Genomic DNA, 144,179 nt, shown 5'->3' on the forward strand with positions numbered 1-144,179 from the left:
ACTTGATGGTTTCTAAAATAATTTGATCACTGGGTACACCTATATGTGTACAGATTGTCATATTCTGTCTGAAAAATGTCCTGATGGCAGTCTTATCTGACATCTCCTGCTGAAAACCTGGAGAAGTCCCTTAAACTTTCAATTTCAATAGCCAATGAGTACTCCAACACAATGTGTGGAATGGAAACACGTGGAAACATTTTTTGTAGTGTACCTCTTCCAAGGAGTTCTGTCTATTAACAAAGGTTAATTCTCTTTGCATCAAACATCAAAGTTCTTAAATATGAGTTTTATCATAGCTTAGAATTTGCTATTTTCCCCTGGAGATTATGTCTGAGGTATCAGAAAAGTCAAGAAAAACCAATTAACTTTTGCTTTAAATACAATCTGTCAAGATCATGTTTAATCTGTATGAAAAGGCCAAATAATGTGGTCTATGAATAACAGGTATTGTTTTAAAATGTATTCCCTTGATCACTACATCCCTAGCTTTATTTATTCTAGAATCCAGGCTAGTATTAGAACTATATTCACTTCAAAGAGCTAAACCCCTCCAGATGGTGATAATGGAAGCTCCTAAATTGAGTGAGGGGAGGGCATAAGCACACTTTGCAGAACATCAACATCTGCCTTCATTGTTGACATTTGGGCATGACTTAGCACCTCCACCTCCATCTACCTGTCTCCAGCTGATCAAAGGAGATTCCCCCCCACAAAAGGAAAAGTATTAAACATGGCCACTTCCCAAACTCTAGGTACACATTAAGTATTTTGTTAAGTGGCAAAGTAAGAAAGGTAAAGTCTGAGAGTCTTTTATCTTGATGCTCCCATTATGGAAGTAAGATCACCAGTAATGCTGGTTGTGGAGACCCCAGGCACTGGAGGACCACCTCTCCAGCTTTCTATTCAGTGAGAAGTAAGCACTTTCTCCTGGTCACACAGAGATAGCATGATAGCTTCAAGAAGCTTGGGAGCAATGCATAGAACTTCACAGCCAAAGGAAACTTCAGAAACCATTTCCTCCAACACTCTCATCTTACAAAAGTAGAGACCAGAGAAGTGAAGTGGTTGGCCAAAGTCACCAAGCAAGTGAGTAATAAGACCAACAATCTAGGTTCCCGACTGGGCTTACCACATGACTTTCCCTCCAGGTGGCTCTGTGCAAGTTCACCTTTTTTTTCCCTCTCTCCAGAGTTTTTAATGGGTGCATTATTAACTTAGCTTTTAAATCAAGATGTGGAGCATTTAGCAACTTCAAGACTTGGCCCCATTTTGCACAGTATAGTCAGATCCTTCTGAGTGCTGGAGCCACAGCTGGACAAAGCCAGCCAGAGGTCTGGGACAGCTGCTCCAATGCCTGTATTTTTCCACATTGAACTAGAGCTTCTAAATGGGCACACAACAGCAGCACACTCAAGAAACACAACAGGCAAAAGTGCAATTCTGCATCCCTTTATTTATAAACAAGTTGGGAATGCTGTGTTTGGGAGCAGGAGTGGGGATGGAGAAGGAGTATGGGGAAGGGTACTGATTCCAGTAGTTCACATTATTCAGCACCAGAGCAAATGCTTGGGCATTAGGTCGGGCTTTAACCCAGACAAGTCATCATCGTCTTCTTGTCTTATTATATGTACAGCAGAGTCTTAAGTATGTATGCTCTTCTTATGGCTTTGTCCCCAGACACATTGCAGTGACACAACAAAGAAACTAGAGAGGCGTCTAGAGAAAAGGAGAATTGCAAATGCCTCATAAGCTATTTTTTTTTTATCAGACAGCCAGGACAAATGCTGCATGGATGCCTGGGAAACAGGCACATGTCTGCTAGTTAGGAGCTCATCTGATTCAGCTGAGCCAGTGATGCCATTTTGCATCTCTCCCTGGGGTATGACTGGGTGCCAAAATAAGTCCTGAAGATGGAGAGAAAACAAATCTATGCTCTTCCTGTTCCCCTCCCCTTCAAGGATGAAATCACAGCCTCTAGGAGCTTAAAACATGGAGAAAGGTTGAAATTCCCCAGCTGTTTCTTTCACCCAGAGCAAGTCAGTAGTTAGGCTCCATCTGTCTTGCTCCTCATGAGGCTGGCTTCCCTTTGCCTTTGTAAGGTCCTGGCACACTGGAGTTTGCTTGCCAGAAACAGGTCATGCAGTGTGACTGTGGTGTTATAATTCTACCCTTGTTTAGTTGGAGGAGGGGTCAAAATTTGATTTCAGGGTTCCTGTCAGGAAGATGTGGAAGCACTGAAATGTGAAAGGCTGAGAGGCAGGGACTCGCACCTGATGCCACCTGTGCTGCATGCATATCCACTGAGCTTGGAGGTATGTAATAGGAACCTTCCTCCTTTGCCTATTAGGGGCCAAGTTAACCCTGGAAAGGGAACAGAAAATACTGACCCTCCCACTCCCACATTTCTTCACTCCCATTTTTTCCCATCTTCATAACCTGCCCCATCCACAATCCTAAACTGCTCTCATCTAGCTCTTTTCAGTCTGAAGTTTCCTTCCATTTCTACAGCAAAACAAAATCTATTTTCTTGCTTTTTGTAACTTCTGTTTACCTCACTAAGTTGGTAGCATATTTACTATATTTCTTACTCCAGCCTTAACTTGCTCTTGGCCATGACTGTTGACTGGATGGCCCAAACAAAGGACAACTCCAGTTCCTCCTGGGTGCAGGGCAGGTGGGGGTAGGGGCTGGGAGAGACTGAGAGATGGCCAAAGATCAACAAAGTTTGGATGGCAGAAATGTTCCCATTCCTTTCTCAGTAGACTCGTGGTCTTAGGAAGGAGGGGAGGTGTTGTTAGAGGTTAGGAGGATGAGATTTAGAACCCACTTATCAGTTGTTGGGGCCCATCCCTGTAATATTCCAGATTATTAGTCATTTCCCATAATTGGCAGCTATGGTGGCACTATCTGATGAGTCACATATGTGGCACCTGTCAGTATGCTGTGTAAGGCCTGCAAATTTATAGTCAGACTTGTTTATCAACCACATACTGTTTGCTCCAGAACAGGACTCAGTTAGAAATGGATCTACCCACCCTGGGACATGGAGTCAGAGCATTAAAAGGCCTCCTCAAGAGAGTTTCACCTACAAAATGAGGTCCTGACATAGTTTAAGAGAGTGGATGTTCTTTATCCTCCTCCTCTCTCTCTAGGAGCCTCTTTTCACTTTCTTAATTCTCACCTTGTTTCTCTTTTCTTGCCCAGTTGGTCCCCTGGACCTTTCACTGCTACAAGTATCAGTTGTGAATTGACAGGCATACAATACATGCACAGTATGCCCTGGGGGCATGGTGGAAGGCAAAGGCCAAATGGACACAAAGGAAGAAAGGAGCCCTTGCTGCTCTCTGTAGAGTATGCTCTGGGAGGGCCTTAACTGCAAAAAAGAACTTTACTTCTCAAAGACCAAGTTCCTGCTCGCCCTCTGTCTTGCTTGAGTGCTTTACAGAGTTCTGGAGAAAACCAGGAACAAGGATTCCAAGCCAGCTTAGCAGCATAGTTTTGCTTTCCAACAAACACCGCTAGTCTCCAGGTGGGCAGGGAGGTAGTTCGACCCCAACACAAAGGGGAAAGACATGCCACCTTTTCATCAGTTGCCCCCAAAAGACTGGCTCCCAAGTCCTCTGAAAAGGGGTGCTTCTGTCACAAGAGGTGCTGGGCTCTGCCCACAAGTTGCTGGTTGGGGCCTCTGCTCAGTCAGATCCCAGCTCTGCCTGACATTACCAGGATAATGAGGCAATATCTACGTCTGCCCAAGAGTTTGGTTCTAAACCTTGATTCTACCTGCTCATTTCCTACATGTGATAAAGGAGCAGTAACTTCAGACAACTCTGTAGGAATCTTAAGAGTCTTCATCCCATTTAACAAAGCTATAGCCAGCAATAACTAGCCATTCAAAGAACTAGCCCATTGTTCTTCGAAAAACTCTTCAGAACTTGCCTTCACCCCAAAATGTTATGGGAGGCCATGAGAACAATAATAATTTCCTGGTTGGGACAAAATATTTCTACAAGAATCTGGTATGAGCTTTTGACAAAGTGCCCAAGTCACAAGGGAACCAGATGGTTCTTTAGATAAGGATTTCAGCAGGCTATTAGGGTGGAGAGCAGGAGAGGAGTATATCATAAAATGCCACCACCACATATTCATATTGCATATGGTATACACCCTGGGGTGGCATATTTGGAGCATACACAGAACAGATACGTGCAGGTAGCACCCCCTATCAGTATACTATGTGTTTGGTACATCAAACTGTTACTTGAGGTCTATGAAACTGTTAACTGGTCAGAAATGGGAAGAGCCATTCCATAGTAGCATCCTTTAAGGAGAAGCTTCGAGAGATGTTTCTCATCTGCCAAACTTGGAGCCAAAGCAAAGCAGCTCCTCTTTTTTTATACAGGATGTTTTTCCTTGTTGCAGTTTCCACCGATTAAGGTAATTTCTGGAAAACAATAAAGTCACACCAATAATGAGAAAGTACAGCCAGGAGCACATCAGGACTTAGGTGGAATTCTCCTTGCCAACACTGTCCTCTGAGTGAGAAGTTAGGGTTCACACTAGATCACCTTTTATATCTGATCCAAAGCAAAGTTTTGGCTCTGAGCCATGGTCCCGGCACTGGAAAGATTTGATGTGTTGCCACATCAGGTCTTAGTGGCTGCACTGAGAAGACTGGAATTTGTCTTTAACATGACTATTTCGGAAGCACTTTGCCACCTCTATTGGAAACAAATTTATTCTGGCAGAGCTTGGGTGGTAGGAGGCAACGTGCAAGGCCCTTTAAAGAGCCAAAAGTAGCAGGTTGAGGAAACAGCCGCTTCCACAGGTAGTTTACTTGATGGGGATGGGGGCATGGATCAAAGCAGAAGTCACCCTACTCAGTGCAAGTCTCCCTGGGTGCTCTGCTCCTCTCTTTAGCAAGGTTAAACTAGAGTGATTCTAGAGGAAGCTAAGAAGGTTTATGGAGGTTCTCCAGCTGGAAACCTCCATGCTGAGCCCAGCTGGGCCATGTGGAAGATGAGGGAGAACAGATCAACCTTCCCTTAGCAGAGCTCAGGGCTTCCCTATTGAGCTGTAGCTCCCATGATTCTTCCCCTTCAAACACCACCCAGGCATCCCCAGTGCCCCTCCCCCTCCTGTGTGGTGTGGCTCTTGCCTGCCAGCCACCTTTACTTCTCATCCTCATCCCCCTCACTCATGCTGCTGATGGAGGCTGAGGCTGCTTTGGGTGAGGAGGGAGGTGAGGTTTTGATCGGAAGCCACGAGAAGGTGGGTGATGGGGAGCGGGAAGGGGACCGGCTCCTGGTTGGGCTGCTCACAGGGCTCTGCTTGGGTGATAAGGCTTGTAGCATCCGGCTACTCCTCTCCTGGAACATCTGCTTCTAGAGAGAAATTTGAGAGAAGGTGTCTGTTAACGTAGCAGTCTCAGGTGGCAGCAAAACAAAAAGGAAAGACACCACCCCAAAACACCTGTGCCCACATCATAGACTACATTCCATGTTGCCAAAGACCATGAGTGGTAAGGAATTGGCCAAAATTCTGAGCTAGAGAGATGCTGATACATAAGATTACAATCACTGCTAGTTCTTGGGATTCTTTCTTTTCTTCAGTCTACACAATTTAATTGAGTATCTATTTTTTAAATATTATTTTCTAGTTGTAGTTAGACACAATACCTTTATTTTAATGTGGTGCTGAGGATCGAACCCAGGGCCTCACACATGCTAGGACCTCACACATGCTCACTCTACCGCTAAGCCATAATCCCACCCCAAAGTATCTATTATTTGCCAGGCAAACAGTATTGGAGGGGCAGGATAAAATAAAACAAACATCTCTGTCCTCATGGACTTAAGGAGGTATCCCATAATAAACAAAATATTTGGTATGTCAGATGGAACTGTGTCTGTGAGAATAATAAGATGAGGATATAGCAAGTAGGAGTAGTCATGGGGGGCTGCATTTACAAATGTGGTGCTCAGGAAAGGCCTCCCTGAAAAAAATGTTATTTGTGCAAAGACCTGAAAGCGATGAGGGAGAGATTCTGTTGAGTAGAAATCAGGCAGAAATCTCCAAGAATGAAGCATAGTATGCACTAGGAAGAGCAAGCAGGCCTTGGGGTAGAGTGGGGTCTGCTGGGTGGGGAACAGGATAAGGGAGGGAGTTAAGGGATCACCAGAGAAGTAGCACAGAGCTGTGCTGCTAAGTGTGTTGGCAGCTATTGTGGGAACAGTTATCTTTTACTATGAGAACCACAGGACATGTTCAAGGGGAGGAGGGAGGCCATCATGGCAGCAGTGGAAAGAGCTAGTGGGAGAGGAGTGTGGGAGGGTTTGGGAGTTATTAGGCTGGTGAAAGAACAAAGGATTATTTTATGTAGGGCCTTCTCTGAGGAGAAGAAAAACCTTTGGAGAGTTCTGAGCAAAGGAATAACAAAATTTGCTTTTGTCTTCTGAGAACCAATCTGGCTGCTGTGCTGAGCATAGACTTTAGTGAATCAAAGGCAGGAGCAGCGAGACCAATGAAGAACAGACCATCTCAATAAGAATCCAAGGTTATATAGCAGCTGGCCCAACGGTGATAGTGGTAATGATGGTGAGAAAAGGTAGGATTCCCACTATATTTTCTCCATATTTTCATTAAGGTATATTTATTTCACCTTGCTCATGCACAGTTCTATGAGTTCTGACAAACACAGTTAGGAGACTATCAGCATGATCAAGGTGTAGAAGAGTTCCATCAGCCCTCAAATTCCCTCATGATCTGGTAGTCATTCTCTCTCCCCACCTCTGGCAACAGATCTGTTTTCTGGCCCCACAGTTTTACCTTTTCCAGAATGTCATCAAAATGGCATCCTATAGTATATGGTCTGGCTTTTTATTGAAGGATAAGTCAATGGGACTTGCTAACAGACAATATGTTGCTCATAGGAGGGTAAGAAATCAAGTGATTCCAGTTTCTGGGAAGTGGCAATGCTATTTGCTGGGGTAGAGAAGAATGTGGGGATGCTCCAGAGGAGGTTTGGTTGGTAAAATTGGTTTCCCAAACTGGGCCCTCAGGTGACTGTTGCTTGGTGCTTTCAGAAATGAGCCCTTCCCTGACACTGTCCTTCACCTTTCTGGGAAACTCAGTCCTGACCCTGAGTTCCTGCCTGCCAGGCCTCCAGGTGCTGAGGAGAAGAAAAGGCCATGTAGGCTTACATGGCCTCCTACCCTTTGACTGATGCTCAAATCCCCACTCCCAGATGCTCCATTCCACCACCTTCTGAGGGTTCTGCCTATGGTGGCTGGGGTCTTTTGATTGCTCACAGCTGAGCCTTGGCCCCAAAAAGCTCAGTCCAATCTTTTCATCCTAAACTAGCCCTCAAAGCCAATTTTCCTACAGATTGAGTATCTTTCATCAAATGCATGGAACCAGAAGTGACTCAGATTTTGAGTTTTTAAAATTTTGGAATATTTGCATATACATAATGAGATATCTTGGGGATGGGACCCAAGTCTGAACACAAAGTTAATTTATGTTTTGTATAAACCTTATATACTTAGCCTAAATGTAATTTTACATGATACTTTTGTTGTGCATCTGTCCTTTGCCTGTGACCTGTCACATTAGGTCAGGTGGAATTTTTAACTTGTACATCTATTCAATGCTAAAGAAGTTTCAGATTTGGGGACATTTCAGATTTTGTATTTTCAGATTAAGGAAGCTCTACCAATACTAGCCATTTTAGACTTTGTTTATCATTTGGATTATTCTGTTCTGCAGATTATTATGCACATCTTCTGGGGCCTGGGTACTGCACAAGAAGAAGGGGATGCAGAACACAAGAATCAAGCAGATGGCTATGTCTGATCTGGGTCTTTGATAATACACAGGAAAAGGGATTAGAGTTGATGGTAAGTTTGTGGGGACTGGTGGGGAGAGGACCAGCTTTCCAAGCAGAGGACACAAAGTAGAGAGTACTAAGTGCAAGTTGCTTGGCATGACTAGAAATTATGGGGTGACAATAGCTTGGGCCTGGAGCTCCAGAAGGAGGCTAGACTGCCACCCTAAGCTCCCTGAGAAGATGTTAATCAAAGGAGGGCTATGATCAGATTTGTTGTTTAGAAATATCTTTAAGCATAAAAGAAACCATAAAGAAAAATGTCAATGTTTGACTACATAAAAATTTAAAACTTTGAAAAAATATTATAAAATAAGATAAAAGGTAAATGGAAAACTAGGGGGGAAATTTTTGCAACATTTGACTAAAGGGACTGGGGATTTGGCTCAATGTTAGAGTGTCTGCTTAACAGGCATGCGTCTTTGGATTCAATCCCCAGCACCACAAATAAATAAATAAATACTAGAGATTATAAATTAAAAATAAGGTAAAAACCATAATAAGAAATAAAAATAAAATAAGAAATAAGAAATTAAAATAAAATAAAAAACAATAAGAAAGGAATATGGGGTTTTCCATATGGTAATCACAAAAGAAATTTATAAATGAATTCTAAACATGTTCAGAGTCACTGATAATCAAACAGATGCAAATGATTGTAATGAGTTGTTTATATATCAGATTGCTAACTTTCTTCAAAAAATTGCAATGGCTTGTGTTGATGGATGAGGGCACAGAAAAAGTAGGAGGACAACACAGTAGCATCTTTCTTAGGGGTAATTTGGGCAATAGGTGCAAAAGCTATTTTTTTTCTTTCCTGAGAAGATAATCAGAGATCTATGTGAATGTATATTGTTTATATGGATATTCAGTGCAGTGTCATAACAGACAAAACTGCAAACAAGGCTCAGTGGTAGAGTACCCACCCAGTGTGTACAGGGCCTGGGCTCCATTCCCAGCACTGTGAAAAAACAAACAAACAAAACAAAAACTCCCTAAATAGGTTAGAGAAATCTCATATAACTCCCAGATGAAATACTAAGAAGTTGAGGAAAATCAGGTTCTTAAAAAGTATTTAATATGAAAAAAATGCTCATGAGCAATTATAAAGTAAAAACAATTTTAGAATATGTTCTGCATGATTTAAATGTTGTAGAAGTAATGTATATAATGAAGAAGGAAAAAGATATGGGTGATGAGACAACAGGTAATTTTTAGTCTCCTTTTAGTCTTTATTTTCTAATAATTCTACAATGAATACAATTGGCTCTTCATATCTGCAAGTTCCACATCTATGGATTCAACCAACTGTAGACCAAAAATTGTACTTGTGCCAAACATGTACACATTTCTCTTGTTATTATTCATTAGACAATATAATATAAGAAATATGTATATAACATTTACATTGTACTAAGTATTATAAGTATTCTAGAGATGATTTAAAGTATACAGGAGAATTATATAGGTTATATGCAAATACTACACCAGTTTATATAAGGGACTTGAACATCTATAGATTTCAGTATCTAAGGGAAGTCCTACAACCAATCCCTTGCAGATACCAAGGGTCATCTGTATATTACTTTTATGATCATAAAAAAAGTATATGGTAGGAGGGGGAGTGCTGGGGAGTGACACTGGCCAGTTTATATTGTTATATTGTGTGCATACATGAATATGTAACAATAAATCATCATGTACAACTATAATGCACCAATAAAAATGTGGTAAGAAAACAAAACAAACAGTCAGAAAGTGTATGGTAGGAATACAGAAAGATAATGCAGATGTCTTGGGCAGGGAGATGAAGCAGAAGGGCAGACACCACAATAATGATGTAGGTGAGAAAATATTAAGACCTCAGGTACATCATCAATTCCTTCAGGCTCTCATTTTTCCTTCCTAAGCTCTAGCCCATCACTTTTTAGAGTCTCAAGTTTCCTCTAGTAGATATAAGAGATGACTTGCTGATCACTAAAATCCTTTCCAGATTTAAAATTCCACATGCCTATGAATACACCAATTATTTACCTTCCATTAAGGGCACTGATAATTCTGCCCAAAGACATCCAACTCCCCTCAAAATCAAATAGAAAAAAAATAGTATAGTACAACAGCATTACCTTATATTAAGCCCATTTATGAGACAAAATCAAATGCCAGAAGGATCTGGTGGCCTATTATTAACAGCAACATTAAAAAAAATCCTTGAACTTCTAGCAGGCACTTTAAAATATGTGTTTTTATTACTGTAATCTTTAAGTATATTTTTAGTGGCAGCCATTAGCCCTCCTGCTGTTAATGGATTGTCACCATTTCCATTAGAAACCCACTTTCTAAGAAATCTACATCTTGTCTACTCTAGTTTGAATCAGACTCAGAAATGAGAATATTCTGCCTAAGGGAATGAAGGAATTTGAATCCTTAATGATAAACAATGGTGTCACACATCATAAAATGTGATATCCATGCAAAACAACTCCTGGCCTCGATTTGCAGCCTCTCTGATCTGTTTCTGGTACATTTTGAAGGGCGGTTCCCCTGCAAAGGAGCTGAATTAAATCGGATCATGAGACAGTTTGTAATGAGCTTCCTGGGAAGAAAAGCACTTTAGAAATATAACAAATAATGAAGACCATGGCATGGCATTTTCAAAGAGAAAAGGTATTTAAATTCAGTCTTTTACTGTATTAAGAGGTTTCCATTTATAAATTTTCCCCAAGAAAATAATCCCATTTATAGTCCTGTCCATATGAAAGTAATTTTCTATTTCCCTCCTACAAAGTTTTTCCTTTTAAGAAGTACTTAACATCTAGTGAGGCAATAAATGTCTTGACAAATGCCTTTAAAGGTTTCAGTATTTCAGATATATTCTGGCATGTCTGCTAGAAATGAAAAGTATTGTAGTATGATTGGTTTGAACCTCTGGTAAGCAAGATAAACTCAAGGAGAGAGAGGAATGGTGTTTCAGTTCTGGCCAAGTTCATAAACAACATCATCAACAACTAACCCTTACACAGTTCCTGATGTGCATCTGGGTGCCAGGCACCATTATAAGGGCTTTCAAGTGTGAACTAGTTTAATTCTCCCAACAGCCCTAGCAGGCAGCTAAGCTTCCTTTCCCCATTTACAGATGCTGTAACTGAGTCCTAGAGATGCAAAGGAACTTGCTACCAGCCAGGAAGTGAGTCCATGCTCATGACTACCTCTCTTGTAATTAGCCACTTTCATAGTAAGAAGCTTTTCATGTTTACCCCCATCTACTTGTGCATTTGTTTAAAGATAATTTTGTTTAAGCCAACTGTTAAAAAGTCCCAAGTGAGAAATCTATCTCAGATCCACAGACTTCATTTTATATCTCCTTTCTCAAAATCAAAACAGTATTTGACCTCTTTTTTTGAGGGTGAGGGTACCAGGGATTGAACTCAGAGACACTCAAACTCTGAACCTCATCCCAAGCCTTATTTTGTATTTTATTTAGAGACAGGGTCTCACTGAGTTGGTTAGCGCCTCACTTTGCTGAGGCTGGCTTTGAACTCATGATCTTCCTGTGTCAGCCTCCTGAGCCACTGGGATTACTGGCATTTGTCACTGTGCCTGGCTCAAAACAGTCTTTGAAATTAGCAGTGCCTAAAATTAAGATGGCTATTATAAAAATGAAATAAAATGATAAGTGTTGGTAAGGATATGGAAGAATTAGAATTTTTGTGCATTGTTACTAGGAATATGAAATAGTGTAGCCACTGTGGAAACCAGTATGAATTTCCTCAAAAAATTAAACATAGAATTACTATATAATCCAGCAATTCCATCTCCATGTACATACCCAAGAGAATTGAAAACAGGGACCCAAACAGATGCACATAGCACCAATGTTCATACTAGTATTATCGACCATTTCCAAAAGGTGGCAACAATCAAAATCCATCAACAGAAGAATGGATAAACAAGAGGTGGTACATATATACACACAACGGAATATTATTCAGCCTTTAGAGAGCTGCTACAATATTGGTCCAGGCTACAACATGAATGGGCGTTGAAGACATTATACAAAGTAAAATAAGCCAGACACAAAATGACAAAAACTATGATTCTACTGATATAATACAGTATACCTAGACTACACAAATTCACAGAGATAGAAAGTAGAATGATGTTTGTCAGGGGCTAGAAGGGAGTTTTTAAGAGGCACAGAGTGTTTTTGTTTCTGTTTGGGATGATGAAAAGGCTCTGGAGATAGATGGTGGTGATGGTTACACAACAATGCGAATGTACTTAATGCCACTGTAATCTTAAATCATTAAAATGCAAATTTTATTATGTATATGTGTGTGTGTATATATATATATGTATATATATATATATATGTGTGTATATATATATATATATATATATATATATATATGCCATGATTTGTCAAATTAGCAATGGACCTCACATTATGTAAATCTGTTCTTTGTAAAAATGGACATACACAGTCCACTTGATTAAAAGGTAATCTCATAGGGCTTGGGTTGTAGCTCAGTGGCAGAGCGCTTACCTAGCATGTGTGAGGCACTGCATTCAATTCTCAGCACTGTGTATCAATAAATGAAATAAAGGTCCATTGACAACTAAAAAATATTAAAAAATAATAAAGGTCCATCAATAACTAAAAAAATATTTTTAAAAAGGTAATCTCATATATCAGATGATGCATGCCTGCTTGGTTGGCATAGGATGTATCATTGATTGGACTGGAGCAAGAAGAGTTTACTGGTCTACGATGAATTAAAAACTTGCTCCTGACTTAAAAATATTCTCTCCTGGTGCTCAAGGAATGAGTCTGTATTTATTTGCATGGTAAAAATCAATTAGAGGGGCTGGGGATATGGCTCAAGCAGTAGTGCTCTCGCCTGGCATGCGTGCGGCCTGGGTTCGATCCTCAGCACCACATACAAACAAAGAAGTTGTGTCCGCCGAAAACCAAAAAATAAATATTAAAACACTCTCTCTCTCAATCTCTCTCTCTCTCTCTCTCTCTCTCTCTCTCTCTCTCTCTCTTTAAAAAAAATCAATTAGAGTCATTTAATTTTAAACAGGAATGAATTCTGCCTTCAGAGTTAATGAATGAATACAAGGGCAGCTCATTCAAAATAATACATAATATTTTTAAAAACAGCATATGTGGTTGAGTAGCTGATATTTGAATAGAATGTATTTTCTCTGAGAAGTCAGATATTTGAAATAAAAACAAAAAAGTTTTGCTGGGAAGACCATATCCCCAAATCAAACGCCGAATACTGGGTCAACATCTCCTGACCTAGGTTCCTTGACCCTCAGTACTAAGTACTACTTTGAAAAAGACCCTTCGTTGAGACAGTATGTCTTTCATAAGCACACCCACCAAAGAGAATTAATACTGTGTCTCTGTTGGAAAGGTGCTATAGTTTGGGTCTGGAATATCCCTCAAAGGCCCACTTGTTAAAGGTTTGGTCTCCTGCTCATAGCACTAATGGGAGGTAGTGGAAACCTAGTGGGAGGTCTTCCTGTCACTGGGAGGAATCCTCAAAGGGAATTCTGGGACCCCCTTTCTTCCTATTTCCCTTCACTTCCCAGCTGCCATGAGATGAGCAGCTTCCTTTACCACATACTCCTGCTATGATGTACTGTTTCACCACGACACAGAAACAATGGAGCCAATCAACCCTGGACTGAAGCCTCCAAAACTGTGAGCCAAAATAAACCTTTCCTCTTTTAAAGCTGATTTTGTTACAGTAACACAAAGCTGACTAACAGAAGGCTTCCCTTTGCCATTCTGGCTAGGTTATAGGATACTTTCTGAGTATGAGTCAAGACTACTTAGAATTAAGCAAGCTGGGTGCAGCAGTGCATGCCTGTAATCCTAGAGCTCAGGAAGCTGAGGCAAGGAGGATTACAAATTTGAGGCCAACCTAGGCAATTTAGTGAGACCCTGTCTCAAAATTTAAAAGAAAATTATATATATATAAAGGGCTAGTGGTCTAACTCAGTGGTAATGTCTCTGGGTTTAATTCCTAGTACGGGGGGGAGGAGGAGGAGGAGGAGAGGGAGAAGAAAGGGAGGGAGGGAGGGGAGGAGGAGGAGGAGGAGGAGGAGGAGGAGGAGGAGGAGGAGGAGGATCAAACTGGGAGCAATTGCACATGCCTGTAAGCCCAATTGCACATGCCTGTAATTGCATATGCCTGTAATCCCTATTTGGGAGTCTAAGGCAGGAGGATTGAAAGTTCCAGGCCAGCCTCAGTAACTTAGTGAGACCCTATCTCAAAAATAAAAAGGGTTGGGGACATAGCTCAGGAGTAAAGTGCCCCTGGGTTCAATCCCCAGTAGAAGAATGAGAAGGAGGAGAAAGAGAAGAAGAATCAACAAAAGTAGTTGAATAAGTAGAGTGATGAGATTGGAAAACAACAGCTTGTACTTTCATAATTCACCAATCAAACTGAATAAGTGGGCAAAGATAATCCATTATAGCATTTAAGACATACAAAGATTGCTTGCTTTAAATTTTCAGAAGCCATTGTGGCTGACAGCCTCCAAGATGGCCCCCAATGTTTCTACTTCCTGCTATTCACCTCCTTATGCAGTATCCTCCCACAGTGGATAAGGAGCAAATTCAAATATTCCCTGGAGCCAGGTGGGCAGCATAAATGTGTGAGTCAGGTAGGGGGACAGGGAGAAGCTATGGGGAATGAGGTGACCATGAAAAAGTAGAGAAGTTCATGCCCTCTCTAAAAGAAACTTTAAAATATTGCTGAGAGCAAAGCAAACTAAATCTGCCTATTGAGTTTAATCCACCAAATACAAAAATGTAATCCGGCACCATAAGCAATGAAAAACTAATGGCATAGAAGAAGGTTCAGTCCTCATCATATCCTTCGTAAATGCTAGAAGGTTCTGTGAATGGGTCTATCTCACACATCCATTCATTCATATGTCCATTTATCCATAAACATTATGGAGTACCCATTATAAGCTACATATTATGCTGCATACTGATCCAGCTGTACCAAATTTTGTACCTTAAATTCTTCTATTTTGTGCCTTTCCAAGTTTGGGTAATTTGTATCAATACTGCATTTGCAGGTAATGCAGATCCTCTAGTTTAAGAAATGAGTTCCAGTCCCAAATCCACAAATAAAGAATTATTATAATAATAGCATATTCATGAAAAGCAAATTACTTATCTTGGCGTTTAACATCCTTGTACTATTTCCGTACTTTTAATGTCAACAGGAAAAAAGTAATGTCTAAGTCTGGCTGATACAGTAAATTAATGTTAATAACAGTTTTGACACTAATAGCAAGTTTGAAAAAGAAAAACCTCCAGTCTCTAAGCTGGGTTTCATTTCTTAAAAATCACCTCAGCTCACTGTCACCAGACTCCCTAAGAACAATTCCAGCTACTATTTTGCCTTCACTGGGTGCTTGAAAGGACTAGGGCCATAAAGTTGCTTCAAAATTATATCCTTTTCCTGTGTTTGCTCACCCCAAGTGGAGAAAACATCCACCCCTTGTATTACAATATGAGAGCCTCTCAGCAGACACACATTTCTGAATCCCTGTAAGCAAATGAATACCTATATGGTTTCATTAAAAAAAAAAAAAACACTAGCTATTCCTTCAGAGCCTGAAAGTTAATTTTGAAAACATGAACCACTAAGTTATGCATGAGATAAGTGAGAAATTTCCAACTTCATGTTCTAAACATCAGAGAACAGAGTCTTTACTTTGTCTATCTTTGTGTTCTTCCATAGTGCCATGCACAGACTAGAACATTAATAAATGTCATGGATTAAATTGTTGGAACTGAAATTTTTAACAGGCCTGAGGAAAATGAAAGGGAATCCAGCACCTGGCTCTTCCACTCTTGCCAGCTCTTTCTAGAAGTTACTAAGAGCTCAAACAGCCCTTGCAAAATTTCTACCTCTCCTTTTCAAACTCAGACAAATAGATAGGACAAGGTTGGCCTATAACATCCACCTCTATAATCACTTTGAGGCCACTTGGCTTTAAGTAAGCCATCTCTTCACAAACATTGTTCTTTTTCTATTATTGAGTGTTTTACTTTTAGATAATCCTATAATGAATGAGCTCAAATGAGCAGAGGCAGCAGTGAAAACCCAACAATAAAATAATTAAGTCAATGTGGATTTCATTAGAGACTTCTCATATCATAATAGGAAATGTAAGCTACTTAAAATCAGAAAAAGCAAGAGGAATCATGTATTTTTGTTTTACAAGGAAAGTCAGCATTAAAAGTATTTGTTTCATAGAATCCTCCTTAGCTCTACTGACAATAATAGTTATTTCCTCAGGAAGGGCAAGCATGGTAGAAATAACAATGGAGATCTAGGTGGCTTTCAGAATATTCTTTTTTCCCTTTCCATAGTTATCATTCAAAATTGTCTATAGAATTTAGGCAAGAAGATGATTTATATTTTTTCTCAGTTCATGGCCTCAATCCCTAAGATTTTGTGATTTGTCCCAACCCTTGTATGCCATGAAAAAAAATAGGAATTGTGGTTATATATACACAATGGAATATTAATTAGCATTAAAAGAGAATAAAATTATGGCATTTGCAGGTAAATGGATGGAATTAGAGAATATCATGCGAAGTGAAGTAAGCCAATCCTCAAAATCAAAAGGCCAACTGTTGTCTCTCATAAATGGATGCTGATCCATAATGAGGGTGGGCATGGGGAGAATGGAGAAACTTTGATTGAGCAAAGGGGAAGGGGCATGGGAATAGGAAAGATGGTGGAATGAGATGGACATCATTACCCTAGGTACATGTATAACTGCACATATGGTGTGATGCTACATCGTGTACAACCAGAGAAATGAAAAGTTGTGCTGAAATTGTGTTCAATGAATCAAAATGCATTCTGCTATCATGTATAATTAATTAGAACAAATTTTTAAAAAATTTAAAAGAAAAAAATAAGAAAGGTCACGATGGGCACAGCTATAAGGCAAAATTCTACCTCTTCTCTCTTTCTCTCTTCCAAAAGAAAAAAGCGGAAGATTCCTGACAACAAAAGGTAACCAAAGCAGCTGTACTTCTTTTGCATTCTCCTCCCCAAAACATAAATACCTGTGGTTGATCCAAGAGCCACTGGCCTTGGCTTGCAACACAAGCTCCATGCTGCCAGTGAATGACTGCTTACCCTTAATCTCAAGCTTTACATCATCTCCAACTGGGAGACTTGGATAAGCCACAGAACTAAACTCTGCAATAACTGACATTCAATGATTACTGAATGGCTAGGAACCTCTGGACAAAGAAGAGAAAGAGACCAGCCCTGCCTTTGGGTGCTACTGTGTACAATGTTGAGAGGTAAAGCCATAACTCAATAAGGGAGTGACATAGTGCTCCATGAAAAGGAAGATAAACTAAAAACACTCATTCCTGTGGGGCTAAGTGAAATAATTACATACCCATGCTCCATCAGGTCCGAACAGTTCTAGGAAGTTGCCAATGAATTCCCTTGACTTCTCTTCCCACTTCTGAATTAGATCATGACTCTTTTCTTCCACTCTGTTAACAAACTCCTTTGATCTTTCCTCCACATTCTTGACCTTTTCTTTCATCTTGTCCACCTGGTTCTGGAAACGGTACTTCTTTTCCTGGTCAAAATTTATAGAAGAAAGAAGTAGATCTATCTAAGAGGGCATGAGAGAGATCAATCATTCACACTAATGGTCACATTTTATGTCAACTTGTATTTGTTTCTAACATTAAGAGTCAGGATGTTGCCATTTCCCAAGGGCTAGATTGACAGGATGGGCAATTCTTATAAGAAAGTCATTTTTCATTAATCTATTTGGATATGTAAAGGGAAGTACAAGTTATTTTAATTCTGTTAAATGTCTATGAGCTAAATTCACTTATATAAGAGAAAAAATAAAAAAGATACAGTTGCCCTTTTATTAAAAAAATTCCTTTTTTTAGTTGTAGATGGACACAATACCTTTATTTTGTTTATTTTTTATGTGGTGCTGAGAACTGAACCCAGTGCCTCACACATACTACAAGAGTGCTCTACCACTGAGCCACAACCCCAGCCCCCACAGTTGCCCTTTATTAGGCAAATATCTCACTCAATTTTTCTGGTACTTAGACAAAAGTACAGATTGTGTACAGAATGGGTTTCTGGTTAACTAGGACATTGTTAAAACCAATATTGCTTGCAATAAGTGGGCCATTCACTGAGTTTTTGAACCTGTGTGTTATACCGAAATTTTCGTTGTAATGATATTTTCCAATAAGCTAGTTGGACTGCATCAATTTCCTTGGTGATGAAGAAGGTTTTTCTTCTGATAGCATCTCTGATGCTTGAATTTTCTTGTTAGGGAATTTATGCAGCAATGCTGTCTATCTATATGCCTGAAAGCCACTGTGTGTTGGGCAAGTCATATGTCACCTCTAAACCTGTTTTCTAATCTGTAAAATGGTGGTAAATTAAATAAGACAATGCATACAAGTGCTTGGCACATGCCTGGCATTTTTCAGTTGTTTGATATACATTGACTGTCTCATTGAGATTAAATGACACTGGCATTTATCTGTGTTACATCATGAACATTATATCAAAACAATGAAAATAACATGAGGCAAAGAGTCTTCAGCCATAAAATCATACGTTTTCCACTAAAAGGGTAAAAAGACATATTGTTTTTCTTCACTATGTGGGACTCAACTTCATTTTGTAATTCAGAATTTTCCAAAGCACCTTGAATATTATGAAACTGATACAGATCTTCCTTGGATAGATCTTCCAAACCTTACTGTAGCCTCAGGGTGAGGTATGAGCTATGTATATGTCACAACTCAGCAAAATACACATACATTTATGCTGTGGGAAGTCATTCAGTCTTTTATCATTTATTATGTGACCTTAAGTGCGTTGTTCAACCTCTCTGGGCCTCTGTTTTCTCACCCCTGTGTTCGATGAGGTCATTATACCCAATCTTATAGGCTTATCATGAGGATTAAGTGAAATAATCCAGGTAAAACACTCAGATGGGCACATGATAAACTCTCAAGACATTTTAGCTGTTGAGTTTATATCATTGTCTTCCATTTTGCACAGGAGATGGTTACTGTGTACAGATCTCAGGGGCAGCAATGGGGTGCACTGGGCTGGGGAGTCATGATACTGGGACCTGCTGCCACCTCCACCTCTCCCTTACTTGAGGGATGCTGGCCAGGTTCCCTCTCTGGGTTCTGCTTTCTTCATCTCTGAATCAAGGGACTTAGACTTAATGACTGGCCCCTGTCAGGTCCCTACCACTTCTGAGGTTCTGTGATTCATCTACACGCCTATCCAACACATTCAATTTCATCTCTGAGCTACGGCCAGGTTTGTTGTCACAGAAAGGCAGTGAGCGCATCCACACTGTCTGCACGGTTCCTTGAGCTAAGTGGCTTATCGAAAGACCATTTAAAAAGAATGAGCAATGACTTTTGGAAATGGCTTGCCATGCTTGGATGGTTGACTGAATTCAATTTAAAAGAACAGACAGTTTAATTTATTGAAATAACCAGGGCTTTATTCTCTGTAAGATACCAAATAATCACTTTGACTGAATTCTTTTCAGCCACTTGTTCTGGTGCCACTCGAACCTGACATTTTCCATTTTGTTGCCCGGCTTGTGCGAAGCAACAGAGCCTGGACTCCCAGTACTCTCTGCCTCATGAGGACAATTAATAATCACTGATTTACAATTAATGAACCTCTCCTATTTTGAAGGTGCCAGTATCAATTATGTAAGTGCTGCATAATTATGTCTGCATGTAATGATAAGTACCTAGTTTTTTTAAATCTTATTCTTTTTTTTGTTTTTGGTAATGGGAATTGAACCCAGGGGCATTTTACCACTGAGCCACATCCCTAGCCCTTTTAGTTTTTTATTTTGAGACAGGGTCTTGCTAAGTTGCTGAGTTGCTGGCCTTGAACTTGTGATCCTCCTGCTTCAGCCTTCCCAATAGCTGGGATTACAGGTGTGCTACCTGGTGTAAATACATAGTTTTGAAGACAAATCACTCTTTCAAAGTATCGTATCTATTTCTGGGAGTTGGAATTCTGTATGTATGGAGGACTCTTGTTTTCATCAAAGGTATCAGCTTCTTGGAGGCCAGGTAAATACAGTTGTCCAGACTTGCTAACATCACCTCCAGCCATGGGGTTGCCCTTTTGCTTTGGAACAGCTTGTTTTGCTTGTTTTAAAGATTGTTTTAACAGTTGCTCTATTATTAAACTAACAACACCTCTGTGGGAACAATACAGTAGAAATACAAAAAGAGGTCAAAGACTTTAGACTTTATTTAAGCAGCTGTAATTTCTCTGGACAATAAAAAACGGTTGTTAAGGTTTCTAATGAGCAGCTGTAAGCCCTAAAGAAAATGAAAATTTTTAAATGTTAAAACAAGAAAGAATTTTCTCTGGGCTTAGCATTTCATTGCTTCACTCACCCTCCTTCTTTCCCTTTAAGCAGAAGACAAATCTTGCCTTTTGCAAGGGGCAAGATTTCCCAGAAAACCTTTACTCAGGTCTGAAAACTTAAGAGGGAGGTTGGGATGAGGGAAGGGAAGTGAGGAAGCTCATTGGTTAACTTATGTTACCCCTTTGGAAATTGGTTTCTTCATCTGTAAAATGGAGATAAAAATACATCATTGGGTTGTTATGTGGATTAAATGGGACAATAAATGCAAAGCTTTGTTTTTATTTTTAGTACCAGGAATTGAACCCAGGGGCACTTAACCACTGAGCTACATCCCTCATCCCCAGTCCTTTTTATATTTTATTTTGAGACAGAGTCTCACTTGCTGATCCTAGCCTCAAACTTGTGTTCCTCCTGTCTCAGCCTCCCTGAGTCTCTGGGATTGGAGGCATGTGCCATAGCACCCAGCTAATACAAGGCATTTAGAACACTGCATGGCACATAGTAACCCCTTGGTAGATGGCTGCAGTGGTAGTGGTGGAGGTGTGATGTGGTGGTCCGCAAAGGATGTGGAGGGGTATGCTTACATTTATAAAGCTGACATTCAGTTCCTTGGCTGTGTACCCTCTCTGGAGATTGCGTCGGGCATAAACATCATAGTCCCGGACAATTCTGGTGATGATGTCTGATGTTGAGATGCCTTCTGTTCTCTGGGTTGGAACAAACATTCCTGTTCAAACAGGAGAGGAGATAAAACTAAGATTAGTTTGGTTGACCCATTTTGTTTCATGTTCCTCCTTTCCAGGACAAAGTTGGAACTCTTAATTTGTCAGGAAAGCCTTCAGGTCTGGCCCCAACTCTTCTAGCCTCAGTTCTAAACACTTTCCCCCTGCCATAAATCCTGTGGAGTAATCCCAGGCCTGTTCCCAGGGTGCACCATACACTCATCTGGCTCCTGAGTTGAATCATGCCAAGCCCATCCTTTCTGCCTTGGATAACATTTCCCTGCCCATATCAACTACAGAGCTCCTCCTTAACCTGCATGGTCCAGCTTCAAGGTTCTACCTTTGGGAAGTCTTTTCTGATATTACCAGGCAGAATCTACAACATTTTAGACATAAACACATATTCTGTTAACAAAGGGATTTTTAATATCTGACTCCACATAGAAACGTTTTGAAGGCACAGATTAAGCCTTGTCTTTTCATCCCCAGCACTCAGCTCAATGCCCCTGTGTCTAGCACATGGAAGGTGCTCAATAAATGCAAATCAAATGAGTAAGTGGGTGAAAAATAACTGAGTCAATGAATTAGTCACATCACAGCTACTCCTCCTCTTCCAAGGAAGTCTGTGTCATGTTATACTGAAGGAAAAGAAGAGAAAATATACTGTTTTTGTTATCTCTGTTCTAAGAACATGTCTGTGGGGTTCTGGATGATTTTATCCAAAAGTCTACTCTGCATGGCAGTTTTACCATTCAAAAGCTCTTTCATGTGGAATACACGGGACTGAGTAAAATAAACACGGAGGGTGCCAATATGTAATAGTTCTATTAGAATTTCTTAAAGTCTTCAAAGATATGTTTGTGTATGCCAACCAATACAGGCTATAAAGAGGTCATAAATATTAATATAGAAGTGGATTCATGCTCAAAATTCTGTTGTCAACTGAAATAATATGTTGGCAACCGAGATCTTTCTACCCAATATCATTACAACCACTTAGAGACATCACACATGGGACAGCATGATAGAGCCCAGGGACAAAGGTATCATGTCCTCAATTTACAGGATTGGGCAAGTCATTCAAACCCTAGGAAGGCAGGTTATTAACCTTAGTCTTCTTAACTGAGAGATGGGGTAGCTGGATACAGTGACTTGGGACTCATCTATGCCTTTTCTCTTGCCCTCGGTCCCCATATCTGGTCAATTTCCAATCACCAACCTATTTTTCAAAAAGTTTTCCTAATTCACCCACCTTTTTCCTCTCTCATCCTTAATCAATCCAACACAATCTTGTTCAAATATCACAGCAAGAGCCTCAAAAGCAGTCTCCAGTGGTACCGTGTGTGTGTGTGTGTGTGTGTGTGTGTGTGTGTGTGTGTGATGCAGGGGATGAAACCCAGGGCTTCATGAAAACTGGACAAGTGCTGTATCACTAAGTGACATCCCACTTCAACCCACATAACAAGATCTACAAGGTGATTTTTTTTTTCAGTACTGTGGATTGAACCCAGGGACACTTTGCCACTGATCTACATGCCCAGAATCTCACTAAATAGCTTAGGACCTAAGTTCCCGAGACTGGCCTGGAATTTGTGATCCTCCTGCTTTAGCCTTCCAAGCCACTGGGATTATAGGTGTGCGCCACCATGCCTGGCTCAGAGTGATCTTTCTAAATTGCTGAGGCTGGCTTTGAACTTTGGATCCTCCTGCCTCAGCCTCCTGAGTTTCGGGGATTATAGGAGTGTGCCACTATGCCTGGCTCAGAGTGAGCTTTCGAAATCTGCCTGCTCAGACCCCTTTATTGGCTTTCCACTGTCCTCTGAATTTAGAGCCCAATCCTTAATTTGGTTCTGAAGCAGCTTGCATGATCTCTTCTCTGTGCTTCTTTCTAGCCTCATCTCAGACCCTCTCCTCTTTACTCCCTAAAGTAAGACTCCTGTGCTGCAGATCTGCAGATTTTGTTCTTGTTGTATTCTATGGAGCTGGGAAATACACTGTGCCTGCCTTGGCCCAGCCATACTGAACTTTAGTGTTCTGAAAATGTTGGTTCTCCTCTGCTAACACTGTCAGCAACACAATCTATCTGGTTAATACTTGGTCATTCTTTGGGTTTCAGTCTGGTGTCACTTCCTCAAGGAAATCCCTCAACCCCAGACCAGGACTTTTTGTTTGTTATTCCCTCCCATGTGCCATTGCTCTTTGCCTTCAAATACTGCAAGATTTTTATAGAACAACTTTTTCAGTAACTGTTTCCTCCACCTGCCTATAAGATACTTGAGAGAAGAAACTCTTCTATGTTCTTAGCACTGGGTGACAAACAGACACTGTAGGAACACTGTTGAATGAATGACTAGATGAATATTGATCCCTCAATGACCTGGTTCATCCTGAATTTTTCAGTCTTCTAAACCCAACTAGGATGTCCCTTCTGAAACTTTCTTTTGATGTCATCTGCTAGTGGTGCTGCTGATGTTAGGGACGGAACATTCAGTTTTTCATGTTCTGTGACTCAGAGGACTGAGTTAGGGTTTGCCACCAGGTGAAAAACTTTGTTTTATCACCCTTTAGGGGAGTGGAATCAAAAACAGAAAAATAAATGGAAGGCAGAGGGTGCAAATATCTAAACACGTGGGCATATATAGCACTGAAACTGACCCAAGTGTGTAGGGTGCTCTGGTGAGTGGAGGAACCCTGAGTAGTCTCAAGCTGGTGTCAGTGGGAAGGTGCTGGAACAACATCCCCACCTTGGTGGGAGCAGTGGAAAGCTTTCTCGTGAGAAATTCATTCCATCTTTTAGCAGGTAGATATTTCTCCCATACTCTAGTCTGTTGTGATGTTAAGAGGACTCTAGCTATGAACAGATTTTAGAAAGTCATTTAGACATTGGTGACATGAGCTCACCCTTTCTTTGAAGCCAGAGGGTGAAGTGTCTGTGGTTGAGTAACTGAAAGTAGGTTTGGGGTTGGGGAGAGATTTGCTTTGGCTGGTTAGGAGGTAGGTCTCTGAAAGAAGCCAAGCCCTCTGCTGACATAATGAGGCACCCGGCTTCCTCCAAATCCTAATTATTGCTCTTCTAAAAATATTCAGTAATGAGCATGATCAGAGAACCTTTTTTATCATGCTTTTCAGAACTGCAGCATTTGGTTATGGAGCTATTTTAAGAAGCAGCAAAGCACATGTTAATGAAGGAAACTTTCAACAGTAGTAGGCAATATTAGAATGATGATGAGTAATGTGGACCTTACAGTCTATTTCATTTCAGCTCCATCGTTTCACCCAGCCTTGCTAGAGGATTTTGACGTGTAGCTCTGACAAGCAGAGCAGAGTGTTGTAAAGCTTAATTCATGTTCTTGATATCTCTGAATTCATTTAAAGTGATTTTTTACTCTCAAAACAAGCCACAATTAGAGTGTAAAAGTCAAATGTGGATGCTTAGACCCTTTGTGAGCATCTTTATCCACAATGAACTCTGGTCCTCTCTACCTAGGCCCCAAATAGATCTTTACTGTGACTTTCCCTCCTGGTGAGAAATCAGCAGATCAGATTAATGGACCAGAAGGAAGATTCCTCATGTATGTGACAAGTCATACAGAATCTTAGGCCCCAGAACAAGTAAAATACCACTTGACTATTTAATATGGAAAAGGAATTGTGGTGGATTAAAAAATGGCCATAATTCCCTTTCCTTCCCTGGAATTTGGGTTGGCTCGGGTGACTTGCTTGTACTGTATAGAAAGGGACATGATGTTGTGTGATTTCCAGTGGTAGGTCAGAAGGAGTCTTGTGGCTTCTATTCAGATTGCTCATGCTCTAGATAGTTCCTCACAGTTTACCATGCTGTGAGAAGCCCAAGAAACATTGAGAGACCAAGTTTAGGTACTCCAATGACAAACATGACTGAGCTCCCTGTTGACCAGTATCCAAGGCCAGCCATGTAAGTGTGCAAGCTGGGAGCCCCAGCCCAATAGCTTTTCAGAGGACTGTAGCCCCTACCAACATCAGATTACAACTATGTGAGAAGCCCAAGCAAGAAGCACCCATCTGAGCCTCTGTTAAAATCCTGCCCACAAAATCAAGAGAAAAATAAAGTGACTCTTTCAAGCCACTAAATTTGGGACCCATGTTGTTACTCAACAATAGAGATGCTGGATTGCTAGAGTTAGAAAAGTGTTGGACTTGTTCCAATACCCAATTGGAACTCAGCATTGATTTTATTCCCTAAAATCAGAAAAGCAACTTATTTTTCACTCACTAGAGGTCACTCACTGCAAAAGAAAATCAGCACCTAATGCTTGTTCCTACATTACAAGGTAGCTGAGTAATCCCAGGAAACAAGTGATTCAGTTAGCCTTGGGGGATATGTGGCTGGACCCTAATTGCTCATCTAGATCCATGGGGCTCTAAATAAGGTCTATGGATCTGCAGCATTTAGCAACCTGTGAGCTCATTAAAAATGGGAATTTCAGGCCCCATTAGACCTCCTGAATCCAAATCTGAATTTTTACAAGATCCTGCAGATGATGTGTAGGCATCTTTAAGTTTGAAAAAACAGAGGTCCTTATGGTAATTTTAGGGAAGGGGCAGGTGACTCACTGCTCAGATCTTATGAAGACTTAAAAAAGTCTTCAATCACCCGATGTCATAAAATCCATCTTCATGTAACTGACCATTTATTTTCCCCCTTCTTCCCATACTGTGTTTCCTGGCTTCTCAGAAGCCTTCCAAGTTTGAAGTGTAAAGAATTTCCTTTTTTCAGAACTCCTTACAAATAAGATTGGGATTTAAGAATGTCAGTGCTCACATTTCTATCCAATGCTCCTGAACCCTGAGAAGCCATTACTAAGAGGATGGTACAAGCCTGACTATCATCCCTGCTGGGAATGGCATGGAACTTCCCTAATTGGCCCCAAACAAGTGGGAATAAGCCAGAACACCATTGTGGAGAATCAGTACTTTCTATGTAACAGAATAATTCCCTGAACTATTTATCCAGTGTCATTTTCACTTCTAGCATCATGTCTGTCCTGAGGTGCTGTTCCCACTGATACTAAGACCTCCATCATTTCAATAGGAAGTACACATAGCTGAGATTACAAGAGAACGTGTTAAACCTTTGACTTCTAACACAGGCTGTTTTTAAGGCTCTCTGAAAAAAGAAGAGTTAATAGAGGCAAGCATGAAAATATTTTTCTAAATCTCAAAGATGTCCCTGGAATTATTAAGAACCAGAGGCTGAGCAGACTCAGTCTATAGAATGTTTGACCATAAGCCCTGGAATGGGAAAGTCATGAAATTAACACAGGGATGGTTTTGCCCATTTTATGATTTTAATCTGATGAGCCGTAAAATTGAGCCTCAGACCTGAGGCTGAGTACTTTGGTGCTCAGGTTAATTCTTTTTTTTTTTTTAATACCTTTATTTTTTATTTATTTATATGCAGTGCTGAGAATCAAACCCAGTGCCTCACACATGCTAGGCAAATGCTCTACCACTGAGCCACAATACCAGGCCTGGTTAACTCTTATATAAATGTCTTAATAGTGTCTGTGCCATGCTGAGCCTTAGCACATGTCAACAGAGGCTTGTAGAAGTTGATTGGGAGACACCTGACACTCCAGTGCCCTGTATATCTATGCTGTAGTCCTAGGGCAGATGTCTCTTCTAACACCTGATTATTTGGTGTAGTGGACAGATGATCACAGGGGGATGCCTCACCTGCTTCCTTTATATGCTTGTAAACATCATCAGAACCAGCAGAAGAATACGGAATGTCATCATGAGCCACAAAGTCAATCTGTTGGAAAGAAGAGTGACATCACCAATAGAATGGATGTTCATGTCTAAAGAGTCAAAAAGAACTGGTGCCTCCAAAACACATTTTTTAAAAATTAGAGCTTTATGGTTATACATAGTAGTTGGGTTCATCTCAACAAACTCACACATGCATGGAAATTGATTTCAGTTCTTGATCATTCCTTTTCCTCCCTTCCCCCCATCCTCCCTCCCCTCTCCCAGTCTCCTTCTTCTATTAGACTTCCTTTCACTTGTCTATTAATTCTTTTAAATGCCTTTTTGAAATAGGGCAATCATATGTTACATTTATAGCGCAGATCTGAATCCTTGACTAAAATATATTTACAACTGTCTCCATTTTTAAGAGATAACCAGAACTGGAAGAATAAATGTTTGGTTCCTCTCCTTTGATGACAAAAGGTTTCTACCTTTGACAATAAGTTTTCTTGATCTTTTTTTTTTTTTTGCCTTTAAACTTTCTCCTTCAGAGAACTCATCCATTTCTCAGACTTTAATCATTCCTGCTATGAAAAGGAACCCAAATCTCCATTTTCTGTTCCAATGAGACAATAGACACTCATACTTAGGTCATATTTTATATCATGAAAATGAACTTGTCTGTTTTTTCATTTGATCCTCCTAAGTTTGTGAAGTGAGTAGTACATATAGTACTACTTCAATTAGGATATAAGGTGCTGAAATGAGATAACTTCTTAGATATGCCCAAAGTCACATAGCTGATTGGTGGTTTAGAAATGGGAATGGGCACCTGAGGAACCAGGCCAGGCTTTCTTAGCTCTTACTGCAGCCTTCTTCTCTTTTATCATTTCTTGCTGTCACTTTAAAATCAACCTGTTCTGAATTGAATTCATCTTCCTGAAAACTGGGCCCACTTCCAATGGCACCTTCTTTGTCTATTTTCCTAGACCAAAATCCTGGAATTGACCTTTTTTCCCTACTTCCTTCACTTTCCATAGCACATAGTTCACAGGTTCCATTGGTGTGTGTGCACATGCACATGCACTCATGGGCTTGTGCCCATCACTTCCTCTCCATTGATACTATAACAAATCCAGGCCCCTGTCACCTGGATTACTGACACCAACTTTTATCAGGACCTCCTCATTGTAGTTACAAGAGGTGTCATCCTTAAACAAAATTTCTTTCTGATCTTCTTCAGAATGCCTGCTAATTTTCACCCCTGTTTTCTATTATATCAAGTAAACTCTTGGCATAGCTTTCAAAGCCTTTCACTCCATTTTGAGAGGTAGTTTTGAGTAGCAGTTTAATTTGCTGGGGTATGAATGAGTCTTGTCCTACCACGTGCTAGCTACACAATTCCAAAGTTGGTGGGAAGGATTCCATCAGTATTTCTCAACCTCAGTATTAGTGACATTGGGGACTGGATAACTTTTTGGTGTAGGAGACTGTCTTGTAAGTTGGAGGATGCTTAGCAGCATCCCATGCCTTTACCCACTAGATGCCAGTAGCACCCTCTAGCTATAACAACCAAAACTGTTTCCAGACATTGCCATATGGAGAATCACTGGATTAAATGACATAAATATATAATCATTCCTAAAAATAATTACTGGCATGTAGTAAGGACTTAATAAATTATTATTAATTATATTCTCAGTAAGCAAGCTTATTTCCTCCTCTCCAGTGTATACTAATAATAACTTCTTAGATAGTCATGAGATTGAATTTGATTCATATAATAACAAAGTCTTTAGCAGAGTGCTGGGCACAAGGTAAATAAATGGCAGCCATCATTATCATTATTACTATCTCCTATAATGCCTATCACTGTTGAATATACAATAGCTGCTTAGTAAAAATGTTAGTGATTACTGGAAGTAAATCATATTGTAGTTTTTCCCTTTTCTTTTCATTCTCACTAGAAAATTGTCTTCTTTGCTATTACCCATGCACATTTATCACTGTTCTCTATTCTTTTCTGCATTGTGAATTTAAAAATAGAAAAGAAAATTCTTAGAACAGCTTAATCTTATTTTTTTGTACTGCTTATGAGAAGAAAGAATAGCTCCTAATGTGGGGCTGGTAGGGAGATACAAAGCACATAATTTGATGCAGATCAAAAGAATTTCTCATGTTTTCAACTAATAAAAATCTTATGTCAGTAGGAATCTTAAGGTCACAAAATCAGAAATAGGAAGTTCTTTCCTTAAAGGCTGGCCCCTGACTTGGATAAGATGTGTGTTCATTTGTTCCATATAAAAGGATGCCTGTGAATGTGCAAGCAATGATGATGGCAGTCATGGTGATTATGATGACATCCTTGCAGCTCTTGCTATAGACCAGCCAGTCTTCTAAGTGTTTGACTTACTTACATTACCTCATGAAGTTCTCAATATGGGCCCCATGAAGAAGATACCAATGTCATCCCATTTTACAGAAAATGTAAGAGAGTAGTGCAGTTAAATATCTTGCTCAAGGTTCCACAATTAGAAGAAGACAGAGGCAGCATTTGGACCTGGGTAGTCTAGTTCTAGCATCTATAAGACAGCAGTCCCCAGGATCAGGCAGAAGAGAAGTGCTATAGCAAGTGACACCACATGACAGCTCCCAAAGTTACCTCTTTTAGAAATTGGAAGTGTTTGGGGGCATTCTGCAGCATCTGCTGCAGAACCAGACTTCCTAATCTTACTCTTTAGAGAACACGGGAGAATGAGAAATACCTTGTGTTTTTCCAGAAACTCTGGTGTGAGAGTCCATGGAGCATCTCTGATGACTTCGTCCACGTAGCGACAGTGTCTGAGAGCTTCATACCTTTCTGCTTCATTCATCACAGTGAAACCTTTGAATTTGTGGGTGAGATCATCACTGCAAACTGAAACAGTCAAACGTATTAAATACTGTTACCAGGTGCCCTGGTGCAAACATTGCTTCATGGGCAAGAAAAAAGGAGCATAGGATGACTAGGTGCTTGGCATAATTGAACACAGCCTTTTAAAGGAACAAAGGATGAGGAGAGTGAAGCAAACCTAAACCCACTGGGAAATAAGAATTTCATTTTAGTGCTAATTACAACTGCATTCTCCACTGAGGCTTTTGTAAAAAGTATTCTCCACCTACCCAATGTGACTTTCATATATTTTTATCTCTCTATCCCACCCTTCAGTGAAAATTACTATTCAGAAATGAAATGACCAGATGAACAGAGAAAGCAGAGAGAAGTCAAGAAGCCTGAATTATTGAAGGTTTGACCAATCAGTTCAAATTATTTTGCTAGATCATTCATATTTAAGTAACCCAAGTGTCAACCCTCTCACCCCCTGCAACACACTTCTGTTCCCTGGATCAAAGTCCACTCACTACACATCAGCCTATACAATCAAGAGGGGAAAGTCATAAAATAGAAGGTCTGATCTAACAGAGTTCACCCTTCCCATTTCACTTATCTATTCTAGATCTCAGGTTCCTGAACCGTCAAATGAGGGTAGTAATATATTTACTATCAACCTTAGGAAAGATTTTTTTGAGGGTTTACATAAATGTGTTTTTTAAAAATATTTTTTAGTTGTCAATAGACCTTTATTTTATTTATTTATATGCAGTATAAATTGAATTGAACCCAGTACTTTACACATGCTAGTCAAGCACGCTAGCACTGAGCCACCATCCCGGCTCCCATAGATGTGTTTTGAAATACCTTAAAAAATGAAATATATTTTCACTATCCCTATCTTTTGTTTGGTCAAGGAAGATGAGATTACAGGCATGCACCATGGTGCCCGGCAAAATTCTCTAATTTTAAGTTCACAGGAAGTGGTTTACAAACAAGAATATGATCATTTTCCTGGGATCAAATCCTGTTTCATGCCTAGAACCAAATCTGGCCACCAAGTGAGTACACAATCCACATTCACATTCAGCATCCTTGGAAACCCTCCTTTTGTAGCCCCTTCCTACACTCCACATCCAAACCGTCAGCAAAATTACTGGATGTGCCTGAGAAAGCAAAGATGTTGATCAAAGGGTACAAAGTTTTAGTTAGACTGTAGGAATAAGTTATTGATCTAGTGGACTACATTGTGACCACAGTTAATAATAATGTATTATATATTTTTAAATGGCTAAAATAGATTTTTAACATTCTCACCACAAAAAAGATAAATTGGTGAAGTAATATGTATGTTAATTAGCTTGATTGAATATTCCTCTAATGATTGAAATACCGCATTGTACCCCATAAATATATACAATGATTTTCTGTCAATGATAGTCATATGTTTCTTAATGACAGGGAAAAGTTTTGAGAAATGCATCATTAGTTGACTTCATTGTTGTATGAATATCATAGAGTATACTCACACAGACCTAGATGGTATAATAGGGACATCAATTAATATAGTCTCTTGATGCAATCAAGAGACACAGTAAATATTAGATGAATGAGGCTGCTGCTAGCTTAACCCAGCATACTATTTAAGTAAACTTTTAAAAAATAAGTATACTCTAAATTACCAATAAAAAGTATAATATCATAAACACATAAACCAGAAGAATAGTTGTCCTTTATCATTATTAGTATTATATACTGTACATAGTTATATGTGCTATATTTATGCTTTTTGACACAGGGTCTCAATATGTTGCCAAGACTGGCCTCAAACTCTCTATCCTCCTGCCTCAGTCTACCAAATATCTGCAACTACAGGTGCACACCACCATGCCTGGTTCATATTATATTTTTATATGAGTGGTAGAGCAGTAGATTTATTTATATGGCAGCAACATAAACAGGTGAGTAATGTGTTACACTGTCACATTCTGATGGCTGAAACATCACTAGGCAATAGGAATTTTTCAACTCCATTTATAATTTCATGGGACTACCTTTGTATACATGGTCCATTGTTGAATGAAATTTCCTGATGTGGTACATGAGTTAAAAAATAATTTTTAAAAGTTCACCTGGAGGGCGGGGGTTGTGGCTCAGTGGTAGAGCACTCACCTAGCATATGTGAGGCCCTGGGTTCAATCCTCAGTACCACATAAAAAATGAATAAATAAAATAAAGGTATTGTGTCCAACTACAACTAAAAAAAAATAAAGTACACCCAGAATCCAAGTTCTGCTCCCACCTCCATTGCTCCCATTGTGACCCGCTCATTTTTATGGATTACTACCATGGCCTCCTAACTGGTTCCAGTCTTGTTCACCTCCAACACCCTATTCTCATCCAGAAAGAGCTCATTAAAACCTGCCAGATTAAGTCCTTCCAGACTCAGAACCCTTTCCATCCCTCTCAGAGTAAAAGCCAAAGTCTTCCAATGGTTTACAGACCTTTACAAGATCCAGACCTCTGCCCACTCCTTCCCTCTCCCTATTGCATCCCAGCCCCAGCCTCCTCACTGTTTTCTCAAGCTACTGTGATCCTCTTCCTCAGGGCGGGGTTTTGCACTTCCTATTTCCCAAACCTGGAACTGTTGTGCTTCAAATCCCATAGGATTCACTCCCTTTCCTCCCTCAAGTCTTCCTCTGGCATCCTATTTATTCTGAGTTACAATCAAATTACTTCCTGCCATCACACTGGCAGTCATACAACTGTCTTATTTAATTTTATTGTTGGTGTTTCCCTACTAAAATGTAAGCTCCCTGGGGGGCAGGAACTTGCAGCCATTTCATTTTCTGATGAACAGTACCTGGCCTCTAGTAGGCTCTTAACAAATACTTGGTGAATGAATTAATGGTGCCTGATGCATATAGATGCTCAATAAATGTTGATTATTATTTAAAATAATAGATGTATAGTTATTTGCAGGTACATTTCAACAACATACATGCAAATAAGAGACTAATGGGTCTCTCAATATACATACACACATGTATTCAAAGATATAAAATATCTCAGAAAATATTTATAGGTGGTACATTAGTTAAATATCTTCTGAGATATTTTTATTGTAGCAGTTTACATTACCAAAACAACACCAACAATATGGCTGGCTCAAAAACTTTGATGAATATCAGAATCACCTAAAGAGCTGGTTAAATACAAATGTGTGTGGGTTTTGCTCTTTGACAGTTTGATTGAGTTGGTCTATAGTGGGGCCCAAGCAGCTCTGTTTTTGACAAACTTCAGGAATGATACTGATGTCCACAATATATGCAAACCCCTAATGAATATTATGAACAACTTAAGTAAAACGACCTGTTTTTGAATTATCCATCATGTCCAGAAGCAGGAGGTGATGGATGAGGCTAGGTAACAGGGTCATATATGACTATGTATTGATTCATTGATTATATCATTGACTCCCAAAACAGGAATTATTGGTGAGCTATTCTATACAATTTTTAAAAACTGATCTAGATGTTCTTTTGGGGCTTTATTAAAATACTACATCAAGAATCATACTGAGGGCCTGCAGTTCTAGCTCAGTAGTAGAGAGCTTGCCTGGCAAGTGTGAGGCACTGGATTTGATCCTTAGCAGCACATAAAAGTAAATAAATAAAATAAAGGTATTGCATCCATCTACAACAACAAAAAATTTTAAAAAGAATCATACTGAGCGGAAAGGGATTTCAGATCCATCAATATTCTATCTCAAATAGCACAAAACTAGGCTGTATGGTATCTTTCCCCCTTTTTGAATTTGCACCTGAGCAATTTAGTGTAACTTCTGAATGACCAAGATAATGGCCTCCTGATAGATCACAAAGAAAACAAACATCCTGTTTACACCAATACAGGGCTCTATTTTCATATCCCAGGAGTGACCTCAAGAAGCAGCTGAACATGCTGACCAGTTATTGTCTAAACATTAATTACACCCAAAGCAGCACTGTTGTGCTTGAGTCTTGGCAAATGCACTCTGACAACCAGATGGAGAACTGTGAGCAGTGGTATTCCATGGATGAATTCATTGAGCTCTCTGGGAGCTCATGCTGCAACTAACCTATCCTGGCAGCTCACTGCGCTCAAAATGAAATACCCTGCAGGAAAGAAAAAATAGCATAGGGGTTGAACTTTAGAGCCCAACAGATTTGGATTCCAATCCCAGCTCTGCTACTTACTACTTGCAAAGTTATTCAAACTCTCCAAGCCTCAGTTGCTTAATCTTTAAATATGGTGAAGTTTTGAGAATTAAATTTGATAATCCACATGAGCAGAAAGTAATGCTCAATGATGTTAGCCATTTATTAACAGTAGCAGTAATGCAGGATCATTTATGGGAATATTCCTTTGGGTTTTGTGTTCTTTTCCCTGCCCAACTCCATGTAGGTGTTCAGGCCTCTTGGTACAAACTCCCTTGCAGAAGTTGTAAAGTTCAAGTTGCTGGTAGACAGCCTGTCTTCTAGGCAGCTGTTTTTACAAAGCCAGAGCTCCTTGGGGGAATTCTATAAGGAAGAACACAATGAGAGAGAAGATTCCTCCAAATTGGGAGGAAAAGATCAATTGACTGTGGATTCTACAAGCAGCAGGGGCCAGTGGCAGAGCCTCAAGAGGAATGAGGACATGAGGCCCTAAGCACGGGAGCTCCCACCTGGGCATAGACCATAGTTGCCTCACTTGCAATGGATCTGCTTTCTGCTAGTAATTATGTGGGCTTGAACAATGAGGACAGTGAAAAAAAAAATGTCACTGAGTTGAAGACTAGAAGCTCTTTTCCTGGTTTGTTTTGCAAATATTTTGGACACTTGTTGACTCTGGGGAAGTCAAAAGAACCCAATAAAAACTGCGATTGAGTTTCTCACCAGTCATGCAAAATGAAATCTGAGAATTTTTTTAACTGTTTTTTTTTTGTTTGTTTGCAATACAGGGGTTCAAGCCCAGGGCCTCCTCCATGCTAAGCAGGTGGTTTACCCCTGAGCTACACCCCCAGCTGTAGAGGAATATTTCATTTCAATTAAAATTCAATAAAGTATAAATACAAGCTTGTGGAGTAATATTTACATCAACTATAGTAGCAGTAGTAATATATTTATTGCTCCCATTTTTATTCCCCTCCTATGATGCAGAGGTAGATGCTTAGTGACTCTCATCTTTTAAAAATATTTTTAGGGAAAAAATTCTGCTATAAATTATAATTTCTTGACCTGTTTTCAAATGACATGAAATTTTAAATTAAAATGAAGAAAAAAGTGCTTTACAAGTGAATCGTTTCAATTCATTAAAATAATGCTAACAAGGTAAGCTTGCACAGAAAAAAATTCAAATAATTATTATCTATGTGCTCAAGAAATTTTATATGCAGGTAATATAATCATAGTGTGAAATCATGACAGTTGTGGTGTCTACTCCTGCCTAAGGCTGAGAAGTAGACTACAGTACCTTCAGTTATCCCAGTTTCCTATCTTTTAATAAATTGTTTCTGGTAAATACTAAGTATTGGCACCAAATACCTGTCCATGTACTTGCCCCAATCAGAGTAGCTTCACAGGGTAAAGCCTTCACTTTACCCAGGGGAATTCCTAAAAAGAACCTACCTGTAGATGTAAGGGGGACTACAATTGACATGAGAGTCTCTTTTAACTCACCATAAGCATTTTTATTTGTTAACTACACACATAATATCAAGAGCCAGCCTTTCAACTGACAACACAGAATACCTATTCTTCAAGGACCCCTCTGAATGTCCTCAGTATAGAATTGTCTGCCATTAAGTTGGTTTGTGATAATCCAAAAAGATAATCTAAGGCCAAAGTCCCCTCAAACTAGAGCACACATACCTTCAGGGGTATGCAAAAACTTTTCAGGAGGGATCCAAACACAGTTTTAAAAGAATCAGTGTCTGGAACCTCAATATCTAATAGCACCCTTCCCTAAAATTAATGGGTCTGAAAAAGTCTCTGTATCCAAAACCACCCTTACCTTACTTAAAAGAGAGGTGCCTTACTCTTAAAAGAGAGGTACCATCTAAACCTTACTATGTTACATTTCAAGTGGTAAGAGGTTTCACCCTCAGGCCAAACCAAATAGAAACCCCATTTAATGACTCTTTGAAGTGCCACAAACCTATAAAAGCTTCCTCTCTTTCCCTGTCATATACATACTTCTGTTACAGGTGAAATTTGGTGTTAGAAACTGAATGTAGTAGAATGGAGAATAATGCAAATTTTGACCTAACAACTTTGCTTCCTCTTCTCCCAACTATTACCAGAAAACACATGGATCTTTAGGGATAAGGCCTAGGAGGAATTCAAAGCAAAAGGAGCACTGGAAAGAAATATTGAATGCTAAAAATGGCTTTTTCATGTAGTTAAGGGTAAGCATTTTTCCAGCTATTCTCAACACTCATATTGAATCCTAAAAATGGCTTTTCTCTTGTAGTTAAGAGTAAGCATTTTTTCCAGCTATTCACTTCAAAATCACTTTAATAAGCCAAAGCTGTATAAGCTGGTACTGCTGCTTCTCGGAAATGTAACTGGAATATTTTCTGGAATTATCAAATTTTTAAAGATATACTGGAATAAATGTCTGAGCAAAACATTAGCATGATTTTTCCAGATTCAATATGCATTATTTAAAAAGTAAGTTAAAAACCTACTTTATAAATTCACATTATAAAATATTCCATTTACAGATAATTCTTATTCTATTTTATCTTCTAAAATGTTTATTTTCTGCCTCCTTATAATAAAAAATAAAATTATATACTCCCAGAGCAATTACTTTTAGTAGGTTTTTTCCTTTCCATCTTTAAATACATAGGAAAATTTTAATCATGATATGTAACAAAGATAATTATTTTTATTTTTATATTTGATTTTATGTAATTATTCCCCAAAGCCAAACACTAGAATTTGCTACACATACATACCAATAATTAGAGAAGGAATAACATAACTTTTAAAAATTGTGTTTCTCTTCTTATTAATGCCATCTAATTTTATCTATAAATTACATTGCATCACTACAAATTAAGTACATTGATTTATTGTATTGTTTATAATTTATTATATTAGATCTACATTATTTTAATCTTAACATTCTCTTTTATATAATCTATTCTATAATTATTTCTCAGTGGTTTTTATAAAGCCTCTTGAAATGCACTAATACATTTGATTTAAAAGGACATTTTCTTGGTTCCTAGTAGTTTTGAATGTAAAGACTAGTTTTGCCAATTAGGTTAGAAAATAAGCTCTGAAAATTTAGTAAGCTAAAACTGCAGCCCCAAAGTTTTCCCTTTTAGTTTTGCTTTGAGACAGGGTCTCACTAAGTTGCTCAGGCTGGCCTGGAACTTGCAATCTACCTGTCTCAGCCTCCTGAATAGCTGGGATTATAGGCATGTGCCACCTGGCCTGACAGCCCCATTTTTTTTTTTGAGTAAATGATAAAATTGTTTCAAAAATTATTGGGCTGATGCACAAGGCCCTGGGTTTAATCTCGGCACACACACACACAGAACAATACTGGCTTGGTAATGGTGTAATGAAATTACCAATATTCCATTCTCCAAGCCCTTTCTGCATGTATCTGGTTGAATAAGTTGCTTTCAAGTAAAAGAGTAATGGTTATAATTAAGAGTCATTTGATAAGTCTTGAATATAGCCTTTTGTTATTATTCCAAGAAAAGGCAAATGATTCTAATAGCTTTAACAATTCCTTTTGTGAGTAAGGCCATTTCCAATTCATTGCTTGCAACAAATTTGAAGGAGGTTCTTAGCAAACAGTCACTTGATAGATTACTTTGGGTGACAAAATAATAATAATAATAGTAATAATAATAAATTATTTTTTGTGGTTTTTGGGCCAGTAACTCTGAAGGAATTCAAAGAATTGAGTGGCATCACTGTAACAAACTCATTCCATTCCCATATATGCACTTGTGTGAACCAAATATTTCATTATATATATGTATAACAAGGAAAATAGGAATAAAATTTATATTAAACACTGCCTCATTCTAGCAATAGTTATATTTATCCACAGGTACATTCACAAATAAGGAGATCCCACTCATCTCATTAAGAGTCATACTGCTGATCAAATTTATGTTCATTTTTAATAATTATTTATCAAAAGTTATATTGCAGTATTTTGGTTAGTTGTGTGCTAATTTATATACATAATTCTGTTTCAGATAATATGATAGAGTGATCAAAAAAGATTTCAAGCACTAAAGCATCCCATTAGAAAAAAATTATAGGAGAGAAAAGAATGAATGTATAAATGTGAGGAGAAAAAAAGACAATTTATAAAATATTTGAAAGTTCAAAAAGAGCTTGATATATTTTGTGAATGAATAATGGTACATTTCAAAGTGTCATATGTTTTAAATGCCACTGATACATGTAAGTGATTAGGTAATAATTTTGTTTTAAATTGTCAAAATTGGACTTCTATTTTCTTGCCTGGCATGTAAGGAGCTTAGACATTACCACTCCATTCTAATGACAAGTAAAAAGAAGAAGCAACTGAAAAATCAACAACTCTTCAAAGATTTGTCAGAGAAATGATGTCACAGGGTTGCCCCCAACATTGGAGAGACAGACAGATAAAGAGAATCACAATTTACTGGAGCAGAAACCCACCAGCAGAAATCTCTGAGGGATCCAGTGCTGGGAAGGAAAATTTAAACTGACAAATTGCTGGGGGCTCAGCGTGGACAAGTGTGAGTTTAAAACTCTAGGAGTATAGAAAACTTTCACTGTGATCCACACCAAACCATCTCCAAGGTTAAGTTGCCAAAATAAGCAAAACCCAAACACAGCAGAGGTTTCCCCAAGTTTCTGGTAGCCTAGGACCAGACTCCAGATGTTCATGCTCAATCAAGAAAGTTTTCCACTCAGGATAATGGGAATAAAATAAGAGTTGGGTTTTCTGCCCACTTTGGGTGTCCTCTGCATGACTTGTCCATTAACTGCTGCCTTTTACTTCTCTTCCTTCTGAAAGAACTCCATTCAATAGCCACATGATCACTACCCTTAGCAAAATATGCAGAATGGTTCCTCTTAAATATACAAAAAGCAGTTTTAAAACTTGCAGAAGATACCAAAATACTTAAAAAAAATACAGTCTCTTACCAGAACTGTTTTTTTTTCTCACAGAAGTTTAAAGATTGATGGTAAAAAAAAAAAAAAAATGAATAATAAATAAATAAATAAATGTGGGTGGTGTCACTTTATACAGTACCACAAAAACTGATCATAGTGAATGCATATGCTACTTTCAGAAGCTACAGAAGTGAGAATGAAAGCCTACTAGGCAGGTACTATCCCTTTTGCCCAAATTGAAATAGATAGGCCCTCTGGGGGAGAGAAATTTTGATCCACATTTAACCATTCTTCTCTTTCCATAAACTTTTGAAGTAAGTCAATCCCTTCATTATGAACCAAGATTACTTGGGTACATAAATCTCCATTTGTTTAATACACTGAACAAAAATTCAACTAATTAGGGCTACTATTATTATTATTATTAGCACAATACTGTCCCAAATGCTATGGGTTGCACAAAGGAAATAGACAATGACTTTGTTTGCCCTTAATAATCCTAAATCTCTTTAGTTCTCCAAGATTTGAAATCAGAATAGTATTGCTTTTCTCTTAATCATGCCTCTGGATCATACCCCAAATTCCATTAGAAAGGCATTAATGGAAATTGGGAAGCAGCTACCCTTGGTGGTATTATTAATCTGTCTCTCTGAGGATCAATGGTACATAATCTCATGATATAATTCCCTTATGCTTTTTAAAATGTCATTTTAAATTTCAGGCAGTGAACAAGTGAGCCAATACAGGATGAACTGGAAGCATTAACAATGTCAGATTTTACTTATGGAATTCTGAAAGGGACCCTTTTCAGAAAACATATTATAAAGGAGTTTTCTGGACAAAGAAAAATGCAGTTCTTACCTCCCACCAACAAGTAGCTGTTGGGAAACAGTGTTTTTGCTTGCATAAGTGCCCTTGCGTGACCTGAGTGAAAGAGGTCAAATATTCCATCTGCATATACTCTGACAGGCCTGTCAACTGTGAAAGAAAGAAAACAGTGTTAACAGAACTGCAAGAATAAGGAATTCCAGTTACCTTCCATTAGGATACTGCCATAAGAAAGTTTACCTAGATAAGATGCTATCTCTCTGAACCATCAATTTCATATTGGTGCATGAAATTGATTTTAAATACAGGTTCTTCTAAAGACATCAAAGCAAAACAAAAACAAAATTAAGATCAAACGAGAACACACATTGTTAGCCAACAGGAAAGACAAACACAGAGCACTGGGGAGTTCTCTTGACTCAGAGTGAAATCTAGATGTCTGAGCCGGCATAGTCGGCCTGGCAGGAACATCAAGACATGAGTAACTGAGGAGCTCAATGGAAAGGACAAATGACTATGTCCTTGAGTCTGGCAGTCTTGAATAAAGACTGCAAATCCTGTTTCAAAGGCAAAGCTGTGCTGGAGTCTGTTCATACTGCTCAAACACTTTTCTTCCCAACTTAAGTCTCATTGGTAATCTGAAGTGAGCCATGGTAAGGGTGTTTTCATTGTAGAAATTGGCAAATGCTATAAATCAGGGCTTAATTCCATCTGGAGGGCCAGTTGTTAAACATTTTCAATAATATCATTGCACAAAGTCACTCTCTAACCTCTTTCATATCATAGGAGATGGGGTCCCATGCCCCCAAAGGGAGGAGAGTCAGAAATAAGCACTGCATATAAGGATGGTGCTTGGAGGTAAGCAATCAACACTATAGTCCTTCATGGTCCCACAGGATACTTGCTGCACCAGGCCAAAGACCTATTTCCTTTGAGTCTAAAGGGAGGGTTAGGGGGATAGGGTTCTATCAGTTTGGTGGATAAAGCAAGTCACACAATGGAAGGAAGGCGGGTATCACTCTATTATACCCCTATCCTGCTAGTTTGAAAGAAGCCTGTTACATTTGTTGAAAGTTTTATTTGTTTGCCAACTTTTACACCCTTCTCTACTCTCAACAAAGGAATTGGAAAATGAAAATCCAAGAAGATCCAAAAATAGATAACAGGAGAAAGAAGTAGTTTCTCATAACAAACTACTCTTGTCCCAAGCACATCTGTCACCTCTTCTCCATGGTTACATATGCCATAGGGACATTTTATTCTCTAAGAAGGAAAGAGATCTATGTGGTCACAACAGTGCTTTTCCCCCACCCTACTGCTCCATACTGGAGATGCAATCCAGGGCCTTGCACACACAAGACAAGTGCTCTATCACTGAGCTACCTCCAGTCCCACAATGGATTTTTTTTTTAATTTTTAAAAATATTTATTTTTTAGTTGTAGTTGGACACAACGCCTTTATTTTATTTATTTTTATGTGGTGCAGAGGATCGAACCCAAGACCTCGCATGTGCTAGGCACACACTCTACCACTGAGCCACAACCCCAGCTCCCCCGACAATGGATTTTTTTTTAGATGTTGATGGACCTTTATTAGATTCATTTATTTATATGTGGTGCTGAAAATTGAACCCTGGGCCTCACACATGCTAGACAAGTGCTCTTACCAACGAGCCACAACTCCAGCCCCCACAATGGATTTTTTAAAAGAGAAATATGAGAAGCCAGATGCAGTGACATGCACCTATAGTCCCAGCTACTTGAGAGGCTGAGGCAAGAGGATCACTTGAACCCAGGAGTTTGGGGCCAGCCTGTGCAACATAGCAAGACCCCATCTCACAAAAAAAAAAAAAAGAAAGAAAGAAAGAAAAGAAAAAAGAAAAAGAGTAACACAAGAACTTATTTCTCCTGACATTAACATTGTATCTATTAACCAACCTCTCGCCCTTCTTCCACTTTCTAGCCTCCCAAGTCTCTGGTTATCACTATTCTACTCACTAAAAATTTGATTTGATTATTACCCAATGTATACATGAATCAAAATATCACATTGTACTTCATAAGTATATATATAATTATGCTTAATAAAAAGATATAGAAAAATAGAATATGAGGACTATTAATTAAATATGCTGAACAGAACACACACATTTAACTCTACCTCCTTCTCAAAACACCAAAACAAGTATAAAAAAGAGTTTAAAAAGGTATCATTTTGCAGAGTTCGGTGGCACATGCCTGTCTACCAGCAACTCAGGAGGTTGAGGCAGGAGGATCACAAGTTTGAGGCCAGTCTCAGCAACTTAGTGATACCCTCAGCAACTTATTAAGACCCAGTCTTAAAATAAAAAAGGCTAGGAATGTAGCTCAGTGGTGGTGTGCTTGTCTAGCATGTGTGAGGCCCTCGGCTCCATCCCCAGTTTGGACGGGGAGAAGGCATAATTTTCACCAAGGATAGAGAAAACAAGGAAGACAGTGACAGTGAATGAGAGATGTCAAAAACATTTTGTAAAGTCAATTGTCAAGTGTTGAATGCCTACAGGAAATAAGAATTAGGGGTGAGGTAGAAGGAGAAAGGTATTGCTGATTTTCTTTATAAACCTAAGAGTCCGACTGACTTTTTAAAATACATGCATGTATTATGTCATAAATGAATTTTTATTATAATTAACACACTAATTGTACAAATTAATGGGATTCACTGTGATATTTCCATACATGCATACATTGTGCATTGATAATATCCATTCACCCTTTTACCTTCACCCTTTCCTTCCTCCCTACCCCCTTTCCAGCCCCTAGTATTCCTCTTCTACTTTCAGATAGTCTTTTTGTTTGCTTGTTTGTGAGAAAGCTTGTACTACTTGTATTTCTGTGAATGCTTTAAAAAGAAAGAAATCAATGGAAATTTCTATTGAATGATCTTTAGAACTTAGATTTCAAATAGTGATTATTTCTTGATGCAATTCCACCTCATTAATTAAGAAACAAATAAATGTTACATTAATAGATTCAGATGGTACAATGTTTCTAATAAATTTCTCTAATAGAATATCTAGAGACTTTATGTCAGATTAGGAACTGCAACTATTTTCAATTATACACTATTTTGAACAAACAGAATTGCCTTCACAGGATTATACTGTATTCTAAATAAGGCACAGTAAACAGAAAATGCTTCGAAATAACAAACTGTCTAATGAGGGATCCTTGGTTTCAATGCTCTTATTCAATTTGATTTCAATTGAGGAAAATTTGTTTTAAGATATAAATCCCATGGAAAAGCAGATGGCAGTTTTGTAGAACTTTTTGTTAATGATTCAGAGGTGATCAGGATAAATGAATTCAGGAAGCAAGGAAGAAAGATGACATAATTACTGGGAAGAAGGACATTTAGTAAATTTGAGAGTATTTGCAGAGTTGATTTTGCAGTAAGCTCACTTTTAAAAATTGTAATGTGTCAGCAATTTCTAGACTGTGAGAAGCTCTACAAGACCAAAAACAACAACAAAAGAACCTGGTGTCTTTGTTTCTTCAAAAATTAAACTTCAAGGGATAAAAAGCAGAGGGGGAGGGGAGAGAAGGAAGGAGGACCTGCAGATTGAAAGAAATTTAAAAGATATATTAATATCAGCTTATTGTAATGTGTGGACATTACTCTTGTTCACACACCATCCATCCTTCAGTTCAAAGCCTGAGCATGTTTTCACTGAGCCCCATGATCATTGGCTGAGGGCCATGCCTCACAGTGCAGCCCCTTGTGATGGACAAAGCAGAGATTTGAGGTGAAAGGGACTCAAATTGGAATCCCAATTCTACCCAGTCAGGACATTTGACAACTTTCTTTTCAGTTCTTCAATTCTCATTAGCCTCCTTTGTAGAAAGGACACAGTCATAAACATCTCACATGGTTTTTGTAATGATTAAATGAAATACAGTATAGCAGATGTATAGTAAGTTCTGCTTCCTTTTCTTTTTCCCCAGAAAAGTAAGGTCCTTTTCTGCTTGGACCTGAAGCTCATTATTTAACTTGAGGTCGAATCTGTTTTCTTCAAAACCACCTTGTTATGGTTTGGATCTTAAATGTCTCCCACAATCTCATATGTTGAAGACTTGGTCCCCAGCTAATGGCACTATTGGGAGGTGGTGGAAACTTTAAGAGGTGGGGCCCAGTTGGAGGAAGTTAGGTCATTAGGGGCGTACCCTTGAAGGATATATTGGGACCTCAGCCCTTTCCTCTCCCTTTTTCTTGTTTCCTGTCCATGACAATATGAGCAACTTTGCTTCACCACATGCTCCCTATCACAATGTTCAGCCTTGTCATAGGCCTGAAGCAACAGGGCCAAGTGACCATGCAGTGAAACCTCAGAAACTGTGAGTCAAAATAAAACTTTCCTCCTTTAAGTTGTTTAACTCAGTTGTTTTATGACAGTCACAGAAAGCTAATACACACCTGGACTTTCATTTGGCATACCTTGGATTTATTGCTGGGTCAGTATTTCTCAATGTATTGTTTCTAGACCACCAACTTAAGAATTATCTGAGCTGTTTGTTAAAAATGTAGATTTCCAGGCTCCCTTCCTGATTTGAGGTTTTGGTGTGGGTAGGGAGCACAACAGGGATTCTGCTTCTCTAACAAGCTAACCAGGTGATTCTTGACACATTAAAGTCTGCTCTGTGTTACCTCCCTAAGCCTCTGGTTGCCCTTCTCAAAAGAAGCTCATGAAAAAGCTTACTCTGATCACCCTCTTCCTCACCTCACTCTTTTGAAGGCTATTCTTAAAGAAGAAGCAGAGTGTCATGCTTAAGAGGTCAAGCTCTAACACAAATAGGTTTGAGATCAAATCTCAACTTTACCACTTAGAAGTGGTTCTGCAGGTGTGCTCTGCAGAGTGGCAGTATCCCCAGGAACTTGTTAAAGCAGCAACTCTTGAGACCCACCCCAGCCATCTGTGGTTCTTTCTTTTCTTTTCTTTTTTGGTACCAGGGATTGAACTCAGGTGTGCTTACCACTGAGCAACACCCCCAGCTCTTTTTATTTTTTGAGACAGGATCTCACTAAGTTGCTGAGGGCCTTGCTAAGTTGCTGAAGATGACTTTGAACTTGAAATCCTCCTGCCTCAGGCTTCAGAGCCTCTGATATTACAAGCATGCACCACTGGGCCTGGCAGCCATCTATGTTTTTAACAAGCACTCCAGGTGATTCTGTTGCAGGCTCAAGTGTGAGAATCACTGCCACCTAAACTTATGCAGGTTCACAACTTCTCTAAGCCTTCATTTTCTCATCTGTAAAATACTAAAAGTACTAGCTGTATAGAACTATTATAGTTAAACTGGGTATGGTGGCACATGCCTGCAATCCCAGAGGCTCAGGAGGCTGAGGCAGGAGGATCACAAATTCAAAGCCAGCCTTAGCAGAAGCGAGGCACTAAGCAACTCATTGAGACCCTGTCTCTAAATAAAATACAAAAAAGGGCTGGGGACGTGGCTCAGTGGTTGAGTGCCCCTGGGTTCAATCCCCAGTACTCCCCCGAAATAAAGAAGTATGATAGTTAAATTGCATAATGCATAAAAGACCTCAATGCATAGTAATCATTTAATAAATATCCATTCTTATTGGTAAGCAAATAGTTCTTTGTCCCATGGATTCTTCTAAGTTTAGGTTGTTTGTTTTTGGCAAAGGAAGTAAAAACCATTGAGTTATGTCATCATAACTGGCTCAAAACTTATTTGCTCAACAAGTCTTATTTTTTACTCCATCCCAACCAACTTGAATTGCACTCATTTATTCTCACACACCTCTCTATCTCTGTGCCTTCATTGTTTCTCTTCCATCCTTCTGAGAACACATTTTCCATTTCTGCCCACACAGTTCAAACCTTATTTCTCACAAAAGTATCAGCTCCATGTTGTTCCCTCCCTGACATCTTGCCTGACCACTCCGGGCCAAATGAATTTGCCCTTTTCTAAACTGTCAGTCATCATCTGTGTTGTAGGATTTAGCCCCTAAGCACATTGCAAGCATGCTACTTGTGGTTTTTATTTCATCTCTAATTGTCTTGTCTCTTTAATTATCATGAAACCCCTTGAGAAACAAATTATATTTATATTCTTTTTAAATCCCTTCACTATCCATTCTCTGGTATAGCCTTAAAAAATAATGAATGAATGAATAAACTTTTATAGCAGAGCCCAGTATTTTTAAGGCATGCTAAAAAGTTTTTTTTAAATGCAGACTTTTAAGAATAGTAATAATTATATAGTAGCTTGGGTTCATAAAAGTCTTCATGGTTTAAAAAATGCTTTGGGCCAGGTTTGGTCTTATATTCCCAGTGACTTGGGAGCCTAAAGTAGGAGGATTGCAAGTTGGAGGCCAGCCTCAGCAACCCTGTCTCAAAATAAAAGTAAGTAAGTAAGTAAATAAGTAAATAAATAAATAAATAAATAAATAAAAGGGGCTAAAGATGCAGCTCAGTGGTACAGCATGCATGGGTTCAATCCCCAGCACTGGAAAAAAAATGCTTTGGTATTTTTATCTGAATTTAGCTATCACAAAACCTTAGCAGAACAGGTATTATTGTCCCCATTTTGCACATGAGGAAACAGACTCATATCTCTCTCATGACTTGTCCATGACTGTTGAACTATTAAATGACAGATTTGGGGCTTAAATTCATGCATTAGGCTGCATCTTTTACCTGGATACTTTGGTTGGTGTAGGTTACTACTGCTAACATTCACCCTTCTTGCATTGTGCTATAATCTCTAAATTCAACTCTAATTGAAAGCAAGCAATGCTCAAATAATGATGGACCTTTATGATACTTTAAATATCAAGACAGAGCCCATTTGGGGAAAAAGAAGAACAGCCTCACCTGGTGTTCCTAAGCGGGCCTGAGCAATGGTCAGTTTTTCATGGGGTGCTTGGCACTGGCAGCTCGTTTCATCTGCAAATGGGGCAGGTGCAGTCAGGGTCTAGAAGGAAAAAAAGAAAACAAAGGGAATACAGTCTCACAAGTTTTCCCTCAGCACCATCTTCCCTGAAGTTTTATTCTTGTTGACTACACAGGTGTGAATAAGAAGTAAAATATATCTGCTAAGCCTCTCAGAGAAATATTGTACTGCTAGAAATAAAGATGGTATTGTCATGATGCCCCCCCGCCCTTTTTTTTTTTTTTTAACTGGTGCTTCAGAAATAATAGATTTTCAGTGTCTACCATCTGCCAGGTACCAGATGAGCTACTCTGGATCTGTCATGCCTCTTAGGCTTTACAACACCCCTACGATGGATGCACACTTCATAGTCCAAGATAATACTATGCCTATTTCACAGAAAAGGCAACTGAGGCTCAGCAGGGTTAATAAAGATGCTAAGTCATGCCCCTGGAAAGGCCTAATGCCCAGCTTTGACCATCTCCCAAGCAATGAGGGCAGTCTTCAAACATTTAGACTCACCCACACCCGGGGTACTCGGCTGAAAGGAGCATCATACTCGGAAGCGTGGCACGACATCTCCTCTATTTCACACGCCAGCCTGGCCAATCATAAACTCTGACGTCTCTTCAGTGCAAAGACCAAGGCCGTTATCTGTGCTCTGGGAGGGCCTAAAAGCACAGCAATTCTGGCGGGCTGCAGATAACTGTTACTGTGGTAGCTTCGCCAGCCACCAATGGCTGGAGGCCCCGCCCCAGGCAGCTTAGGCTGGAGCTCTGGGGAACGCTGTGAGAAAGATGTAGTCACTTGGAAGCCTGCCCAGGAAGTGGCCCTGCATTTTTTAGTCAGCCTCTTAAAATGAAAATCTCACTCTCTCCAGACAGGGGAAGACAAAGCGGGTGGTGTTTTTGTAAACAGGGTAGATGCAATCCAGAGTTGTCCTTTTGTAGTGTTTGAACTATGTCATTATCACAGTCACCACTACATCATCTTTGGTAATTTTTAAGCTAAAGTTGACTAGTCACTGTAAACATTAGTCATAGTGCTGCCTGAATAGTTTCTTAGAGATGGAGACAGGTGTTCTTTGACTTGGGAAAATTCAACTGAAGAAGGACCCATACATTTTTTTTTTTAAAAAAATTAATGTTGCACGATAATTATAACTAATAGTGGGAATTCATTTTGACATATTCATACATGCACATAACATAATTTGATCAATTTCATTCCCCATTTCCTCCTCTTTCCCTCCCCTCCTTCTTCCACCTGATTCCCATCCTCTATCTTACTGGTCTCCCTTCTGTTTACCCAAGATCCCATTTTTCCTTTTTTCTCATAGTTTCCACATATGAGAGGAAGATCCATACACTTGACAAGGAGCTGTAATCCACTTCTGCCATTCATTTATTCAATCAATCATTCATTCAAATACACATCAGGCACTGTCTTAGAATCTGAGGCTAGAAGTGGAGATAAGACCAGACCCTGCCCTTAAGAAGCCATATTCTCTGCATTGACCAGAATGGACCCATGTCCTGGGCCCATTCCCTTCCACTATTGCAGTGACTTCCACCCTAAAAATGGGAGTCCCGCCCCAGATTGTTGGGAGACCTCCCAGTTGCCTGAGACTTTCTTAACCCACACCCTCTTCTTTAGGGCTCTGAAGGCAAACTAAAACTTGGGACAAAGATTCAGAAAACTTGAATCCACTATTGGTTCTTTTTCAGATATATTAAGGTGACCTTGTGGATTGGAGCTGCATTTGTAATGTGACAAAGGGGTACAGTGACAAGAGCAGGAACTCTGTACCATAAAGCCGGGGTTCAAATCCCCTTTGCAGCACTCATGGGCTATGTGTTTTAATTTGGCTCTTCTGGTTAAAAGGAACTGGCACCCACTGCCAGGCGTGGTGGTGCATGCTTGTAATCCCAGCAGCTTGGGAGGCTAAGGCAGGAGGATCACTATTCAGAACCAGCCTCAGCAAAAGTGAGGCCCTAAGCAACTCAGTGAGACCCTGTCTCTAAATAAAATACAAAAAATAGGGCTGGGGATGTGGCTCAGTGGCCAAGTACCCCTGAGTTCAATTCCCAGTATCTCCCTCCCCACAAGAAAAGGAACTAGCACCCACTAAAGTTAGATCAAGGGATGAAGGATGTATTTTAAGTTTGCTCTGGTGCAGAAACTATGGAAAAGGAAGAAAGGGGCAGAGTGTGGCCCCAGCGTGCCAAGTGTTCTGTACCAACCTGGTTGTTCCCTGAACATGTTTCTTCCTACTCCATTTCCATTCACCCTATATGCTTCCACCACACCAAAGTGTTTGCCTGCCTTCTATTCCCCATAACTTTAGCTTAATGATGGCTTATCATGACCTCTCGGTCTCCCTTCACAACACTCATTTATCAACTTCTGATTGTGCCTTTCAGCCTCAGCTCCTGTTACCAACTTACTGCTTCTTTCCATGTTTCTTGATTCAAATTCCTAAGGCAGGTTTGTGGGTAGAGCTCATTTGCCTAGCATGTGAAAGGCCCTGGATTCCATTCATAGCGTGCGTGCACGCGTGCACACACACACACACACACACACGCACGCACACACACCACAAAGATCCTGAGGCAGTTCCTGAGTGGCCAAGCTCATCTTTTCACATCAGGCCATAACCAGGATGAGCTGCAATTGGGTCAGGTAGCTATCCTGCAGACCAACAGCTGTGGCAAGGAAAGTCATAAGTGGCCTATTGTCACTTTAGCAGAAACTTTAGATGGGACAAGACAAATATTTGACTTTGTGTGCTCTTAAAAGCAAGTTCCGGGCTGGGGATGTGGCTCAAACGGTAGCACACTTGCCTGGCATGCGTGCGGCCCAGGTTCGATCCTCAGCACCACATACAAACAAAGATGTTGTGTCCGCCGAAAACTAAAAAATAAATATTAAAATTCTCTCTCTCAAAAAAAAATCAAGTTCCTTAGTTTTTTGGAATCTCAGCTTCATTGTAAAATGGGTAACTATCTTCTAGGGTTATTGTGAAAAACAGATAATATGTGTAACATACTTGATACTCAGGAAATTGTAGCTATTATTATTGCTATCATTACCGTTCTTATAAGTAATACTACATATTTTGATATAATAAAAGAGTGTAGTTATCCATAGAAATAAGCAAATTGACTTATGAATGGACTTTTAGGACATGACCTAAACAGGCAAATCAGTTGGCAAATGAAACTAGCTTACATTAAAGATGCATTACCCTTTATTATACATGGACAGTGAATCTTCTTCACATGATCTAAAATAAATTACTATTTGGAGATCTTTTACACTCTAGTCACAAAGTCTATTAAAGAGATGAGGTGTTGCCATTTTCCAAGAAAGGTGTAATCTAGAGGGTGTGAAATCTGATAATTAAAGCAGAGATAGATAAATTTGTAAAGCAACAATAGTTACTCAAAGGTGAGGAAATGGTTCATGTACACCATGCATTTTGGTCTTAATTATTGTGCCCTAGCAGTAGGAAAAGGGGGAATTGAACTGAATAAACACTCAGGATTTTTAGAAAATTAGAATGGAGAAACCTCAAAAAGGAGATACTAAAATTCCTGATAATTTGAGAAGGGGAACCCAAACAATTAATAAAGAAATAAAAGCACTTCACCATATTTGTGCCTAGGCTTAGTGAAGCAGGTCAGGCGACTCACTGGATTCTTTGTCATTGATCATGTAGAATCTCACATGTAGTAACCAGCAAGCCTCAGCTTAGACTCTAAGTTACTCAGATCATGTTTAATTGATGCTAGCTAGATCTTTTGAGGATAGCTAAATGGAGGGAAAAAATAAGAAAAAAAGAAACAGAATTAGTTCTGGGACAGTGATCTTCCAAAGTGAACGGTAGCCCCTTTAGAATGGGAGGAGGTATTAGTTTGAAAAGACATGTTCAATTTTTAATAATTTCATTTTGGAACAAAAGCCCTACTCTTCTCAACATGTGAATCATAGACACTAAGCCTCTGAACTACTGGGGATCATCAGAGGATAGATGATTCCCCCCTAGAGAGCCATATCCTAAAGTAAAATTTGGGGAGGCATATGAAATTATTGCTAAGCAGAGGAAAGTGAGGATTTTAAGAAGCCCTGGCCCAGCAACCTGGACCTCACGTGTACAAAGACCTTGCAAGACCACGAACTTGGACACAGCCCATAATAAAACTTTTTTCTACATAATATGTTGCTCATTCATCATGCAAGTTCTGCTTTTGTAAATTGCACTATAGTGCTATACCAAAGCTATATTCCCTGCAGGTTTTTTAAAAGGAAGGACATTATATGTTGGACATTTCATTTGTAGAGTCTCTTTGATTGGACATTAACAAATATTTCCTTAAAAGCTATGAAGTACTATATAAAATATACAATGCAAATATTACTTGAGTACAAAAATGGCTGGTAGAATCTGTACTTATGAAATGTGCATTATTGACTGAAGATAATTGGACTGATAAATTTTAGAACCAGAAATTGAGAGTTAAAAGAAAGACATTACAAAATCTCAACCCTCAATCTCATACTAGGGTTTGTTATTTACTCATCATCTCTGAACATAATTGCTAAGCCTGATATTACTTGGGATCAGAATGTTTTAATCTTTTTAGAAATAGAGAGGGAAGAAAAATAGATCTCACAGTTTCCCATAGGTCTGACACACATGAATCACTGGATTCTTTGTCATTGATTATGTAGAATCCCACATCAGACAGCTGGAACAAAATGCTCACCAACACACTTCAATGGAGTGAAGGAAAAAGAGGCCCAGAACATGGCTCAACACCATGAATTTTCCATTTTTCGTTTTGTTAAGTATGGTATGCACATGTAATTAGGTAATAGGCATCATTAAAATAGTAAGATAAGGCTGGGGTGTAGCTCAGTAGTAGAGCACTTGCCTAGCATATAGTGGCCCTGGGTTCAATCCCGAGCACCTCAAAAAGGAAAAAATGGTAAGACAGGTGTGTGTGTGTGTGTGTGTGTGTGTATGTGTATGTATGTATGTATGTATGTGTGTGTGTGTATATATATATATATATATATAATGATTTCATTGAATGCAAAAAGCAGGTCCCAAAACAATATGTATATATGTTATATAGTATGATACCATTTATGATAAAAGAGGGAGAATTGGGGGCTGGGGATGTGGCTCAAGCGGTAGCGCGCTTGCCTGGCATGCATGTGGCCCAGGTTCGATCCTCAGCACCACATACAAACAAAGATGTTGTGTTCGCCGAAAACTAAAAATAAATAATTTAAAAAAAGAGGGAGAATTGGGCAATGGTGGCTCATGCCTATAATCCCAGATTCTTGGGAAGCTGAGGCAGGAGGATTGCAAGTTCCAGGCCAGCCTGAACAATTTAGAGAGACCCTTTCTCAAAATAAGAATTTTAAAAATGTCTGGACATGGAATTCAGTGGCAGAGCACTTGCCTAATATGCTTGAGACCTTAAATTTGGTTTCTAGTACCACAAAATACTGTTTTAAAATGCCAGTATGTCTAGAGGAAGTGAGCAAAAGGAAAATGTAGTAGGAGATATAGCCGAGATAAGGCATGGAGGAAGTTAGTAAGAGGCAACCAGAGTAAGGGGCTTTTAGGACACTACAAGGACTGGTTTTCACTCCAGGGAGATGGGAACCATTAGAAAGTTTTGAAGAAGTTATGATCTGATCTGACATGATCTGATCCAGCTTTAACAGGACCACTTGTCTGATATGTTGAGACTAAACAGTAAGAGGGCAAAGGTAGTAACAAGAAAACCATTGAGATGTCTCAGACAAAAGAAGAGAGAGGCTAGAGTGATAGTTGTGGTCAGATTTGGGGCTGGGTGTATAGCTTGGTGGTAGAGTGCTTGCCTAGCATACACAATACCATAGTTTCCATCTCCAACACACACACACACACACACACACACACACACACACACAAAGTGGTCAGACTCTGGATAGATTTGGTATAAATAAAATTTGGAAGAGATTGATGGAGAGTGTGAAAGAATGAGAAGGGTCAAAATAATTCCAAATTAAATGGCCTAAAGAATTACTAACTTCCTCCATGCCTTATCTTGGCTATATCTCCTACTACATTTTCCTTTTGCTCACTTCCTCTAGACATACTGGCGTTTAAAAACAGTATTTTGTGGTACTAGAAACCAAATTTAGGACCTCAAGCATATTAGGCAAGTGCTCTGCCACTGAACTCCATGTCCAGACAGTTTTTAAATTCTTATTTTTAGGAAGGGTCTCTCTAAATTGTTCAGGCTGGCCTGGAATTTGCAATTCTCCATAGGATGGGGAAAACACTGGAAGAGTAGGAGAAGAATAGGAGAAACAGGAATGGAAATATTAAGAATTCTGTTCTCTCTGTGATTTGATTTGACATACCTACTAGATCTCCAAGTGCAGATGTCCAGTAAACAGTTGAATGAATAAGTCTGGAGTTTGGGAGAGATTACTATGCTAGAGATATAGGTTTAGAAACTGACAGAATGTAAGTGATGCTTAAGGTGATTAGATTCAATTCACTCATTCAGCGAAGGGTATAAGTACATGTAGAAGAGAGGTCCAAGTTGTCAAATGAGGAAACAATATGTGTTTCTCCTCAGGCTCTCCCCACTGTTAATGGAAGATCTAAGAAAGCAAGGACTTGATCTGTTGTGTTTATTGCTGTATCTCTGCTCCCTAGAGTGGTACCTGGCACATAAAAGGTGCATCAATATTTGTTGAATAAGTATTAGAGAGAGAATAATTATTGATAAAGACAAAAACATGATTTAAACATAATAAGAAGATCCATGTACTTATCAGTGTTTCATAGATTTTTTTCTCATCTTCATAATACATGTTATAGAAAACTTGGGAAGATCAAGAGAAAAAAACAGAAGTCACCAATAACTCTACTTCCCAGAGACAGTTATTGCTAATACTTTTCATATTTATTTTCAGCCTTTCTTTTTTTATACTTCAAAATAATTTATTTTTTTAAGAGAGAGAGAATTTTTTAATATTTATTTTTTTAGTTTTCGGTGGACACGACATTTTTATTTTTATGTGGTGCTGAGGATTGAACCCAGTGCCCCGCGCATGCCAGGCCACCACGCTACCACTTGAGCCACATCCCCAGCCCCAAAATAATTTCTCTTTTTAAAATTTTTTTTAATTTGTATTTTCAGCCTTTCTAGTATGACATATATACATAACAACTCTGGAATCTTACTGCATAGACATTTTTCACTCAATATATCACGTTATTTTATCACATCATTTAAATAGTTTTTAACCTCCCTAATTTTGGGAACTGGAGAACATTCCACTAAAGAGAAAAATCATAATATAAATTCTTTATTTTTGAATATTAAATTATTCATCTTTACTAATGTAAGTAACATTCTAAACATAATTCTGAATCTCTGATCATATCCTTAGGATAGATGTTTAGGAACTGAATTACTTAGATCAGGAGTATGAACATTTTAAAGATAAACATTTGCAGAACGTTTTAAAATGTATTGGTAAATTACCTTCTACAAAAGCTTTATCATTTATACTCACATTACAATGTATGAAAGCATGTATCTTGCTGCCATCTCACTGGCATTGAGTATTATCTTTGTCAATTTTATAGACCAAAAAATGGTATCATGCTGTTTCAATTTGCATTATTTTGATTACAAGAAAGATTGAATATTTTTCAAATGTTTATTAGTCATTTGTATTTTCTTCTGAGAATAATATGTCCTTTGCCCAGTTTTCTATTGTTGAGAATAAGTATTTTGAAGTTGGTTAAAAGCAAAACAATAGCACACTTAAAAGGTTACCCCAAATATCTTTTTAAACATATTTTCCAACTTTATTTAGAGTTTCTTCAGAAGTAATCCATCTTTTAAATCAGTGTGTAAACACCAGCATCTAGGTCAGGCTAGTAATTAACTGCCCCTCTGGAGATCAGGGATCAGAATTTTTATTATGCCCTACAATACAGGCTTCCTTAAAACACTGACCACCTAAGCCAGGTGTGGTGGCTCATACCTTTAATCCGAGCTACTCCAGGGACTGAGGCAGGAGGATCATAAGTCCAAGGCTAATCTCAGCAATTTAGCATGACCTTATCTCAAAATTAAAAAAAAAAAAAAAAGGCTGGGGACATAGCTCAGTGGCAGTGGTAGAGCACCCCTGGGTTCAATCCCCAGAACCACCACTACCAACGACAACAACAACAAAAAAAATCATTAAAAACAAAACACTGACCCTTCATAAACTGCAACTCCCTCCCATGTGGCTGCTTTTAGAAACCCAGGGCAGTGAACTACAAATAATTAGATGTCTCCTAGTAATATAAATAAAGCCACACGGCACTCTAAAATCTATATTTCCCACATATTTGTTAACATCTTTGAGGTTAGGAGGGTCTTAACAATAAATATTGTCTTAAAATCAGTGTTGGCCAATTTTTCACATTGTAACACCTCTGAAATGGAAGTGTAGCTTACAATTAATAGCATCTTAGATTTATGAAATGCACAGACACTATTACTAATATAAAATAATCTTTGTCTAGAGATAAGAAATTCTATACCTTAAATCACTTTTTCTTTTGGCAGTTGTGCTTACAGAGTTTATAATGAACATCAACAACAATCATATATCATATCCCTCTATGCCCCCAAACTGAAGTGACTTAAAAATAGTAAAATTTGAAAGTTTAAACAAGATATGAGGTGAAGGAGGAAAAATATTGTTTTAAAGATGAGATGAAATGAGCACAATGGGATTCATATCATGGTCTTCAACATTTCAGAGATGATAGACTACAAAAATGGCTTTAACTCCCAGCAGTCATAGCAAAGAGGGGAATAAATTTAATATTATCCATAAGCAAAAAAGGAAGGAAAGCAAAAGGCTATTGAGGAAAAGCACAGCTTTTCTTGATGCCAAATTCTGGAAGAAATTCCTCTCATGGTGCCACCTTAAAGGACATATTGGGTGATGCTATATATATTCAACAGCCATTTATTCAACACAGCCCCCTGATAAAGACAGTTTTGATTTTTATGCTTATCTTTATAGTGCCCTCCATGCAAGGCAGAAACCTAGAACCAAAAAGCAATTCAGAAAAAACATTTCTAAAAGGATCCAAACATGCCAGCTGAAAATTCAGTTCTTTCTCTCTGATGGCTGAATCTAAGGGCAGGATTTAGAATATCTAGACCAGGGTTTTCTAACATGGGATGGGCAAGACAATCCATTGAAGAGCAAAACTTGTACTTACATTTGTATCTCATGTCAAAAATCAAGAAAAGAAGAATTACTAATATCTAGTTTGATATTATTTATACTGGTGTCCTATCTCTGTTACCATAAAATATACAAGATGTTCCAATGGGAGAGTACAAATTGGGTGTCCTCGATTGTCTGGTATTTTCATTTGTTTCAGTTTATTGCAATATGTTACAGTTCACCTAGACCTTGATAAATGCCTTTGTGGGTTATATCATTTAGATTTAACAAAACCAACACTCACAAGATCAGCAAGTGGCTTAAAATAGTTCCTTCAATGAAATAGGAAAGCAAAAGATAGTTTGAGCACAGGTGAACTATAAGAAAATGGTAAACCTGGCCCTTCTACTCCCTATATGAGTTCTGCATCAGCCACATTATCAGGTATGAACAATGACCACTTAATCTGATCTGATAAGACAAGTGAATCAAAATTATCATACAGAAGACTATTAGAAATACCCACTGCCATTAGCATTAAACTTCACCTTCAGGGATGGCAATATGGCTCAGTGGTAGAGCACTTGCCTAGCATGCATGAGGCACTGGGTTTAATCCCAGCACCAATAAAAAAGCCTATCACCGTGTGTGTGTGTGTGTGTGTGTGTGTGTGTGTGTGTGTATGTTAATGATAGTATGAAGCTATTATAATTATCACAATACTCTAAAATGAAGCATCCAAAACATGAAGACAAACTTCCATGATTTTTTTTCCACATTTCAATGCTTGATGTTTCAAATCAGATGATACTCAATCCAGTACTTTACTGTTAAATGTTAAGTGTTTAGAAGCCTTTTCTAAGCTTCCCACAATTCAATAGTGAAAAACCAAAGTCCCATACCATTGCAAAACACCCGTTCTTCATGCTATAGTAAACTAGCTGCTCTAATGTGTAGAAAAAGAAAATATGACATCAAGCTATAATGCAGCTCTTTATCAGAAAATATATTTAGAAGACACATAGAAATATTGCTGAATATTAGAAGAAACAAGCATTAGAACAAATTATGGAATGTACGATGTTTGCTATGTAGTCAGATGGAAGTACAGATATTTCTAACATGTCTCAGTTTGAAGTATTTGCTAGATTGTTTTAGTAATAAACCCCCTTTTTTCCTGAGCAACTAAAAGAAAGATATTCCAAGCAAGATATATTGTATAAAATGGATGACTTCTTTAACACTCTAACAAAAATAATATAGGGAGGGATTATGTAATTATCAATGAGGTGATTGCTTTTCCCTTTGATCCTTGACTTCCTGTCTATTTAAGAAATAACTTTTCTGTTTTATTTTTATGATCCTTTATTGGCTCTCTAAATGTTCTTCTTCAAGGTTCCATCCTAGAAGATTGTGAGGTAAAGTAGATTAATTTAACCAGATTTCATGTAGAGACAGGCAGATATAGGGAGGATTCTAATAGCTTAAAGTACAGCTCTTCTGTTTTTCCCCCCTCTATGAACCTGATAGGATGGCTCAGGGTTAGTTACTTCCAAGAAATCAGCCCTGTGGTAAGATTATTCTGAGATACTCTTGCTAGCTAATCATTTCCATCCATTTCCTTCTGAGTCCAGAAACTGACTGTGAGACCAGACCATTGTTAGATAAAACATAAAAGTTGAGGACAATGGATTTTAATTCACAGATTATATGAATAGCACTGGACTGGTCCTAGAAATAAGGCAAATTTAGTTCAAGGGCTCACCTAGGCTCTCAGTGGGGCTTGGATATAATGGTCCCTAAAAGGTCTGAGCACAGTTCTGTTAGTAGCCAAGAGCTGGACCTAGAGATGGGTTCTGATACCACTGTTAGAATGTTAAATATTAGATCACCAGAATTATTTGGAAATAGGAAATATGTGGTAGAGTGTATTCTTTCTCCATTACTATGGTCTAGATATCTTTGAGCTTTGTACTAAAGAATAATATACATGCAAAAAAAGTATACATGTTCTAAGTGTGTGACTCAATGAACTTTCACAAGCTGATCACATGCAGCATCCAGATCAAGTAACTGACTGCTGCCAGCATCATTCATATGCCCCTCCCTCTTTGCTGACTTCTAAAATCATAGGAGAGCTCTGCTTCTTTTATATTTTATAGAAATAAAATTGTGCATATTATTTTATGTCTGACTTCTTTCATCCAATATTGTTTGTGAGATTCATCCACAGTCCTGCAGGTGGTTGTATGTTCTTTATTCTCATTGCATGGATATACTTCATATTGTATGAATATACTACAGTTTATCTATTCCCCATCTTCTGGGCATTTGGGTAGGTTCCAGTTTGGGGTGATAATGAATAAAGGTTACTAAAAACATCCTAATATTGGTTTTTGGTGACCATATATAAAAAATTTCCTAGGAGTGGAACTGCTGAGTCAAAAATATTTACTTTGAATTTCTAGTGTTATTACAAAGAGCCTAGACATCCTATTTATTTCTTTTCCTTGTCTTAAAAGCAGAAGATATGACATGTTAGGGCTAAATACAGCATTGCTCAAGGTACATGCAGATACATCTTGCTTCCAAATCACCTGGGGGTTTGAGCAGGTAGGTGACTCTTCACTTGTAGGTGTTTGAGAACTGTGCATAATAAAAATGGGATTTTAGAAGTCGGACAGATCTGATTCTAAATCTCAGCTTAATCAGTATCTGGTCTTTAGGAAATTATTATTGATTTTCTTATAACATGGGGTATAGTAATTCTCAATGCATGGGTCTGCAGCCCATTTAAATGGGATAACACACACAGAGCACTCAACACAGTGCCCAACACAGTGCAAACTATGATTGGTTGTTCCATTTCCCCTACAGAGAAAAATGTGTAAGACCTCTAGCCTTGGACCTAGTATAGAACAATTACCTTATAACTAAATAATTTGGAAGTACAATAAAATTTATTATTATGTGACTGTGCCTACAGTCAATATTAGGCACACTAGAGATGAAGCACAGAAGTCTGCATGTGCCAGGAATGGGTTTTTGACATCATTTGGTTGGCAATAAACTGTATACATCATTCATGATGTTTCTATTAACCTATTATTGCTGTTGTTATTTTTCTTAAATACCAGTTTAAATAACCCTTGGCGTCCTTTTACACTGATGTCAGGTTCAGCGTGCATGAATTACCTAGTGGAAAACAAAAACACCAAGTCAAAGACTTTGGCGAGAGGGAGGAGATTATATGAAAATGAATCCTGCTCAATAGGCTAGCCCCGTGCAGCCCCGCACATTATTATACAGGCGCACACTACTAGGGCTTGCTGCTTTATTTTCTAATCACTGTGTTTTCAAGTCTGCCTTCAAGATCCTTGAGTGCTAAACTGTCTTTTTATCCCCAAGCAAGGTCAGCTTCCCCAGCCTCCCATACAACCCGGTTCACGCTGGGATAAAGAGGAAAGTAGGAATGTTAAAACAATAATACTATGGTCTGAGGCCAGCAACGGGTAATCAGACCCTAGCAAGGTAGAGGCTGTTACCTGGGAGATTATTGGAAGAAAATAGGCCTCACCTGCTATGACTTAGTCTGTTCCTACCTTCCTTGCTTTCTCCTTTTCATCCTGCTCTCAGTGATCATATAGAATAACTCTTTTTCTGCATTCATTTCCCTAAGGGTCACTGAGAAGCTTTGTGCAGGGCACCAGTTAAAGATGCAAGAATTTCAGGACTATGGCCTGACCCACTGCCAGGTTTTAATCTTAAGTATTAAGCTTAGTGGGATAACACCTATTAAGAAAGGCTCCTCTAGTTCAATGTCATACTGCCACACCTCCAAGAAAGCCCAATGTTTCAAACTTCAGTATTATGAAATAGATAAATTAGGAAGTTATTGTTCACATTAAGAAAAAATTTCAATATAGTTTTTTTAAAAAAATGAATCATAACATTACAAATATAATTCAGAATACATTTAATATTTTTGAGGAAATATCTGAAGAATAAATTGGAAGACAGCAGAAATGGTTTATATAACATTAATATAAGACTCCAAAGTGTTTTGCAAACATTTATCATCCATATTTAGCCAATGTTTTACCATAAGATCTCTCAACCTATTTTACCCCAAATGAATAAAACCAAAAGAAGGTGAGAAGTGGGGTAGCCCTGACTTTATTTTTATTTTATTTTTTATAATCCTGGGGATTGAACCCAAAGGTGCTCTACCATTGAGCTACAGCCTCAGCCTTTTTTTTTTTTTTTTTTTTTTTTTTTGAGATGGGCTCTTGCTAAGTTGCCCAGGCTGGCCTTGAACTTGTGACCCTCCTGTCTCAGTCTCCTGAGTGTCTGGGATCACAGGCGTGTACCACCACATGTGTAGCCCTGACTTTTGATAGGAGCATCAGGATAAACAGAGAACATTACAGTGGACTATGTTCCATGATGATAGAAGCTAGAATCACAGCCTAAGAACTAGAGATCATCTGTCTATTCATTGTGGGTGATAAGATTGGGGTTCACAGAAGAAAAGTGATTTGCTTAAGTCCACACAATAATTCGATGACAAAACTGAGACTAGAATGAGACTGCAGGATCCACCAAGTAGAGACCAAGTTGCAATATATTTGTTTCACCAGCTCCTGGCTGTTTCACTGTGGACCAGTCCAGTTCTCCATGGCCAATTGTAGATTTGCCTTGATGGGAGTTACTGTGGAACCCCACAGGCCACAAAGAAGCAGATCAGTTTGCTCTCATCACTACACATCTAATCAGGAATCAACCCAGCCTTTCCACTTTACCCTACTCCCAGGCTGGTGGCCTCTGAAAAGGAAATAAACTGGAGCTGGATTCAACTTTCCAGGCTATCCTGGAATTAACTCTGCACCTGCCAGAACTAAATCACCATGATTTTGCCTTCACATTTACCAATAAAATGGAAGCCACTAGATAAGATGGGACTTCGTTTTTTAGTCCCCTTCCTGTTATAACTTGTTCTTATCCAAACTATTCTTGCCTACATTACACAGTGGGAAAGGTACCATTTTTCCTTCCTGAAGCCAGTCCTTCCACAGATTTACTGGAGCCCAATCCCTCCAGCCTAAAGGTCATTCCCTGCATCAGTTGTTCTCATCACCTTTACCCTATCCCTCTCCACTGATCCTTTTCTGTTTTATTTAAGTTAAAGTTACTGTCACCTTAAAAGAATGAGCCAGCTGGGCATAGTGGAACACACGGGTAATCCCAGCTACTCAGAAGGCTAAGGCAGGAGGGTCACAAGTTTGAAGTCAGTCTCAGCAATTTAGTGAAACTGTCTCAAAAAAATAAAATAGAATTGGGGATGTAGCTCAGTGGTAAAGCACTTGCCCAGCATGCTTGAGATCCTAGGTTCAATTCCCAGTACCAAAAAATAAATGAATATATAAATTAATCTAAAAGGCTGGGGATATAACTCAGTAGCAGAACAGTTCCCTACCATTCATGAGGTGGTGGGTTACATACCAAGTACTACAAAAATGCCAACCAAACGTTTTGACATCTTGGATGGATGGAAGAAAAGAAGGAAGAAAGGGGAAAAGCTAGATGCTTTTGGCCCTAAACTCTATTTTCTCCATTTCTTGGCACTATACATTCTATTTGCTTACCCTTTCAGTTAAGTTTCCACTCTCCTATCTCCTAGAGTCTCTTCGACCTACTGCCATCTGGTCCCTACTCCCACAACTTCACTGAAACACCATCTCTGACTTCTTCCTAAATCAAATCTGAAATTCTTGCTTATTTCTTCTTATCTCACTTGACCTTTCTGCTGCATTTGCTTCTATTGAATGTTCTCTCCATGGAACTTACCCTGCCCTTGGTTCCCTGATCTCCCAGCCATTTGAGAAATACCTCTCTCTCTTCTTTTCATGATCCTTCCTCTATCGGCTCTTTAAATGGTCTTCCTCGGAGTTCCATCCTGGAAAGATTCTGGGATAAAGTAGATTAATTTAACCAGATTTCATGTAGAGATAGGCAGATATAAGGAAGATTCTAATAGCTTTAATTACAGCTCTTCTATTTCCCACCCCCCTCTAAGAATCTGAATAGCTCAGGGTCAATTACTTTCTAGAATTAACCCTGTAGTAGGATTATCCTGAAGCATTCTTCCTGCTAATCATTTCAATCCACTTCCCTCTCAGTCCAGAAAGTGATTCAATTTCACATCCATGTGGTCTATGCTGATGTCTCCTAAATTTAGACCTCCAGAGTTCCAGAACAAAATATTAACAGACACCTATAAGTGGAAGTCTTTATGGTATTTCCAACATAACATTCACAAACTCTTCTCTTATAGTTCTTCCATTTCAATGATGGCACCCACTCACTGGAACTGGAAAACTTAGTCTTCACTGACCATGGCCCACTCTCAGACTCAATTATCAAGTCCTGGTTCATCTACTTCCTTAATGTCTCCCATATTCATCCAGCTCTCTTTTTCCCCACTGCTCCACCATAACTTCAAACTTATCAACTCTCATTTAGATTACTCTAAAGCTTCCTAATTGACACAGATTAGGATAACAGTGCAAAATATGAAATAAGAAAAGTGATGTTTGGTTTTAGTTATGATGACATACATATATATGTGTATTGTACAACACGAAAAGCATCTGTTGTTTTTGCTCCTCAGAGCTCATTCTGAACAGGACTGGGCAGGCAGATGATTAAGATCCCTCTAAAGCTACATGTGGCCAGTAAGCACTTGACATTGGCTAGTCTCATTTGCAGTGTATTTCAAGTATAATATACACACTGGATTTCAGACTCAGCATGAGGAAAAGAATGTAAAATTTCTCATAATTTTTATATTGACTGCATGTCAACATGATAATATTTGGAATACATTGCATTAAATAAGATACATTATTAAATTAATTTCACCTGTCCTTTTTTTAACTTTTTAAACTGGCTACTAGAAAATTTTAAATTACATATGTGGCTTCAATGGCATTTGTTTGCATAGCACTGCTGTAAAAAAGTTGGAAAGTGCCACCCACAACAGGGGCTTAAGAGCCCCTCAGAAATAGAATGATTGTTTCCATGTCCCCAAATTTGTTTTGGGTCAGGATATTTTCTTCAGATGGAGTGACTTAACTTGGGGATCAGGTTAACAGAGCCCTCCCTGCTGGGAAGTATTTCTGCTCAGTGAATAAAATACAGCTTTTAAGAAAGTCCAATATATTAGAGCCAAACTTTAAAATGGCTCTCTCAGGGATCTCAGCATCTTGGCATGCTTCCAAATAACAAACTACTGTCTTTACTAAGTGGAAGTGATCTTTAAGGGCAGGGATTATGGATTCTCTTTTATATCTTTCCATAGCACCTTGCTGTGTCTAGAAGTTATTGCCCACTTGACTGACTGTGGATCCTGTTGGTAGGGGTTGGTAGGAAATGGAGTTTACTCTGTTACCTTATAAAGCTTTCCATCATGAAATCCTTAACATTTCCTCACTGCCTGAATGATGATATGTGTATCTTTTGATTTCTATATGCTCAAACACAAAAGTAAAAGAAACTACCCATCTTATATTTGAATTAGGTTTATTTCTTCCACAAGAAGTTTATCATGAGGCAGATAGGGGTTTGAAGGGATAGTAAAAACAAATTTAATAAAAGAATGGAAGAAACAAATTCATTGATTCCATGCTCCATACACTTGACTATTATCAATTTGTAAGAAATGGATGTTGCATTTCAACAGAGACCAGCAGAAAGATGTCTAATAATAACCTTGGGCAGAATTCCCATTGACCACAGTAAATGCCCCAAAAAAGCTTATGTTTGTTTATTTTCACCAATACAGCACATTGAGAATGTCTCACTTATAAAATGCATGCTGCTCTGAATGGCTAAATAGGTGATGATAATACTAGTAAAGGAAGCTACTAATGTCTGGAAATCCAACCATCTTTTTTAGTACTACTGGTCAGCATCCTACATCCCAACTGACATAATGCGCCTTCTGCAAGACAGCAGTCTCTTGGCACTGCTCCACTTTGAAGTGAAGCCCAAAATGAACTCCTGCTAACGTGGCATATTGAACCAGCCCTTTTTTTTTTTTATTTCCAAGGCCTTCTCAGTTGATCCGTGGCACATCCATCTTCATGGAAGTGACTATTGCAGGCTAGAATTACAACTTCCTTCTGATGGAAGAATGCACCCCTAAAAGAACTTGACCAAGGTCATTAACCAAATTCTCAAGCAGACAGCTTTCAGGGTGGCTAGGCCTTATTAGAAAGGGTTTATGGAGCACCTACTTGGCTCAGAGGCTTTTTCTAGGCATAATCAGAGGCCTGGGGAGATATGATGATAGTCCTTGCCCACAAGGAGTCCTTATTCCTCAGGAGTTAGATTACATCATATCACCCAAGGTCACTCAGTTTCTTTTCTTGACTGTCAAGCTTATGAGTCACCTTGCATCATGTTCAAGCAGGAAAATATTGAAGAACAGAAAACCAGTCAGATATTAAGAATATGCATTATAACAATGGAAAGAAAAGTTTTCAGAGACATCTCAAGCCAGAACACCATGGTAAGGAGATAGGAGTAACAAGATTACATTACTTAAATACAGGCTCTATCATAAAACCTAAATGATTTTGTTACTACTTTTCTCATGTGTATATGTGTGTGTGTGGCACTGGGGATGAAACCCAGGTCTCTGTGTATGGTAGGCAAGCAGTCTACCACTGACTCACATTCCTATTCTTTTTTATATTTTCTTTTGAGACCGTGTCTGGTGAAGTTACCCAGGCTGATCTCAAACTTGTGACCTCCTGCTTCAGACTCAAGTAGCTAAAATTACAGTCATGTGCCACCATACCTGGCCTTTTTCTAATGTCTTTAGCCGTGTTATTTTATTCTATTTGCCACTCTCCTTTCTTTTAAGGTACCTGGGAAAATATATATATTCCATTCACAAAAGTTTCCCTTTGAAATATGATTTAATTGTATCCTCAATATCATCAATATGCTATTTACATGGATATAAAATATAGAATTCTTTAAAACCTTGTTCACTCAAGGATGCTGGCTTTCTTCTTCACTTCAACAACTGGGAGAAGGAATCTGATGTCTGAAGGGAAATCTAAGTGTGGAGTTTCATTCCTAAGCAGGCCCCTCTCCAATCCTTTAGGTACTTTCCAAAGTTAGTTAAGCCACTCAGTAGCCATACCTGTTTATGGCCATGGATCGTGTGACCCACATGTGATCAGGAGAGAGATGCTTGGGTATCAGGAGAAACACAAGATTTAATAGAATTTGAAAAAATGAAGATATTAGCAAAGCTACAAAATCAACAGAAACTCTTAAAACCCACAAAAAACTAACTTCTCATTTTCATGTGCCACACACTGTCAACAAACTTTAAAGTAGTGAGCATGTGCCTTAGTTATCAAGGTAAAATCACTAGCAAAGGATACTTCCGTTATCATATGTAAATCTAAAGTCAAAATATAACCATCCCTACAGCGATCAAAGTTTGCTAATAAGAGAAAAGGTGCTTTAAAGATTAAGTGGTTGTTTATAAATTGGTTGCAAGTACCTATTTAAACAGAACCAATTTCAGTAGCGCACAATAATGATGAACATTGTGGAAAATTTTAATCAAAAGTAGGTCAAAGCAATTGTTTCAACAGTTCAATTTCTATATATCCTTGTCATACCTGATCTTGTGTGTGTGTGTGCGCGCACGTGCGTGCGTACACACATATTCTCCCCCCCCTTCTTACTTTCAACCAGAACAACCAAAAAATGGGAAGGGAATGTATCTCAAGAGTGTTTTGTAGGGCTGGGGATGTAGCTCAGTGGTAGAGCCTAGCATGCACAAGTCCCTGAGTTTGATCCCCAATACTGGGGTTGGGGGTTTGGTGTGTGGAAAGCAGTGTCTTTTAAGGGGAAAGATCTAAAAATCTTTTGGGTTCAATTCTTAGCTCTGCTCTTTCAAAGCGATGTGACCTTTGGGGGAAGTCACTTTCTCTGAACCTGTTCCCCATTTCGAAAATGAGTAGGAGGTGAGGGTGTAAACTGCAACCTTTATGTGGTTCTAGAGTTACCCCCTGGGATGAGCTGTCAAAAGTGAAAGTGGAAAGCAACTTGAACTTTCTTCCCTTGATTTCCTCTGCCCATCTTTCTCAGGTAGAAGCAACCAAGGAACAGAATAACTAAGTGAAAACGGAAGAAAAAGAAGCAGACACATGAAGCAAAATGATACATAATATGGAGCCACCTGTCTCTCCCTTGCCCTTTATCTCTGAAAAGTATGAGATCCAAATCTGAACATGAAGTTTACTTAAAAGTACATTCTAGATGATCTTGCAACATAATTTTCGTAGCCATTTTTTCCAATGCTAAATCATGAGTTGTTTGTTAGCTCTAAGGAATGCCTCAGTTAACAAACTTATTGGGATATTTTATACTCCATAAGAACATGAATTCCATTGTGTATGTCATTCAGCAACTATCCAAAGGCGTAGGAAGCAGTTAATATTAAAATTCCCTAAGAAAATTAGAAACATAATGAATAAAAACCCCACAGGGCTCTAATATAACTTGGTTTACCGTTTTTTTAGGAAGTGGTTCTAAACCTGCTTTTGAACCCTCATTAACCCTTAAGAAATGATAATTCATGATGGTATGGCTTTGACATCAGTAAGCCCTTATTTGGGGCTACACCACAAAATCCTTAAAAAAAAAAAAAAAAACTCTTCCCCAGGTCAAACTTCACAGCCAATCAAAATATTGCACCTTTTAATTTGAGAGAAAATTATAAAGGATAGTTCTAGTGTGTCTCTTGGACTTGGGGGCTCAAAGAAAGATCTCCTCAAGTTCCGCAAGACTTCAAGCCACAGAGAACTCACCACTTATTTGATGTTTTTTGATTCCTTGAGCACACATGCTGAGATGGTTGAGAAGGAACTTCCACATCTAGTTAAGGGATCATGACCAATGCCGGAAGAGGAACTCATCAAATTTGGAATACTGGTTACTGAGATGGATGGAAGCTCTGAGTGCCCCGTTTCTACACTTTCATTATTAAAGGCATGCAGCCCCATTCTAAATAAATGTAGCTTCCCCAGGTTTCCACTATCTGAATAGAAACCCTCATCGCACACTCCGGAAATCTTTACAATTCATTTTAAATGCCTGTTATTTCTAAATATAATGCAGAAAGACCCCTATTTATTTATTTTTGATTTTTTTAAACAAATGGGGGTAAGTTTTGCTTCCAAAATTGGCATTAGGCATAAAATTGGCATTAGGCACGAAGATGAGTTGAGGACCGAATCATTCCTGAGCTAGAATTTAGAACTTAACAAGGGACTCGTTCCAAGCTTTGCGTAGAGAAGACCATTTTAAATTTGCACTATAGGATTTTTACCTCCAAACGAGAATACACCTAAAAGGAAAAAGGCCATCCCCTCCTCCCAAAGCACAAAAAAAACAGCATATCCCAAGCAGCCCGTTTCCTACCCAGCCAATACAATAATGCTTTGTAAGCTGAGAGCAGCGCCCGGTATAGAAGCTAAGTATAAACAGCTGAGAAGGATTAGGCGGTAGCTCCATTCTCATTTACATGAAAATCCTCTAAGCATCGTTTTCCTCTCTGGCTGCGGGCGCATAAGGAACTCTTTTGTGCCATAGCCACGCATACATTTGCATCCTTTGTCTTTACTTACCAGTCGAGGCTGTGGGCATGTGTGCTCTATTTCCTCCATGGTTTCTGAGGGAGGCTCATTGGAAAGGGATTTTGGGATACCTGTTTCTGACTCAGCATCAGTGGTAAGTACTGGCATGGCCAGCGAATGCTCCCTCCAGCTCTACACCCTCTGGGAGTCGCCTCCCAAGCAGAGAATGTTTTCTTTGTCACGTATTTTTTTCTTCCCTACCCATCCCCCTTCTTCTTCCCTTCTTTCTCTCTTCCCTGGGGGAAGTAAAGAGGTTACCCCCCTCTCCCGCCCCTTTCTTTCTCCGAGAAGCAAAGAGGCAAGGCCTCAGTTTATCACTATAACAACCAGAAGGCACTGGAGCGGCTGGTGCGGGATACAGTATCCTCATTTGCATGGAGCGCGCTGGTTGGCTACTGTCATCATAGTACCACTCCAGCGGGGAGCGGCCAGGCCCCATTGGCTGGCCAGCCGTACCCACGGGCCGAACTTGCTGCTTTTGTTTCTTCTATTTAATTCATCTGCAAAGGTCTCGGTCCATTTTGGGTAAGGGACCCGCGTTTCACTACCCAGATAAAATAAAACCACTTCCTGGGGGACCTAGGATGCCTCTAGAAAGAACATAACAGACCTTCACTAAAAAAAAAAAAAAAAAAAAAAAAAAAAAAAAAAAAAAGACCAGGTCCCTGGCATGAGTGTATGATGTGCTATAGCCAGAGTATTTGCCAAATAGAAGTCACCCTGAGGACAAAGCCACTTTTGAGCCCAAATTCACTGTGCCAATTGCCAGCTGGCCTCCAAGGATCTCTCAGGGAATTCACTGTGGGCACCTGAATGTTCACCCCCTGGACTGCATGCAACAGGAACAGGAGCAGATCCCCCTGTGGACTGATGTAGCCCTGGAGTCTATCCCTGGGGCTACCCTAGGATCCACTTTGAAGGAGGTAGATTGTCTTTGACAGCCTGCCTGCCACTTCTGGCCACCCTCACCAACTGCTTCCTGTCAGCCACTCTTACCCCTCTGAAGAAATCTAGCTATTGTTGTCCTTGAATATACTGTTCCATGTGTTGGTCTATTATCCCTCTGCTCCCATTTTAGCAGTCTTATTTCCTAAGCACTCTGTTCTCAGCCAAATGTTCCTGGCACTCAGAAGAACATCCCAGAAGGAATGTTAAAAATTATGTACCTGAAAGTTTAAATTGTCTGGGAATATTCACATTTGAAGAGGAGTATTCTGAAGATATACACTCAAAGGAAAGAACTTACAAAGGTATTTGTTCTAGTGAAATGTCATACGTTCAATATTAATAAAAGTTATAATCTGTAGCATTTATTAAGCACAAGCACAGAGCGCTGAGTACTTTACTTAGATCTTGATTAATCTTCATAAGAACCTGAAGAAGTTGATCCTATTATTATCCCCATTTTACAGGTGAGGAAATTGCAACTTAGTGTAATGACTCAGGGACTCAAAGCTCCCAAGTAATGGAGCTGGCATTTGAAAGATGGGGTGGGGGAGTAGGGTTGCAGCAGGTATAGTAGAAAAAGAACCCAAGAAGGAGTCCTCTTAATACAAGTCCCTAGACTTTTAAATGTTTCATTTTTTTCTGTAGTTCTGGGTTTTATCCAAGTGTGGTCCAAGACCAGCAGCACCAACATCAGCATCACTAGGGAACTTATTAGAAATGCTAATTATTGACCCCACACCAGACCCCAGACCAGATTCAGTAGGTCTGGGGAGGTGCTGGATTTTGCAGGGTTCTATTTATTTATTTATTTATTTATAGTTGGACACAATACCTTTATTTCACTTATTCACTTTTATGTGGTGCTGAGGATCCAACCCAGGGTCTCACACGTGCGAGGCGAGCACTCTAACACTGAGCCACAACCCCAGCCCCTTTGCAGGGTTTTTAAATTTTTTTTAAAATTGTAGTTGTACATAATACCTTTATTTATTTATCTATCTATCTATTTGTTTGTTTATTTTTATGTGGTGCTGAGGATTGAACCCAACACCACCTCACACATACTAGGCAAATGTTCTACTGCTGAGCCACAACACCAGCCCTTGAATCTTACAGTTTTAATAAGTGCCTGGGTGATGCTAATGCTCCAGGTCTAGGGACAATACATTGAGAAACAGCATTCAAAAGAATGGGATAAAAATACCAACCCTGCTTCCCTTATAGAATTGTGGGAGATCAAATGAGATATCATGTGAACACCTTGTAAATTAGAATGTACAATGCTAACATAAAAGGACTTTTTATTACTCCTCAAATAAGCAAAGAAGGCTAGCCCTAAAAGAAGGAAATGAATATTGCATCAGAGAATTATATAGTTTTATGGTTATAGATCCTATCACATTGTCAAGGTGTTGACACCTGATAGTATATTATCTATGCTCAAGAGAACTTCAGTAATGCATAAATTCCAGTGATGTTTGGGTCATCTGAAGAGAGGCCATTTTCTTCTTACCTTATTTGTCGTCCTAGAAACACAAAATACCTCAAGGTACAGGTTTGACTTTAAGGAGCTAATCAACATGGAAGGGCCAAGCCCTGCATTGTTTGAAAGCCCCATTTTCACCCATGCTGGGTGATGTGAGAGTGAGATTCGATCTCAGTATTTCCTTTGCCTTAGAGTGGTTCTCAAAGCATGGTCCTCCAAAGAACAGTAGCCATTCTGGCAATTTGTCAGAAAATTTCATTCTCCACCCCAGACCAACTGAATCAGAAACTGGGTTCTAGCAAAAGTTCTTGGTTTGGGATACATTCTGACATACACTAGAAGTTTGAGAACCACTGACTTGGAATCATATATTCACCTTTGAAAGCACCTCACTTATTGTATTCTGGGTCACTGAACTTCAGTTTGATTCCTAATTGGTCCTCTGATTCCCTCTCTTGAAAAGAAGCCTTGCCTCTCCATCTGTTTGTTTAGTTGAGTTTTGATGTCTAGCTGAGTCCTTATGAACCCCTCTTTTCCCAGAGCCTGGACTATGTCCTTATGCCCCCAGCCTTTTCTGCCTTAAAGTGGAAAGCTGTTCTCTTCCTCTCCCCCTTATCTTCCCCTATCCCATCAAACCAAGAGGCTACTTCTGCCTAGAATGAGTATCTTCATCACATCACCCATGTTAGACCCTTATTCATCCCAAGTCCTTGAACTTCTCAATTTGGACTTCTAACCACCCTAAAGGTCAGCCCTATAACTAATTGCAGAAGCATTAATCCTACTCTAGCCTAGTCTTTGATTCTTCTGTCCTTCTCCCAGCAACCCAGTAGCTGAATCCCAGCATGTCTTGCAATCCTAATGGCAGAAATAGACTGAGGCACCACTTTGAGAAGGATCCTTACTGAATCCACCCACTTTGGAGCCCAGTCTTGGCTGATACTGCTACCTGATTTAGGAACTTTTTAATAATACTTTATTTAACTTGGAAGTCTTGTAATACTATCAAGACAATTAGCTGAGAATGACCAGTTGATTCCACACTATGGAATTGCATATTCTACAATCCTCCAGGGGTTACAGTAAGGTAACATATAAAGGGATAGCAGGAAAGAGTTTATTGGGGTTATGGAATTGTTCTGTATTCTGATTATGGTAATAATTATACAAAACCAATGTCTGTATTAACAAAATCTCCACAGAGGCTCAGCATGTGAGGTGGCAGTGGCACATGCCCATAATCTGGCAGCTTAGGAGGCTGAGACAGGAGGATTGAAAGTTCAAAGCCAGCCTCAGCAACTTAGTGAGGTCCTAAGCAACTCGGTGAAATTCTGCTTATAAATAAAATCTACAAAGGGCTGGGGATGTGGCTCAGTAGTCAAGTGCTCCTGGGTTCAATCCCTGCTACTAACAGCCCTTAAAATGTTGATACCTTTTGTCCCAGGGATTCCACTTAGAAACTTTTCTCAAAAAGATTGTTTCTTATGGGATTATTGAGGATTTTTGTTTTCTTTTTTAGCCTTTCTATGTATAAAAGTATTTTTAAAAAATATTTTTACTGTTGATGGACCTTTATTTTATTCATTTATTTATATGTGGTGCTGAGAATTGAACTCAGTGCCTCACACATGTGAGGTAAGCACTCTACCACTGAGCCACAACCCCAGCCCCTATAAAAGTATTTTAAAAGAGTATATATTAGTGGGCTTGGGTTGTGGCTCAGCAGTAGAGTGCTCACCTAGCATGTGTGAGGCCCTGGGTTCGATCCCCAGCACCACATAAAAAATAAATAAATAAAGGTATTGTGTTCAACTACAACTAAAAAATAAATATTTTAAAAAAGAAAGAGAGCATATATTACTCTTATAATCAGAAAAAATGAATATTATCCTCTTCCAAAAGTAATAAATGGCTGGGTATTCAGATGGGGAGGAGGCAGAATTGGTTAGCAAATGAGCAAATAGAAAGGTGCATGTATCTCAGTGAGGGGAAGCAAGAAAGCTGAAACTGAGGAACAATGCTATGACCTATCTCCAGTTAGCAGAAGGAATATGTTGGAATCAAGCTGCTCAGAAAAATCCCCAGAGAATGCTTGGGAACAGTGCTCCTGAGTCCTGTAACCTCTTCAAGTAGGACATGCCTTCTGTGAGACCTTGTTACATCAGTGTTGCCCTAACATGCACCACCATTATTGTTTCTGCAATTTATTGAGTACCTTTTACATTTTTAGCATTATGATAGGTACTTAATACCTGTCACCCCCACAACACTTGATCATATGAGTGTAGTAGCCCCACTTTGCAAATGCAGAAACTGAGCTATAGAGACCTTCACTTCAGCTTAAAAGAGATCTACATTACAGATGTGTCATTATGCATCATCCTTCCCACCAGTGGTCTTCATACTAACATCAAATTGTTGAAAATACCATTCCCAAAGATCTGCAGAGGAGAACTAGAATCTCTTTGGGGCAGATGCTGTCTGAACCTTGTCCAAATCCCCTCAGGCCTTACTATGGTAGTCAACACCTGGCCCATTGCCAACTGCCAGCACCTGCATCTCCCTGCCTGAGGGCTTTTTCTGACCATTAGAGTCTGATGCCTTTCCAACATCACAGCAGAGGCAGAGCTAAAGAATTCTCGACCTATAACTCGGTGTATGACTACCTCTGCTCCCGCAGTCCTCAAGCAAATTGGATGTTCTAGTCCCAAATTGCCCAGTGGGTTTAACTTCCAATTGCCACGCAATAGCTTGCTTGATAGTGAACCTGTCCTGGATATCTTCCTTTCTTTGCCTCACTTGCCCACATTCCTGTGGGTGTTTCCTGGGACTGCCTACCAAATAAACTACGTAAACTTGAATCCTTCCCTTGGGGTCTACCTTTGGGTCTACCTTTGGGTCCTCTCAGACTAAGAGGATATTTCAGTGCCCCATTGTAAAGTTCTAATTTTTTTGGGGGGGGGTGGGTTCTGAGGATTTAACCCAAGGGTGATTTACCATCCCTAGCCCTCTTTATTTTTTGAGACAGAGTCTCACTAAGTTGCTTAGGATCTTGATAATTGTTGAGGCTGGCCTTGAACTTATGATCCTCCTGTCTCAGCCTCCTAAATCACTGGGATTACGGGCATGAACCAGTACACCACAGCACCTGGCTTTAATATTTTTATGGTAAAATACCTTTCACATCCTCATCACTTATGGATAAAAGTGAATCATAAGGTAATCTATAAATATATTTTAGCCTTTTAAAAATGCATTAATTTTAAGTTTTTTTTAAAAAAATGCTTTTCTATTTTCCAACCTTTAGTAATGCAGCTGGAGATTTTATATACATTGTTTTAAAATGTTAGGACAATTCTATCAAAAATTTAAAATTATTTAGCTATGATTTTTATGCCATTCCAGATACCATACTGCTCTTAAAATTTATCACTCAGGCCACATGTAAAACATTTATTTCAAATCCTTCCCTGATACCATCACTCCTGATTCCACTATTCTTCCACTTTTCATTTTTTCCTCACAGTCTCAAGTTTACCAAACAAGGAATTTATTACAAAGAAGGGAGGAAGATGGAAAATAGAGGGTAAAGTTGACAGAAGAATTTAAGATTTCCAGAAACCAGTATTACCTCTTATGGAATTTCATTATTTTTTCATCTTTTAAAATTTTTATTTTTATTTTTTAAATACTTTTTAGTTATAGATAGACACAATACCTTTATTTATCTTTATGTGGTGCTGAGGATCCAATCCAGGACCTCATACATACTTGGTGAGCATTTTACCGCTGAGCCACAACCCCAGCCCCAAATTTTATTTTTATTTTTAAAAAATATTTATTTTTTAGTTTTAGGTGGACACAATATCTTTATTTTTATGTGGTGCTAAGAATCGAACCCTGGGGCTGGGGATGTGGCTCAAGCGGTAGCGCACTCGCCTGGCATGCGTGCGGCCCGGGTTCGATCCTCAGCACCACATACAAATATGTTGTGTCCGCCGAAAACTAAAAAATAAATAAATATTAAAATTCTCTCTCTCTCCCCCCACCTCTAAAAAAAAAAAGAATCGAACCCTGTACCTCATGCATGCTAGGTGAGCATGCTACCACTTGAACCACATCCCAAGCCCCAAATTTTTATTTTTTGAGCCACATCTCCCATTCTCCAGATGTAGCTTAAAGTTAGGGCCTAAGACCTGACAGTGTGAGCTGGGCATGATGATGTGCACCTGTAACCTGTAGTTCAGCTCCTTGGGAGGCTGAGGCAAGAAGATTACTTGAGCCCAAGAGTTAAAGACCAGCCTGGGCAATATAGCAAAATCCCACCTAAAGGAAAAAAATCCTGATGGTCTGGAAAAATCTCCATTATACCAAGTAATGAGACTTGTGCATATGTCTTTTCCATTCACTCTGGGAAAGTCATGGTAATAAAAAATATTTTGCAGTGGAAACAATTTCACCTCTCATGTGGCACTTTTGCATATTAAATTATATCAGATTAGCACACTGAGATTGCCAAATTTTAATACTAAAAATTTTCAGATGAATAAACCAATTCATATAAAATGACATGGCAATGTCATACAGTGAGTGATAGAAGTATCACCTGATTCCAGGCCTCCCGAATCAAAGTTGAATAGTTTTCCACCATATTACACTCCCCACTGTTTAATATAGTTAGATTTGCTTTATTAACATGGTTATTAACTCATATACTTCTCATCATTCAGTATCACCCCTCCCCTCTTTTCTTCTGAATGCATGAAACATGAAGAACTCTTCACTTTTATTCATTTAGTTCATTTCAAATCTTTGCATGCATACAAGCATCTGGATTCATTGTAGGTGCCTGCATTTACTTATGACTTAAAAATTAACAAGGCAGCATTGCCGGATTCATCAGTGGATTAAGAACTGGCCATGACCCATAATGGCCATTAGGAGAAAAATTAATGGTGAGATATAATAGAGCTTCAAAACGTTTTTTTGGAAAAATGACAAAATGGAAACTGTTTTTGTTTCATTTTTAAATGTATTTTATTCTTTTTCCACTTTTATAATAGCCCCCAAAAAATGACCTTCACTCATCCATTTGACCAAAATTTATCAATTCCAAGCACAGTTGAAATGTGCTGGGGAGAAACTGAACAGACCCAACATGAAAAACTTACTGCATAAATGAAAATAAATTCTTACATCTAATATTTAAAATATTTGACGTAAGAAAGACAAGCAATAAGGAGGTCCCGATTCTTAGTACTCAAGGACATCATACTATGATGATGGTTGTACCTGTGTTTGAGAAGGTATTTAAAGATGTTTTTCTAATCAAAATGAGATGTATTTATCTAAATGTTGATGATAAAATGGTTATAAATATATTTTGTTTTGCTATATCAAAACAGATATGATGGCAGAGGTTTTTTTGGCATAAATTAAAGTTGCCCTTAGCTGGAATAAATCAGTCTAACTGACATTAGCAGCTGTGTAGTCAGTAAAGAATTATTGTTGCTATTACTTGGTGGTATTTATAAACACTTTTATTTTCTAAGTGCTTTACAATCACTTATTGTCTAATTAATATCTAATCATCTGTTTACAAGTAATAATCACACATGTAGTGCAGTTTAATCAAAACTCCAAATGCAGCCACCATCATACTCAAGAATGCTGTGTAAATTTTGGTTCCTCCTCCTTGGGGTTTGGGTCCAGACATATGACAAACCCGTAATGCAACAGAAAAAAAATGGATAAGGATTCTACTTGTCTTTGAGCATTCTTTGAATTCACAACATGCCAAATATACTATCTGATGTCAGTGAATAAGTAAGACTGTAGGTGATTTTTAACAATGGCTTGATTTCACACATATATTAAAAATTAATTTACTTAACTCACAAAATTAGGTGATAAAGGTACAAGGCCAGGCACCAAGTTAACACTGAAACAGATAATAACAATCACTCTTACGGTGATTTTAATGAAAAAAGACCAAATGTACCAAAAGTGGTTGAGGGACCTTCAGAGGTTAATAATCTAACCAGGTTCAAGTCCATACCAAGCTATGATGGGTATGAACACCTGCCAGTCTTAATTATTCAACATAAATGGATATACTGCTGTTGCCCTTCAGTATCCCCAGGTGTTAATCTATAAGCAATTACAGGAACCATGAAAGGATTTTTTAAGTAAGTGAATGATATGCATATTAATCCAGGTTTTTCCCCTAGGATGAATTTTCTTAAGAGTTGCTGACTGAGAGTACTTGCCTTTTTAAAGCTTTTGGTACATGCTTTTTGATACTATTATCAAATGTCTTCCAGAATGGTTAACCACATTTACACCTGTTTATATACTGTTAAGAGTTGTCTTTCTTGGTTATTGATCTGCCATATCCACTTTTATTCCTTCTTGCTGAACCACTAGGCTCACTTTCCTAGCACTGTAGCAAATACTGCAGGATCCTAAGGATTTTGCCTGTAGCCTTCCAAATGTGACACCAATGAGTTCAACTGGCCAGTTGAATAATGAAGACTATCTAATGCCAGCATGGATACATTTATTCACAATTAAACTATTATTATAATCCTTAGATTTGTACTAATAGATTTTGAAGATTTGGTCTCCAAAGTGACTCTTCATCTTGTAAACCTGCACTCAGAATCTTTGAATGCACAGGAAGATTTGGTTTAATCTTCTGTATTAGGTCCATATGGCTGCTGCAACCATTTATTACAAAGTTAGTGTCTAAAAGCAACATAGGTTTATTATCGTAAGTGTGGACCAGGGTCAGAAGTCTGAAATGGGTCTCAGTGAGCTAAAATCAATGTATTGGCACAATTGCATTTCTTCTGGAGTCTCTAAGGGAGAATCCATTTCCCTTCCAGCTTCTAGAGGCTGCCTGCATTACTTGGCTCATGTCCCACTTTCTTCCATTTTCAAAACCAGCAATTGCATCATTCTAGCCTTTGCTATAACAGTCTTAATCTTCTAAGTTGTCTGTTTCCCTCTTTCACTTAAAAGGACCCTTGTGATTACATTAGGCCCACCAGGACACTCGCTCTCACCTCAAGATCTTTAACTGAATCACATCTGTAAAGTTACTTTAGCTATGTAAAGTAACATATTGACAACTTTGGGACCATTAACATACATCTTTGAGAGGTTGTTATTCCACCTACCACACCTTTCTTAGCATGAGCTGGACCTCCAGATATTCTGAACAAAAAGTAGATTATGATTTTAATACTTAGTAATTTATGAATCCCTACTCCTTGTCAGATACAGGCATCATGCCCAATTTGCAGATAACAAGTGGTACTGAGAGACGTTAAATAATTTGCCCAAGGTCACAGAGATGGTTAGTAAGAGCCAAGTTTCCAATTCAGGGCTGTGGGACTTCAAAGTCCAGGTACATTGCCTGCTGCTTTGGTATCTCAACATTTGCAATGTTCTAATCATTTTGCTCTCTGGATAGCCTTCATGTTGAAAGCTTTTCATTTAGTTTGTTTGACATTTAATGATACAACCTAGCTAGATAAAAGCTTTTATTAAGCCCCTATAAATTTAATATTTGACTCAATCAGTAGATGCCAAAGCAGAATGTCATTACAAAACACACTTAAGAAGATGCCATGGCTGGGGATGTAGAACATTGGCGGAGTGCTTATCTAGCATGCCTGAGGCCCTGGGTTCCATCCCTAACAGAAGAAAACAAATGCTTTCACATTCTTTAATCTTTCAAAAAGTAGCATTGATGGATTCTTCCTCTGCAATGTAACCAGAACTGGATTCACTGTGTTTGCTTCTCTGTGGGTGACATGTACATCTCTGAATAATAATGGGTGATGCGGGCAAGAAATGATCTTTCCAAAAGCCCACAAGTATACCAAATACCATATTTTTTTATGTGGTCTGGGGATTGAACCCAGGTCCTGGCACATGCTAGTCAAGCACTCTATCACTGAGCTATATCCCCAGCCTTTTAAATTTCGTTTGGAGACAGTGTCTCAATAAGTTGTCCAAGCTGGTCTCAATTTGAGATCCTCCTGCCTCAGCTCCCCCAATTAGCTGGGATTATAGGCACGTGTCACACTGGACCAGGCCTAAATAGCCTATTTTTGAAAAAAAGAGAATCTAATACTTTTGGGGTCTGATATGTCTTAATGAAGTATCTTATTGTCTTCACTCCCTACGTTTCTCAACCTTGATTGTATATTAGAATTACCTGGTGAGTTCAATATCGCTGAGTCCTGGTTTCTACACCCTACAGATTCTGGTCTCATTGACCTGGGGTGCAGCATCAGGACTTTTAAAAGTTCAGAACCACTGTGGTAAAGCACAGATAAGAAGCTTTATTAACATATGGATTTTGATCCCCAAACAATGCTTTTTTTCAAGACAATTTTGTTTGCATCAAGAGAAGCCTTATTCGTATATGTGTCCCAAGAAACTGGCTAGGTAAAAACCTTCAATATGTCCAAATGCAATCCTTTTACACACCTAGTCTACTACTAAAGTGCCAGGTGAGAGACTATGTCAAATGGTTCACCCACAGGTGCTTGAGAGTAATGTAGCCAATGGGCCTCCACAGAAACCATCCTTGTATAGTAAAATATTCTAAGTAATCAAGACAGCATGAGATAAGCACAGCTTCAAAGAAAAATAATACTTTATTCAAAATGGTTTGAATAAACTTATACTACCACTCAATCATAGAAACTCAAAAGGAGTTAAAACCATGAGCAGTGAACCATAGCAGACCCTAGCACATGTAATATCATCATTGTTCAAAACACATTTGGGCCAGGTGCCTGTAATCCCAGTGGCTCAGGAGGCTGAGATGGGAAGATTGAGAGTTCAAAGTCAGCCTCTGCAAAGGAAGGTGCTAACGCAACTCAGTGATACCCTGTCTCTAAATACAAAATAGGGCTGGGGATGTGTCTCAGTGGTCAAGTGCCCCTGAATTCAATCCCAGGTACTCCCCCACCAAACAAACAAACAAAAAACATTTGGAATAAGTATTTTGAAATTTCCATCATGACAACTCAACTAATCAATAACTGAGAACCAGTTATTATATACTCATATCTAAATTGTTAGATCCAAAGAGGTATAATTTAGATTTGTCATAAACATGTCAAACATTCATTGACTTATAGTTGTTTCAATAAATCTCAGAAATACTTCCTTCCAAGATGTGTTTGGAAGGAATAAGAACAGAGAATGGCCTATTGTGTTGGGAGATTCTTAAAGGGGATGAGATAATCCTTGTGACCCTGTCTTAAAGTGGAAAGCATTAGATACCCAAAATTAGGCTCTGAAGTAAATTATTGTAGAGCAAAGGTTCTAGAGCTTTAATGTGCATAGAAACCACTTGTAGCATTTGTTAACCATAATTTTCTGGGGCCCAGAGGATCTAACTCAGTAGGTCAAGTAAGGTCCCTCAATTTGAATTTTGATCAAGTTGGCAGATGTTGCCTGAAGTTCACACTTTAATATCGTTGTAAAGAAATTATAAAAATATAGTAAGTAAAGGGGTTTACCAAGTAAGACTGTGGATATAACAATACTTTGTGTGTGTGTATATACTTTTTTAAAATGACAGAAATTGTCAAAAGGACTTATGAGACATCTTGAAGAGATTCCTGTGAAAGATGGAAAGTTTAGGTATCAATAAGGATAAGAACTGCAATGGACTGAAATCCATTAGATATATTTAAGCCCATGAGTTCACAGTACTATAGGTGGGGGAGAACCCCTAAAACTTTGGTGGGTTCTAGAAAACAAATGCATTACTTTGAAAACTGGAAACTACAGAGAAGGAATCAGACATTCATCTTACCTTTCCTATACAAACTGTCTAAATAGGAGTATCTCAGAATGAGTAATGAAGCAGATAAGAAAATAATGAAGAATGTAATGAAGTATCTCTGCTTCCTAACCCCCAATGAATGATTAGATCTATGCTCTGAGCATTAACCACTGATAAGATGACAAAAAGACCACCCTAAATATTTTGGACTTCTGCACTATGTATGAAATATGCCTTTCAAGTAAATAGAACCTGGCTTTGATCCCACCTCTTGATCTGAGACTAAATTACAAAAAATACAGAAGGAATAAAACATATTTTAACACAATGGGGAAGCAATCAGTAAAATCAAAGTTGTGAGAAGCTCTATAGGAAAAACTTTATTTCTTCAACCAAAAAAAAAAGTGCAAGAAACCTATGGATTGAGATTTAAAAACCATCAATTAGTCATAATGTGTGGGTATGTTATTAGTATCCCAATTCAAACACTATAAAAACATCATTTGTGAGGCAATTAGAATCTGAACAATTTCTGAATACATGAAGAAATTGTTCATTTGGGGGGGTATAATAATGGTATTATGTTTATATTTTCCAATTTTTAGAAGTATATACTGTAGTTAGGCACAGTGGTACACACCTGTAATCCCAGTGACTCGGGAGACACAGGCAGAAGGATTTCAAGTTCAGGACAAGCCTCAGTAACTTAGTGAGACTCTGTCTCAAAATAAAAAAATAAAAAGGTTAGGGATTTGGCTCAGTGGTTAAACACCCCTGGATTCAAGCCCACACCAAAATAAATAAATAAATACAAACTAAAAGGACCAGGGATATAGCTCATTGGTAGACTATCCCTTGGTTCAATTCCCAGTACTGGAAAAAAAAAGTATATATTGTAGTACTTTCACATGAAATGTATTGTTTGGATGTGGGCAGTGGATATAGCTCTACATCAGTGATTCTCAATTGGGTGCAATTTTTCCCTCAAATAAATTTAGTAATATTTGGAGACATTTTTGTTTGTTACAACTTGGAGGATGGTGCTGCAGGCATCTAGTGAGTGAAGGCCACAGCTAAGCATCCTATAATGCACAAGGCACTCCTCCACTAGAGGGGGATGGCCCTGCCTGGTCCTCTGACAACTTTGGGTCATGCAGGCAGAGGCTTGAGGTACAGTTCATGTGAGTACTAGAGAATGTGATCCTCCTGGCACAGGAAAGAATGGGAGGCCTGTGAGGAGTTGCTTCAGGGCCATCTCTCACACCCTTCCTTATCTCCCTTGAAATGCTGTTATGAGGTAGTTTCTAATCACCCCTTCCATTCTGTTGAGAGAGGGGGGTACCTACCCTGCTCCTCTCAGTATACAGTTATAGATAGAAATCCACTTACTTGTGGCCTACAGTGGGCCCCTGAGCAATGGATGTGGGAATCATCTGGCCCATTTTGTTTCAGTGTTATCTTTTTCAGTGTGTGAAGATAAGACTATGAGAAACTGGCAGCATTAGCTACTGTTTCTTTTGCTGTCTATGTAAGTAATAAACTGTCTGAATCTAAAAGTGACTTGTTGTACTTTTGCCAGTCCAATCAGTCAGACCTTGGCCTAGCCTGGCCTTGTGTGTGTGCATGTCACAACAAAAAATTATCCCACCCCAAATGTCAGTAATGTTGAGGCAACATTGGTCATGAGTTGATCACTATTGAAGCGAGGTGGGGAGTATGTGAGTAGTTCAAATGGTAATGTATGATTTTGTCTAATTTTGTATCAGTCTGAAACTCTCCATAAGAAAAATTATATTTAAAAAAAAGAAAAATTATATATTTTTTAAATTTTTATTTTAGTTGTATATGGTCACAATACCTTTATCTTATTTATTTCTTTGTGGTGCTGAGGATTGAACCCGATGCCTCACACATGCCAGGCAGGTGCTCTACCACTGAGCCACAACCACAACCCCTGAAAAATTTTATATATATATATATATTTATTTAATTTTTTGTGGTTGTAGATGGACAGCATGCCTTTACTTTATTTGTTTCATTTTTATGTGGTGCTAAGGATCGAACCCAGTGCCTCACACATGTTAGGCAAATGCTCTGCCACTGAGCTACAGCCCCAGCCCCCCAAATTATATTTTTTTTAAAAAAGTGGTCACCTTGGTTTATTTGGCATCTGGCACTTTAAGTACCTAAACTCAGGCAATATGCATAAATGCATGATGCAGGCTTCTACCTCCACCACAAAATTTAAAAACTGTGTTCTTGAGCAAATGTTTTGACTTCTTTTAGCCTCAGTTTCCTCCACAATAAAATAAGGCTAATAATGCACCTAATGATTTTGTGGACATTAAATATAAGTCAAGTGTTTGCCTCAAATAAATACTTTCATTAGATCTTCCTTTGTTCTTGTTGTCTACTACTTTTCAATACAGAAAGGCAATGAGACCCTTCTGTATTCCAGATAAATCATTTTGATCCACTCAATTTGTTTTCAAATAATTCCCTGAAATATATAGGTGACATTAGTATGAGATGTTTTGTTCTGAGGATTTATTTTATTTTATTTTAGGTACTGGGATTAAACATGGGGCACTTTGCCACTGAGCTACATCCCGGCCACCTTTTTAATTTTTTTTAAATGTTGAGACAGGGTCTCACTAAGATGCTGAGGGCCTTGCTAATTTGCTGAGGCTGGTCTCAAACTTGCAATTGTCCTGTCTCAGCCTCCCAAGTTACTGGGATTATAGGTGTGTGCCATCTCACCTGGTTTGTTCTGAGGGTTTCAAACAGCAAAACCTAGAAGGCCCTAGAGGCTAGGGAGTGAGAAGGAAGGTAGTATTTAATTCAGTAGTTTACAATAATGGTGATTTTTTTCCCCACAGGGGACATTTTTAAGTGTCTGGAGACATTTTTGGTTGTCACAACTTGGAGGGGCACTACTGGTATCTAATGGTTAGAGACCAGAATGCTGTTAATCATCCTACCATGCACAGGACAATCCTACAACAAAAAATTGTCTAATTCAAAATATCAGTAGTAGCAAGGTTGAGAAACCCTAGGGTAAGGTGACCAAAATTCCTTGATGAAGTTTTTCCTGAGTAATTAACTTTGCCTTTCTTTGTTCTTCTTACCCAACACATACAGGTTATTAAAAGCATGCTCAGGAGAAATCATTCAAAATGTGATTACTCTAATTCTGAGGCCCTAATTTGTTATTCATTTCTTTATGAAGAAAAAAATCTGAGTAGTGTTCTGATCTTATTGCCTTTGAGTTTCAAATACCAAACTCCAAGCTTGCACTGATTATCTTCTTAATTAATAGACTGCGAAGGCAGGGCATCTCTTTATTAACTAGTGAAAAGTATCATCTCCTGACAACTCTATATAGTCTTTGTTCCCAACTATGGGGAGGATTGGGATAAAGCAGATTCAGATACTACTCCCCATATGGATTATATTTCTCTTATTAAAATAGCCCATCTCCATTTAGATGATGTCTGCCTACTATCAGTATTAAATAGAAACAACTATGTGCAATTTGTCCTCCATCCTGTTTCTGAAGTCAGGGAACTTGAAGTCAAAAACACAGCGCTGTTGGGCTGGGGATATAGTTCAGTGACAGAACACCTACCTAGCATGTGTAGAGTCCTGGATTCAATTCCCAGTATCCAAAAACAAAACAAAACAAACATAAAAACCCACAGTGTTACATGGACTGAAGGAAAGAGATTAGTGGTGATAACTGTGTATTCAGTTGGCAAACCATAGGTGTTTTGTGAGGTGTTTTGTGTGTTTTAAGGGGCAGTAAAATAAATATTTTAGAAGATAATGGTGGGGGTGGGGAATGGAGAAAATCTCTATGGAATTAGAATTTCTTAAGGATCTATGATATCACCCTATTTCTTTATTTCTCTGTCATCACACCCTACCCCTTTTATGAAAACTGTTTTACCCCACAGCCCAGGAAAATTGTGTTGGGACACCTGATTAAGAGAGTCAACCTGGACATTGTGGCATGTCCCTGTAGTCCCAGCTACTTGGGAGGTTGAAGTCAAAAGATTGCTTGAGTCTAGGAGTTTAAGACCAGCCTGGGCAACATAGTGAAAACTGGTCTCAAAAGAGGGAAAGCACCAAGTCATTGCTTTTTCAGTGGTTTCTCATATCTTCATATTTCTTCATTCATGAATAAGAGTGTGGTGCAGTGGTGCATACCAGCAACTCAGGAAGCTGAAGCAAGAGGATCTCAAGTTTGAGGCCAGCTTGGGCAACTTATTGAGACTCTATGTCAAAATAAAAAATTTTTTTAAATGCAGCCCAAACTTTTTTTTTTTAAGAGAGAGAGAGAGAGAATTTTAACATTTATTTCTTAGTTTTCAGCGGACACATCTTTGTTTGTATGTGGTGCTAAGGATTGAACCCGGGCCGTACGCATGCCAGGAGAGCGCGCTACCTCTTGAGCCACGTCCCCAGCCCAAAAATAAATTTTTTAAAAAATGGACTGGGATGTAGCTTGGAGGTGGAATGTTCCTGGGTTTAGTCCCCAGTATCACATACACACAAAAAGAATAAGAAGAACATATGGATGCTAAATGGGTCAAGAGCTGAGCTGTAGGCAGAGTATTAGAATAAATGGAGTGAATGTCCCTTCTGAGGGCTTCTCAAAGCTGCCCTGATTCTTGTTTTTGCTGAGGCATGCTTTTCAGCTTTCTGTGGATTTTATAAGATAATCCTTTGCATTCTCCATCCTGGAAATCACCCTTCTGAAAGAGCTAACTTAGTGAGTGCCATTCCTTGAAACTATGAAATCTGTGTCTAAGATAGATATACAGATGTGTCCAATAAGAGATGAGACTAGCATGATAAATGAAACCAAGAGCTTGCCTAACAGTTATTTGTACTTCATGCGTGGGAGGGTTAAGTTCTCCCCCAAAGACCAGCTCACAGTGAATTTTCCTTCTTAGAAATCTTATCATTCTAGATTGTTTCATATATTGTCTTATAACTCCTTTATTTTGTTGTGTTAAACTATTGTTTATTTCATTATATCAACTTATTCTCATTTGTGCCTTGATATTTATTTCTTATATGGTCAGTTAACTCATGAACAATCAGATTTGGGAAGGGCAGTTCATATTCATAGGATCTATTCACTTTTTTACATTTTTATATTATCTTCAACCCACTCAGACTGGCTTCTGTCTCTACTATTCCACTAAAACTGAGTTATGTTTCTAAGTTTTTCAAAAGGATCATTTATAGCAGTGGTTCTTGATTACAGAAGATTTCCCCACAAACACCACAAGAATTATTTTGCAATGTCTGGAGATAATTTGATTACTATGTGGGTATTGCTACTAGCATCTGGTGAGTAGAGGCCAGGGATGCTACTAAACATCCTACATTGCTCAAGCCAGCCTCCACAAGGAATTGTCCAACTGAAAATATCAATAATGATGAGGTTTAAAAACCCTGCTTTAGGACCAAGATGGGTCTTTGGGATAAATGACACAAGTCAAAATAGTTAAAGGATTTTTTTTTTTTTTGCAGGGGATACCAGGGATTGAACTCGGGGGCATTCAACCACTGAGCCACATCCATAGCTTTATTTTGCATTCTATTTGGAGATAGGGTCTCACTGAATTGCTTAGCACCTCACCATTACTGAGGCTGGCTTTGAACTTGCAATCCTCCTGCCTCAGCCTCCTGAGCCACTCAGATTACAGGCATGTACCACTGCACCCATCTGCCTCTGGAGCCACTGGGATCACAGGCATGTACCATTGTACCCCTCTAGGCAAAGGATTTAAGTAGACATTTCTCCAAAGAAGATGTACAAATGGCCAGTAACCACATGAAAATGCTCATCATTAGCCATTAGGGAAATGCAAATCAAAACCACAATGACATATCACTTCACACCCACTAGGACATTTTTAAAAAATATTTTATTAGTTGTAGATGGACACATACCTTTATTTTAAAATTTATTTTTATGCAGTGGAGAGGATTGAACCCAGTGCCTCATACATGCTTAAGTGCTTTACTACTGAGCTACAACCCCAGCCCCCACTAGGACATTTTTAAAATCTGGAAAGTAGCTGGGCACCATGGCTTGTGCCCACAATCCCAGCAACTCATGAGGCTGAGGCAGGAGGATCACAAGTTTGAGGTCAGCCTCAGCAATTTAGCAAGGCCCTAAGCAACTTATAAAGATCCTGTTTCAAAAAATAAAAAGGGCTGGAGATGTAGCTCAGTGGCAAAGTGCCCCTTATGTACAATTCCCAGTACAAAAACAAACCAACCCTGGAAAATAACAAGTATTGGTGAGAATTGAAAAGTTGGAACTCTCATGGATTTCTGGAGTGGAATGTAAAATAGTGCAGCCTTTTTGGAAAGCAGTTTGGCACTTCCTCAAAAAGTTAAAAAATAGAGTTACCATTAGACCTACTAATTCCATTCCATTACACCAAGAGAATTAAGAACATATGTTCACAAACAAGACTTGTATGTGAATATCGTAAGAAGCATTATTCACGATAAGTAAAAAGTGGAAACAACACAAATGTCCATCAACTAATGAATGGGGAAACAAATTGTGATATATCCACACAATGGAATGTTATTTGGCCATAAATGGGAACCAAATACTGATACATGCTACAACATGTGTGAATCTTAAAATCATATGCTAAGTCAAAGAAGCCAAATACAAAATACTACATGTTATATAATTATACTTACATGAAATTGTTACTGAATCAGGTCATTTTACTCACCATGAAATATGCCAATCTATGAAATAAAGAGTTTTGCAAAAAAGAAAGTTAATTCACAAGGCAACCAATTGTGAAGAGACAAGAGACCCAAGTCTCAAATCTATCCACCAAGATTTGGCCTTGTGGATATTTATATTCTGAGGCATGATAAAAGGTGACTGGAAGTTAACTAAGAGCAGGTCAAATGAGTTTAGCCTAGAGGGTTTATTCTGGTTTTCCCTTGATTTCAAAACATCCAGAATGGGTAAATACCTATAACAGAAAGTAGATTAGTGGTTTACCTGCTGCTGGGAGCATAGGAGGAGGTATGTGGGGAGTGACTGGTAGTGGGTATGAGGTTTCTTCTATGGGATGATGACAGTAGTCTATTCTAAAATCGTGGTGATGTTTGTATAACCCCATGAATATACTAAAAATATTGACTCGTAAACCTTAAATGTGAATTTTGTCTTTCAAATGTAGCTTGTTTTAAGAAGCTAAATTGTTTTAGAAAGAGAATATGTAATTATGTGACCTTTAAAAATTGCTGTTGAATTGCTTTTTGAGGTCAAGACAACTGTAAAAGCTAGGAGACTAAACTGGAAAAAAAATCTAGGCTTCTATAGGCAGAGTGTTTTGAAAGTATCTTAAGTTTTCATTCCAATTAGAATAAAACCAGAACTAATAGGCAATATGTTTCTGTATGCCTAATGAATAAAGATAATACAGAGAGGGTTAGGGGTGTAGCTCAGTGGTAGAATGTTTGCCTATCATGCACAAGGTCCTGGGTCCAATCCCCAGTACTAGAAAAAAAAAGAAAAGGAAAAGAGATAACACAGAGCTCTCTAATCAGCAGCCCAATCAAAGGACTGTCAAATTAGTAATATATTTTATATTTAAATAAGATGTTTAATGTAGTATTTATCATTTTTAAATGAATCTCTATTATAATCATTCTATTTTTCAATGAATAACAAAAAATCTTACAAAGCTTTTACTAATTCTCCATTTTTGGTATTAGGGATTGAACCCACAGGCACTCAACCACTGAGCCACATCATCAGCCCTTTTTTATTTATTATTTTAAGATGAGGTCTCAATAAATTGCTGAGGCTGACTTTGAACTTGTGATCCTCCTGACTCAGCCTTCCAGGCTGTTGGGATCACAGGTGTGCACTATTGTGCCCAGTTCTCCATTTTTTATCTTGAATTATTTGTAAGTACTTAAATTGACACCCTTAGTACTTAAATTTAGCAGCCACATGAGAAAGAATTCAGATAATATGTATAAGTCCTATAACCATCTCTCTTTGATGGGTCCAGCTCCTGCCCCTCTGGATAAGCTGAGAAAGAGTTGTAAAAGGCGAACCTGCCATCTGTTTTATCTCTGAGCCAGTCCTTCCCAGTCATTAAATATCACAAACCTATAGCAATCCTAGAAGACTGGCAGGGATTGAATAAGAGAGCCTTGTAAATGGTGACCACAACATCTTTGTTACTAGTGCTAATGGCAATGTTAATCAATTTAGAGTCTGGAGTCAAGTTGAAGTTGGTCCACCTAACATTGAATTATGCTTCAAAGGCTAGACTGAAACTCATTCATTCTCCTAGATGACCTGGAGGTAATCCTAGATGGACAAACTCAGGATTCCCTGGACAAGAAAGATACAGAATAAATAATGATTTTAATTCCTTTCACTCATTCAAAAAACATTTACTAAGCACCCCCAGGAGCCATGCATCCAAGATGAATGAGATAGTTTCCACTCTTAAGAACATCTAGAGGGCCTGGAATTGTGGCTCAGCGGTAGAGTGCTCCCCTAGGACAGGCGGGACCCGGGTTCGATTCTCAACACCACATAAAAATAAAGGCATTGTGTTGTGTCCATCTACAAAAAAGATTCATATTCTCATTCTCTCTCTCTCTCTCTCAAAAAAAAAAGAACATCTAGAACAAGAATATATATGTAGAACAAACTCTTAAAAGATTGCTTTAGGGTAGCAGATATAGTTCAGCAGTACAACACATGTTTAGCATGCAGGAAGCTTTGAGTTCCATCCTCAAAACAAAAACAAAGTATACACCAATGGAAAAAAATTAAATAAAAAATATATGCGAGGTATGTTGGTCATTGTTTTCAAAAGAAATTATCATGTAAATTACTCTGTGCTTTTATTTATGACTTGAATCAATGGAACTAAGGAAAACATATTTGAAACAGATATTATGTTTCTCTTGGTCCTGGACCATACTTCCCAATTTTTAAAATTCTTTATCTCTTTCTCTCTCTCAGGTATATGGGGGTGGGGTGATTTGTCATTCATGGAAAGACACAGAATTTTAAAATGTTCTAAAACCTGGGGCAGGTTGTGCTCCACCTGTCCATATTCAGAGGGGAGAAGTGTCAGAAGAGAAACCTCTGGCAGTAATCATATATTTGCTAATTGAATTAAGAGGATTTGTGACCCTTTAGAAGGACACAAAGACTATGTTGAGTTAGGTGAAGGCTGTACAAATAGAAGCCTGTTCCTGTAATATTAGGGTTCATGGTCAGGAATTAGAGATGAGAGGAAAGAAGGTTTAATGATGTTTTGGAACAAAAAGTAAAAATGGAACTACTTTTCCTTTAGGTGGCTTAAAAATGCTCAGCTTCATAAATCTGAGCATTCTAAGTTGTTCAAATAAAATCTTAAATATTTAATGTGTATTTACATTGTTTCTATGAATTTTTCTTTCTCTGATTATGGCCCGTAGGCTAGAAATTTTCCTTATGGAAGACAAGAAAGCAACAAATCATGTTCTTTGAAACTTACAACTAAACTGAGGAATTGGGTTTTATTTTTGCTAAAAATGCATTAATGTTTGGTATGATGGATCTCAATAGGCTGTAAGAAATCACCTCAGCTAAGGATTTAGACATACAAGTTTCAGTCTGGAGGTGTAGCTCAGTGGTAAAGTGCTTACCTACTCTACCCAAGATCCTGGGTTTGATCCCAGCACTGCAAACAAATAAAACCACAAGTATCATTCCTATCTTTTTTTTTTTTTTTTTGGTGCTGGGGATTGAATCCAGGGCCTTGTGCATTTGAGGCAAGCACTCTTCCAACTGAGCTACATGCCTCACCTTCATTCTTCTCTAAACAAGTTGAAATTCTCTCTTCTATCATGTTTATTACCTAGAACCAGCACAGTACCAGCAAATGCACTCAACATGGTGTTTTAGGACTAATGGAGCTAACTGATGACTGGTGCCTTGGGAAGGCACCATATTTGATGCCCAGCTCTCCCCTCTGAAAAAGCTGGCAGATGTAGTTTCCAAATCCATAGACCAGATCACATGCCCCTCCCTTCCCAACTGAATGCCCAGAAGTCATCTCTTTCTCACAAATAGGAAGTCCTTATCTTACCATGAAGACTTGGGAACAAAGACTGGTAAAGGAGGAAGAAAAAAACAGAAGATATTTTTCCATTTGATTCATGTATTCTCTGTAGAAAATCTGAGTCCACTTCAGTAAATGGTATCTTGGAAGAACTGTCAATCAACAGATATTTAGCCAATTCCTACTATGTTCCAGGCACTATCCTGGGTCCACAGGAGCACCTCTTCCAAGGAATCACAGAATATAGGGGGAGAAGTGAGGGTTTTGGAATTAGATCTTGAGCTACTCAAAATTTCAGTGTGGAAGTATGTTGTGCTTTACTGTATGATCCAAAGGAAGAGAGGAAGGTAAATCAATAGCATAAAGCGATTTTACATAGAATTTAGAAATAGCAAAAGGGTTACTAGAAATAAGTAGGCTAGCCACATTATTTCCTACAAGGGCACCTTAGGGGATCCCTGTTTTAATGAATAAATAAAAATGATGTGTAATTATCATATCAATTGCTTGCATCTAAGTGAGTGCTTCTGGAGTTATTTGATGGTGCTTAAAAATCTTTGGTCTCTGAAGTGCATTTAACAGTCTCCTTGACTCTTATCTATATTATTAATTTGCAGACCAAAGTTAACTTGTACTATGCAAATGAGGAGATTTTAAATGAATGAGATTTTAATATAAGATTTTAAATCTATATTATTCGTTACAAAACTTAAATATATTTTGAGGACATTTGTCAACATATCTAAAAGAGACATTATGATTTTGAGCAATATTGTTTAAAAGAAATTTCCATGATTATGGAATATTCTGTAATTGCACTGTCCAAATGAGGTAGTTACTAGTCATGTGTAGCTATTGAGCACTTGAAATGTGGCTAGTGTGACTGAGGAAAAGAATTTCAAAATTTTGTTTAAATTTCAATTTAAATAGCGATATGTGGCTAGTGCCCAATAGCCATATGTGGTAGTGCCCACCTTATTTGACAACACAGGTTTAAAGAAAAAGTGAAATTGAATTTGAGGAACCTGAATTTCAGCACTACCTTGGACAATTAACTTCTACGAGCTCCAATTTTGTCACTTGAAAATGAGATTATGAATAATTTCAACTTCACAGGATTTCGGGCAAGAGGAATTGGAATAATGTTTGGGCATTCTCCTATTTCCAAATAAGTGCTAACCAAATTTAAATATGTGGAAAGTAAATAACCAACTTTATCACTTAAAGGGAGTTTCCATTCTCAGAAAGCTCTAAAATACTATTAAATTCATAGTTATCGCCACTTTTCAGATACAATATTTAATGATGCTTGTAACTATTGGCTGATAAGCCACACCATTAGCAATAACCAGAAATGGTCATGTGTTAGTGTGGGATAACAGTGCACGGTGTACAAAAACCCTGACATAAAGTTAACTTTATAAAAGTTGAGATCACCTGTGTGAGAAAAGTACAGTACATTGAGAACTGAGAAACATGATAAAAATGCTAATATAATCCCTTCTTTAATATTGTTACAATTAACAATGTAATCCATTTTGATTGCCCATGGAGGATAAATAAACCCATTCCATTTATCAGGGAGGAACTCAGGCACAAATTAGCAAAATAGATCAGTGGCTAGGAGCTTGAGCCCTTTCAGTGATCGTAATCACATGAAGCAAGGCATAGAATGTACTTAGAACAGGGCATGCCACCTAAGGACCAAAAATGCCAGTCATTATTATGATAAGTGATGCTATTGGGTGACCATGAAATTGGAGGCCTTTGTCTATTTTTGAGTTCATAAACAGTATGAGAGTACAAAGTGGTATTTGCACAGATTTGATTCTACATGACTCCAACATGGAAAGAGCATCTTGATTATATCTGCACTAGTCAAGAACTGAATTTAGTTGTTTTGATACCATTTCAAATCTATTTTTTGAATGAAGAATGAATCAATGATTAAATGCCTCTTGATTATCCCATTAACTGAATAAAACAAATGATAAAATGGTAGGATAAAATTGACCAAATTATGCTGTATACATATATGAATATACCCTAGTGAATTTCACCTTTATGTATATTTATGTATCACTAATTAAAATAACAATAACTAGAAGGAAAACCAGGAGAGTGGAGGGAAGGGAAGAGATTAGGGAAAGAGGAAGTCCTGGGGACTGAAATGAAGCAGATTATATTCCATGCACGTATGATATGTCAAAATGAATTCCAATATTATAACTATAATGCATTAATAAAAACATTAAAAATAAACCCATATATCTTCAATATGCAAATTTCTCTAAAGCCAAGATAACATGATGGCTATCTGAAAAGGGACCAACTAGGGAAAATAGTCTACCAGTCATCAGCTTAAGTGTCCAGTGGATGTGGACCCAGATTACTTTCTGAAGGCTATGGTGCTTAATGCAGCTATCCATATCCATTCCAAGGTACACAGGAAGGTTTTGAAGGAGTTCTGGGACAGAAAAGATAGGGCCGTGTCCTAGGGCCTGAGAAACCCATTTCAGGTTAATGGAGTAAAAGTCGTTTCACCATTATAACACCAAAGAAATCATGCTGTTTCTGGGAAGATTGCCTCTGATCTTAAACTTCTTCTTCACATTATCTAGATTCTCCTTAAAACTTTGTCCCACTGCCCAAACTTTCTCCATCTAGAACTTATTTCATTTAACAAAGCTACCCTTCAAACCCACATTCCTCTGGACAATCCCCAAAATTAAAGACCACATAAGATAACCTCATTTATGTGGTAGTCACACAGCATGGAACTGTCATGTATAATTAAAAAGAATGAATAAAATTAAAAGAAAAGAATTTTGGAACATTTTTATTAGGAGAATTCCTCATTTTATAAGATAATGAACATTTTGTTAAAACATTTCTCCAATGTCCTCAGGCTCCCACATCATCATTCTTTGCCTTGGGCTACCTATATTTCTTCATATTTAATTGATAAATTGACTTTATTTTTGGGTTTGGCGCTGGGATTAAACCCAGGGTCTCATATATGCTAAGCATACACTCTACCACTGAGCTACACTCCCAGCCCCTGATTTTTTTAAGAAAGTGAGTCGGCTCCTGTTGCCTAACTCTATACAAGGAGCTTACACATTCTGTAAGGGGATAAAGAAATATTAGCCACATTTTGTTTTTCTTTTTTATCACCTTAATAAGATGGATATATTTCCATCTTTAGTGGGACTCTATTAATTAGCACAGGTCTGTTATATTAGCAGATACAGAAGACTTTACTCTTTGAACTAACTTTGATGTCAAAGGCAAAAATCAATAAGAAATTGATTACATATTACCTTGCGCCAGAGTTTGGGAGTGCAATTGTTCTTGGTGTCCTCTTCCATGGTGCATTCCTGGTGGCCCACCATGTCTACCTCTGATCTCTTTCCCTTTTCTCTAGGATCCTCTTCCCTTTCAAGTTCTTATGAATCCCTGAGCGAAATTTTTGTTGTTCTGGACCGGAACACTTGACCAAAGGTCAAGCCAGCTCTCTCTATGCCCAGTGCTTAAAGATGAGCTCGGAGGAACTAGGAGTGTCCAGTTATTGAATAAGCAGAGATTCAAGTTGCCCGACACTCTTGCTTTATTTACCACAAGCCTCCTCTTGTCCTGTCTGGACTGTTGTTCATTGACAATTGCTGTGCTCTGGACTGGCGCTATGATGGCCTGTTGTGTGGGGACAGGCAGGTTGTGGTGAAAGCTGCAGTTGTGAAAAAGGCCATTGTTTAATCTACCCTGTCCCTCGCTGGAGCTATGGCAACAAATTCCGTTGGTGAATTAACTATGTCATTGTGTGCCGGCTCAACTGATTATGCTCTCGGAATGACAAACATTTTCTTTTTTTTTTCCAAGATAAAAAAGTAGTCAAAACCTTGAAGTGTTAATATACAAATCAGCACTTTCTTTAAATAGGAAAATAAAGATGGAGAAAATAAATCACTCAAATGTACTTTGATTCTAATAAACATTTTTATTCCTTCCAAGGAGTTATTCTAAGCACCATTGATAATGAATTTGTGCATTTTAACAATGTGGAATCTTCATAATTTCTGTTAAGGTAACGTCCCCTCAGATAACTCTGGGTATGTGAAAAGAACTCTTTAAATATGCATGTGCTCCAGCCTTTCTGAGAAAAAAATTCTTTTAAAATCTAGCTATACCACTCTCTGCTTCCTGTTCACCATGATATGAGCTGCTTTCCTCTGCCACACTGTCCAGCCATGATGTCCTGCCTCACCTCGAGCCCAAAGGAATGGAGTCCTCTGTCGACCTCTGAAACCGACCTCCCTGTATTGCTCAGGCTGGCCTTGAACTTGTGATTCTCCTACCACAGATTCCAGAGTAGTTTGGATTACATGCCACCCAACCCAGCTTGGATATTCTTTTTTCAGTGCTGAGGACTTGGTGCATACTAGTTCCTTGTCTATAAAACCAACCCCCACTGCTCAACCCATAGAACACATATTCTATTTGATGAAATGAAGTGTTGCCTGGTTCTAGAGTTACAAAATAAAGCCAAATGAAGATGGTTAAAAAAAATCTAGCTGCACCAAAGTGCTATGGGAACTTTGGTTGCTGATTGTTACCTCAGCTCAGAATGAAGATATCTGTCTATCTAAATTCATCTTAGCTAAGTGAAGATTTCCTTGATCTCATCCCAGTGGGAAAACTATTAGTAATTTTCTCCTGTATTCTAATCTCCAGGATAATAAAATATGCTCTGGTCAGTTGATGGATACTTTTTAGGCTTTCTGTCTATCCATTCATCCTGTGCCATCTTTGTCTAGGTGCCATGCCAATTGCTAGAGTAGTTCTGTTAGCAGATCCACTATGAGTTTCCTAGTTTGGTGTGCCAACTTGGTAAGCTGGAATCACATTTCCTCCCCTTCCCTTAAAGCTCTGTGTTAGTTGGCCAAAAGAGGAATTTGCATAGCATTTGGAAGGGTAAAGCAGGAGTCCTTACTTCCCAAAGGTGGCTGTAGTAAGGTGTGGTGACAAACAGAGGTTTAAGTGACACTGAGTCCCAGCTTGTCCTTATTCTTATTCTGTGTCCAGATTTTCTTTCCAGTTGCTGATCCTCTTGACCATTAGCAGCCATAGGCCCACCACTGGACACTTGGCTGCAGGCCTAGAAATAGAAGCAACTCTCCACAGGTCTCCCCACAGGTTTCCTCTTCCACTTGGGTAGCTGGATGCTGTGAGCTTCTCCGGCTAATGGTGAGTGGCTTCTCCTATCCTCTAACTCCCTTCTGGGCCTCCATTCCCCCACCCCTCTTTCAACAGTGCCAGAACTAATTCCTATGATAAATCCCTTCCACAGTTCATTGTGCTTCCATGTTGGAACTTGGACTGATACGCATAGTCTTTCAAATAATACAAGGACTATTAGGAGATAATCCTTAAGCAGGGGCTGGGAGGGAGAGTAGAAAGAGAAATAGAAAGAAAACCTGTTGAAACTTGAATTTAAAATCATGGAGTAGTCCAAGGAAATGGATATTCTATTTATATGAGATCTCTCCTCACAGTTCCCTATAGCTCTTCCCCATTTTCAGATATAAGCAGATATTTTTTCCTTCTTCCCTTCTGTGGCTTCTCATCCTCATTCTTATCCTCTAGAGAGGGTAGGATTGGCCATTGGAGGTAAGCCACATACCAGGGTGGATCCCAGATAGACAACTAAAACGGACTAACTCCTAGGTACATTATTTTCTCCAGAATGATCTACTGGATCCATTCAAATGATAAACCAATTCCACACAGCAAAAATAAATCAACTCAAATTAAGTTTCTCTGAAACTAACTGAAGCCTGGTTCAGTCATCAGGAAAAAATCATCCACCTTTAAGTTGTCCTTCAGTGTCTATGGGGGATTGTTCCAGGACCTCCTCAGATACCAAAATCTACAGATGCTCAAGTCCTTCAAGTAAAATGGTGTAGTATTTGCACATAACCTATGTACATTCTCCAATTCACTTTAAACCATCTCTAGATGACTTATAATTTCTAATACAATGTAAATGATATGTAAATAGTTGTTATACTGTATTGTTTAGGGAATAATGACAACTAAAATGTCTGTACATGTTGAGTACAGACACAAGCCTTGTAGGCATAATTACGTTTTCCATCCACAGCTGGTTGAATCCATGAATGCAGAACAAGTGAATATAGGAAGCCAACTGTATTTGCATTGGTTTTCTCTTCTCACTAATGGAAAATCACTCTTGTGTTATCAAGGCCCAAAGGTTCAACAACAGAGGCTTGTTTTGAAATTGTCTCCTGTTGTCATCTCTCAGAATTACAGTGTGTTTGGTCATATTTCCAAGTTTCTTGTCTCACATCCAAAAGAAGAATCCTGGCCAATCTATTCTCTTGGTTAATTCCTGCTTATAGTAGGTGATTTTTTTTCTTGGGAGCATGAGAGAGGTGAGCAGATAGATTCTGATTAATTATGACTATAAAGAAAATGGAATGGGGGCAGAAAATGCCAATTCATTCATTTCTACAATGATTCAGAATGTCTCTATCTGGGCCTACATCTAACATTTGTGAGGTCAAAGCAAAAGTATAAATGGAGGCTGATATATCCTGGGTCTAGATATTTAAAACTTCAAAATCATGCTAACAGATTGTACATGTGTGTGTATGTGTATTCCATCTTCATAATTCAGCAAATATACCTTGTAATTGACTTAGGAGGGCAAGTGGCTTGGAATTCCTTGCTGGAAAAGTAGGGAGGGAGGAGGCAGAACCCTTTATCTATCCTACACCACAGGATAGCACCAGCCCAGATAGCCAGGATTTTGTTGTTGTTGTTGTTGTTGTTCAGTCCCTCTGCTAAAAGTCCATGCTCAACAACCCCTTGTGCCTAGGAATGTGTGATTCTGCTGCAGTGAGGTGGTTTGTCTTAAAAGTCTGATTATCTATAAATATGTAAGCAATATGATTGTCCAAATCTTAAGTAGCTGAGAAATTTTGAACTGAGGTGAAATAATCCACCCCTTGAATAGTTCTTGGTACAATAGTAGTTGCTTTAAAATGATTATTAAAAATGCATGAGTCCCTGCTATATCTTGTACGTGCCCCTCATCATTTGCCATGCATTTGTTGGTTAACTGGGGTGTGGAAACCCTGTGATTGATGACTACATCCAGGGTTGCTTTGGATTGATGTAATCCTGAGATGAATCCAGGGAACAGATGAGGAGAAGGTAGCCTGCTTGGTCCTAAAAAAAAGTGATTGCCTCTGATCCCCACCCCTAACTCTTTGTTTTACCTGATGTATAATTAGCTATCAACAGTTCTGAAGAAGGAATGTGAAGTATGGACTTTGCACTTCCAAAATCTAGACTAGAATCATAATCTATCCTCATGATGTCAACATATGTCCAAATTCAAGAGTAGAAGGTAATGGCTGTAGCTGTAGCTCAGTAGCAAAGCACTTGCCTTGCATGTGTGAGGCACTGGGTTTGATCCTTAGCACCACATAAAAATAAACAAATAAGGGGCTGGGGATGTGGCTCAAGTGGTAGCGCGCCCACCTGGCATGCGTGCAGCCCAGGTTCGATCCTCAGCACCACATACAAACAAAGATGTTGTGTCCACCAAAAACTGAAAAATAAATATTAAAAAATTCTCTCTCTCTCTCCCTCTCTCCTCTCTCTCTCTAAAAAAAAATAAATAAACAAATAAAATAAAGGTATTCTGTCTATTTACAACTACAATTTTTTAAGAGTAGAAGGTAAGTATATTTGCATATTACTGTTTCTGTTGAATTCATTGTGAATCTTGTGCTAAGCCAGAAACAAGGTGAAAATTGAAGACAACTTTTTTCAATTTATTTTTTAATTAGAGCATTATAATCATACATAATATTTGGGTTCCTTTTGATAAATTTATACATACAAGGAATCTGATTTGGATCCCCATCCCCTTCTTCCTTCCCTTCTTCCTTCCCCTTTTCTCCCTTCCCCCTTTTCTCCCTCCTCTGCTAATCTTCCTTTCACTCCTTTACTTTTCATTTTTGATTGGTACTTTCTACATATACAAAAAGGTGAAATTTACTTTGGTACATTTATATACATATATAACATGATTTTGTTAGATTCATTCCATATTTCTTCCCTCCTTCCCTCTTGTTCTCCTACTTCTACTTCACTGATCTTCTCTCTATATTTATGAAAATGAAGGTAATTATGACAGTACCAGCTTTCATGGAATTATAAATTAGTATATGAATGCTACTAAGAAGAAAAGTCCCCTGACTTAAATAATCAATTTTATAACCCTCAAGTCATCACTCTGTTTCCCCTTTACGCTGCTTTGGTTTACTTCATAATACCCACCATCAAAGCATATATTATGTATATTGTTTTTTTTTTTATTTTCCAGCAGAATTGAAGCACAGAAACTTTGCTTCAATGATGATATCTCCAGTGCCTATATCAGTTCCTTATATGTATTAAGTGCTCAATAAACATTTTTTTAAATGAACATAATTTGGTGTTGATATTATTTTCCTCTGGTTCAATATGGCTTTAGGTGGATAGGAGAACAGGGCAAAGGAAAAGCAATCTGATTTGACAGTGTCAGTCATTTCTTCTCCTGAAAGAACTGGAGGTATATTAATAATGCTGAGGAATGGTGTTAGGTTCTGGAAAATCATTGATGTCAAAGAAAAACATATGTATTGAGAAATTGTACAGTGAAAAGACCTGTGAAATTTATTAACTTTCATTTTAGGGACACAGTAGTTTCAGTATAGCAACTAGGTAAAACAACTCAACTCCAAGCAAATGGATGTTTTCCAAGTTTGTTGATCCATTAGCCCATTAACAATATTTCTCTAAGCTGTTAGAGGGATAATCAAAGTAATTCAGAATTTTTCCCCTTCCCTCACATAATAACAATTATTTTAATGGATCACTTAGGTTTTGCAGACATTTTTCACCATTAGAAAAATTGTCTACTTAATGTGGAACTTATTTGTAGAAAAACTGGACATGATACATTTTGGGACTGCCTCTACATCTTTCTCATGGCTTTTTGCTATTTTTCAGTTAGCCCTTGTGTGATGCAAGGTTTCTGTGCTTATCCAAGAGGCTGGCTCATATCTTTCTCCCTGTTCCTCCCCTCTTCTCCATTCTCTGACTTGACAAGGCAAAAGAGAGTCTTTAACTTTAATTGTAATTCCCGAAGCTGTTTTGTGGGAGAGGCTACCAAATAAAGAATTTCTAAGAACTTCTCTACCTCTGAATATCCCTGTCTCTGGACAATGCAACTGCATCTATTTGTGATAATAAGAGGAACACACTCAGATGTCCTATGTCATCTATGAGGGACAGACCCTTACCAGATATCAAATCTGCATGTGCCTTGATCTTAGACTTCCCAGCCTCTGGTACTATGAGACATAAAATTCTGTTTATAAATTACTCAGTCTAAGGAATTTTGTCATAAGCAGCCCCAATTGACTGAGGCATCCCCAAATTAGTCTACAAATTTATTATAATCCCAGTCAAAATCCCTGCAAGCATTTTGGGATAAATGGGCTTATTCCAAAAATTATATGAAAATGCAAAACCCTAGATTGGCCAAAATAATTTTGACAAGAACAGTGTTGAAAACTCAGACTCTCTGATTTTAAAACTTATGTAAAGCTTCAGTAGACAGTGTGGTATTGCCATTAGTATAAACAGAGATAAGTTTAATAAAATAGAAAATCCAGACATAGACTCATATGTGTATGTGGTGGTATTATTTTCAACTAAAGTATCAAAGTAATTCCAGGGTAAAAATATTGTCTTTTTGAAGAATGGTGCTATTAATAGCAGCATTATTCACAATAACCAAGAGCAACTGAAGTGTCTATTGATGGATGAATGGATAAACAATGTGGTATATACATTCAATGGAATATTATTCAACCTTAAAAAGGAAAGAAAATTCTGACATATGCTACAACATGAATCAATCTTCAGAATATAAGGCTAACTGAAAAGATAAATACATAGGGTTCCTAGAATAATCACATTTATACACAGAAGGTAGACTGGTAATTGCCAGAGTTTGGGAAGAGGAGGAATGGGGAATTGTGGTTTAATGGGTATAGGATTTCTGTTTTGTAAGAGGAAAAGAGTTCTGGAGATTGGTTGCATAACAATGTGAACTTACTTAATGCCATTGAACTTTGCACTTAAAATTGGTCATGAGGAGCCTGGCACAGTGATGCAGACCTGTAATCCCAGCAACTTGGGAGACTGAGGCAGAAAGATTGCAAGTTCAAGGCCAACCTCAGCAATTTAGTGAGGACCTAAGCAACTTAGCAAGATCTGTCTCAAAATAAAATAAAAAAATGGACATAATAGTAATTTTTAATGTATACTTTACCAGAACTAAATATAAAAATAAAATAGTGATGCAAGAACAATCTATATGCTCCTGCTTAAGGGGGCAGTCTCAGTGTGTTGTAATGTGCCTGCAAGACTTTGCTGTTCCTGGAAGGGGTAGAGTAATGACTAGAAATTTCTAAGTACCACTTCAGGGGTCTGAAACAGGATGTTGTAAATATCCCTGCAAATTTTGCCTCAGACTTGAAGAGGGCCAAGATAGGTTAGGTAAATTTTGGGCTAATAAACCTTGTATTACCCACTTTTAGATGAATACTCCTTAAATGACTAACATGTGTATATGCAGAGCTGAGCAGGTCACAGAGTTTGAGGTAATAGAGGAGACAGATACAAAATGAAGGCAGAGATGCCAAGCTTTATCCTATAGTTAGTTACCCAAGGGGAATCTGCAGGCCTTAGTAAAGAGACACTGCTTTGGGCAAAGACAGCTTCTCTACATACCTGTTATAGGCAGAAGAAATATTTAAGTAATAATGGTCATGAATTTTTCAAATATTTTATCATTAATATGACAGTCACAAAACCACAGATCCAGGAATCTCCAACAATACCAAGCAAGATAAATACCCAACCAAACCAAAACAAAACAAAACAAAAATACACCTAGTAATGCCATATTCCAACTGAAGAAAATCAAAGATAAAGTGAAGATCTTGAAAGAAACCCAGGGGTGGTGGGAGAAAAACTTTATAGAAGAACAAAAATAAGAATATTATTGGACTTGGGGCTGTGGTTGTGGCTCAGTGATAGGCAGAACGCTTGCCTAGCATGTATGAGGCACTGGGTTTGATTCTCAGCACCACATAAAAATAAAATGAATAAAATAAAGGTCCATCAACATCTAAAAAATAATTTTAAAAAGAATTATAGTGGATTTATTAGAAACCATGCAAGCAAGAGGAGAGTGCCAAGTGAAATCTCTAAAGTGTTGGAAAAAAAAACAAAACCCATCATCCTTGAGTTCTACATCCAGTGAAATTAAACTTTCAAAGGGAAGAAAGAATATGTGATTGAGAATGATCTGTAGAATTGAAGAAATACAAGATTATTTTTACTTGAAATGAAAGCAATAAGAGAAGTGGAAATCCTAATGTGATTCTTGGTAATGGTCAGAAATGCTTTTGACTTCATTTATTCTGATTTTGATAATATATATAGACCAGAAAACAAAAAATATTGAGTGAAAAATTGTATAAATTTTTTCATTCCCATTATTATTATCATGGATAAGTATTTTTATGCTTTTAAGGTTTATTTATTTATAATTTGTCATTTTGATTTTATAACCTTTTGTGGAATTTTGAAATATTTCTATAATAAAAATATTATGTCAACTATGAAAGTTTTTCATTATTTCTAATGCTATTTAGATCCTGTCCATCTATTTGAGACCTTTAGTGATTGCTAATTTTTTTTTCAGTGTTTTAGGTAATTATCATGTTTGAGTGATTATCCTCCCTTAGGAAATTAAATGCTGTTTATAGTGAATTCATGGTTGTTTTCTTTTAAAATGCTGCTTTGAAATTTTCTCATTACATGCATGGCCTTAAAAAAATAATGCTGCTGAAGCACCAAAAAAAAAGTGAAGGAGGAATAAAGACTTTCTTAGATAAAACCTGGGAGATTCATCATCAACAGACTTCCCCTGCAAGAAATGTTAAAAGCAGTTGTTCAAGCAGAAGGAAAATTAGATAGGTCAGAATTTGAGGTCTACATTTTAAAAAGTGCATTAGAGAAAGAATAACTGAAGGTAAAATTAACTCTATTACTATTTTTTGTTGCTCTAAAAGATAACTGTTTAAAGCAAAATAGTAACTACATATTGGTTGATAATAGCATATGGAAAAGTGAAATGAATGACAGCTGTGTAAACAGGGAAGGGTGGGAGGAATGGGGAGTATTCACTTAAAAGGTACCTGCACTACAGTGTTATTTGGCAGTGGACTTAGATTGTTTTTAAATGTATATTGTAAACCCTATGGCAAACACTAAAAAATTAAATATATATATATAAGTGATATGTCAAGAGAGGAGATAAAATGGAACCATATGAACTGCTCCACTGAAGCCAAAAAGAAGAAAAAAGAATAAATCCACCAAATAGAAAACAGTTGCACATGGTCAAAAATCACACGAAAAGATCCTCAACGTCATTAGTCATCAGAGAAGGGCAAGTTAATACTCACTAATATATACCCTCTAGGATGAAAATTAAAATAAAAACTGATTGCCTGGGGATGTACCTCAGTGGTAGAGTGCTCGCCTAACATTGGTGAGATCCTTAATCCTTAGTACTGCAAATAAACAAAGCAAACAAATTAAATATAATTTGACAGTTCTGCTGAGAAATCTATGAGAAACTCTACATTGCTGGTGGAAATGTAAAGTGGCTCAGCCACTTTGGAAAAGTTTCACAGTTTATTTTAAAACGAAACATACACTTACTATATGACTCAGCAATTTCAGTCTTATTTACCCAGGAGAACTGGAACCTGTTTTTCTGAAGACATGTGCACGAAATTATAGAAATGGAAAACAGGTTAAGCCTGATGCAGTGGCACACCCTGTTTTCCCAGCAATTCAATAGGCTGAGGCAGGAGGATTGCAAGCTTGAGACCAGCCCTAGAAATTTAGGGAGACCATATCTCAAAATAAAAAATAAAAAGGGCTGTGGATGTGGCTTAGTAGTAAAACATTCCTGGGTTCAATACCCAGTACAAAAAAAGGGGGGGATGGAAAATAGGTAAGTGGTTGTCAGTGGCTAAGGATAGGGATAAGGAACAAGAGAGAAGCGAGTAGGCCTGAATAAAGGCAACATGAGGAATCCTTAGTGATAAAAATGTCCTATATCTTGACTATTATCAACATACATAACATAGTTGTGATGCAATACTATAGTTGTGCAAGATGCAACCATTGGAAGACCCTGGGTAAAGAATATACATATTTGTGACCACACATTGTGTGACTGAATATTTGTGTACCAGGTAAAGGATACATGGGGATTTTCTGTATTATTTCCTGGAACTGTATACAAATTTACAATTATCTAAAACTAACATTTTAAAATGTAAGATACAAAGTATACATATAAAATATAATTTGGACAAAAATGCGTTAGAATGGGCCCATTGTATAAAAAATGTACATTTATAAAAGTAAGTTATCAAGTATAGCTTAACCATTGATTATTGATGCCAGTGGAGGAAAATGAAAGATCAATCAAGATAGAATGTTATTGTAGCTCTAAGGATAATTTATTCATGTCTCTGGAGGGCATCAGATTCACATATACAAGCATAACTTTTCAGCAGATTTACCTTACTAAGAATTTTTGACTGAGGGGTCATTTACCCCTCTCTCACACTTGACTATTCCTGAACTATTAATGAGTGTTTGGGCAAATTTGTTTCACTGGTGAAATTATTTAATATGTAGTTAAAAACTAAGGGAAATGAAATATAAGTTGTCTTTGCTGTTGAAGGAACAGGGGATAATATGATTAAGCAACAAGTAATGACAGCTTGAATTAAATATAATTTTCAAATTTCCCAAACCCAAACCACAGAGATGCTGTCAGACTATGATTTCTACTCGTGACTGATGCTTAACAAGAAGAGTGGGATCTGTTGCATTATTTCTTGTAAAGCTAGTGCTGACCTGAAATAAAAACTTTTAGGTAACCCAGATAGCATTCAATTCACACAAAGCCACAATACCAAATCCTATAAGGTAGAGGTAGGAGATGAGCCCTCATTACTCATGGGAAGAGGTGTGTCCAGGCAATTTTGACAATATATAATTTGAATATGTCTGTCCAAGTTAGCCATCATGCTGAAAGTTTAGCAATGCCTCATCTAGACTACATGTTCTTAACTTTGGTTGCAAATTGAAATCTCATCCTCAAAAATTCTCATTTAATAGGTCTGGGGAACTACTGGGCATTGGAATTTTAAAGAATTACTCAGATGATTCTAATTTACATCCAAGTGCTGAGAACCACTGCTTTATAGAACATTGGCTAGATATAAATCACAAAATCCTCATGCTGCCATCCTCTGCTGAAATTCACTATTGACCAATTTATATGATTCATACTTTAACTCACAATTCTTCTAATAACTTTAATACCTCCTAAATGAAGTCTAGTTTTCTATTCCTGTTAATTAAAAATGCTAGTTTAGAGGGTTCTGAAGTATATAGCAGGTTTTAGTACAACAACAATGCATGTTTATTCTGTGAGTCATGCCTAAGTTGTCACAAAGGATCTGCCAATAGGTCAATAATTCATGTTAGATCACTTGAGAGCAGGGATCTAATATTGCTCTCTAGGAGGGAAGGACTAAAGACATTATGCACTAGTGGGTCTGAGGAAAGGATACAGATGTATTGATCTGGATGGCTAAAATTAGCTATATAAATGTGGGACTCAAAGATGGTTAATTCTCACTGAGTTCTTGGCTTAATTAATACTTTTTAGTTAAGATATACATGTAGATGTCTTTGTTTTTATTGTTTTCTAATTAATGTATTTTCATGGCTGTTCTAAGAAAATGAAATTTTCTGTCCAGAAGCCACTAGGGCTGTGGGGGTTAGGATTCAAGTCATTTAAGAATATACTTTCTAGGGCTGGGGATGTGGCTCAAGCGGTAGCGCGCTCGCCTGGCATGCGTGCGGCCCGGGTTCGATCCTCAGCACCACATACAAACAAAGATGTTGTATCTGCCGATAACTAAAAAATAAATATTAAAAATTCTCTCTCTCTCTCTCTCTCTCTCTCTCTCTCTCCCCTCTCTCACTCTTTAAAAAAAAAAAAGAATATACTTTCTAGATTCAATGTTTTGTATTCTAGTCTCTAGGATTAAATATCAGAGGGTATAATATGCAGCACACATCTACATGACCAGGACACAGTAAATTGCTGCTGGTTCTTCTGGAATCAGATAAAAGGTAAATTATTACTAGCTGATATGAGATGGAATGGATATGAAGTGGAATAATTAGAAAACCACACCTTACAAAATGATTTTTTGTCTGAAAAGGATGACTGAATACAAATGTCAAAGTCATTTTTCAATGAATTAATACTGTGAGAGACAAGACAGAGATGCACTCATGAAGGTGAAGCCCCATAGGAAGGTTCCCTGGTTAGAGAGGATGTATCTATGGATTGTGGTCTGGAAGTGCCAAGTTCTCATTGTTGTAGGAAAGCCTTCTTAGGGTCACCTTTCTTGGTCTTCACAGTTTCCAGGGTCCTGTCCTTAGTGTTGTGGGTATTGACCAGATTCCTTTAGAGCACCCATATATGGTCTTTTAGGGACAGTTCTACTCGACACTTGAATTAAACTCATAACAGGTTATTTTATTTTTATTTTTTATACTGGAGATTGAATCCAGGGATGCTTAACAACTGAGTGACATTTCCAGCCCTTTTTATTTTCTATTTTGAGACAGGGTCTAGCTAAGTTGCTGAGAACCTTGCTAAGTTGCTGAGGCTGGCCTTGAACTTGCAATCCTCCTGTCTCAACCTCCTGAGCTGCTGGGATTACAGGTGTTCACCACTGTGCCCAGCCATAATGGACATTTTAACTAGAATAGGCACCTATTGATTGATTGTGGGGACCATCATGTTCTAAATACTGAAACTGCAATATTTTTATCCACCCTTTGTTTATCATTCTTCTGCCCTAGTTTTAAGCGTTTGAAATACTAACCAGAAGATTTCTTGATGAGCCTGGTATGAGAATAAAGCAAATAAATAGAATGGTATATCAGCCAGGGATATTATTTGCAAGCAACAGAAATTAACTTCTGGCTTATTTGAGAAAAGAGGAGGAAGAGAAGAGGAAGAAAGAGAGGAGAAGGAGTGTGTAGAGGAGGACGAAAAGAAGTTTGTAAGAGAATAGCAGGTAGTTCACACAATCACTAAGCATCCAGAGGAACCAGGCTCAAGTGGACAGACACAAAGGGAGACTCTAAGTTGAAATCATGGATAAAAATCACATTTCTGAGGCACTTGACATATAGCATCCTGACCATTTCTGCCATTGAAGGTGGCCTAGATGTTGGCTGACCTTTGCAGTGACTCTGAAAAGTTTGCTGCCCAGAAGAAAGCAGAAAACTGCTACTGCCAACACAAAGAAATTTCCTTATTTTTGTGCCAGTAGCTCTAAAATTAAAATCTCTTGTGGAAATGGCCAATAGACATGCTCATGCTGTAACTGGCAGGGTTGCTGGGACAAAAACATTTTCAATGTGTAGTTATAGTTAGGTTGGCTTCCCTCAAAACTTAGAATGTGGAAAATTCCCCAGACACAGAAAGGGGGCATTAGATATTAGGCAGCTAAAACAATGACAGGTGTCCATCATGAATTAATAAAGAGGTTGTTATCAACATCAGGAAAACCTAATGTGTGTATTTATGTATTTATATCTATTTAGAGATCATATCTAAGGAACAAGTAGTTTGATTTTCTTCCCCAGTGTCTCTTTCACTTGGGCAATGTTAGATCCATTTGATTTTCAGGATGTTATCCTGTTTTACTTTATAGGTGATTATATAGAGTCCATTCTTAAGTCAAAGTTTCTCTTCTGTTTTGTGTTGATTCACTTAGTATCAGCCTCAGAATCATTGCTGTTTTAAGCAAATGATTTAAACAACCACCTTGAAGATTACACAGCATAGGCACCACATGACCACATGGATACAGGATGGCAAATACCATCCAGAGAGGTGTGTTTTGCCTATGAACAAACAGTGGGATGCATCAAGGGTTGTGCTAGTGAGGGGGCCTACACACTGTCATTATACTTTTTTTTAATAGTCAAGTAAGGCAAGAAAAGGGAACTTGAAACTTAGGTGGAAGGGGAAATTGTTTGAGCTTGGGCACTGCTAGCTGTCCAGGGGAGCTGTATATATTTTCCTATCAATTGGACTCTTTGTGGGATATTGAGAGCATATGTAGCCCCTGTCACTGCTTGCCTATTTCCAGCTGGTAGACAATTCTCTCACCATATCTATGTAAAGAACATCCTAGTTGTAATTTTGTGGATTGGTCTCTGTGTCCTCTATTCTGTACCATTGGTCTACCCGCCTGTTTTGGTACCAGTACCATGCTGTTTTTGTTACTATTGCTCTGTAGTATAGTTTGAAATCTGGTATGGCTATACCACCTGTTTCACTCTTTCTGCTTAGGATAGCTTTAGCTATTCTGGGTCTTGTTTCTCCAGATGAATTTCATGATTGCTTTTTCTATTTATGCAAGGAATGCCATTGGGATTTTGACTGGCATTGCATTAAACCTATAGACAAAGGTGCTAAAAGCATACAATGGAGAAAGGATAGCATCTTCAACAAATGTTGCTGGGAAAATTAGAAATCCATATGCAACAAAATGAAATTGAATCCCTTTCTCTCACCATGCACAAAAGTTAACTCAAAATGGATAAAAGAACTAGGAATCAAACCAGAGACTCTGCATCTAATAGAAGAAAAAGTTGGCCCTAATCTCCATCTCGTGGGATCGGGCTCCAAATTCCTTAATAGGACACCTATAGCACAAGAGTTAAAATCAGGAATCAACAAATGGGACATATTCAAATTAAGAGAAATAATAAGTGAGGTAAATAGGGAGCCTACATCCTGGGAACAAATTTTTACCCCTCACACTTCAGATAGAGCTCTAATCTCCAGAGTATACAAAGAACTCAAAAAGTTAAACAAAAAAACAAATAACCCAATCAACAAATGGGCCAAAGATCTAAACAGACACTTCACAGAGGAAGATATACAAGCAATCAACAAGTACACAAAAAAATGCTCACCATCTCTAGCTATCAGAGAAATGCAAATTAAAACCACTCTAAGATACTATCTCACTCCAGTAAGAAAGGCAGTCATTATGAAGTCAAACAATAACAAGTGCTGGCGAGGATGTGGAGAAAAAGGTACACTGCTGGTGGAACTGCAAACTGGTGCAGCCAATTTGGAGAACAGTATGGAGATTCCTTGGAAAGCTAGAAATGGAACCACCATTTGACCCAGCTATTGCCCTTCTCGGACTATACCCAAAAGACCTAAAAAGAGCATACTACAGGGACACAGCTACATCAATGTTCATAGCAGCACAATTCACAATAGCTAGACTGTGGAACCAACCCAGATGCCCTTCAACAGATGAATGGATTAAAGAAATGTGGCATTTGTACACAATGGAATATTATTCACCAGTAAAAAATAACAAAATCATGGCATTTGCAGGGAAATGGATGGCACTAGAGCACATTATGCTAAGCGAAATTAGCCAATCCCTAAAAAACAAATGCCAAATGTCTTCACTGATATAAGGGAGGTGACTCAAAACAGAGTAGGAAGGAAGAGCATGAGAAGAAGATTACCACAAAATAAGGAAAAGAGGAGGGAGGGAAAGGGAGGGAGAAGGGGAAATGCATGGAAGACGGAAGGAGACCCTCATGGGTTCACAAAATAGATATACGATGGTGTGAGGAGGAAGGGAAGTGAAAAAAAGAGAGAGATAAGTGTCACAGTAGTACGGGTAGACGATAGGGATGGGAGGGGAGGGGAGGGAGGGGGGATAGGGAGGGCAGCAGAATACAACTGACACTAGGATTGCTGTATGTATACACATGGATGTATAACCAATGTGATCCTGCAATCTGTACACGTGGAAAAATGAGAATTCATACCCTATTTGAATCAAATGTATGATATGTCAAGATCATTGTATTGTCTTGAACAACTAACAAAAAATAAAAATTACAAAAAAGGACATCCTAGTTGAACTAAGAATCTTTGTATAGCCACAAAGCTGGTTTTGACAATACAAAGAAAATCAGACTCGGGGCCCAGACTCATACTAACAAACTCACACAGATATTGATTGGCACCAGAGTGCTAGTTTATTAATTTACAATGAGAAATAAACCTGACAGAGTATAATCTGGTTGACTGTTTCTTTCCCTGCTTTTTTTCTTTTTTTTTGGTAGTAGGGATTGAACTCAAGGTGCTTAACCACTGATCCACATCCCCAGTCCTTTCTGTTTTTTATTTTGAGACTGCGTCTTGCTAAGTTGCTGAGGCTGGCTTTGAGCTTGCCATCCTCCTGCCTCAGCCTCCCAAGCCACTCGGATTACAGATATGTGCCACCATGCCTGGCTTTTTGTTTCCCTCTGAAGAAAAAAATCTAGTTTACAAAAGAAAGATTGCTTGAGGAGTAGAAAATATTTGATTTGGGGGCTGGGTTGTGGTTCAGCAGTACAGCAGTCATCTAGCATGTGCAAAGCCCTGGGTTCGATCCTCAGTACCATATAAAAATAAATTAAATAAAGGTATTGTGACCAACTACAACTAAAAAATAAATATTTTTTAAAAAGAAAGAAAATATTTGATTTTGCTTACCATCTTATCCCTAGGGTCTTGGGTAGTGCCAGAAAGAGAACAGGCACTCAATAAACATTTGATGAATGAATGAGTGCTATGAAAGTTGTTCATAGGGTCTTAACTGCTACTGCCATTAAGATGAGATAGACACCCGTTCACCAGAAACAGAGAAGTTACACAATGTAAAAAATGGGTCAGTTTTGATGTTAGACAAATAAGAGGCTAGATCCCCCATCTGAAACTTACTTTACTGTTTCAATTAGTAAAGTAAGTAAAGTGAAAGTAAAATAAGTATAATTTATATAATTAGGTTTGATTATATATAAAACCCCCAAACAGCTTCTTTGAATATGTTCAATATTTAGTTCTCCATCATGGAAAAGACTGGAGGAAGGCAGCCCAGGGATGGTGTAACGGCTTCACAATGTTTATGGACCCACACTGTTACCATTCTATTCCACCATCTCAGTGTGTGACTTTCATTTTTACAGTTATATCATGACCCAAGATGGCTTCTGAGCTTCAGCCATCACATCTGCATTGCAAGAAGAAATACATGGAAAAGGCAAAATGGCAAAACAGAATCCCCTTTCAGACGTGCCAGATTTCTTTAAATAGCCTTCCCTCAAATCCCCTCACAACACTACCACTTATATTTTGTGGGCCAGAAATCTGTCATATAGCTAAACCTTGTTGCAAAGAAGGCTGGGAAATGTGGTCTTTTCATCCTTCTGCCAATGTGCCCAGTTGAAAATCCACATTGTATTACTAGAAAAAATGGGGAGAAATGGCTGTGTGGATAAATAACTTGAAATTTCTTGAATAGAGATTCAATATAATAGGTAAAGCACCAACATGTTCCAAAAATGATCATAACCAAATATGTTGACTGAAAGAAATTTCTGCCAGTTGATACACTTGATTAGTTTAACTATCATATCCCTTTGATTATGTTGACACCAACACACTCACAAAGTGATAAGAATAGCTGTTTATTAAATGCTTTTTAGGTGTGGACTTCACAATGGCACTATACATGTATTATTTCAATTAAATTTCACAATAGCTCCTTAGGTAAGTATAAACATTTTATAAAAGAAGAGCCTGAGATCTCAGTAATCAGCACAAGTTTAAACAGAAGTAGAATTCTAAGAGTCAACCCCCAAATCTGACTCTACATGATGCTTTAATCCTTCCAATATAATATTAAAGAGAACAAATTATAAACAATATTTTTAAACAATAATTCTACCATCTCAGAAGATACAGTCCATTTTGCATATTGCATTCACATAACTATTCAATATATTGTTGCAATTAAATGAGCATACATCATTTTGCCCTCTGCTGTTTTCACTTTATGAAATATCATAAACACTTTCCAGGTTTTGCATTTTCCTAATTATTTTCCTTTTGATATCACATCATTAATCTGCTGCTCTGGAGTGGACATTTTGATCCCAAATTTTTGCTAACAGAAATGGCACACCTTAACATCTTTGCATTTCTTTTCATCTTTATTATTTCTTACGAAACTTTTATGTGTGAGTTGGGCATGGTGGTACATGCCTATAATCCCAGCTATGCAGAAGGCTGAGACAGGAGGATTGCAAATTGGAGGCCAGCCTGGGCAATTTAGAAAGACCTGGTTTCAAAATAAAATAAAAAGGGCTGGGAATGTTGTTCAGTGGCAGAGTGCTTGCCTAGCATGCATAAGACTTGGATTCAATCCTCATTACTGAAAAAAATTTTACATATGGAAATAATGGCTTAAAATATATAACCATGCTTATTGTACTCACATTGCAATGTTATGTTCCAAAAGATTGTACCAATTTACACTGCCACTTGTAACGCAGGAGCAGTGCACACTTCATGTTACCAGCAGTGGATAGTGTTTATATAAAGAGCTATAGAGAGTTAAAAAGGCAAAATTATACTGTTATGCATGTATGAATATGTAACAAAAAAATTCCATCCCTATGTACAACTCTAATGCACAATAAAAAAAGTAGAAAAATATCAAGACCAGGCACATAAGAATTTTGAATGGGATTCAAAAATATTTTGTAGGTTATGTTATGGACTGAATTTGTGTCAGAAGGAGAAACAGGGAGTAAACATAAGTTTATTGTGTATTAAGTAATATTACTAATCATTATTTAAACAAAATGGTCATCACACGAAGAAGGGATCGACAAGCATGTGGGAAAAAGTGTAGAGAAAATATTACCAATGTACAGTAAGCATTATTCAATAAAATATACCTATTTGGAAAAAGAAAAAAATGAGATGCATACATTGCATGCATTGTACCATACACAAGAATCTAATGCCCTTTTTGTCTTTCAAAACATTAACATTTTGGAGGAGTCCAGGCAAGATGCTTTGTAAGTCATCCTGCACTGTGCATCTATAAGTGGTCCTATACTTTGAAAAAGTCTGATTGTTTCTTCATGTTTAGATTCAGGCTAGTGTGTGTTGTTTTTGCAAGAAGAGTATGTAGGCAATGTTGTTTTTTTCTCAAGTGCATCACATCAGGTCAAATGTGATGAGGTCAGACTGCCACTTATTAGAGATGCTTCTTTTGGTCATTTGGTTAAGATGATGCATGTACTTTTCTTTCTTTCTTTCTTTTTTTTTTTTGTACCAGGTCAGACTGCCGCTTATTAGTGATGCTTCTGTTGGTCATTTGGTTAAGATGATGCATATACTTTTTTTTTTGGTACCAGGGATTGAACCCAGGGGTGCTTAACCACAGAGCCACATTCCCAGCCCTTTCCATGTTTTTTTTTTTTTTTTAATTTATTATTAATTTTGAGATAGAGTCTTGCTAAGTTGTTCGGGGCCTTGCTAAATTGCTGAGGCTCGCTTTGAACTCATGATTCTCCAACCTCAGTTTCCCAAGTTGCTGGGATTACAGGCGTGAGCTACCACGCTGAGCGGTGCATATACCTTTAAGTTAGGACACACACACACACACACACACACACACCCACACACACACACAGTGTTCACATTCCTTGAGGCAAAGGATCAGACAAAACTCAGAGTGCGCACCAGGAGGCAGTCATTTTCCGGGTTTTGGGGAGGGGGACAAGGGGGCCAGCCCTACCACGCCCACCTTCCTGCCCGCCCGCGCCTCTTTGCTTAGAAAATCATTTCTCAGAACCAGAGAGCCCCTACTCCCACGCGCCCAAATCTTTTCCCAGTAGCTTGCGTGCGCCTGCGCAGATCCTCCGCCAAGCTCCTTTACAGAGCCCGACCGCTTCTTTCTCCAGCTCTCTTCCGGTCTCTTCTCAGCTCCAGTTTTTCCTTAAGGGGTCATCACAGGGCGCCAAATGCGCGCCCGCGGGAAGGCCCGGGGCGGGGCGCGGCGCGGCGCAGCACGTCAGTGGCCTTCCGGGCGGAAGTCCGCAGCCTCCCAAGCCTCTGATTGGCTTTCAGGCTGGCGCCTATCTCGGCCCCCGCGCCAGTTTCGGGCTGGTTGGCGCGGATTCGGGAGACTGCGGGACTATGGCGCCTGTGCACGGCGACGACTGCGAACTGGGGGCAAGCGGTGAGGGACGACTCCGCACTCAGAGCACTGGTTGGGAGTGTGGGGACAGCAGCACGATTGCGTATGGTGGTGGTGGTGGTGGGGTCTCTGCTTTATTTCTTCCGAAGGAGGCGTGCGCCGGGTTCGCTATGCGGGTCTGCATGGGCTCAGACCTTGTGGTTCAGGGCGGGGGCCTTTCGGGTGTCAGAACCAGCATTCTAGTAGGGCGGCTTGCAAATCCGAGCCACCCGTTGCAGGGTTTTCTGTTTGGGAGACTGTCACATCTCTGTCAGCAAGTGACCCCTTTTAAAAATTCCTTTGGTAAGTCATACCCACGTGTGGGAACAACTTCAGCGAGACTGGGGTCGGTGGGGCACTGGCCTGATCGAGGGTATTTCACTTCTCTCACCCGCTTGAGGACTACGACAGAAGATATTTGCCCCTCCCTTGCTAGAAACTCCAGGAAAATTGTTACACTTTCTAACTAGGCAGGAGAGAAAGCTGCAAGTGCTGACACCATATACGAATGCGTTTTGTCTTTTTAGTAATGGATTTCTATTTTATGCATTAACACTTATTCTTTCAAATTATTCTATGGAAAGTTCTTCAAGTGCTGCTATTTTTTAGCGTTCGAATCTAATCATTTTGGCGAAGTTCCTAAAAAATACATCAATTCAACATTTCGGATACATTGTATATCACTCAGTTTGTCAGTGGTAATCTTTTATTTCCAAAAATAGAATACAAAAATGCAAATGGCTTTGTCTGATTTCTGATTTTTGAACAGTGTTCAACTAAAATGTGACTTAACTTCCGTGAACTTCTAACTTAAAATCAGATGCTTCACTTTTTTAGCCCAAGCATCACATCTCCTGTCACTCAGATACATCACCATTAATGAGAACTTGCTTCCTAATCAGCTTCCTTTGCATTCAGCTAGTTGTAAATCACAGATTTCAATTTGTTCTTTAGCCTTTCGTTTTTTAAGACAATTTATTTTGGAGAGTCGACTAGCCTGGATTACAAATGGGATATGGGATGTGAGTATCTGAACAGTCTTTGCAGCCTTCTATCAGTGATTTGCCACTAAGCCCTTTCTTCACCCTAAAAACTGTACGCCATCCGTGAACATCAAGAAATCACTCTCTGGAGGATACTGTGCAATCTTGAGACCCCTCTTAAGTCATGATGTTGATTAAGTACTTGCTGAGAACTTGTGACTGGAATTTTTCCTTTAGAGCAGACTGAAAGATTGTTACCTGAAAGACTTCTTTTGCAAGCTAGTGTCTTGGCCTGCTTTTGGGGAGGATGGAGGTACTCCAGATAGTAATTTTAAAACAAATATTTAAGTCTTTGTAAATGTATTTTTTTCATGCTTATTCCTTTATTTACTAGTTTCTTACATGAAGCATTAGAAACATGTTCCAAAAAGGGAAATCTGGATTTTGTTTCTCTTAAATGTTAGCAGGTGGAGCACCTTGACAATAGCAGTGAAAAGTTGAAATATCTATAACTATTTTTATGGATGAAAAGAGATCAAGGGGAGTTTAGTGATCAAAAATGTGGGTATAATGGTTCATTTGTAAATGTTTATTTTGTACATACCAGGCATAGGTATTCTGCCAGGCTCTGATGATGGGTAGACTAGGCATGGTTTCTGTCCTCATGGAGTTGAGATGAATTTCCAGTTATATGCAGTGCTGTGTTGTATCTTCCCTGAGGAAACTGCTTTGCTTTATTTTTGCTCTCTGAAACTAGACTATGTATGTGGGAGTATATGTATGTGTATTTGACTGCCCTGCATCTACACAAAGAGAAACACACACACAAATATAAACATTAAATTAGTTTATGTTGTTAAGTACAAATGAAGATAGCCATCCTCATGTAATCCTTGCAGCTTTATGAAGTAGACAGATGTGGTTTATTTCCATTTCACAGAACCCTCAGGTTCTGCTTTGGTGTAAGCTGAAGGAACCAACTCTAGCTAATTTAAACTGAAAAGGAATTTATTAGAATTCCATAGCATTTGAACAAATCCTGAAGGACTGGAAATCTGGTCTGCAGGTTGCTTAGCCAGAAACAGTGATTAAAATTGTGCCACAAAACTGGGCCACTGAGGCGGTCATTGCCAACCATGACTAAATACTTGATGCTAGATCTTGTACCTTGGGACATTGCTGGCACTGTTGCTTCACATTCTCAATCTTCCTGCAGCTCTTGCTACTTCTAGAATCTTCCTTAAGTCCATATATCTCTTATTGGGACATTAGCCACTGGGCAGGTTTTTCTAATTATTAGAGCCTATTTTAATGCCCTTGCTCCAGCTGCAAGAGTGTTTGGGAAAGGGAACTTTCAGCTTGTATAGGCATAGGCTCTGTGAACCCATGGGACTAAAAGTGTGTGTGTGTGTGTGTGTGTGTGTGTGTGTGTGGCGCACGCGTGGGGGGGTGTTCCACAGATTGTTTCAGATGCTGGGCAGCTTCAAATAAAACAGCTGTCCACTGCTGAACTGGTTAACTTGTAGTCTCATATTACCTACTAAATGGCAGAGCTGGGATGTGCTACATCTTAATTTCTCAGTTGTACTGCTCACTTTACACTCGTGTCAAACTTACCTTCTGCACTGATTTTCTCTTGATTCCTGAGTACACCTTGGATTTGAATACCTTTGTAGTTTGTCTCACACCTCTTCCTCTGCTTGTTCCACTTTTTACCCTGTTCTGTGCTGGTGAAATTCTTTCTAGGCTTGTATTGGAGACCTCCCCTATGAAAACTGACCTGATTTCTCACACAAAATTAATGGTTTTCTTCTCCACATTTCCTTGTCTGCTGTTCTTACCTCTTCTATTGCACTATATTTATATTATAATGGTAGTCTCAGGGTCTTTTGCTTTACTTGACTGTGAACCTCTTGAGGCTACAGGCAGCTCTGTCTTATTTGTAATTGTACCACAAACCCTGTGTAGTGGAGCAGTGTTTCCTGTGGAGTAAGTCCATTTGAAGACCTTTAGATTTTGTCAGATGTCAAGGGAGTCTTAAAGGGAATATACTGCGGCTAGCTTTTCATTCTTATTGATTGTGTTTAATAATCTCTGAAACCTTTTCATGTAAGCCTACTCAAACATTTTAAATCATTTGAATTATCCCCAAGATTTTGTGACTGTCATCATTAAGTACCCACATTACTTAATTTTTACTTAATGCCTTTCCAAAAATGGATTTAAAAGTCAAATGTGAAAGTCAAACAATAGGCTAAGATGTTATAGAGATTCCATTTACAGGAAGCTAAAAAAATAAGATTCTCTAATTATACTTGACCTTTAAGATATAATTTTCAACAGTTTATTGCCAGTATTTGGTACATGTTCTTTAGATTGTTTCTTATACTTCAAACAGTCAAACAACTTAGTGTTATTATGAATATGCCATTGGGGTTGGAGCTTTTAAGATGCCTCTTTATCAATACATCTCCCTTTTTGTGCCTACTCATTTTAATAAATTAGCACGGAATATAATAGATGGCTGCTGAGCCTAAACTTATGGCTGGCAGGCAGCACTGTCATCTTGATTTAATTATTCATCAGCTGGTATGTGAAAGTCTTAATTCTGTGGATGAATTCATTTCAGTATGTGTGTGGGGTGGTCAGTTTGTAATGACCAAAAGAATGAAGAGTTAAAAAGTTGAATGAATGAATGCTGAGGCCCTCTGGTATTTCAATCAGTTTTGACAAAATATATTTTAACCTTGGTAATGTGTTATTATTAACCTATAATATCATGATCCACTGAGGTCTTGAAGTCAGTGATAGAATTAATAAGATGGTTCCTTAGAACCATCTTTGTTTTTGTTGTTGTTTTGTTGTCCTCTAATCCTGTCATGATCTTTCAATACCACTATGAGCTTTTTTTTTAAAAAAAAATTTTTTTTAGTTGTCAATGGCTCTTTATTTATATGTGGAGCTGAGAATCAACCCTGTACCTCACAAATGCTAGGCAAGTACTTTACCACTGAGCCATGACCTCAGCTCAGCACTATGAACTTAAAAAAAAATTAATTCCACTTTTTTTACACATTTTTTTTTTAGTTTTAGATGGACACTTTATTTTTTATGTGGTGCTGAGGATCAAACCCAGTGTTTCACACATGCTAGGCAAGTGCTCTACCACTGAGCTACAGCCCCAGCCCAAGAATAATTCCACTTTTAATGTTTTTACTTTTGCATCTTTATATAGTACCATCTTGTATTAGAATTATGGTACCATTTTTGTTAAATACCCCCAGTCTCCAGTGTATTTCTCTTTGAAATTCCAGGTACTTTATCTGAACTTCTATTAGGGCATGTATTCTACATATTCTTTAAGATCCAATTGCTACTTATCTCCTACATTAGATTGTAGGTAGGGTAAACACAAAGACCATATTTTTTGATCTTTTAGTCCATCATAGCACTTAGTATTTTGCAAAGAACAGATCCTTCTTAAAGACTTTCAAATGTTGATTAATAGGAAGCAAAATGAATTGTTCTTTTATGACCTACTGGATTATTTGTGGCCTGTCATTTCCAATGGAAAGGCTATGGACTAGCTAACAGCTAATCACCTAATATTTCTGTAGGGTATCAGTTGGCTTTGAGATTTTCCTTTTTTTTTTGTGGAAAAAATTAACATTGGCTTCACTTGTAACAGGATCTTAGAGAAGATTTTTGAAGAGCTACAGGATCTGCATATTTGGCCATGAGCTTTGTGAATTATTTTACATTATAATATTTAATTTAATATTACATATAATAAAATTGCATATTATTGTTGACTAGAAGTGTCTTCATTTTGGGGGGCGGTACTGGGGATTGAACTCAGGGGCACTTTACCACTGAGCTACATCCCCCAGCCCTTTTTATTTTGAGACAGAGTCTCATGAAGTTGCTTAGAGCCTTACTAAGTTGCTGAGGCTGGCCTTGAGCTTGCAATTCTTCTGTCTTGGCCTCTGTAGTCACTGGGATTATAGGCATGCACCACCACGCCTGGCTGTGATTTTGTAACATCTCCTATACCTTTGTGTTTTTATCACCTGTGTCAGATTCAGGAAGTTTTGTAACTTCTCGGGCTCGGCGAGAAAAAAAGTCAAAGAAAGGTCGCCAAGAAGCTCTAGAAAGACTGAAAAAGGCTAAAGCTGGTGAGAAGTATAAATATGAAGTAAGTAACCATTTTTCTTCCTGTACTTTATCTAATTTATAGCCTGCTGGTAGTGTGTGTCACCTCTGTCACTGTATTAGTCAGCTTTTTGTCCCAGTGACCAAAAGACCTGACAGGAACAACATGGAGGAGGAAAAGTGTATTTTGACTCACTGTTTCAGAGATTGAATTCATAGTTGGCCAACTCCATAGCTCTGGGGCTATGGAGAGAGGCAGAACATCGTGGCATAAAGGCATGGCAGAGAAAAAGCAGCTCAGAATATGGCAATGGGGGGGGAGGAGGGAGATAGATAGATAGATAGATAGATAGATAGATATTGATTGATTGATTTCTGCTCACCAAGGACAAAATATAAACCCCAAAGGCACACCCCAGTGACCTACCTCCTATAGCCACACCTTACCTGCCTATAGTTAATGCCCAGTTAATCGATCCACTGATCAGGTTAAGGCTTTTATAACCTAATCATTTCACCTCTGAACATCCTTGCATTGTCTCACACATGAGCTTTTGGGGCATACCTTATACCTAAACTGTAACCTGCTTGAAATAATACTTTCCCAGAATAGCTTCAGTTGAGGACTGAATACAAGTCATTAATAAAAAAGTAAAACTACAAAACATCCTTTGACTTTTATAAAGTTGTTTTAGGGTTTACAAAGTGATTTCACACATATTTGAGCCACCAAAGAAGAAATCACATGGATTTAGAAATATTCGTGTATTTCTAAATAGTAATTTAATTTAATAGTAATTATGAGGTAGATTTATAGATTATGGAGAGTACTCATTCCTTAAAAGTTCCTGTAAGGCACTTTACAGATGAGTTTAAAATTCCAAAATTAAAGTAGCTATATCTATACTTTCCTTATTTGGTGTGCTGTGTCTCTGCTAGGTCCCTTGGCTTCACTGGGGGAACTGAGTGGTGCTTTAACTTTAAAGTCTTCAGCAGCCTAGTTAAGTACCTTCTCCTTGGACAGTATTGTTTTAATTTACAAAGGAATGGAGACTTGGACCTTACTTCTGCAATGTCCTGCTTGTAAGATTGAATGTAATACACTTTTGGCCGTTTTCCTCTGCTTATTGTTTTTGGCCTGTAGGCAAAAAGTAAAGTGATTACCATCTATATATCATTGTTTAGCTTTACCTTCAGCACTCTTTCTGAGTATCTTAACTGCCAAGGCTAGAAAGTGATTAATGCTAGAAAATAATAATAACTAACTTTATTTTTTCAGCTAACACTATTATAAGTGATTTTACTAATACGTTTATTCATTTAATCCATCTAGTAACCATATATAAATTAGATACTATGACTAACAACAGTTTGAGGTGAGGGCACAGAAATTCAGTGAGATCACATGGCAGATCCTTTATTTAGACCCAGGCAGTCTGGTTTTGGAATATGCACATTTCACTATGGCCTTTACTGTACTGGGCAATTAAGCAAATAGAAGAGGATTTTTGCCATGTGGCTGGCACCATTTGTTCAAGTTAAGGGAGGCAACCAGACAATAAAACGTTGCTGAAAGAATTAGAGTGAAACAAAAGTAAAGCATTTTTAATATAGGTTTTGTGGGGCATTTCTGATGTTGGCACAATTTGGCTGATTTCTCTTTAAACACTGTGATATTAATTGTATGTCTCTAAGAATTCATGCTGAGCAGTAGCAATACTGTTTTAAAGTTAGAGTCTGCTGGGCTTGGAATGTTGCTCAGTGGTAGAGTGCTTGTATATATGCACAAGGCCCTGGATTTATTCCCCAGCACTAATAAATAAAGAGTCAGGGCCTGGGGTTGTGGCTCAGTGGTAGAGCGCTTGCTTAGTACATGTGGGGCCCTGGGTTTGACCCTCAGCACCACATATAAATAAATAAATAATAAATTAAAAAAGGTATTATGTCCACTACAACTAAAAAATATTGAAAAAATAAAGAGTCAAAAGAACTTTTTATTCAAAATGATTTTTTAAATATTTATTTTTTAGTTGTAGGTGGATATAATATCTTTATTTTATTTTTATGTGGTGCTGAGGATCAAACCCAGTGCCCCACGCATGCCAGGTGAGTGCTTTACCTCTGAGCCACAACCCCAGCCCCCAAAATGATTTTTAAAAATAGTTTTCTTAGCCAGGTGCAGTGGTGCATGCCTATAATCCCAGGAACTTGGGAGGTTGAGGCAGGAGGATCACAAGGTTGAGGCCAGCTTAAGCAACTCAGTGAGACACTATCTCAAAAAATAAAAAGGAGGCTGGGGCTGGGGCTCAGTGGCAGAGCACTTGCCTAGCATGTGTGAGGCACTAGATTTGATCCTTAGCACTGCATACAAAAATAAAATAAAGTCATGCTGTCCATCTAGAACTACAAAGAAAAACAAAAAGGACTGGGGATTTAGCTCAATGGTAAAGCACCCCTGAATTCAATCCTCAGTATCAAAAAGAGAAAGTTTTCTAGGATCTTCTTAATATTATATAAATCAGCTGGGCACAGTGGCACCTGCCTATGGTCTCAATGACTCAGGAGGCTGAGGCAGGAGGATTACAAATTCAAGGCCAACCTCAGAAACTTAGCAAGACTCTATCTCAATATAAAAAATAAAAGGGTTTGGGGATGTAGCTCAGTGGTAAAGTGCCTCTGGGTTCAATCCCCAGTACCATCCCCTCAAAAATAGTATATAAATCAGTTGGACATGATGGCACATGCCTATAATCCCAGTGGCTTGGGAGGCTGAGGCAGTAGGATCATGAGTTCAAAGCCAGCCTCAACAATGGCAAGGTGCAAATCAATCCAGTGAGACCCTGTCTCTAAATAAAATATAAAAAAGGGTTGGGGATATGGCTCAGTGGTCAAGTGCCCCTGAGTTCAATCCCCAGTACCCCCCCCCCCAAATAGTATGTAAATCAATTACTTAAATAAAAAACAACAGTATGCCTTCAACCAACAATAATAATTATGCCAGCCCCCCTCCTGAAAAAGAAAATTGGTTAATATGATAATATTAATTGGACTAGTTTACATTTGGCTTGTTAATAAGTTTGGTAGAGTAGGTCGTTTTTTATCAAATGGTAAAAGGCTAAATCAGTACCTGCCAGTGATCCCTACAGAGAAAGTTAAAAAAGAGGTGAAACGAAGCCTAGTCCTGTAATCATTATATGCTTTATAGGTGTGGCAGAAATCAGTCAGCTCTGTTCATCAAGCTCTCAAATCTCTGTGTCCCAGGTTTTTCCTAGAGTCTTAGCTCTTCAGGTAGAGTTAGTCATCTCCCCTGATATCCTATTTGAAAAATGCAGAACTCTTGAGAGAAGGAGGATATTTTTCATGAGATATATATGAAATCTTCCTAACCAGCTCACCAGATTCTCATTTGGGGTGTATGTGGCCCATTACCATGGGCAGTGGCAGCAATGGTGCACATCTGTTATTTTGTGCAGAGGTATTCTGCTTTAGTTGTACCAGTAGCTCATGGTACTATGACCCTTTGACAGTCAGGCAGCTAGTGTGGCTACTTTCTCTGGACTTGCCTTTCAAACAGCTCAGCATATAAATCCCTGTGCAGTTTCAAAACCTGAGAGTGGTGGAGGATCAGTGGTGAAGCAAAGAGCGAACACTCAAAAGCCTTTTCTTGTTTGCTTATAGAAGAATATGCTGAGTTTTGCCAATTTTTTGTAGGGGGCTGGATGAGGGAGATTTTCCTTTTGCATTTTATTTAGTCAAACAGGCATTAAAATTGTTGTCTATTTGTAGAACATCCATCAGCTAGTGGAGAAAGAGGTGGTATGCCTTACAGGTTTGCTAAGTACAGGAGCAACCAGTCTAGAAATTACAAGTGAATAATCCCCAAAGCAGCTAATGAAGAATTGGCTATAATTCAGTTTGTTTTTTATGAAGTAGATGAGTAATTGATGGTGTGACAAGTATATTATGCTAATGGAATCATTTAATATCTTATGTTAACACCCACCTAAAAGGAATACTAAGTTAATTGATGTCTATTTAAGGAAAACCCTGTAGTGGTGTTGAATGTCAGAACTCATGATTTGGTTGCAGCTTCTCCGTCAGGCTGCCATTCCAGTTTCATTTTGACAATTTTTTTTCATAAGAATTGTTTAACACTTTCATTCCATTTGAAGCTTTTTCTCAAACTTGTATAATGGCAGATCGAGGACTTCACAAGTGTTTATGAAGAAGTTGATGAAGAACAGTATTCAAAGCTGGTTCAGGCACGGCAGGATGATGACTGGATTGTGGATGATGGTATGTAGGAGGAAATTACCTGCCAGGCACTGTGTTAGTTGCTTTTTGTTGGTTTTCATGTGGAGTTTCTACTTTGCCTGGGTGGAGGGAAGGCATTGTTAGAATCATACCTTTGGTTTGGATCATTTTTAGTTATTTGAGGATGAGGAAGCAGAACAATAAGAAGTTGATTTGGCAACATTTTGGAGAATCAAGGCACATACCTCAAGATATAGTAAAAATCATCCAGGAAACGACTCTGTGGGAATTGTGAAGATGCATGAGACCCTGCATTCAACCCCCAACACCAAAGTGGGGAAGGGTGAATTGGGAGGAGGGTGAATTGGAGTGAATTGTTTCTTTGGGGCCAAAACACAGCATCTGAATTAAGGGACAGAGGTTGAGGTTCTCTTTTCTCCTTTGCAACTGTGTGACTGTGGCCAAGTTACTTAATGCCACTGAGCCACAAGTTTTTATTCTATAAATGGAGATAAGAAAACTATCTCCCTGATTGCTGCGAGGAGCACATGAAGATTTAGGTATGAGAGGTAATATGAGCAATGGAAAGTACTGTAAAAGCTGGTTCTTTTCTACTGTTCTTCTGTCCCTTGTATAAAGCTTCCTGCTTATGTGATTGCTGACCACAGGAAGGAGATATAGACTGTGTCTGTGATTATGTTTCTATTTCTGTAATAGAGCTCAGCTATATTCTAATTTTCCCATGTAGACTAGGGTGCCTTTCTGGGCTTTTAAAAAATTCTTCTGGTAGAGTAAAATACCTGTGAAGCAAGCTTTTGTGGCTAAGTTTTTGATCCTGTGGGACCAGATCATTTCCCTGTTTCACCTAGCTAGGTATAGTATATATTTGGTTTTGATGCCACATCTGCTGTGTGAATGACCTGCCTTGTCTGAGACCTGTTTGAATAGGATTCTGCTGCACTTATAAATGGAACAGACTAGGAGAACATCTGAGTGGGTACAAAAGTATTCTTTTTGCCATGGCTAAAATATTGTTGGTGACTTGTGAAAACTTGATCCCAATATTAAATTTTGTTCCTGCAGATGGTATTGGTTATGTGGAAGACGGCCGAGAGATTTTTGATGATGATCTTGAAGATAATGCTCTTGATACCAGTGAGAAAGGTACCTACAGGAGAATGTCATTTTGAGATTTAAAGAATTGTCTAAACTTTTTAAGATGACTTGGTATTCTGAAACAGTTTCCTTTTGAGGGAGAAGAACCTACACAATTATTTTTAGATAGAGGATATGTTCTGAGAGAATCACAGTTGTGTAGAAAATTAAATGTAAGAAACAAAAACAGTACCAGAAAGTATGAAATTTTTAGTCCTATGGTCAGTTTAGAGTTGCTGATATTGAGGACTGCCATAGTAAGTGATGTGTTTTAATTCCTACTGAAATGATGAACTCAGAATTTTAGCTCTTCAAAAATTGTACAGTACAATAATAAAGTTTAGAACTAGTGTAATCAGCTTGCTTTGTTTAATTGAAATTTAAAATGATATGAATGAATGTGTTAAACTTTCTTAACTGTACAATCTTGGCATTTTTTTTTCAGGTAAACAAGCCAGATTTAGTTCTGTAAAATGAGAATGGGAAGTACTTCTTGTTTTGTTTTTTTTTTTTTTTGGTTTAGTTTGTTAATTGGTCTTCTACCACCAAATGATAGATCAGGGGTCAGCAAACTATGGCTTAATTTTTTGGGGAAAAAACCCACTTCATTGAGATATAACTCACATGCTATGTAATTCACTCATTTAAAGTATAAAATTCATCACAGAATTGTGCAGCTATCACCATAGGTTATTTTAGAACATTGTCCATTAACAGCCCCCCAAATCATCAAATCATATCTGTTTTTATACAGCCATTGAGCTAAGGAAAGGTGCATGTGTGTGTTTGGTGCTGGAGATTGAACCCAGGGCCTTGTGCACGGGAGGCAAACACTCTACCAACTGAACTATATCCCCAGCCCCCAAAGTGTGTTTTTTGAAAAAAGATAAATATAAAGAATACATAATCATGTTACAGAATCCTATTTGGCCACAAAGCCTTACGTCTCTGCTATCATGCTCTTACAGAGGGAGTGAACTCTCATTTGCACATTAATGTTTTGCAACATTTGTTTCCTCTCCCCTTTCCAGCCACTGACACAGACTAATTGTTGGTGAAATTTTTGAACTTCAGAAGTCCCTTTCTAAGAATAAAGGCTCTCATCTGCTTAACCACAGTACCATTATCATTTATCATTGTCTATAGTAATATGTGTCCAGTTTGCTGAGTAAGATCTTTTGTAGCTTTTTTTTTCCTTTTCAGTATTGGAAGTTGACCCAGGGCTTGCTTCGCATAAACAAGGCCCTGAATTCATGCCCCCTGTAAAGAGCATTCCATTCCCTTAGTGTTGATAATAAATTTGATCTCCTGGTTAATATGATATTTCAGATTTCTTCTAAAGCTACCTCTCCCCCTTTATGATTAATGCAGATAAGTGGTGATAATTTGAGACCATGTGTATATCCCATTTTCCCATGAATTTTCACCCAGTGCTTTCAGCATCTGTTGATGATTCTCTCCTTTTAAATTTTATTCTATTATTTTTGAGATAGAGTCTTGCTACGTTGCCCAGGCTGGCCTTGAACTTCTGGGGTCAAGTGATCTTCCTGCTTAAGCCTCCTTAATGGCTGGGTCTATAGGTGCATGCCACTGCACTCATCTTCTTTCCTTTTTAAAATTATCACTTCAAACTCATGGGTTTCTAGAAAGTTTACTGTTATAATTCAGTGCTACCATTTCTCCTTTCAGTGTTCAAATTATTCCAGATTTAGCTGGTAGGAGTGAAACCCCTTTTAGTTGGTGCCTGCATCCTTTTGATGTGATCCAATCAGTCTGAGCATTTCTTAGCTATCAGGGCTGAGAAGATGTTCAAAGTTTACCTTGTGCTCTTCCTGTACCAGACTTGGAATCAACTGTTTCTAGCCACCATCTGGTTCCTTTCATGGGGAATGTTATTCAGATCTGGGAGAAGGATGTGTTTATTGCTCTTGGGGTATAATGGTTTATAGCTTCTAGGCCCTTTTGGTGAACAGAACTAGGAAATTATGTATGTTTTGAATTCATACTGATAAATTTTATCCCAGTCCAATACTACTGAATTCATTTTCTCAATTCATATTTTTACACTTTCAATGAAAATCCTTGTTTTCTGAAATATACACAGTTGTTTTAGAATTAATAAACCAACAACCTTTCTGTTTTTTTTTTTTAAGGTACATTTTTTAGTTATAGGTGGACACAATATATTTTATTTTGAGGATCGAACCCAGTGCCTTATGCGTGCTAGGCAAGCACTCTACCTCTGAGCCACAACCCCAGCCCTCTATTAACAACCTTTCTAAGTAAAGTTTATGATTTCTTTGCAATTTTACTTGTTCTTGGCCTATATCCCTCTAAAGATTTATTGTGAGAGTTTATAGGTTCATTTTTTTTTGTATTCAAATTTTTAAGTCTTTAACTTTTTACAATATTATAAAATAACTATATAATGTCAAAATCAAAATGATATCAAGAGATATATGCAGAAAAGTCTTGCTCTTATTCCTATGCCTTCTGTCTTATTTCTACCCATCTCTGTAAATAACCATTTTAATTAATTTCTGATTTATCTTTCCTTTGTTCACAGTTATTAAAAAATGTATGTTTGGTTTTCCCTCACATGGGATGTTATTTATTCATTCATCCATCCATTAGAGTATGAATGGACCAGTTTCTGCCAAACTGTAGTGTAGAAACTCTATACACTGGGACCCTTTTGTAGAATTGTGGTAAATTGTGTATTTGTAGTTTATATGCGTCCTAGAAAATAAAATGAACCCATTTACTGTATTATGTCCCAGAATCAAGGAGACCTGTGTTATGGCTATATTGTTAATTATATCAACTTGACATAGTCCCGATCACTTATGTAGATTTTAGTTTTGGTCAGCTGCAAATTAGGAAGTTGGACTGGTTAAGGAGCTTCTCAAAGAAAGAACCCATGTCCCACTCACTCCAGGGCTGATCACAGCAGCAGACATGAAAGAAGTATGCAGTATTTGTTGAATAAATGAGCCACCACTGTTTCTTTTCATATTGTTATCTGTTTTGGCAATACATTAGTAAAGAGAATGAGTTGATATTCTGGAAGACAGCTAGTCTTAGAAATTTTATTTCATGCTTTGCCACTGCCATTCACCCACAAATCCCCATTGTTTCAGTGAGAGCCCATGTAAGGTCACAAGATATTATGAAGGCAAACAGAATTCTGAAATCCACTTTAAAAATTTACAAGAAATTGTAGTTTTGAGTATAAGGTCAGCTCCTTATGATGTGAATCCAGTCCCTGGCATGCTGTTTTCAAATAGAGAAAAATATTGGTCAAGTCCAAATGAAGAAAAATAACTGGAAAAGCACAATAAAACAAACACTAATTGTGGATTCTGCATACTAAACTATGTGTGTGTGTGGGGGGGGGGGGTGGTGCTGGAGATTGAACCCAGGGCCTTGTGCATGCAAAGCAAGCATTCTACCAACTGACCTATATCCCCATATCCCCAGCCCCCTTGCATACTAAACATTTTAACCATTAAGTATATTCTGTCTTCAAACTGCTCCAGTTGGTCTCAATAAAGATACAAGTTCCTTCATGCAATTCTCTGGTCTCACATATTTTACAAATGTCCTGTAAACCTTTTCATAGCCTTGCCATATGAAAAATGCCTGTTTTTATTGTGGTAGAATACATATCACAGAATTTACCATTAGTGACATTTAGTACATTTGCAGTGTTTGCAGCCATCACCATTATCTAATTTCAGAATATTTTCATTGCCCCAGATGGAAACCCCATACTCATTAAGCAGTCACTCTCTAGTCTTCCTTCCCTCAGCACCTGGCAACCATTAATCTGCTTTTTGCTTCTATGGTTTTGCCTGTTGTGGACGTTTTATATAACTGGGATCATACAATATGTAACCTTTTTTGTCTGGCATCTTTCACTTAGCATAATGTTTTAAAGTTTCTTCCATGCTATAGCATGTATTAGTGCTTTATTCTTTTTTGTGGCTTAATAATATTATCTGGATATGTGTTGCCCATTTTGTTTACCCATTCATCAGTTGATGGGCACTGAGTTATCTACCTTTTTTAATGCTGCTTTGAACATGTATGTTGAAGCTTTTGTTTGAATACCTGTTTTCATTTCTTTTGGGTATATACCTAGGAATGGAATTGTGTGTACGTATTTCTATTTTCTTTCTTAGACAAAAGATACCATCTATAGATAGTTTTGTAGTTTGCTTTTTTCACTTAAGATATTCTGAAAATCACTTCATATTAGTACTTAACAGATTTTTCTTACTTATGTCTTTATGGCTGCATAGTACTCCATTATATTGATATGCTATCATTTATTAAAATACGTATTTTGGGTGGACATTTATTTTCAATAATTTGTTATTACAAATAGTGCCACACATCCAGTAACTCTTATGCATATCATGTTTTCCTTGGAAAATTCCTGGAAGTGGAATTGTTGGCTCAGAGAGTAAATGCTCACAAAATTTTTATTAGGCGTTGACAAGACATTGCTAAGTTTTCAAGTTCTTCTAGGAGTTGTCCTTTTGTACCCTCCTATGAACAGTGTCTGAGTGTGTATTTCCCCAAAGCCCTGCTGATAGTATGTTGTTAAGCTGAATTTTTGCCAGTCTGATATGTGAGAAAAGGCATCTCAGTGTGGTGTTCATTTGCATTTCTTTTATACATAAAGTTGTGGATCTTCTCATAAAACTTTGTATTTATTGCTCACATTCCTTTTGAGTTTCAATGGTTGTTTTAGGTCTTTGTATCAGGGAAATGTTTGTCAGGGTAATGGATACTTTATCTGTGATACATATTGTAAATATTTTCTCCAGGTTTTTCTTTAAATTTCTTTTCTGGTGTAATTGAATTTATCAATCTGTTTTTTCCTTGAAAATGGATTTTGAATTAGTGTTAGATTTTTACTATACCCAGGTTACAAAGGAATTTGCTTTTCTAAATTACTTGTATAGTTTTATTTTAAAAATTTCCTTTTGGTGTTTATATGGATCTTACAAATGGCTAGCCAACACTATTTATTTATAAATCTATTTTTTCCCCAAGTGATGTAAGTTGTCACCTTTATTATATGCTAAATTTCCATATGTGATGGAGTCTTTTTCTAGATTGTATTTTTTACTCATCTGGTCTCTCTATGTATATGCTACTACCACACTATTTTAATTATTAATTTAGTTTTTTTGAGATTGAGACTATTTTTGGATGAATCAGAAAGTGAGATTAAAATTGACAGTATTAGGAAAGTTGATTTACACATGGTCAGAAGAGAATACATGGCAAAAGTTTTCTTTTAATGAGCAAATGCCTCTGTGCTGTTTAGTGTTAATGTGACATAGTTGCATGTGTCTAGTTGCTGTTCTCATAAAAATGGAAATCAGGATGCTGCAGTATCATAACTGGTAATTCCATTTCTTTACAGTTAAGTTGTTCTGTCAAATTACATATAAAATCAAAGATATGATCTCATGAAGGTTACTAGGATAATCTCTTGATTCCAGCTTGGCTTTATCTTTCCTATATCACTTTTTTTACACAATATTTTTATTTTATTTATTTTTATGTGATGCTGAGAATTGAACCCAGTGCCTCACATATGCCAGGCAAGTGCTCTACCACTGAGCTACAACCCCAGCCCTCCTGTCTCACTTAAAAAAAGACTTTTTATTCACACTAATGTTCGCAATTAAATAGTCACACTTAACTCATCCTGATATTTAACTTGTGTTTTATCAGTTTTTGTAATAATGTTTAGCCCAAGTTTTTGAATTTAGCTTATTTTAAAGTTTCTTCTTTAGGTACCTTGTGTAAAATCTTCATATATTTGTATTTTGAAGTCTTAATATTTTCTTCCCAAATTCCCATATATGGAGAACAAGCAACTACTAGGCTTTTTGTTTTCCAATTTGAACTGGGACCTTTTGTGTTTCTAAATAATATATATTCCAATAGGAAAGGATGCTAAAGCACGCAACAGAGACAAGAAGAATGTAAAGAAACTTGCAGTGACAAAACCAAATAATATCAAGTCAATGTTCATTGCCAGTGCTGGAAAGAAAAGCACAGATGTGAGTTTCATGGTTTCTGTATATTTTGTCTTTTCCTTTGTGAAATGAATTTAGTATATGATTATACAGATATTAGAAACTTAATACATATTTAAATAACATTTTCCCAGCTTCACTCACTAAGTTGACTTTAGTTTTCAAATGATTTAAGCACCTCAATGATTAGAATTTGGGACATAGAAAAGAAAGATTGAACAGGAAAACTGAATTGAAAGTATGTTTCATTTCAGTGACTAGCAGGAAGATCATGGAAGGAGAATTAAAATAGAGGATGGGAGCTGTAAATTTAGAATTTATGTATACACAGGTGGTAGTTAAAATCTGAATAGATTTGAGCACTTAGAATGAAATGAAGAGGTAAGGACTGATTGGTTAGGTTCTTCCTTTCATAGTCATGTGTGTGGTCTGGGTGAAAATTTAATGTGCAGGGCTTTCTCATTTTGCCTTCCTTTATAATCTCTAGAAAGCTGTAGATTTGTCTAAGGATGAACTGCTAGGTGACATTCTACAAGATCTGAACACTGAGGTAAGTGATTCTCTGGGAGTTATAAAATGTGCAGGGAACATAGGTTCTAGAAATAATTCAGAAGTTGTATGGAATAGACTTTTGTTAGAATTTAAAACTGCAAGGACAGTACCACCAAAAGAAATATCCCACAAAAATAAAATCTTCCAGTTAGTTTCTTCTCACCATTTTAGGTGAGTAGTTTCTAGGTGTTACAGCTATGTGATTATGTAGATGGGGCTGTGTGGGTGTATGTTGGAAGTAGTAAGAATACACCCAGGAATCAGTTCTGTGAATGCTCACTGCTTGTGTTCAGTTGCTATAGCATATGTTCCCTAAATAGATTGAAGCCTGTCAGTCTACACAATCAGGCATGAGATCCTTGTCTTTAATTCTGAGTGGGAGTGAAGAAAGAGTTAGTGTCCTATTCCTGATAGAACTCAAATAGGCTTACCTACACCGTGAATTTGAAATTTGGCCATTTCTCATAAAGGCTAAGTGCTTATTTAGAAGTGTATTTCTTTCTAAATGACCATAGATCAAAATAATCTAGCATCAACACTATGCAGTCATATGTATCTTGATTGTTTTTAAATGTAATATTCTGGAAGGATAAGTGAAAGACTGTGTTAAATTTTAAAAAGAAAAGAATTGGTGAGGGGTGGATTCAGTATCTATTCAGGTTTTCTAGTGATTTCTGTAGTATTGTTGCTATAGTAACCACAGTGTATGAACATAGATCTTGTCGGGGGGGCAGGGAAGGAAAAATGCTTATTGGGTTTCAGTGAGCGAAGAAATGCACTTTATCTGTTACGTGGTAAACCAAGCATGGCAGTGAATGTCTGTCTTACCCTTCCTTTTAGAAACCTCAAATAACTCTTCCACCTATAATAATACCTAAGAAGAAAAGATCTACTGGAGCTTCTCTGAATCCTTTTGCTGTGTATACCCCCAAGGTAAAGTGTATAGAGATACCCTGTCTTGATTTATGATATTGTTTTAAATGTATTTATTTTTGCTTTTCTATGTGAAGGAAATGCCTTTGAATTTATTTTTGATGTTTTTAAAATTAGGACTGCCATTCAATATATAGTTTTGTGTATTTCAAAAATAGCATGTGCCTGCTTTTTTCATAGTAAATTTTGTAGTAACTAATATGTGTTTATTATAGGTATTACAACTGTGCTAAATGCAATAATTTTCCTCCTGGAAACAAGTATTTTTTTCTGTAAATCTAGGTAACAGTAAAATAATTGAAGCTGTTACATTAATAATACATAAAATCTTTTTATAAATGGGAACTGTCATTATCTTTGGTCAGGGTAGGACAGTTACATATTTTTAGTATGCAAGTCTAAATGACTAAACATTTAAAAATGTTTACAGGCAATTCCTTCAGGAAAAACTGCTTCCCCTGTCGCCAGGAAGGAGCTTTCATTAACTCCTGCTCCTGTTAAACAAGCTGAATTTGCTGGTAAGTCTGATGTCAGGCAGAAGTGCAAGGGTGTTGAGCAGTTGTTTTTACAGCAGTAGAAGAAGTGGAGGTATTGTGATGGCAAGTCTAAGTGTGAAAGATTTGGATTTGTAGCACTAAAAGTTAAAAACATCCAATTTGGAGACTAAAGAGAAATACAAGTGTAGGAAAAGGGATGTGCTGATGTTTCAGTGTTGGGTAAACCGTTGTGCTCCAGGTACTAGCATGTGACAGGAATATATGCTGATGTCTACAGAAGAGCTGGTGCAGCCAGAGTGTCCAGAAGATGAGTGTGAGTCAGGGGAAATGGAGTTTGAAGATGGTGACTTTGATGAGCCCATGGAAGCTGAGGAGGTGGACATGAAGCCTGTGGCTGCCAAGACTTGGGACCAAGAGAGTGAGCCAGCAGAGAGGATGAAACATAAGGTGGATCCTAGGAAAGAGACCACGTCTTGTTTGTAAGAGCATTTTCTGGTATTTTTTTTTTTCCTGGCAGATAGCACTCCAATTAATCTGTTAGATTTTTTTTTTTGGAATTTTTAAAATATTTATATTTTAGTTTTCGGCGGACACAACATCTTTGTGTGTGGTGCTGAGGATTGAACCCAGGCCGCACGCATGCCAGGCGAGCGTGCTACCGCTTGAGCCACATCCCCAGACCCTCTGTTAGATTTTTTTTAAAATTTTTTTCATTGTAGATGGACACAATACCTTTATATTATTTATTTATTTTTATGTGGTGCTGAGGATTGAACCCAGTGCCTCACGTGTGCTAGGCAAGTGCTCTACCACTGAGCTACAGTCCCAGCCAAGATTTTTAAAAAAAGTTTTCATAGTTGTAGATGGACAGCATGCCTTTATTTGTTTAGGTTTTTATGCAGTGTTAAGGATTGAACCCAGTGCCTCACACGTTAGGCAAGCGCTCTGCCACTGAGCAGTAGCACCAGCCCTACTCTGTTAGATTTTGAAAAGTTTTGGAAAATTTGATTTCTGCAGGGGAAGTTTTCTCCCAGATGACTCTTGTTGGGGCATTGATCAGGAAGATGATAGCAGTTTCTCAGCACAAGAAATTCAAGTGGATTCCAGTCAACTCCCATTGGTAAAAGGGACAGATGAAGAACAAGTGTTCCAGTTTTATTGGTTGGATGCTTATGAAGATCAGTACAACCAACCAGGTAATCAAAGATAAAGTAACCATATGTCTTGATGGAGTAGCAAGTTTTCCTTTAAATATTTAGTGATGAACAGTGGCACAGGCTCTGCCCTCATGTAAGTGTGTTATAGGAGAGCAGTACTTGTTCATTGTAAAGTGCATGAGCCACCCTGTGGTGTGAATAGTCCTTAAAATGCTTATTCCAAAAATCAGTTATTTGTGATTTTTGAATGTGCTTGTACTTTGCCATCGATGTATCTGAAGTTGCAGGAATATACTGCAAATGGAATCAGTCATTAATTTGTCTCTTTATTTAGCAAATTGGACACATGTTGTGTTTAAGGCACTGAGAGGGGGTGAACAAACTGCATAAATTCCCTATGCTATAATGTTGCTTATATTTTAATGGGGTGGGAGTGGGTGAGGAGAAATTGGCTATAAATAAAAGAAACTGATGTAAAAGGGAGTTAGTTGTAGGATGCTCAGTGAAGGCCTGTCTTAAGAGATGATCCCTGGGCTAAGATGTGAGGCACATACAGAGTCAAGGAAAGGACATTTCAGCTTAAGAATCCAGTAAGTGGGAAGGACTGAAGGTGGCCTGTGTGATAGTAGCATAGTTATCAAGTGATAAGATTGGTATGCAGTGAAGTTGGAGATAAAGGTAAAAGGCCACATAATGATGGATGGTCCCATAATTGACTTTGCATTTCAACAGGAATTCTCTTGTCTGTGAAGAGAATAACAGACATGTTATTCTGTGTGTGCATGCTTGTATATATAGCTGTAGAAGGGTGGGCTAGAGTGGGGTGGTAGGAAATTATGGAAGCCCTGGAGATCAGTCATTTCAGGGCAGAGGTTCTAGTTACTTGGACCCTGGAGGCTGGGAAGGAGAGAAATGAAGGCATTTAACAAGTATTTTGATACAAACTTGTTGATGGATTGAATCTGAGCATTGATGGAAAGGAGAAATCAAGACTGATTCCCAGGTCATCCTAATGAGCTAGTATTGTGTATTCTTGATTCACAAAATGCTGGGAATAAATTGAAGAAGAGGGCCACACAACAAATGGAACTAAAAGTTTATTCTCTTTTAGAATTCACAGGACTGACCTCCTGATGAGGGGGGTCTTACTAACTCCCTCTTTGTGGAGGAAAAAAAATCATCTTACAGGAGCCAAGAATGCCCTTAAGATGACAGAGGAGGCTCATTCCATTTTTAACAACAGTAACTGTTAGAAAAGACCCTCCTCAAATTGAACAAATATATTTCTGGTGGTGCTTCTGGGCCTGTTTCTCTTTAACCAAATTGAATATGTATTATTTCAGTTCTTCAGGATAACTTTTTTTTTAAATTTAAAAATCACCTCCAAATGAATGTTTTTTCATTAAACAGAAATAGTGGGGATGCTCTGTTTTTAATCTTTACCCTTTGCCTAAAAGATAGGAGGCAAAATAATTTTGACATATCTCATTTGTTTCTCGTCTCTGAATTTGAGTAGCTGCCTGTTAATTCTGGGATTTTTTTTTAAGTCCTGGTTTTTTTTTTTTTTTTTTTTTTTTTAATCTTCTTGTTTTCTAAGACCTCTGAGAGAACTTCTCAACTTCATGGAACTGAGAGGTGTGATAGGTAGCATAATGACCCCTCTCCCTAAAGATGTCCATGTACTAACATTTGAAGCTTGTGATGTTTCCTTGCATGGTAAAAGGGACCTTATAGATTTGATTAAATCTATAATTAACCCATTGGTTAATGGTTCCATCAAAACCAGAAACCTGGAAGCCATCCTTGATTCCCTCCTTTTCCTCACTTATTAGTTTACTCCTTCTAAAGTAGATAATCTATCTCCTCATAACTGGTGCCCTGAACCCTTCTTGACTACTGAATTCATTGTACCAGCCTCCTAATTGATCTCTAAACTGTTATCTTCCACATTACTGCCAGAGTGATTGATCAGAAGAGTAACATTGACTATGTCATTTCCTCATTAAAAAAAAAAATCCTCAGTAGCTATTGCTTATAACATAGAGTCCAAGCTCCTTAGCAAGGTTTCTGATGCCTGCTGTCTATGAACTTTTGCCCTAGAAATTGCTCCTGCGTGTCCCTTTACTCATAGTATTTGTCTGACTGGGATGCCCTTATCTGACACATTCTTCAAGATTCAACTCAGTTGTCATTTCCTGAGAGTTTTCCTAAACCTCTAGATGGACCTTAGAGTCCTATGACCCCATCATACCCTTTCTCATTGTAGTTTTGTCATCTGTTTTTGAAATGATCTGAATCAGTTTTTTTCTCTATCCCAAAGCCTGTAAGCTGCTAGAAATCTTTGATTTCCAGTATTCAGTACAATGCCAGGTCCATAGTAGGCATTCAGTAAATGGTCTCTGAAATAAACTACACAGTGATTGACAGTCTGGTGGATGCACATGGAGAGTTACAGAGCACCAGAGTTGAATTTGCTGCCATTATTTAGTTTGCTTCCTAAATTCTTATAGCAGTGTGAAATAAGAATGAGTAAAACAAAAGTGGATGGTGACCCCCTCCCAAGTAAGTGCCTATAAAGCATCATTGCCAGCGTTGGTTGCCAAGGATCTGAACCTTAAACAACAGTTCTGGGTTGGGGTTTTAGCTCAGTGAAAAAGTGTTGGCCTATTATGTATGGGGCACTGAGTTTGATCTTCAGCACCACATAAAAATAAGATATTGTGTCCATCCACAACTAAACTCTTTGTGAAAAAGAGTTTGTTATTTTTACTGTTTGTTTTTTGGTTTATACTCTTACTAGTAAATACCATTATTTCACAGGGCAGGGATCTACTAAGGTACCATAATGTCCAATATAATGGCCATTTGTAGTTCTTTTAATTTATACTGTTTAAAAGGAAGTAAAATTTAAAATTCAGTTTCTCAACCAGTAGCCACCTTTTAAGTGCCTAATGGCCACATGTGAAAAGTAGCTACTATATTGGATGGGTCAGATACCAAACAAATATATCATCACAGACATTTTTCTTTTTTTTTTTTTAAAGAGAGAGAGAGAGAGAGAGAGAGAGAGAATTTTTTTTTAATATTTATTTTTTAGTTATCGGCGGACACAACATCTTTGTTTGTATGTGGTGCTGAGGATCGAACCCGCGCCGCACGCATGCCAGGTGAGCGCGCTACCGCTTGAGCCACATCCCCAGCCCAGACATTTTTCTTAACTAGTGATGGTTTGTAGTAAGGGATATTGGAGGCTAAGATTGAAACATGGAGGCACAACTAAATTTCCAAAGTAATTAATTTCTGATATCAGGCCAGTGTCATGGATAGGTTTTTTTTTTTTTTTTTGTACTGCAGATTGAACTGGGGGGCACTTGACCACTGAGCCACATCCCCACCCCTGTTTGATATTTTATTAGAGACAGGGTCTCACTGAGTTTCTTGTGCCCTGCTTTTTTGCTGAGGCTGGCTTTGAACTCTTGATCCTCTTGCCTTAGCCTCCCAAACCTCTGGAATTAAAGGCATGCACCACCGCGCCCGGCCATGGATAGGCTTTTAAAATCAATAGTGGGGAAAATTTTTTTGGTGGTGCTAAGAATTGAACCAGGGCATGTACTCTACCACTGAGTTGTACCTCTAGCCCAGGGAAACATTTCACAGTTATCTTTTTTGAGATGGGGGATCTCACTATGTTGCCCCTGTTGGCCTCAGACTTATGGGCTCAAGCGATGCTCCAGCTGGGCTCAAGCGGTTTTCCTGTCTCAGCTGCCTGAGTAGCTGGGGCTACAGGCACATGCCATGATGGCCAGCTCAGTTAATATTTTTTTTTTTGTCATACAAGTGCTGAAAAAGGCTTCAGAGATTATCTAGTCTAGTTATTCACTTAGCAGGAAACAGGCTCTGGGGAAAAAAAGTAGTTGACTCTTCAGTGGCAGAAGTCTGGGCTTCTCATTGTCAGTCCACTTTGCCATTCTGTGGTACTTTGCAAGTTGTGTTCTCTGAGGTGGCACATCTTTCTCTGTTTTTGATGCCAATGGGTTAAATAAAATAGCTTTTTTTAAAAAAAAAATTTCAGAGGGTTGAACAGTTTCATCGTGATAGTAGGTAATGATCACTGAGCTTTGTGAAATCAATGCTGCTAATAAAAACGAAGTACTCCCAAAGACCCTGTTATTGTTTCTCACTTTCTTACAGATTCTAAGTCAGTCAGTTGTTGCTGAATGCACCATAATTATGAAAAGAATCTTACTCTTTGCATATGGGAAGATATCCTGTCTTCATTATGACTTTTTCAAGGTTGAATAATCCTGACTGCACCTGGTTTCAGCTAGTAACTTTGGGGGGAATGTATCTTTGTTTACCATGATCTTTTTGTGGCAAACGAGGCATAAACAGTGTCAAATGTGTTGCATGAAGTGTGATATTAGTTTGACTGTAAAATGAGCTATTTGAATCTTTGAATCCAATATTAGGGTCTTTATTTTTCTTTGCATGGAATTTTGTTTTTCCATCTTTAACTGTCGTGAGGATGACTTCTAAATTTCTGTGCTACTGTGATTTTTTTCTTTAAATCGTCCCACAGTCCGCCTTTTCCTCTCCCTTATCTTCCCCACTTCCCCCACCCCAGCTGAAAATCACATAACTCTTAAGAATTTTAATCATCTGCAGAAATGAAAATCCTTAGATAGTCTTATTTCTACTAGAATAAGTGACAAAAGGAAATACTGATGATGAGCTGTCTTGTGAAACTGGGGTAATTGGCTTTGTGAACAGTAGCCTTTGCATGTACCAGAATTTTCTTAGTGTCTCAGATAAGTGGCTGTGTTGATTACTGCTGTCTAGTTCATGGAGCCTGGGATTTTTTTTTTTTACAGTGACCATCTCTTGGGTTGACTATCAGATCTTAGGAGTCCTTTCTTTCTTTTTAAAAAATATTTTTTAGTTGTAATTGGACACAATACCTTTATTTTATTAATTTTTATGTGATGCTGAGGATTGAATCCAGGGCTTTGAACGTGCTAGGCAAGTGCTCTACTGCTGAGCCACAACTCCAGCCCAGCAGTCCTTTCTTAATGGCTAGTTTTCTGTTGAAGAGATGGGAGAACAATAACTTGATGTCTAGAAAGGCATGTTTTTACTTTGTTGTGTATATTTCTGAGGGATCACAAAATAAGGATATCTACTGATTTTATTAGTAAACCATTTGTTAAATAGAAGCAGAAGAGAAAGGACCAGTATAAATACTACCTAGCTAGATATGTTAAGTAACTTGTGATATAGAAAGGGTAAAATAGATTATAATAGAGCCCTGTTATGATATATTTATGTTTATATAGAATAAGAGATGTGTTAGGCAGCTTTTTATCACTATGATCAAATACCTGACAAGAACAACTTAGAGGAGGAAAAGTTCATTTGGGGCTTATAGTTTCAGAGGTTCAGTCCATGAACGATTGACTGACTATTGCTCTGGGCCCAAGGTGTGGCAGAGCATCATGGCAGAAGGGTACAGTGAGGAAAGCTGCTTAGCATATGGTAGGCAGGAAGCAGAGAGAGGAGTTGAGGTGCAAGGGACAAAATATAAACCTCAAAGCATGCTCCTAGTGACCCAATTCCTCCAACCATGCTTCACCTCCCTATAGTTACCATTTAGTTAGTCCATTCAAGCTAGAATGGACTGTTAGGTTACAGCTCTTATAATCAAATCATTTTACTCCTGAATATTTTGGCATCAACAGGAGCTTTTGAGGGGTACCTCATTTCCAAACCATAAGATACAAGATGAATTGTTTTTCCCCAATACAACTTTACATACAGAAAAATACTGATGTATGTATGTATCCCAATACATGAAGATTGTTTTTTATCAGTAAGTGTAAATAAAAAATAAATTTAGAATGATATTCTCATATTTGCATGTTTTCATGAGAGGTTGTAATAGCAGATTTGTTGGACAATAGTTGTTTTGTTTTTCTTAATCTGGATAATACTGGTTATAGGGAAACTGTTTATACCAAATTAGAGAATTATTCTCTCCCCTTTCTCCCGGGGGTTGTACCACTGTGATAGTGTACTATGGCATAAGTACTGAGTTAAGAACTGGTTTTGGGGCTGGAGTTGTGGCTCAGCAGTAGAGTGCTTGCCTTGCACGTGTGCAGCCCTGGGTTGGATCCTCAGCACATAAAAGTAAATAAATAAAATGAAGGTATTATGTACAACTACAACTAAAAATAAATATTTTAAAAACAAAGAACTGGTTTTATATATGTTTGCTGTCAGAATGTTATCACAAAGGTATAAATGTGTGGACATGTTCAGTGAGCATTTACGTTGTTCCTATGATTTGGTGTAATTGAAATGTTTTCTTTTCAATTTCAATTAAGTTTTCCCTTATTCTTTCAGGTGTGGTATTTCTGTTTGGAAAAGTTTTTATTGAATCAGCCAAGACCCATGTGAGCTGTTGTGTCATGGTGAAAAACATTGAGCGAACGCTGTACTTCCTTCCCCGTGAAATGGTAAGCATTAGTGATTAGCTTTGAGATTTCAGTAATTATATATGGCACCCATTCTCTATTCCAAGGTCAACCCTATCCTTCAGTAGGGTAGCAGTTCTTCACAACCCCAATTCTTTCTTACTCCCTGCTTCATGACCACTGATTGTCAGCAATTCCAATAGAGGATGGGAAAATTAGAGAAATGAAGTTGAACTCAGTTTTTCAACTTGTTAGAGTAAAAGTGTCTGAGTTTTAATACAGAATGTTATATTTCCCTTACTCGTCATTTCCATAATAATTGGGCTTGGAACTCTAAGGCTCTAAAACGTGACATGGCATTTGGCCCAGTTTTCCTGCTCTTGTTGCATAGGCAGCTGTAATATTTCCCCTGTGGCCATTTAACAAGATCAGTTCCATTTGCTTCTTCTTTATTAGGACTTTTAATATCTCCAGCTCCCTCCCAGTATCAGCCCCTCCCCATTTCTGTTGAATTGTGGAGCATCTTGGTTAGGATTTATAATACTTATTTTCCCATTGTTTTTTAGCATTGATCATCTTTGCCTTGCTTTATGATGCTTTGGGAGGAATTGGCCATTGGGTTTAGTATTTCTTAGGGATTGTTTTGCCTTTGAACTCATTGTTGAGACTGTGCTATTAAGTGTTTAAATGGGTGAGGATGAAAACTGTTTTAAACTTGGGTTTCTGGTGGTTAAGAAGATCTTATGTACAGATACTTTTTCTCCCTTTTTTCCTTTCCACGGGAGAACAGAAAATTGATCTAAATACAGGGAAGGAAACAGAAATTCCAGTTACAATGAAGGATGTTTACGATGAATTTGATGAAAGAATAGCAGCAAAATATAAAATTATGAAGTTCAAGTCCAAGGTTTGTATTTGGTTGTAAATTTTTGCCCAGCTTTCTTAATTTGTTATTTGTTAATGTCTTGATTTTGTAATTAGGTATTGCATATCTACTTCATACAAAGTGCCTTCTGCATATCTCTAACTCATAGAATGGCAATCTCATAGGCATGAATATAAAAACTGTGTTAGATTTTTAAAAATATTTTGCTTTCTTTTTAAACTGCTTGTAAAATTATGGTCATGAATTTGAATATATAGATAACTCAAAGCAAATTACTTTAAATGCTTACATTTCATGTTTTTATTCTGAAATGGCAAAGAAAACATTTTGATTTTATAATTAGTTATTGCCAATGCATTTTGATTAGAAGGTTAAGTAAGTTTTAGTTTTAAAAATCAGGGACTATGATGTTATTTCTGATAGAATGAAAGTCTTATATTCATGTGATATGTATGACAAATTGTCCAAACTGGTGTTGGTGGCACATGCCTCTGATTCCAGTGACTTGGGAGGCTGAGGCAGAAGGATTACAAGTTTGAGACCAACCATAGTAACTTAGTGAGACCCTGTCTCAAAAAATAAAAATAGCTGGAGATATAGCTCAGTGGAGAATGCCCCTAAAAAAAGAAACAGTATTTTGATTTTAGTGAGATTTTGATGCCTTTGGCCATAATTGTGGGGTCTGTAACCCACTAAAAATATGGGAAGTTAGTAGTGATGGAAAGAAAGGGAGGATTGAGTTGCAAAAGATACAGCTAACACTCTTAACTATTTAAGTTTTGGATTGTGGCTGAGTCACTTCTTTAAATTTCCACAAGTAATAATGCACAAGGCCTTGGGTTTGATTCCTAGCATTGCAAACAAAAACTAAAAACATAAAATTCCAGAGACAATGTGTTGTAATGGCGAAGCATATGAATGTTAGAGTCAGGTTGCTTGTGATTTAAGTCTTAGCCCTGCTGCTTACTAGTACCTGATTGTGAACAAGTGCCAAGTGACTTCCCTGTGCCTGTTTCTTTATTTGACAAATGAGGCCCTATTGCAAGCATTGTCAAAAGGGTTAAATCTCTTGATTCATATTGAATGATTAGAATAGTACTTGACACATAGCCAATACTTACTACATATGAACTATAATTATAATGTTGATTATTCTAGCAAGATGGAGTTGCTTAATGTCAATTAGTAACAAATAATTTTTATTTTTTGAGACAATGTTTTGCTATGTTTTATCACTGAGGCACGTATAGCTCTGGACTTAAACTCATGATTCTCCTACCCAGACTTCTGAGAGTAGCTGGGATTATAGGCATGTACCACAACCTGTCTCTTGACAAATGATTTAATGCATTAACATTGTAAAAAAAAATCTCTTCTTGCTCCTATTTGAATGCAAATATTTTGATTTCTGTAGTGTCTAAGAGAAGTCTTTAACATTGTCACTATGTGTCTTAGTCCTAGTTGAAAGGTGAAAGGATACCTTTTTGGCTTTAATTACTCTTGTGTCCCATAAGGATGCTAGATTCCTGATGATTTAATATAGGAAAATGTATTATTTATGTAATGCTGGATAATTTGAGTTTTGAAAAGTTTTTTGTCTTAATGATTTTTAAAAACATCTACTTATCCAGACAGTGGAAAAGAATTATGCTTTTGAGATACCTGATGTTCCCGAAAAATCTCAGTACTTGGAAGTTAGATACTCGGTAAGTTAAACAAAGAAAATTACCTGGTTTTGGTGAATGGCATTTTTTTCTACTTTTGAACTTTCAACTAGTTTTCAATTAGGAGTACTGACAGAGCTCCTCAAGCCAACAGTTCATTGAGATGGACTTATAGTAATGAATAACTGAAATGGATAAAATTAATTTTAAGTACATAGTCTACAGGTTATACTGTCTTTCTCTGCTTTCAAGTATGCATCTTTAAACAAATAACTTGAAACAGCACAATTGTTTGTCAAGTGGAATGAATGCCACATGATGGAGTTGGACCTCATTAGTCTGTTAAGTGTCTCTTGTAAGCAGTGGAAAGGTGAGAGAGGAGTGTCAGTAGCATCATTATAGTGCTGCTCTTGCTCTTGCTCCTGTGACAGGCAAGGTCGTTGCTGTAGGGTGTTAATTAACTAGACCTTAACCTCTTTTTACCTTTGTTCTAGTGTTTTGATCCCATAATGTTGGAAAAGGGAAACTTTTAAAAAATGTTTTTGGCAGTGGTGATGAAAAGTACCATGGAAGCTTTTTCAATGAGTCCCACTCTATTGCTTTCATTCTTCTAATGGAGTGGTACTTACTTGGCTATTCTTTATCAGTGAGGCATGTACAGCTCTGGACACAAATTCTCTCTTGGGGGAGCTTCTTGGCCTATTTTCTTCTAATGGGTGTCATCAAGATGCATTATTTTGTCATTGTGAATTGTTTTTGTTTCCTACTGTGAATTGTTTTGGATTTCATTTGTAGCAAATTACATTTCACATGTATCAAAGGGGTTTCTTCTGCTGCTTCATAGAGAGGCTTTTGTTTATTTCAAATATAGACTTGGAAAATGTGAAGTAATAGTTTTAAACAAAAAAGATTTTTTTTTCCTCTTTTAGGCAGAAGTACCACAGCTTCCTCAGGATTTGAAAGGAGAAACTTTTTCTCATGTATTTGGAAGCAACACATCCAGCTTGGAACTGTTCTTGATGAACAGAAAGATCAAAGGACCTTGTTGGCTTGAAGTAAAAAATCCACGTAAGGAAAAATTTAGTCATAATGCTAAGTAGGTTGCTGATAAATTTGCTTTTTTTTCCCCTAAAGGGAAGTTAAGGAATTGGTTTATATATTTTAGTGTGTTTATTTCCTTTTGTGTTTTTTCATCAAGATTTTCCTTGAATGATTGTAGGTATATTTGGAATCACTTTATCTCTGTAATGCCTGGCAGTTTAGTCTAGAAGGAGGCCTTAGCACAGGCAGCTGTTCAGGGTGCATCCCATTATGCTGTTGTTTACATGTACTTCCCACCTGGCAGATAATGCCCAGCTGTTCTCCATAGTAAACTGCTGACCTTTGGAGGGGAGAAGAATCACTTCCTAATGTGGATAGTACTTGTTTTGCCTGTTACTTGATATTTTCTAGCACTTGTATCTGAGATACTCTTTTATCTTCATGAATCTCTTAAAAATGTTTTATGATTCCTCCACGGTAGTGTTTTGGGTTTTTTAAACCTATCTTGGGTCCTGGATTCTTTAGATCATTTTAGAAAAAGCTTTGTTTGGATTTAAAAAAAAATTTTGTAGCTGTAGATGGACAGCATACCTTTATTTTATTTGCTTATTTTTTGTATGTGGTGCTAAGGATCAAATGCTGTGCCTCACACATGCTAGGCAAGTGGTCTGCCACTGAGCCATAGCCTCAGCCCCTGTTTGGACTTTTTTTCCTCAAGAAAATGAACATAGATACACACATATACAGTAATGTGGCTTATTTTTAGTTACATGTTATGTCATTTTTAATAGAAGATAGGACTGAAGAATATCTCAGTTAATCACAGTTGTCATGATTATGGTACTTTTTCTTTTTAAGTTAACAAAAACGATTGATGTGTTGTATCTATTTTTTTTTTCAGAGCTCTTGAACCAGCCAATCAGTTGGTGTAAATTTGAGGCCATGGCTTTGAAACCTGACCTGGTGAATGTAATTAAGGATATTGGTCCTCCTCCACTTGTGGTGATGTC

At 38.1% G+C, this 144,179-nt stretch overlaps 2 protein-coding genes across 4 annotated transcripts in view; one reads left to right on the plus strand and one right to left on the minus strand.

Annotated features, from left to right (window-relative positions):
- Nucleotides 1-5,171: 5,171 nt before the first annotated feature.
- Pcyt1b (phosphate cytidylyltransferase 1B, choline) lies at nt 5,172-67,700 on the minus strand. The gene is made up of 8 exons (XM_077107276.1): nt 67,584-67,700; nt 46,551-46,650; nt 39,709-39,825; nt 29,577-29,728; nt 26,797-26,875; nt 20,944-21,086; nt 17,351-17,539; nt 5,172-5,384 (listed from the first exon to the last, which is right to left on the minus strand). Exons 1-8 carry the CDS (start codon nt 67,698-67,700, stop codon nt 5,172-5,174), a joined length of 1,110 nt encoding a protein of 369 aa, XP_076963391.1.
- A 45,588-nt stretch (nt 67,701-113,288) lies between these two features.
- The window catches only part of Pola1 (DNA polymerase alpha 1, catalytic subunit), a 293,829-nt gene continuing 262,938 nt past the window's right edge, over nt 113,289-144,179 (plus strand). For all 3 annotated transcript variants that reach the window (XM_077106279.1, XM_077106280.1, XM_077106281.1), the window contains exons 1-15: nt 113,289-113,366; nt 118,426-118,541; nt 122,698-122,794; nt 123,836-123,916; nt 129,878-129,993; nt 130,457-130,519; nt 131,362-131,454; nt 131,885-131,972; nt 132,229-132,430; nt 132,969-133,147; nt 139,508-139,620; nt 140,369-140,485; nt 142,096-142,170; nt 143,058-143,196; nt 144,071-144,179. The exon at nt 144,071-144,179 is cut by the window's right edge and continues 46 nt beyond it. In XM_077106279.1, coding sequence (XP_076962394.1) covers nt 113,324-113,366; nt 118,426-118,541; nt 122,698-122,794; nt 123,836-123,916; nt 129,878-129,993; nt 130,457-130,519; nt 131,362-131,454; nt 131,885-131,972; nt 132,229-132,430; nt 132,969-133,147; nt 139,508-139,620; nt 140,369-140,485; nt 142,096-142,170; nt 143,058-143,196; nt 144,071-144,179 — 1,631 coding nt within the window. In that variant the 5' untranslated portion in view covers nt 113,289-113,323. The remainder of the gene's footprint in view (nt 113,367-118,425; nt 118,542-122,697; nt 122,795-123,835; nt 123,917-129,877; nt 129,994-130,456; nt 130,520-131,361; nt 131,455-131,884; nt 131,973-132,228; nt 132,431-132,968; nt 133,148-139,507; nt 139,621-140,368; nt 140,486-142,095; nt 142,171-143,057; nt 143,197-144,070) is intronic.

The sequence above is a fragment of the Callospermophilus lateralis genome, chromosome X (assembly GCF_048772815.1).
Source record: "Callospermophilus lateralis isolate mCalLat2 chromosome X, mCalLat2.hap1, whole genome shotgun sequence".
NCBI lineage: Eukaryota > Metazoa > Chordata > Mammalia > Rodentia > Sciuridae > Callospermophilus > Callospermophilus lateralis.

Excerpts from the sequence above, each read along its gene's own strand:
- Pcyt1b (XM_077107276.1), bottom strand. The coding sequence starts at position 67,700 with ATGCCAGTACTTACCACTGATGCTGAGTCAGAAACAGGTATCCCAAAA. Across the intron at positions 39,826-46,550 it reads GGCCCGCTTAGGAACACCAG|TTGACAGGCCTGTCAGAGTA; the intron begins GTGAGGCTGTTC and ends TTTCTTTCACAG. Across the intron at positions 21,087-26,796 it reads CAAGCATATAAAGGAAGCAG|GAATGTTTGTTCCAACCCAG; the intron begins GTGAGGCATCCC and ends CTGTTTGAACAG.